A 144,179-nucleotide genomic window follows, 5' to 3' on the forward strand; every position below is an offset into this window, starting at 1 on the left:
GGATTTCACTAAGCTTCCATGGTTGGCTTTGAACTCACCATAGCCCAGGCAGGCCCTGAAGTCCTGCCTCAGCATCCTAGATAGATTAAATGACTGTCCTGCCCCACCAGGCCTGGCCCAGCTTACTGCTTTTTATAAGTTCTAGATGTTTTTTAGGTATATATATATAATGTTATATATAATGTATAGTTTACATATAAAATATATTATATATATAATATGTGTTATAAATAATATGTTATATATAATCAAATTAGGATATATATTATATATGCACAAACATTTTCCACGGATTGCTACATTTCTGTCTAGTAAAGTATTATAACAAAATATTTCTTTTTTTTAAGATTTATTTATTATTATATTTAAGTACACTGTAGCTGTCTTCAGACACTCCAGAATAGGGCATCTGGTCTCATTACATGTGGTTATGAGCCACCATATGGTTGCTGGGATTTGACCTCAGGTCCTCTGGAAGAGCAGTCAGTGCTCTTAACTGCTGAACCATCTCTCCAGCCTCCAAGTATTTCTTATATAGAGAGGATTCTGGCTCTCATAGGTCTGAGTGTGGCAGCTGCAGGAATCTGCCTTCCTGTGTAAATTCCTCATTATAACCTCCAGCCTGGAAATGGTCGGTCAGCAATAAGAAATAACTAGAAATCTGGGCATCTGGCCCATACCCTTAATCCCAACATTGAGAAGGCAGAGACAGGAGGATTTTAGTATGTCTGAGGCCAGTCTAGTCTACTTAGAGAGTTCCAGGCCAGTCAGGGCTACATAGTGAAACCCTGACTGGAAACAGCAATAGCAGAAGAAGTTACTGTTTCTGTGAGACAGGAATGTGTTGGTTTAAAAACTTACTTTATGCTGGGCGGTGGTGGTGCACACCTGTAATCCCAGCACTTGGGAGGCAGAGGCAGGCGGATTTCTGAGTTCGAGGCCAGCCTGGTCTACAGAGTGAGTTCCAGGACAGCCAGGGCTATACAGAGAAACCCTGTCTCAAAAAAAACAAAAATCAAAAAAAAAAAAAAAAAAAACCAAAAAGCAAAAAACTTACTTTATCAATTCAATGAATGTGCAATAGTTACTCGAAGAGATCTTCGCTCAGCACAGGGCAAGTGACAGGGATGGATAATGACAGCGCATTTCTTTCAATACCAGAAGCATAGAGAACATTTGTAGGAACTGGTGCCCAAGATCGGAGGGCAGTCTTGACCTCCCTGCTCCCTCAGAGGACCTGCTTCATGCCCCTGATCTCCGAGGATACAAGGGACACCAGCCAGTGGCAGCGTAGTTAAGACTGGGTGACAGCCCTGAAGAACTAAGATGTGCCCAGCAGAGCTGTCACATGGGAACCTTCCATATAAAAAGCGAAGATCAGATCAGTGTGGTCTTCTGACCTTGGTGTCTGTTACTCACAGCCAAACAAGGTTCCTGAAGACTTGCTGAATGACCTCATGCGGAGCAGAGCCACTTCCTGATAGGCAGGCAGTGACCCACTACTGCGTGAGCCTCTGACCCAGAAAAACGTGCAGCTGAGGACTGACTAGATGGAGAGATAGTGAGGAAATGTGTTTTGCAACAGTCAGGTGAGGGTGCAAGTGGTGGCTAAGGCTTAAGGCCTGTACACCACCAGAGAGAACAGGAAGCTGGGGCCGTGGGGCTGTGGTACTTCAGGGCGTGAGCAGGGAGCACTGTCACAGAAAGGGGGAGCACTCCGGTATTCTAATGAAACCCTGCCTGTTTACCTTGTTACTTCCTACCCTGTTCATGACCAATAAACTCCGGCAGGAAGACAATCGAGTATCAGTAGTTTTGATGTGTCACTTAACCCTGGCAACTGTTCTCAAAGGAGTTATGCATCTCTTTACAGAGATGCTTAAATCTGAGAAGCGAATTGCTTATGGTCACGAGGCTAGAGTGAGACTCAAACCAGCAGTCTCTGTCTCCTGTCTCCTGTCCCTGGAACCAATTCCAGACAGGGGTTGACTGCTCTCAAGGCTGAGAGCCCACAATACGCCACTGTGCATCTTTGACCCCATCACCACCCTAACGCACCAGGAAGAGACAGCCTGCAGAGCCAGACGCTTGCACAGCTGATCCAAGTGGCCGGTAAGGACAGACTTGCATGAGAATTTACTGGAGTATCCAAACAGAGTAGAGGGATGTCCTATGCTGAGTACAAGGCTTAAGGAGGCAGAGTCCCGTGGTCCAGCCCTTAGCCTAGACAGCCTCATCTGCCCGGGCATGCACAGACTATGTGAAAAGCAGCTTCCATCCATGCGGAGATGGCACGATTACCTAGCCAGCAACTCGCATGCAGGTTCCTGCATCTGCACCTCTGTCTAGATGGTATGGAAGGTTAGGTAATCAGAATTCTCCTTACCCCTGAAGATGGGCATTTTGGAAATAACATATTTGAATTTAAACAGTGTCTCTAGGGTACCACATCAGCTACATGTGGAAATTCACTGAGAATTAATAGACTAGTACTGTCGTCAAACTAAGTGTCCCAGGAAAAGGCCAAAAGATAAGACCCGTTCTCTCCTCTATACACTGAATGCTGTCCCCAAATTCATATGTGGAAATCTATCCCCAAGAGTAGTATTTGTTGATGGTACCTTGGGGAAATAATTCATTCATGAAGGTTGAGCCCTCACTAATGGTATGGTGCTTATGAGAAGATTCCAGAAGGCTAGCTCATCCTGTCCCAGCCCAAAACATGGCCATCAGCAACCCCCAACCCTGCGGGCACCTCTTCCGGTCTCTACCTTATAGAGCTGTGGGGGAGGGGCGTCTGTTGCTTCCACCTCTGGCCATAGACTGAGAAGACTCCAGGAGGGCACTTAGCCCGAGTGGGGAATGACACTGCGGCAGGAGCTTCTGCCCATTGTCCCACAACCACTAGACCTGAGGTGGCCTAGGGGTGGTGGGGTTTCAGAATCTTAGGAGACCGCAGTTGGGTAAGAAAGAAAATAATGGAGTGGGAAGATAGCTCAGAAAAGCGTCTGCTGTGCAGGCAAGAAGAACTGAGTGTGGATCTCCAGTCACCATGTGGCAAACCCTACGTGACAGTCAGTGCTGAGGGATGGAGACCGGATGCAGGGATCCCTGATGCTCACTGGTCAGTCAGGCTGGGCCAATCAGCAGCCGCAAGTTCAGTAAGATCCTGTCCCCACCCCAGATAAAGATGGTGAGATCTCAAAGAAAGACACTCAGTGATAACCTGTGGGCTTCACATGGACACCTACATACACATGCACACACACACATGCACACACACATGCACATGTATGCACACATACACACATGCACACACACATGCACATGTATGCACACATACACACATGCACACACATATGCACACACAAAAACACATGTGTATTTATGCATATATCACCTACTAAACATAACACCCACATGTACACATGGGAGGGAGCAAAAATAACCTCTGCTAAAGTTCACTCTTCTGACTTGACCTTTGTAGCTCTGTGGTATTGTCACAGTGTGGCTGGAGGTGGTAGTGAGAACTTACCCAGTGTCTGCATTCACTCAAAGGTCACAGCTGCTGCATGAAGAAGAGGGTTTCTGGGACCTGTCACTTCACACCTGTTCTACAACCCTCCATCCCCAAAGTTGCTCCATACACACAGGCTCACACACACACACACACACACACACACACACACACACACACACACAAGCTCTCTCACACAAATACACACTACACACACAAGATCACACATACACACACAAGTTCACACACGTATACATGCATACACACACAAGCTCACACACAATACACATATAACACATATACACACAAGCTCACACACACATCACAGATACACACATACACACACAAGCACACACATACATACACAAGCTCACACACACATATACACACATACACACACAAGCTCATACACACATACACACATACACACATAAGCTCACACACACATAAATTCTCTCTCTCACATACACACACAAGCTCACACCCCCCCCCCTCTTAAAGGCTTACTCAATTCTAGGCATGATCCTAAGGAGAATTATGGACATTCAGATTAATATTTTTAACCCGAACCCAATAACCTAGCTATTGGGTATTAATATAACTTCACAAGCAGGAACAGTAAGTGTGATTATATCAGAAATGCTTCCAGTGGGCACTGTTGGACATAGCTCAGACTTCCCAGCTGGAGACTCATTTTACCCACTATGTCCCCTCGGAGCACTGGGCACACTTGAGAGTTCAGGTTCTCCACTACAAGAGCAGAGCGGGGCAAGGGTTCATCTTCATTGCGAGCAGGCTTAGAATCAGAGTAGAAACGGACTTCTTCAGGGGTGTGTGTGGGTGTTTCAGGAGATACTTACTGGAAAGGAAAAGAACCCCCTGAGTGTGGGCAGTGCCATCTCACAGGCTGGGGTCCCACACTTAGCAAGAAAGAGAAGGAAAGCCTTCTTTTCTTTTTCCTGGCAATGGATGCAACTGACCGGCCATGCCAATCCCCGGCCCCCAGGGCTTCCCTGGAACGACAGACTGTGAACCGTGAGCCCAGATAAACTCTTCCCTCTTTATGTTGCTTCTGGTGGCACAGGCCTACTGTGTACACGTGGAGGGTAAAAGGACAAACTGTAGGAATCCATCTCTGATTCTACCACATGGGGCCTGGGAATAAAACTCACGTTCTTCAAAAATAACCGCCGCCGCCGCCGCCGCCACCACCACCACTTCATTATTTCTTGTAGATGGCTATTTTACCTGCCTTTTTTGGCCAGGTATCACACATGCATTGCCCACGGAAGCCAGAAGAGGGCATCAGATGCTCAGGAACTGGAGTAAGAGATGGTTCTGAGTCTGTGTGGATGCAGGGAATTGAACTTGTGTCATCGGGAAGAGCAGCCATTGTTCTTAACCACCAAGCCATCTTTCCAGCTGAAGCTCAGACTTTTAATCTGGGCAGCAAGTCTTTAGGGTTATCTCACTGGCCACACACTGACCTCTAAAGTGCCCAGTGGCAAGTCTATTTATCAGGTCCCATAACTAGCACCTGAAAACTGGGAAATCTAGGGATATGTGGGTGAGGCGGGGGTATGGAGTTGGCCTTTTGGTGGAAGCAGGCAAGCTTCGTGTGTTTGAAAGCTGCCACTGGGCCCAGGAGGGGGGGCATGGGGGAGGGCAGTTAGCCAGGCCTCTAATTCTTCAATTGGCAAAAGGCTAAGGTGGAGAGTGAGTCTGTTCTGATGTCACCATACACAAGGGAACCCCTTGCATCTTGGTACCTTGATGTCTACTTCTCTTGACCTACTGTGTGCAGTCTACCATAGGTACTGGTATCCCAACTGCTCTTTGGACATGGGACTTCCTGGGCGTGTTCCCAACTCATACTTGATCTCTGAACGAGAAGGTTCTTTTCCTGGACCTCCTCACAGAGTAGCTTCTTCATCCCCTTAAATCACTGAAAATTTCACCTTCTTATAAACCTACAGCTCTAACAGCCACACACATTGCTACATACTTAGATGCCTAGTGAGATGAATTCCAGTGTGTGTGTGTGTGTGTGTGTGTGTGGTGGGAGTTGCTTTGTCTGATCATTGATGAAGGAGGGTCCAGCCCACCTTGGGCAGCACCATTCCTTAGGCAGGGGTGCTGAACCAAACAGAGAAGCTAGATAAAAACAAGCAGGCAGCGTGGGTGAGTTCGAGTCTCTCTGCCCTTGTCTGTGGATGAGCTGTGGCTAGATGTTTAAGTTCCTGCCTCCATGTCCCTTCACACAAACAAAAACAAAGACATCCTAAAACTGAAAGCTAAAACAAACTCCCTTTCCTCTGAATCTGCTTTCCATCGGGGTGTCTGTCACAGCACCAGAAGCGAAAGGTGAGAGCCAACAACCTAGCAATTCTCTGGTGAGATCAAACATGCCAGGGGTAACAGCCAATGCAATGAGCTAATGCTGTACAGAATCAGTGGTGTGTCGGGCCTTGAGCACTTCCTGCATGCCCTCTAATCTGCAGGCGGTTTCCAGTGTGTGCACGGAATCCCAGAACCATTTTAATTTTTACTGACAGGGATTACATATGTGTACATGAAATGTGTCTAAATACAAGTCATATTAAATGCCAAGCCCCTAAATGTCCCTTGAAGACTGAGTGGTATCTAGTCTCACCAGCGATGATGCTTAATATTGTACATTAAAACCCCTTCTATGGCTATTCTGTGGCATGAACTTAGAATAAAATCTCCAAACATAACAATTTACTTCTCTGGAGATAGATGATAGAAAATGAAATGGTCATATCCACCTAACTTGAAAGGTATTTAAGGAAAGACACACAAAGGACACATATCACTTATGGGAGACTCTTTTGCTGGTGTGAGTGTGTGTGTGTGTGTGTGTGTTCCTGTGTGTGTATGTTGAACCAGGGTCTCATGTATCCCAGGCTGGCCTGGAACCCAGTATATATCTAAGGCTAGCTCTGACATTTTACCCTCCTGCCTCCCAAGTGCTTGGCTCCCAGGCATGTTCTGTATACTCAGTTTTGTGTGGTACTGACTTCAGCATAGTAGATGTGAAGACTGATCTTGGTTGTCAACTTGACCCACTTTGAAAAAGGTAAATTGTACTGATGACTTGACTCCATCATCTTGGTCTGTGGGCATGTCTGTGGGATACGATTAATTTTACTATTTTATGTCATTTGCTTGCATTATGTCTGTGTACCACACCCATGAAACCCAAAAGATGGCATCTGATGCCCTGGAACTGGAATTACAGATGGTTGTGAGCTGTCATGTGGGTGCTAATCTGTATCCTCTGGAAGAGCAGCCAATGCTCTTAGCCACAGAGCCGTCTCCCTAGGCCCTGGCCCGTCTTCTTGGTTATCAGTTGAAGTAGGACGGACCAGCCCACTGTGGGCTGCACCATCCTTGGGCAGATGAGTCTGAGCTGTATAAGAAAGGCAGTTGGCCAACCCAGTGGAAGCAAGCCAGCGAGCAGCATTTCTCTATGTCCTCTACCTCAATTCCTGCCTCCAGGTTCCTGCTTCTGCTGCCCATGATGGCGGCTCATAAGGCGGCCCGTAACGTGTAAGCAGAAATAAACCCTTACCTTCCCAAGTTGGTTTTGTCTAAGTCTTTAATTATGGCAACAAAAAGCTAACTAGGACATTAGGCAAGCACGATACTAAGCCACATTCCCAACCCTTGTACACACATTAGTTCTTAATTTGGGTTAAGAATTTAAGTAGGCAAATTAAGGTGGTGAAATGACCTTCACTTTACACAATCTGCTGTGTGCCTGAAATCCAGTTTATCGTGGGTGATGGGGACCATGAACACATCACTGTCGGCTTCGCCACAGCAAAATTGTTCTTTTTCTTTTTCTATACTCTCAACTTTCAGAACGGAATCCCTCAAAAGGTTGTTCGTTTCTTTTGTTCTTTGTTTTTGGCAATTTGCACAAACCTAGCCATATCAAGGAAGAGGGAACCTCAACTGAGAAAATACTTCTGTCAGATTGCCAACAGGCATGCTGTAAGGCATTTCTTAAATTAATTCTTAGTTTGGGAGGGCCCAATGCACCGTAGGTAGATATATAGATATAGAGATAGATTAGATATAGATATAGACATAGATATGTAATATTGCTATTTGTGTTAACATTTTGACTGAGCCTTTGAAAGTGAGCTGATAACCATTGTCCCCAAATACATTAATATCCATGAAATTTCTCTCACATCCATAACAAGTTGACCAATTTCAGGAAATTTAACATTAGCATCACCTCTGTGTCAGAGTACCTGGTGGCAGCCCTCTTTCCTTGACTGTGAACTAACCAGACTATTTAAGGCACGTGTCAGAACATGCTGGAGAAAAAAGCAAGACTGTAACATGTTCTCAAGGTCTTGGAACCCAAAGAGGTGAACCTGACAGAACTGGCTCTCTGCCTAGGAGACTTCCATGACTGCACTGTGGCCACGCAGGACAGGACGAGACCCAGGGTGCTGCAAGACAGGGTCCTTCCTCACAAGGCGGAGCTGTGTAGGGCCACACCGACCCCTCTAGTGCCATCCCACTGCCTCCAGGCTTCCCCTCATCCACCCTTTGTCGAAACTTACTCTCAGAAATTCAGTTTGAAGCCAGGCAGTGGTGGTGCACGCCTTTAATCCCAGCACTTGGAAGGCAGAGGCAGAGGCAGGCAGATTTCTGAGTTTGAGGCCAGCCTGGTCTACAGAGTGAGTTCCAGGACAGCCAGGGCTACACAGAGAGACCCTGTTTCAAAAAAAAAAGAAATAAAAAGAAAGAAATTCAGTTTGAGAATGGGCTAGCCCATCCAGTTTCAGTTTGAGAGCAGGCTAGCCCATCCATTTTCAGGGCTGAGACTCCTGACTGATTGGAAATCTCAACTGTGGGCTGTCAAGACAAGGGACACAGAGAGGAGGACCAACAGTTTGAAACTAGGAGAAATGCACAGGAGGAACTCCAGCAAATAGCGGGGTTGGTGAGCAAGTACTCCAACCACAAACAGAAACACACAGTGCAGACAGCAGCCCCATGTACCCTGGTCATTGTATGGTTTTAACAACATCTGCACTTATTTATTTTTAGATGGACTCATGAAGCTGGAGATTCAGTTCAGTAGGTAGCACCTTGCCTAGCATGTGCAAGGCTCTGGATTCATTCCCCAGCACCGCTAAAACCAGGTGTGGTCATGCATGCTTCTAACCCCAACACTAGAGAGGCAGAGACAGGAAGACTGGAGATTCAAAGGCATCCTGAGCTATGTAGGGAGTTTGGAAGCTAGCCAAGGCCACACGAGCTTATCTTTATAAATAGAATCAATAATTAACCTTTAAAACAGCGTCTTCCTTCCTGAATTGAATCTGTTTCTTGTGTGGTTTCCTTCCCCCATACTGTGATTCTCGTTGACTGCATTCAGGAAAGATCTAGAGACCTTGAGCACCCATCATGGCTCTCTAAGAGCCATGTGACATCATCAAAGAAAAAAGCCCTCTAAAAACTCTGATTACAAATGACCATGGTCTCCAGGACCTCTGTGGGCTCTTGGCTCAGGGGCTATGGGCTGGAGCTGGGAATTGAGAGCTGGGGCTGGACCCTGCGAGATGGCTGCTGAGTGCTGGGGAGCACTAGGCACTGGGGGTGGGGAGGTGGGTGCTGGAGGATGGAGAGCACTGGGCACTGGATGCTGGGGAGCACTGGGAGATGAGGACTTGGGAGCACTCAGAGATGGGGCTGGGGAGCACTGGGAGATGGAAGATGGTGAGCACTGGGTGATGGGGCTGCAGAGCATTAAGGATGGGAGCTGGGGAGCACTGGAAGCTGGGAGCTGAGAAGCATTGGGAGATGGGGATGGGGAGCACTGAGAGATGGGTGCTTGGGGAGCACTGGGCCCTGGGAGATAGGTGTCGGGAAGTGCTGGGGGCTGGGAAGCTAGGCACTGGAACCAGGAGCTGGGGGTGCAGTAGTAAGTCACCGACAGAGCTCCAAGAAGCAGCTGGAATTAAAAAGGACTCGAATTATTCTCTCCTTTCCCCTCCCTCCACCATTCCCTCCTTCCCTTTCTTCCTCTCCCCTCCCTATTTCTTCCTTCCTCCTTTTCCTCTCTCCCTCCTTTCCATTTTTCTTTCCATATCACTCTCCAGACCTCTTTGCATTATATGGGGCCAGCCTGGTTTCCCAGGCTGGCCTTAACCTCTTAGTCCAGGCAAAGTCTGCCCCTGGCTGCCGCTGCCCCCGCCTCTAGAGTAGCTGGGACTGCCAGGCTGTGCCTCTGGGCAGGCTTGCTTCAGTAACTTTCCAGTTTGAGAATGTTCACTGAACCAAATTTGTAAATGTTGGGAATTTTTCTGAATTGCATCTGAATTTTCTTTCTTTGAGAATGCTGTAGGCTGGTGCATCTTTAGCTTTTCTAGGCACTGAAACCATCTGTCCAGGTGCAGGCTGTGACTCAACAGGTTTCACAATTAATAAAATGCGGCCATTTCTTTGCTGCTCACATGACACCAGAGCATCTGGTTCACAGACCACACTCCCAGCTCACACCGCATGTGTCTCTCCGGGCACAGCTGAGGCAGAGGCAGAGCTGCCTGAGCCGGACTGAGGCGTCTCCTTTAGGTAGCTTCCGTCTTGTTCCTAGACACCCACAACGTTCTCTTCTTAGCTTCAAAATTTAGATCTTGTTAAGTTACAATCATTAGCAAGGGTGCTGGTTACACATCGTGACCTAGACCCTACAGTCTCAGTGAGGGACTGTCTGGGTCAGGTCAGGTGGAGAGCGTGTCTACCGGAGTGTGAGTTTGTTCCCTGGTGTGAACAAAGAATTGAACAATTGGGAAAGACAGAAGAGCAAGCTTGCAGCCACTGACAAAGGGAAAATAACAGTCGGCTAAACAGAAGCTGGTGTTGGTATTTTATAGGGCCCCTCTGTCCTTCTTTCGTTGGTCTGCTTAGATGCCTGGCTCCATGCCTTTCCACCATTTCTCTTTGAAATATTTTCTGAACAAGAAGCTGCTGTTTGGGAGAGTCATTTGCTTTCCTGGTCTGCCTCTGTTCCTCTGGCTCTCCTTCATCAATTGCCTTACTTGCTAAGGGAAGACATAGCAGCCATGCCTGGTTCCGTGCCCTGAACTGTAGAGACCAAGCAAGGTAGCTGAGCACTGGGCATGCGCATTGGTTCCTGCTCTTGACTGGATGGGCTGGGACAGCACTGGGCATGCGCATTGGTTCCTGCTCTTGACTGGATGTGCTGGGACAGCACTAGGCATGCGCATTGGTCCCCTGCTCTTGAGTGAGAATGCGCTGAAACTACCTGCTTCAAGTTTCTTCTACCATGACTTCTCTGAAAGAATGGCCTGCGAAGAGTGATCTAAAGGAACCCTTTCTCTCCTGGGTTGCTTTCATCAGGGGAGCAACACAAATGAAACTAGAATCCGATGTTAAATTTTTGCACTAACTAATGTTGTGCTTGCCTCTCAACCATCAGGGCTGTCTTGGAGATATTTCATTTTGCGTGGGTGTGGTCTGGTTAGTGGTTCTAGTGTCTGCGAGACCCAGTTCCCTGTAAGAGAATACCAGTTTCCAGAGGAGACTGCCTAGCGTCAGTGTGCACCTTACGAGTCATTATTCGACATTATTCAATCCAGACTGATTGACAGACACGTGGATGAGAGAAAGTGTGGAGAAAGAAGGTGGTGGTGTCAAAGGGAGGGGAGACAGGACGAAAGATTTAAGTGTGTTGCCAGAGGAGGCGGTAACTTAAAACTAAACAGGAGTTGTAAATGAAGAAATAAGAGGTTTAGGCTAGAGAGATGGCTCAGAGGTAAAGAGCAAGTACTGCAAAAAACCCAAGTTTGGTTCCCAGCACCCACACTGGGAAGTTCACAACTGCTGGTAACTCCAGCTCCACGGGATCTGACGCCCTCTTCTGGACTCTTGCCATCTCATGCACAGCATAAAGACAGACGGACAGACAGACACACACACACAATTAAAAAATAAAATAAATGCTTTTAAAAGAAATAAGAATTTTAAAATCCTTAAGGAATAGTAGAGTAAAATTTAAAACCAGGAACTCCAGGAAAAGGTTATAAATGGACATACTATAAGATAAATATTAGATTAAAAATAAAGATTAGAGCAAGAAGATAAATTTTAAAAGAAAACTGGATGACACGATTATTATTAACATTTAATATTAACGTTAAAATACAAAATGAAGTCATCACCTAAGCCGAAATGCCCAGCAGTGGGGAGATGGAACCTGAAGAGACCACCTCCAGCAGATTGATGGAGGCCCCAGTGGAGGGATTGGGACACCAACCCACCTTTAGAATTTTTGACTCAGAATTGTTCCTGGAAGAAATGCAGAGACAAACATGGAGAAGAGCCTGAAGGCCCAACTTGGGGTCCATCCCACGGGTGGGCACCACTCCCTGACATCACTACTGATGCTACTTTGTGTTTGCAGACAGGAGCCTACCAAGGCTGTCCTTCGAGAAGCTCTACCAGCAGCTGACTGAGACAGATGCAGATGCTTACAGCCACCCACTGGGCTGAGGTCAGGGACCCCTGTGGAAGAGTTAGGGGAGGACTGAAGGAGCTGAATGGGGAGGCAACCCCATAGGAAGAACAACAGTGACAACTTCCCTGGACCCCTGGGAACTCCCAGAGACAAAGCCACCAACCAAAGAGCACACACAGGCTGGCCCAAGGGTCACATATGCAACAGAGGACTGCCTTGTCTCAGTGGGAGAGGATGCCTAATCCTGTAGAGACTTGATGCTTCAGGGAGGGGGGAGCACCCTCCCAGGGTGGAAGGGGAGGAGGGATGGAATGAATAACTCTGGTAGGGGGTCCAGGAGGGAAGGCAGCATTTGAAATGTAAACAAATAAAATAATTTAAAAAAATGATTAAGTCATTTATGAAATAGTTTAGAATATAAAATTCCAAAGAAGCAGATTGAAAGGCAGCAGGGCCTTAGGTCAGATATGAATAAGACATGAGATGCCGATTCAAAGCCTGGGATGGGGCTCACCATACATAATCTATATGATAAATTTGTGTGTATTTTAACATTATCAAATATGATCAAAATACTCTTTCAGAAAGCTCTAGAGAAAAAAAAGAACAGGAAAAAAATCTAGAAATCTACAGAGAATAAGAAACCTTGGTTTTTGCCCTTCCCTGGAAGGCAGTTTTCTAAGGAGCAGTGAGGTCTTGTGAGTCAGAGCACACTTGGATACCTTAGTCATGGAGGTCTCCCCTTGCTCCCTCAGAGCCCCAGAAGGACAGCCCCAGCTTAGGTAATCAGAGAGGACACCCTGAAGCTGCACAGCCAGCTCTCAGCTGGAGGCTCCCACCCAACCAGGAGAAACTCCCTGGCCGCCAGCCAGCCATTCCTCCTGGCCTATCGCCTCCACATTTAGCCCACACTCCAGTCAGAGGAAAGGACTCTGTAGATCCAGCACTCCTTGCCAGCACTCCTCCAAGGGCTAGGATAAAACTAGGCGCAGCCTTTAGGTTTTTTAAAAAATGTATTTACTCAAAATGTTTATTGGGTGTGTCCCTTGCCCCCGCAGTGGAGTGGACTCCAGGAGTGACACCTAGCATCAAAGTCCCTAAGTCCCACAGGAGGGTGGCCGGCCAAGCTTGAGCACCAAGGCTAGGTACATGATAATTTGCATGGATTTAAACATATCATCAAAATACATCTTCAGAAAGCTTTAAAGGAAAAACAATGTACTCAAAAGAAAATAACTTAGAAATATACAAAGAGAGAGACCTCAGTCTTTGTCCTTCCCCAGAAAGCAGGCTTTGAGTGTCAGTCAGCACAAAGTGCATGGGCTGGACACAGAGGGCAACCTTTCCTTGTGCTTGCGGAGGGAGAATATCGAGGAGGACTCATATTGGATGAGGGGTGACGGTGAGGGATGGGAGATTGTGCCCAATGCCCCACCTCTCTCTATGGCATTTGGGGCAGAGCTAAGCAGAGGTCCTGAGGAGAGAGAGAAAGAGAGAAAGGCCCAGGGGTCATCAAAGGGCAGGAGCTGGAGCCGAGGAGGCCAAGCAAACAGCGTGACTCTGACAGGCAGCAGCCAGGGAGGAGGAGACGGAGGTGTAAGACGGCCCAGCCAGCACGCCACCAGGATGGACACATGCACATCGCTTGGAGTCTCAGGAGAGTTTAGAGACATAATGCTGTGTCTGTCCTCGTTGCATGTTTAAGAATGGCTTTCGTCAGGGATGCCTGGGTTAAATACTTAAAATCTCCAGACAGGCACCCTATTTTTCCCCTTGAATACAGAGATCTCCAGCCTCCCCCTGGCAGAATTACAGGGTTACAGTCCCATTTCGTCCGTGAGGCAGGTTCTCGAGTTCGTTGAAACAGTTGGTGACAACTGCACAAGTAGGCGCACACATGATCTAAATTTCAGTTTGGCCCAGGGAAAAAGTACACGGTCTCCCCGCACGGAGCTGAAACAGCACCCGAGCTGCCGCTGGTTGCGACGCGACGCCGTTCTTGACATTTTCTAGGTCAACATGACTCACTTACACGAGCTGAGACTCTCTAAAGTCAGAGGTCATTCCAGGGAAAGAAGAGGCAGAGGCAACAAGGCTTTGAGTCGCAGGTGAGCAGACGCCTGTGGTCGCAAAGCCCCAGCTGAAATGCGGATAGCCAGCGCTGGCAGAGGAACCGAGGCTGCTACGATGTGCAGCAGCCGGTGTGGCCACGGACAAGACATTCCCGAGGGGATTTTTAGAAGGCTTTACAAAAATTATCCAGAAAATAATGTGTATGCTTGCAAGTAGGGAGGTGGGTGTGGGTGTGGGTGCGCACGCGCATGCGCACGTGCTTACTCATGGAGGCCAAGAGGGCACGTGAAGCCGAAGCTATAGGCTCCTGTGTGCTGTCCCACACCTCTGCTGGGAACAGAAGTGAGAGGCTACTGACAGAGAAGCACTATTTTACCAGCCCCTGAAGCGGTCTGTGTTCTTTCACTCTCAGACCCCCGGTCTGTGTGAGAATCCCAGAGGAGCAGAGTAGAGGGGAAACCACAGCACAACCAGCCCTTGGGATGTGGCTTTAAGGTATAAGTTAAGGCAGAATGGCTGGTGACAATATGGTTCACTCCTTCCACACACCGGGATCTGCCGCAAGATGTTAGTCACTAAGATAGAGATTTAAAGGAAGGGCCGAGCACCAAGGAGACAATGTGTTGAGTTTTGACTGAGAGTTATACAACTTTGCTCGGATGAGGTACCATTTCTGCTGAGTCTTGAAGCGTGAGTGGGAGGCCTCTGAGTGGAAATTATTCTATCAATGACAAAACTCAAAGCCTGAGGGACAAGTGCTAGTGACATGTGACATCAGGCATCAAGCACACCCATCTTTGGGATGGAGAAAGAGGAAAGAGAACGGAATGGAGTAAGACCCGGACTGATGGTCGAACCGAGGGCCCACAAATCCCTAGGCCATCTGAGAGTGCAGCTCAACCCAGAACGATAGGGGCTTTGGGCAATTTTTCAGAAATGGTTTGATGGTGGGGTTTGTGACCATTATCTCTGTAGACATCAGTGTTATGTTGCAAGGTCAAAGGTTAGACACACATGGGAGACCTCATGCCCTAGGGAGGCCCCAGCTGTTCTTCATGTACCCTTCTTTTTAGAATTTAATGATGCTGGCTGCACTGGGTTGGCAGGATTGGGTAAAAGACAAACATGAAGAGTCTTGTGACATCTAGGCGAGGGATGACCCAGAGGGTTTGACGGACAGTAGATGTGGGAACAGGGAGTGTTGGCTGTCAACAGTCCTTCATTAAGTCCTTAATTAAGTACTTGCCAAGTGCCAGGCCTTGTGGCAGATCCTGGGGTATCCACCAATGAATGAGGGCAAAAGTTGCACCCTCTGGCCTGCCAATCAGAGTTGCTATAGCTGTGCAGGTCACCAGAAGTCACCTCCAGGTCCCTCTAATCCATGTGGGGACCAGGGGCCACACGAGTAGGAACCCTGTCCTCTGTTCACATACGACAGGTATTCTAAGAGATAAGCAGGGACCAGACACTTCTTTCAATTCCAACTTTATAGAATTTCATTAAGAGTTAAGTTTCACGTAATTTTATACATCATTTGGACAAAGGTGGAACTGATGCTAATTGTGCTATGTTGGGGCTGGGGAGTTTGCCACCAAGTCTGACCACCCGAGTCTGTTCCTGGACCCACACGGGAGAGGAGCTGACCTCATAATCTCTGACCTCCCAGGTACAGGAGCATGCACTAAGTACAAAACATTCCGCTGCTATGCATGAAGGTTTTCTTTTCTTTCTTCCTTCTGACCATCCATCCTCCTGCCCCTCTTTTTGAGACAGGGTTTAACTGTGTAACCCTCTCCAGCAGGGAACTCTCTGTAGCTTAGGCTGGCCTCTAACTTGCAACAATCCTCTTACCTCTGGTATCCAAGAGTTGTCTGCCTAAGTGGCGGTTACTTCTCGTCCTTGTTTAGTTGAGGTGCTGGGGATTAAACCTAGGACCTCCTTGCATTTCGGGACACAGTACCGTACCACGGAGCTAAATCCAAAGGCCCCACATGACGTTTCTTACGCTTCAGTGTGCGCCCAGAGCTGCAGGAAACCTCTCGCCTTCTGTACCGCACTGACTCTTTCGTGCTGGTGACTCCGCTCTCCTTCCCTAACTTGTTGACATCCCTGAGTCTTCATTATTAAGCAATACAGCAGACTGATGGCTGCACACAGGAAAGGAAGCCCAGGGTAGTGCAGGGAGAATTAATTCCCAACACTTAATGAGTTCTGAGCTCAGTGCTGTTGTCTCTGGAAGCGATCCAACGGGAACGGTTGCCTGTGCATTCATTCATCCACACAATAAGAATGAGGATCAATACATACTTATAAAAAGACGTTACACCCCGGGAAGCACAGGCCTTGTTCAGGGTGATCCAGGCTAGGAGGAAATGCAAACTGAAGTCCTGCTCGGGCTGGCTTACACGTTGCCTGCTGCAGTTTAAGAAAGGTCCGTCCAGAGTGGTATTTGACATTAAACAAACAAACAAAAAACAAAGCAGGGAAGATGTTAAATTTGTCCATCTGGGTGCTTTGGTGAGAGAGGACAGAGGTGTGTGGCAGGTCAAAGAACTGGCAAGTGAAGACTTTGTGGGAAGGAAATGGTCCTCGGAAGCAGACAGGAGGAAGGGGAGACAAGGCAACCGGGGCCAGGGAATGGATGGAGTAGCCAGAAGGAGACTGCATCATCAGCTTGTCTTCTTCATAAGAGTCAGGTTAACACACACACACACACACACACACACATACACACACATACACACAGGCAGAGGCATGGCCACTAACTGGCAAAAATAGCAATTGATTGGCAAAGCCAGGACATCTGAGGGACTCATCTGTCAACTCCAGAAGGGATCATGTTTGTATGGGTCAGGACTGCGCCTGACACCGGAACTAAACATGTTCATTGACTCAAGGTTAGAAAGCCTCTGTGGTTTCACTTCTTTATATTGACCATTTTAGACTAGCAGTTTAAGAGGGGTGGGGTGGGAGGGTTTCAAATTCAACTACAGAAAATCATGCATACATGTCATTAAAAGCACACCCCAACCCCCCTGCTTTGCAATGTCTGTCTTTAGGGTGGTGTGTGTGTCTTTCACACTACAGCAGTACCTGACTTAGTCAAATATCACCATCACCTGAGATCATTTCCCATCACATGCCTGAATCCTAGTTTGCAAAGGGGTGATGGTGTTAAAATAGGTTTGTAGCATCCTGGGGAAGATTATATAAAAAGCATTAACCCTCCCCCCAACACCTCCAATTCATTCATTTTGGACCATTTATAAATGTGTTGCTGGAAATGTTATACAACCAAAGAATATGGTCACTTCAAAAGGCCAAAGTCTCAGAGCAGATGATTTTTCCTGGAGGGATTGGTATATAACTCTATAATTAAAACAAAACAAAACATCCTTTAGCCTGAGTTTATTTTACCCATCAGTCAAAATCCACTAATTATACCCCACCACCACCACCCCTCATTAGGAGGAATCTGCTTTACTAATCTGCACGTGAGGCCGGTTCAAGGGATGCCCCGGCTGCAGGATTTATTCCATGCTCTGCCAGCCAGGAAGGCTGAGAAACTGCAGTGTCATCAGCTGCAGAAGCCTGAGTTCCTAAGGCCCGCGCAAGCGCACTGGGCCTCGCCCCGCCCCCCTCTCACGTGTGGCTCAGCGTGCGCTGTGACACGTGTGAAAGCACGCGACCGTGCAGGGCCCACAGAGCCCGCTGTACTGTGAATCCCGGGATGGGGGTGGGAGGGAGGGATGACATCATCTCCAGCCTTGTCGCTAGGCAACCTGAGAAGGCGTCTCCCTGCCCAGACAAGCTCCTTGCAGCTCCAAAGGCTGAGACCATTGTGCTCCTTCTGACCAGTTTTCCAATGAATGAGCAAACCCAGCCCTCAGCAGTGTGGTATTACACTCAGTGTGTCTGCAGAGACCCTACGGGTGTGGGCTCATACAATTAGGTGTCTCTATCTGTCGGGTCACGTGCAGTTTACACAGCTGCTGTATAGTATTGCTCCAGATGGTTCAGGCACAAAAACGGAGCCCTCTCCCCACTCCCCACCTAGTTAACCTAAAGTATCTGGAGTCTGGGTAAAGTCACGGTTTCGGAGGGTTTCTGATGCACAGAGCAGCTCAGGCCTCTGGGAGGGGGTTTTGGGCAGAGCTACCACTGTTGGGCCCCCTGAGGGGCTGGGAAGCCTCACAGGGAGGCAGATTTTATCACTGCTTGCTGCTCAGCTCACCATGGTCATCTGTTTGTCTGACTGTTCATAAGGAAATCGGCCTGGAACTCAAACCCCAGCTAAAGTTCACTGAAACACCCTACATAAAAACTACAGGGGGCTGGCAGGGGGCTAGTGCTTGCCCAGGATGCTCTGGGCTCAGAGCTCAATCCGCATCACCTCAAAGACAGACAGACACACGGACACAGGTGATGCTGACGGGATGTATGTAACAGGAGTAGGCACGGTTGACATTTTAGCCAAGTAGTTGAGCAGTTTTAATCTCATGGGAGTTTGAATCCAGCCTGGTTCAGAATAGTGAGATAACAGATACAAAAAACCAAGCGGTGTGTGTAGTCTTAACATGGAGTTCGTTCCCAACTCTCAGGCTGGGTGGCCCCAGGTCCAGGGCATCTAGCGCTCTTTCCTGGCCCTCTGTAGGCACTGAACTCATTTGGTGCATTCGTACACACCACACACACTCCACACACACACACACACACACACACACACACACACACACACACAGCGAGAAAACAAAAATCTTTGCCTTTCCTATTTTTCCAACGGGCTCAAATCCTTTCCTCAAGTTCTAAATTGTTTAGTTCTGAGTCCCTTTTGCCCGAAAGCTCTTAGATAAGCGAGGGCCTGAAGAGCAGAGAGGGACAAACGGAGCCAGCTCATGTGTGGACCTGAGAACCCTCAGGTGCACATTTCTGGGTGCCTCCAAAGCGACCGGGCAAAAGAAAGAATGGAGTACTGTTAGACTTCGGAACTGATTTTTACGAATTCTGTCTCATGGGCAGCATGGGTTGTGCTGCTCTGTAGATGACTGCCAGGCCCACCCCACCCCCATGCTGCCATCACCCCCCCCCCCCATCAATCGGAATAAACTTACTGTCATTCTTAAGTTCATGTGTGGCCTTGCTCAGCTCATTCCTTGACAAAACCTAGCTCTCTATCTACAGTGACAGAATAAAGAAGAGTGACTCTGAGCCAGCAAATCCGGATCTTGGTGGTCCTGGCAAAATTCCTTGCCTGTACCCTCTCCTCAGATTGTGTTTTGAAAAAGTAGTCCTTAGAATGCCTGTCTTCTCTTCTGTCACTGAGTGAGAACTGGTCACCTTCACAGAAGGGCCAGAAGTCACCATGGAGATTGCTTGTTTGTTCTGTGTTTGCTTAGAACACAAGCCCACAGGAGGCAAGGCAGACCTGACTTCGAGATGCAGTTTCCCCTTCTCCACCACAACGTCACACCCAGCCAGACCACTGTAACTCCCACAGCAGTGGGAAGGGTCAGGGCCGCACCAGCCTAGGGTCCATCCCCACAGCAGATGCTGAGGCTAAGAGCCAGCAGGGCAGTCAAAGGCCTCAAGAGACAGAGAAATTAGGAAATCCTTGCTCTGACCTCAAGTTTAATATTACTCATGAAACTGAAAGTGCAGCACAAGACAGGCTGGTCCAGAGTCTTTTCATGAACTCTAGTCCACTCTGGGAAACCCGGTCACTCCTCCAAGCCCTGTCCCACTCACCCAGAGGAGGTCGGCAAACCCAGCTGACCAGAGTCCTCGCATCTTGTGCACCACTTCAACTCATCTCCTGTGTTACTGTGGTTGTGCGTTTAGTATCATTCTATAACCCCTATGACACGGAGGCCCCGAGGTTAATATTTCATACTCCAGCACTTTCCACAGCCTCTTCTGTAAGAGTAAAATATATGCAGGGCCCCCATATGTACGGTCTTGAACCTGTAGGTTCAAGAGGAAAAAGATTATGTGCAGTGATCCTGATACTTCTCTCTAGAGACTCTGCCGGGGTGTGTCTGAATACACTGCCACACCCGTCCACCCAGAGAGCTTCCAGAGTGTTGTTGCAGGACCTTTACCCACCATGTAGGTGTTACAACCCAGAAAAAGAGTTCAGGGTCACCCATGAATGGAGATGCTTGGTCAGTCTTCACAAATGCCCTGAAAGAGAAGCACCAGCCAACGTCTTAGTTCTAAAATGAGAATGCTGTTTGTATTATCTGCTATCCTCTAAAACCATCAGCACCTGGCTTTTATTTTTACATAATAGTAGAAAGGCACATAAAGCACTTGTAGGTTTCAAATAATCTGGTGTAGGGGGGAACTCTGCTGAGAATCTACAAGTCTTAGAAAATAGAGATGGCTTGCGGAAGAAGACATCCCCGAGAATGTAAGCGCACATGATTTGCTTACAAGCAGGGCCCTCGGGGCCTCTGTCTGAACCTATTTACTCCCATTTTAGACACGTGTGAAAATGGGTGTGGTTCTGTCCCTGCCCGCAGTAAACAGGCACCAAACCAGGTATGCATGCACTGGAGGCCTCTCTCTGACCACTGAGAAGTGACAGTTAGCAGACTGGCTAGGGAAAGAGGCTGAAACCCTGAAAAAGCAGATGTAGCCAGGTGTGGTGGTGCCTTTCTGCTCCACACTGAAAGCTGAGAGAAGCACGTGGGCTTCCAGGCCAGCCAGCGCTTCACTGTGAAACCCTGCCTCAATGTAAGGAATCTGACATAACTGCTCTGTAGGGATAGGCCCAAGTGCAAACTGCACACAAAGAACACATCCTGTACAAGTGATGCTTCAATCCCCGAATCATTAGAAACATTTAGTGTGCATACGGCAGTTTTTCTAAAACATTCCACAGGATGGATATAATAAACTTCAGTATGCTTTCTGCTAAATTTTTTTCAAAGAAAAAAATAGCATTAATCTAGAAGCTTCTGCTGTTTGTGTGTGTGTGGGGGGGGGGCATCTAGAGATTCAGAGTTTTAAAATATCAGCTCTTCTTAAAGTACAGTTTTATATTTGTTTGGGGTTTGTTCCAGTTGCACAAGAAATGCAATTTTAAGGCAGGCACAGAGCTCTGAGGGGAGCACATTTCTAGTGCAGTTCCCCAACCCCTGAAAATGAGATTTTTCTGTCAGTTCTCTACCAAATCCACCCATGAAAAGCTGGCACTTAGGGTAGGAGTGAGCGGATTGTAAGTCTATCTAGAAGTTGCTTAAACTATCATGAGAACAGTTGGTAGAGGGCCTCAATATATTGTTATGAAGGCTCAATAGATAAAAGAAAAAAATTTGGAAAGAGATATGCTTGCTGAGACAAACAAACAAACAAACCAACCAACCAACCAACCAACCAACCAACCAAAAAACCCTTTTTTCACATAATGAGGCTGCTAGTCTTGAATCACTGTTCATTTTTACCTGAAATAAAAAGCCTTTAAGGCCTGTCTGCCCAGTCCTGCCTTCCCAAGCTCTCAAGCAGTCACCTCCCATGGAGAGGACAAACATTAACTGGCCAGTGACCAACAGGACTAGGCTAAGGTCCTACTCACCACAAGCTAGGACTCACAAATGTCCTGGTGCCTGAACTCAGTAACAGCATTAAGTCAAAGTACTTTCCTAACCATGAAACTACAATGCTGGATAGATTTTCACAGTTGTGGTTTCTAACACCTTGAAAATGTACATTTTAGCTTGGTAGTGGGGGCATTTATAAATTCAACATAAAGTTTTCTAAGTTTATCTCTGCAAAACTGATGAACACTAACTGCATTATTGAATATATATCTGTAGTTGTTAAGTTGGAAGATCACAGGATGTATTAAGTTCAGCTCATATTTCAAATCTACCCCCTTAGTGAGTTCTGACTCAGCTGTTAATTCATTAAAATTAACCAATGACTCAGAAGCTTCCAGAGCCCAGCCAGGGGTAGCACTCTGGCCCAGCTTGCCCAAGGTCCTGAGCAAGGTCCCTAGAAACACTCGAGATCACATTTTCAGATGTAATGCGGAAAATACTATTTTTATTTTCTGCCCTAACTTCGTAATTTTATCATGTTACTATTTATAATTTCAGACTGAATAAGCAACCTATAAAACCTGGCCAACTAAAAAAGAAAGCTTCTATTACATGTTATAAAATCATGCAAATGTCAACTGTTGCATCTTCTTTTCGGTCGTGACAATAATGGCAACAAAACGTTAGCTTGAAATACTTAAAACGCTTTTTTTAAATGTAATTTTAAATTTAGGACAAGCCATTTTCTTGTGACTGGCATTATCAAGGCTCTACACAGCCTCTGGCTGATAGCAATAGCTGAATTTTGTTTCCTTTGCCCCCCTCCCCCCACTGCTGATTTACTGCTCAGTGTCAGTTTTATCCAATCAGGAGCATCCTTGGTCCAGAACGCTGAAGTCCTCAAATGGAGGGAGACACTGAACCTGGCCATGCTCTGGCCAGTGCCTCTGTGACCTTGCTTGACTTTTTTGCCTTTGCAAAGTTCAGGAGACTGACCTAGCAGATGGATGAGCTGTGGCTTTGGGTTTACCATGCCTTGTGAGCTTGTCACAGTCAGCAGAGGGAGTACTTCTCCTACATCTTAGAAACTGTCTGTCACTCACACCTTAAGTCAGGGGTTCAACACCACCACCCAAAGAAAGTGGACAGCCCTTTGTCTCCAAGCATATGTTTGAGAACATATATGGGTCTTATGTTTGAGAAAAGTCTACAAATTGTTTCCTGAACTTCAAGGCAAAGTCCTGTACCAGGGCTACTTTGTAAAAGTTAAGAAGGCAAAATATTTGCATGAACGAAACATCCATCCCCCTGGTGTGTTTCAGACCTGGGTGGAAGAGAAACACCAGACCACACAAGAGAGGATATCTGGGGTTACCGACCCAAACTTGATAAATCGTGAAAACATTAGCAAACTGGGCCTAAGGTGACCAACAACCCAGTGACTGCTACACTATTCCTTCTGTGGTTTCCATGAAGATAGACTGGGAGAAGTGGGGACCCAGGGCCCAAACCAGGACTCTCCCTGGAGAAACCAGTGATAAAAAAGTCAAAACCAAAACCAAACAGAAAGCATTTGAGTACGCTGATGGGTTCTGTCTCTGCCATCTCATGGGGTACCCAGTATCATTTAATTATTAGACCACCTCGTATCATATATAAAGATTTTATTCCTTAGTAAGAACTTTAAATCACAAAATAGTGTGGCAATATTTAGGTAATATGGAGTGCTGAAAATACTAGAATATAAAGATAGTTTCTAGTTTACCTTGATATACTAAACTTGTCTAAACCAGCTGGTTTTTCTTGCAGATAATTTTATTTGTTTAATAATTTAAGACAGCATAAGCTTGCACCAAGCAGTGTAAGCATTGTAACCAAAGTGCAAACATTTCACCAAGTCCTCCCCAAAAGACATTTTAACTCAAAATATCATTAGCAGGTATTTCTCCCTACAAAAATAGCATGTCAGACATCATTAATTGGGAGTATTAACAGCTATGCACATACAGCCGCCATGGTAGGCCAGGAAGAACGTTGTTTAAACACAGCGTTTGAGGCAAACGGTAGCAGCAGCAGCAGCAGCAAACGACCGACCACTCAGATCCAGACACCGCTCTTCATTCCAGACTATTGTGTCTCACCCCTTATGTAACATTCAAGTGAGATTTCTCAGTGCTACCTTGGCAACAAACTAAAAATATCTAGACAAGGTCTTCGTTTATGCCTTATTTTAAAAAAGCTTTCTTCCTGATTATCTGGAATCTGGTTTGGTCTCCCAGAAAAATATATACAGACTCGAGAGAGCAGGGCCTGGCAGGGTCACAGCACTTCCCATCACAAGGGACTGCAAGCCCCTCTCTCCACATGTCTGTCATCTAAGGATTCCACAATCAATCCGTTTGGGCTTGTCTTTTTCCAGCCCAGAGCACTTTAGTATCCAACCCCCTTCCCGCCCCCCCCCAAAAAAACAGTAATGTTACAAAAATTTGGTACCATGATGGATAAAAAATGAGGGAACAGAAACACAAATATATAACCTATGACATATATATGTGAGTTGAGACATGGGCCTAAGGGTTTGAGGTCAATTTGTCAATAAAGTGCGAGCAAAGGCGCCAAGGGCTCCAATCTCCCTCCACCAGCTCCCACCACAGTGCCTGAAGAAGGCCCAACTCTCAATCTAAAGACACCACTCCAGCCACCGCACAACAGGGCAACAGCATCCTCTCTTCTTTGAAAATAGGTACCTTCCAAAATGCTGAACAATACAAAATACTGACAAGTAAATGTAAATCTGAGGTGTCCTCAGTTAGTGGACCACTTCCTAAGGAGACAGTTGGGAGACACAGCTACTATTCCAGGCCTGGGTCAAAGAGCCCTGGTACCAGGCACTCTAACTGATTCCACATGGCTCTCCCACCCAACAAACCCAACAGAACCAGGGTCTGTATTTGGAAAGAGGGGGCGGGGACATGAGCTAAAAAAATAAGGAAGGTAACAAGATAACCAGTATTTCTCAGGGAGGCTCCCTTACAGCAGGGATGGGGGGAGGGAGTGTGAAAGGTTACAGGGTGGGGTAGCAAAAGGGTGAGAAACAGGCAAAACAGGAACTCCAAACATACACAAAACACCTGTTTTTGTCCTAAGCCTGTCGAGCATCGCTTACTCTTCCTCCCTGGTACGCTTTAGGGGACGTTTGAACTTGGAAACCTGGCGACTCCTCCGGAGCCCCCTGCCCTGTTCTGGAAAGAATGCTGGGTTCAGGGGGCGTCCTTGGCCGGCTGCGTGGATTCTTCCTGAGAGCTCTCCGGGTTCACGGCGCGCGGCAGGTGGGTGCGGCTATGCGCATGCTGGGGGCGCAGCGGCCCAGGAGGCGCCACCTCATGCGCTAGGAACTGGGCACCGGCAGCCGCGCCTGCCTTCTCCGGGGGTGGCGACAGCACAGACGACAAGCAAGGGAAAGCGGCGGCAGCGGCCGCGGCGGGGATGCCGGGATACAGCAGCGGGAAGGGCGCGGCCGCCGCGGGGTACAGATACTTGTCCAGGCCGCTCTTGTCTAGCCAGGGCTGTACATAGGCAGCGGCGGACGGCGACAGCAGGTAGAAGGGCAGGCAGAAGGGCGCGGCGGCGGGCTGCGCGAAGGGCGCGCCCCCGCCCAGCGCTACGAGCGAGCCGAGCAGCGCGGGCTCCGGGCCCAGGAGCGCGCCGCGCGCCTCCAGCTTCGGCCTCTTGGGCGCAGGCGACGGGTCCCCGGGTGGCTCCTGCTTGACGGCGGCGCGGCCCTGCTCCGCTTCGCCTCCGTAGCCGCTGTCGGTGTCCGTGTCGTGCTCAGGCTCCGTGCCGGGCTGAGTCCGCTGTATGACCGGCACGCAGCGGGCGACGCGCTCGGGACCCGTGGCTGCTGCAGCCCCCGCGCTGCAGGGCGCGCGCCCAGGGCCCCTGCCCGGGGGCACCTGTGGCGTCAGGAGCTGGGTGGCCACCGCGTGCAGGTGGCTGACGAGCTGTGCGCAGCGCGGTTCCCTGGGTGTCCAGCTCTCAAAGCGCGCGAGGTATTGCAAGACTTCTTTGGCGCAGGTTTGAAACCCCGAGTGGAACGCATCCAAGTCGGCCTGGACCGGCGATTTCAGAGAGCGCTCCCCTAGGGTGCACGGGGGAGGGAGGCGAGAAGAAAAACCGCGGCGTTAAGACATCTGCTCATCACGTGGGCCCTGTGCTGCCTACAGTGAGCTCGGCTTTTCCTGGGCATTCCAGCGATATAATCCGCAGACTGCCGAGAGGAGGGGGTGGCGCGGTGAGGCGCTCTCCTCCTGGCTGAAAAACCCAGATGGTGAGGTGCAGCCGCCACTTTAAATAAAATCGGGGCTCCTCCAGCTCTGCAGAAAGCCCCTGAGATGCTCTGGGTACTTGCCACCAAAGGGAAAGAGGTGATGTTCACCAGGAGCAGAACACAGCGGGAAGTCCTAGCATTGCGCCCCAAGCGTTACCCCGTTCTGTATTGGGGCAGGCTGGCTTAGACCCACTTACCATTCTGTAAAGCAATTATCTTCTGATGCTGCTGCTCCGTTAAGGCTGTGAGCGCTTTTAAGTGCTTTAAAGTTAATTCCAAGACTACTGCTTTCTCCAGATGCCCCAGGGTCTGCAGTGGTGCAACAAGGAGGGGCCAGGGGTTACTTTGAAACACGCATTTTTATTTGATTGGTCTTCCACGCAGCCCAGCAACTTAGACACACACACACACACACACACACACACCATTGGGGAGGAAGCGCTGCTCAGCTCCCCACAGTCAGGTCATCAATGATTTCTGACATTAGCCCGGAGCCGGAGCCCCTGTTCTGAGTCTCTGGGAAACTCTTAGTTACAGCACAAATTAGAAGGCAGGTCTCTTAATATTTACATTTATTATCCTATCTCTGGTAGTTTTGACAGGCAAATACACCCCGGAGACCATCAATAGAATGAAAATGTGCATCTTACTGTCAATTTCAGATGTTCAGGCAGTAAATCTTTCAGCTGAGCAATGCACTCATTAATTCGGTCTCGTCTCTTCTTTTCTATTAATCTGTGCGGTAATTTGTAGGTATCCTTCACAAATGGGCCAGAGAAAAGATATAGCAGTAAGCTAAACATTCATTCACTTACTAGATAGAACCCTCCCACCCCAACCCCAAACACACTATGTAATGAACTAATGCCCAGAACTCTCTCCTCTAGACTTGTAAAATGCAATTTAAATTCAGGTGCGGTGTTGAATATCCCCCCCGGAGTATCCAGCAAGCCACTTAAAATTCACAGTTAGGACAGCTCAGGGCTGGAATATATTTGTGGGCAGAGTTTCCTTGCGAAATCAATGGCCCTAATTAACTATCCAGGCAGGTTATGGGAAACTTATGACTTACCTTGGTGTCGTCTCGCCTCAAGCTCCTTTTGGGTTTACACAGATACAAAGAGGAATAGTCCAGTCTGCAAAAACAGAAATCAGCATCAGGCCCCCATTCCGGGAGGGGCTCTGCCCTCACCCGCTCCATATCACTTTGTGCAGAGGATTAAAAAAAAGCCAAACCGACGCCTAGACAGATATTCGCAATGGTGCGTACACCTTACCCTATAAAATCCCTATGTTCCAGTAACTGTCTCTCTTGCAAATGAGGGATTCCTTCGTCCATGTTCAATGGCTGTCCGTTTCCTCCGTTTCGATTTGGAGGGTTCTGTCCTGTAATCTGTGGGACGGTCGCCTGGAGAGATTTTGGGGGAATGTGTGCGTCTCCAGGCTGTCTTGCTCTCCCTCTTCAGTGCAGTGTTGAAAGTGTGAAGCAGTTGGCCGCCCCTCCGCCCCGTGCTCGCTCGCTCGCCTTCTCGCACACCCGCGCGCGCACACCCGCGCGCACACACGCACTGCGCTGGTAGTTTGCTCTCACTCCGGGCAGTGTTTGGCCACAGGGCACGCGCGTCGCCGGCCAGACCAGCACCCAGCTCACGTGCGGAACGTACCATCCGCAGTCCAGCCCGGAGGGGGGCGGGGAGGAGGGGCCGGGAGGGGGCGGGGACACCTGATTGGGGCCACCTGGAGGGAGCGGGAGCGGCCACCCGGCGAGCCGTTCGGCTTCCCCGAGGCGCTGCAGGGCGCGGGGGCGGGGCGGGACACGGGGCTCCCCTCCCCTCCCCCCCCCCCCCCCCCCCCGCATCTCAGTGCAGAACCGTGGACGTGGCCCTTCGCTTTCCCACCGATTGCTGTTGGTTTGGGCCAGAGAAAGAACGCGAATTCGTGGAGGCTAAACTTGAGCGGGGAAGAAAAATTCCGAGCCTCTGCTCACCGCTTACTGGCCAGGCGTGAAGGAAGGGTCCGGTAGAAAGACACTCTCTAGGTCAGGCTGGAGATCTACCCTGAAAAGAGGTGACTTGCAGTTCGCTTCCCGGATTTAAGATCAGCGAAAATGTAGACACTGATTCAGAATGTCGCATTCCAAGTGGTTTTGACAACAGTGTCCCCGAGCCACCTAAACTTCCCGCAGCAGCCGGAATTGCGGTGCCACTAATCACAGAGGCAGATGACGTTTGGGGCCTCGGGTGCTCCCGGGAGAGAGCAGGGAGGGGGAAGGGTGGCACGGGGCGGGAAGCATGCAAGGATTGCTGCGGGAAAGCCACGCAGTCCTGGTCCTGTCCGCCCCAGCCTGCGAGACGCTATGCTGCCTCTCGCCGCCCTGGTGCGATAAGCCACGCCGAGAGTGTGGCGAGCCCACGTTTACTACTGGCACCTCCGCGGCCTCCCTCCTTAATCCTCTCTCCAGCGGGTACCAGCACAGGGCCAGCAACGTGATGCGACCTGCAGCGGCTGCCACATCAGCGCGCAGGGATGCCGTGCACGCGCCCCGTGTCCTCGGGAGCTCGGTCCACACAGCCGGGGACAGGCGTCCCCAGGTGCCCAGTGTCCCCGCAACTCAGGATAAATACGAATATGAATGCCATCCCAGTGGGCGGGGAGACCCAGGTTGCTCCAACACTGAATTCACTGAATTGACAATCACGTTCCTTCTCGGACATTCGTGATCGCCAGTGGCACGTGAACCCAGAAGGGACCTGGGCCCCAAATGCACGCGCACTGGAGCGCAGCAGGGCCAGGCAGCCGCGCTTGGGTTCCGGGGACGGATCTGGGTCGCCGGCCAGGGCGGCTGGAGCGGGTCACGTGCCAGGGAGCCTCCTCCAGGCCTAGCGGCGCGGCAGTGGAGCGCGAGTCCTGGGCGGAGCTGCCAGGATGAGTTCCTTTCCAGCACCCTCCAGGGTTCCTCGAGTAGGACGACAAGGCTTGTTTTTACAGCAGGCGATTAATTAATGATAATACTGAAAGTGATTTTTTAAATGCAGATTTGGATTTTTATCTTAAGCCCTTACCCCTTCTCTAGTCTCTAAGTGGTTGGTCTTTCTGATTCTGAGGCAAGTTAGATCTCCCAACAGCTTTTATTAGTACAGTAAAGCATCCCAGCTTCCTCTAGTCCTTAACTGGCCAGGTTAGGTAGAGGCACAGGAGGCTACGGTGAATAAAACTAAAACACAGCAGCAATAATAGCCCTCCATCGTCTGGATTTCTGAAAGGTCGCGGCTCTCCAAACATAATCTAGAGCCAATCCCGTTTTTTAAAATGATGGGAGAGCGTTGGAGGAATGTGTAAACCTGCATCACTGCATCTTGGCATTGTTAGTACACAGAAGAGTCACAGGCCAGCATCTGGTCAGAGGAACTCAGGGACTGACTGGGGCCAGCTTTAAGCTGAAGCCAAATGGGGACTGGGGGTGCAGGTGGGGAGTTGAGGGGGTAGGAACTGGAACCTTGAGGGTCAAGGCGAGGGCCAGAGGTGAGCTTGTAAACTCACCACTCTGAAAAGACTCCTGGATGGAGTCTTCAGCTGCACATAACCTTCGTAACATTTTCTCCTCCCTGGCTCCTACCTGTCTTAGTGAAACTCTTAATTCTATATAACCAGCATTTCTGTAACCTCTTATACTTCTCATACCAGCTCAGGATATAAATTGGTCTTTTGCCCATTTTATCAGTATTTTTTATATACACTTTGGGTGGGTTTTGTTTGTTTGTTTGTTTTTTAATGGGATCTCACTGTGTAGCCTTCCTTGGCAGGGCCCACAACTCCCTGTATAGACAAAGCCGGACTTGAACTCATGGTACTGGCCTGCCTCTGCTTCCACAGTGCTGGAATTAAAGGTGTGCTCATGCAGCTCAGCTTTGATGAGCACCACCAGCCGTGCTTCTTTCTCCCGCCTTCCTTTCTCTGCACACTCACCTTTGGGCTTTTCTTTACCTCCCCCCACCTTTTGTTAAATGTCACCTTTCCCCTGGATTTTTGTTCTGTGTTCTGTTTGTCTTTTGCCTCTAATCATTCTTCAGATGACACTTCTTGCATATCTTCTGCCTTAAACTTGAGTCTCTCACTACTTCTGTCCCATACTCTTGCCTGTGGGGACCAGTCATCCTTTGATGCCACCAAATGTCTCTTGGCCGCAGAAAAGTTATAGCAGTAGCTAACAACCACACAGCAGCGAGCATTAGAGTGACAGGCTCCTTCCTGAGGGCTTCTCAAGTATGACTTCACTAATGCTTCCCATGACCTTATAATGTTCTAATGCTATTATTGGTGCCTCTGCGGATGAAGAGGATGTGTCCTTAGAGGAGATTATGAAGTGTGTCCGAGGTCCCACGGTCAGCAGGACATCTGGTCAACCAGACAGTGTGCTCTGGAGTCTGTGTGCTCTGCTAGTTCCTGTGAGGTCTAAGTGTACACTAGCCGAGTCACAGCTGTTTCTCAGTTTACCAGTCTGAGAGTGTGTGTAGGGCACATGAGAGACTGGGAAAGGAGAGAGGCAAGGTGGGACCTCGGGGTTGGAGAGATGGTTCAGTGCCTTAGCATCACTGGCTACTTTCTCAGAGGACTGGGGTCTGATTCATAGCACACACATAGAAGCTTCCACCTCCCATTTCCGGGGGACTCCGACACTCTCTTCTGGCCTCCTTGGGCACCAGCATGCATACACATAGTGCCTGGTCATACAAGCTGGCAAAACATCTGGACACATAAAACAAACGCAAATGGACTCACTTCAATTTGATATTTTCAAGCATGGCAGCCGATGGCAGACACAGGAAAGCTTGTCAAAATAGAGTCATCTTCTGGACATGCCAGCAAGATGTGCGGTGGGCAGTCAGCCCTGAGTCTGAGTTACCCACTTAGCTTTTCTAACGCTATTCAGGTGTGCAGGGGTGATGATGGTGATCACCTTCACCATCCTTCCCGAGCAGGCCAAGCGAAGGCTGACATGAAACAGGTTGGACATGGAGAGGCTCACCTGTGGGGAATGTAGAACTGGGAAAGGAAGACCCACCAGACCAGGAAAGGAATGCAGACTGCCCTCTTTGGATGTCTTTACCTTGCATCTTACCTAAACCACCTGAAGCCAGTAACACACAACACGCGCTCCAAGCCCCTTCTTGCTTATAATTCCATCATTGGCGAGTGCCTGCAATTAAAGATGCCCAGCTTCAGTCTTTCAGAGAGAGTTTCATAAGTAGGTGAAGGCTGGAGTGATTGTTATTTTTGCTGCCTCCTGGGCTGTCTCTGCATCTTCCTCTTCCCTGTGTGCATGTGGTACCTGTGGTATGTCTCTCAGTCTGTGTCTCTCTCTCAGCTGTGTGTGCCCTACCAAGGAGGTGCAGGGTCCACATTAAGCCCCCGTCACTGTGCTCCACTCTTTCATGATGCCTCTCACTGAGTCTGGAGCTCACTGTTCTGAGCAAGGCAGGATGGCCACTGAGCTCTGCACTCCTGCTCTGGAGGAGTTAGAGGTTTGTGTCCACATGCCTTCCGGGCAGACGAGACCAGAATTCAGGTCCCTGTGCCTGGGTAACAGATGATTTATCCACGGAGCCATCTCCTCGACCCTGTGCCCTTTAATTTTAGGTCACTCCCTGTAGAGAGCGAGGCAGAAGGAAGCATTTAGCTACGTCCCCACTATTTCAAACCCTAAACTCCAAGCACCCACTGTGTGTGGCTTTAGAAGGTTTTATGCCTCGTTTTCCACAGAAATCCTCCCCCAGAGGATTCCGTTTCCATTGGGATCAGAAGGCTCCTGCCTTATCAAGACTCTCTAGGTCTGACTGTGGCAATTTCTGGATCCCAGATATGATTCAAATCAAGGGAGCATCTCCGATGGCCTGAAGGACTGCGGTCTGCCCAAGGTGTGTGCCCCTACCTGAGAGACTAAGAAAGAAGCCCATTAGGTGGGCAGATGCTTTTCCTTTGAGATGCTGCGGAGGGGAGTGAGGGCCTGACAGACAGACAGGCGTCCACCCTCTGCCCCTGTGTTCCAGCCCTGCATGCACCTCTCCCTTACCTGTGTTGGTGACTGACCCAGTGTAATTTATCCCTATTCTACAGGACTCCATGCTAGAAGCAAGTAGCATATGAAGCAGACTGCACAACACAGTTAAGAATGCTTTGTATTGGTGCTAACATCAGAGCCTTGGCACTGGGGACGTGTGTGTGTGTGTGTGTGTGTGTGTGTGTTTGTATGCACACACATGTTGGAATCCCTTCTCCCTGGTGGGGAAGGGTTAATCTCACAGGCCCTCTGAGGAAAGGAAGGTACTTCTAAGAAGGCCCTGAGAACGGAGGGAAGGTGCCACTTCACCTCTCAGAGTCCAAATATGACTTTAAAATATCAATGATGTTATCTGCTGGAGGGACTAGATTTTAGGTCCCAGAATAGAAGGCTGCATTTCCCAGTTGCATATTCAGTGTATTAGCCCAATAGCGCCCACTGGCCCCCTTTTAATTTGTAAGAGGACCCAAGTCTTTCCATAAACTGCCAATGAATGTGTCGTTGTGGCTGTAAGGTGATTTAACAAATCACCTTTTATATTAGGTAACTCCCTACAGGAAGTCGATACATTCACAGGTTTGTGCGGCACCGGGGAGATAATTGTAAAGCGGTGACTATAACACAGCGTGGTCATGTTATACTCTCTATATGGTATTACATATATCATAACTACATAAATAGAATAGTGCACTCTCTGTATGGTATTACATATATCATAGCTACATAAATAGAATAGTAGGTCTATAGGTTTCTTTCTAGACAGATCTCTGGAGCTCTTCTACTGTGACCATTTCTGTCCATATAATTTTCACAGGCACTCAGGCTATCCCAATTCTTGTATGTTCTTAAAATTCCGGGCTTCTTTCTGTGCAGAAGTCCAGTTCTAGAGAGGTAAGGCAGACGTAAGCCGTGAAGAGCATGGGGCAGGAGGCCTCTGGCACCTTGGTTCCTAATCTGCAGGCCATTCTCAGTGTTTGTTCCTTCCCAACTGGGTGAGACTGATCTGTGGTGAGGCCAAAACATAAAGAGGGGCCGTCTGACGGCCTGCGGGGCTCTGCACAGAGAGACTGCAGCCCTTTCTCTGGGCTCAGCAGGCCTGACTGGACAGAAGAACACTGACTGGTGTTTCCTTCCTTACTGCTATGCGAGTTCTTGGGAAAAACATCTTAGAGCGGCGGTTCTCAGCCTGCAGATTGTGACCTCCTTGTGGGCCAAAAAGCCCCTTTCATGGGGTCACACACCAGCTCTCCTACATAGTTACGTTATAATTCATGATAGCAGCAAAAATATAGTTATGATGTAGCAGTGAAGATAATTTTGTGGGTGGGGGTCAGTGTGAAGAACTGTATTAAAGGGCAGCAGTATGAGGAGCCGTGAGAACCCAGTGTCTGAGAGACAAGCATCCTAGTCTCATGAAGTCTCCTCAGAACGCTGCTCTGAGCAGCCGTGCCTTTCCCCATTCTGGGCTTTCTGAGGCCTCTGAGTTAGTTGCCAGGCAGATCCAGGCAGGGTAGAGGTGTCTGTCTCAGAGCACGTGACTGCAGAAGCAGGGAAGGAACTGCAGGGAGAATTTAACCTCTCTTACATTTAGAACCAGTGCCTTACATTTGACTCAGCAGTTGATGTTCAGAGTCAGGGTCTCACACTGTAGTCCAGCTTGTCCCGGAGATCAGTGTTGTAGCCCAGACTGGCAACAATCCTTCTGCCTCAAGGCCTCTAAGTTCTGGAATTACAAGGGTGAGCCACCAGGTCTGGCTTCAACAGTTAATGTAAGAATTTTTTATATAGCTACCAGAAAGCACTTAGTTCTGATACTAATATAATTTCTGCAAATTTATAAGCAAATGGATACAAATCTAGGCTGTAGATGTTACATTTGTTAAGAGCTGAGTTTGAACCAAAATATCATTTGCCTTCATTTTTAAAAGAAATGACTTCTACATTGGTCCCACAGAAGTAGGGAAGTAGTCCACATACAAGTCACAGAAGCCATTGTAGCCTCTGCATCATGGGTGCCTGTGTCATGGCCACACCCTCTTTCATGATCATAGGATACACAGTCAAAGATGCCGTCAGCTGCGGATACCCTCTGAGGACTGCTGTGAGTCCCACCCACCCCACATCTTCTGCTTGTGTCTTATACTTCAGCCCTAATTCGAGGTACTCAACACAGATGTTCATTTGTGGCTCCTGGTCAACATGGGGGCCGTCTTTTACTAAATGAGAGTAGACCATGAGTATGGAGTCAACAGTTGTCATCCATGCAGCTGAGGATGGGCGGAGTGATGTGCTCAGCACCACATTTCCACCATGCTGTCTGTGCTGGCTCTGTCCGTTTTGCCTATAAAGTGTTGCACTCCAGGTTCAGGTAACATCGGGTCCTTTCCATCTGTAGTTGGGCAGACTTAACTAAGCCTGTAAGCACACGGCCTTTAAACATCCCTGTTCTGAAGTTGTAACTGCAGAAATCTCGCCAGGGAGGAAAGCTGGCCAGGACGTGAGCTTCCTGTGGAGTAACATGGCATCTGTGTGTGTCTGGGAAATGGCGGTCTCCATTTGTCTAGCACTGTCCATGTTCTGTGTCTTCACTGTGTCTGCTCCCCCTGGAATGTGGGAAGAGGAGAGAAGCTCCCCGAGAGAGCTGTCCTCTGTGCTCCTTCATCTTCCTCGTCTATTTGAGTGAATTTAGAGTCTCTATGGGAACCTAGCTCCTGCAGTATCAGTGACTTGTTTCCAGAAAGGATTAACTAAAGTGGGAAAACCACGCCTGACTGTGGGAGGTGCCACCCCGCAGACTGGGGTCCTGGACAGACACAGAGGAGAACTGGAGCTGAGGACAGCGTTGTGTTGTTCCTGGCTGGGGACGTGGTGTGACTAGTTGCCTCACACCCCGCTCCCGTGCCTTCCCCACGATGGTAGACTGCACCTTCAAACTCTGTGCCTCCCCCACAAATCCTCCCCTCCAGCTACTTCTGGTCAGGCATTTTTTTCACAGCCATGAGAAAATGAACAAATGCACCCTCTGGTATCCACTTCCCTGTGGCTTTGTGGCAGAGGATAAAGAAGAGGCTACATGGTCACATCAGTTGTGTTTCAGTAGGAAGAAGAGCTTAGTTGTGCTCAGGAGCGTGGGACCAATGTGGGCCAGAGATGCTGGGAGCAAAGCATTCTGGGAGTTCTTTGCTGCAGGCAGTGTGATGGTCGACCTTAGTTGTTAGCTTGCTGGGTCTTATAACCAACATAGAAACAAATGTCCAGGCGTATATTTGTGTGTGTGTGTGTGTTCAAGATTGGGTCAGAAGACCCTCCCTGAATGTGGGTGGCACCGTCACAGGAGTTGGGGTCCTGGACTGAATAAAAGGGGGCCAGTGAGCCAGGTAGTGGTGGCACACGCCTGTAATCCCAGCACTCTGGGAGGCAGAGGCAGGCAGATTTCTGAGTTCGAGGCCAGGCTGGTCTACAGAGTGAGCTCCAGGACAGCCAGGGCAGCACTGAGAAATCCTGTCTCCAAAAATACAAAAAAAAAACAAAAAAAAACCCAAAAAACAAAAAAGGGGGGGCAGGAAGCACACATCTCGCTCTGCCTCCCCACTGTGGAAGCACGTGACCAGCCCCCTCATCCTCCCACCAGCATCAACTCTGCTCTCAAAGCAGGAGCCACAACAGACTCTTGCTCACTCAAGTATTTTGCCCCCAACAACATTGAGAGTGACATCACCAGGTTCTCTCAGCTCCACAGCAGCCACTTTATAGATGATGCACAAATCCAGCCACAGCCGGGTGTTCTTGGACATGTGAGCAGTGTTCCGTATGTTTCAAGATCTTTTCAAGTGTTAGCCTTTACATGAAAATGCTCCCTATTTCCCTTTGCTTGTGCTGGGGAGCAGCATCGAGGATTCAGCATTGAACCTCAGCTGTTAAGAGCACTGGCTGCTCTTCCCGAGGATCAGGGTTCAGTTCCCAGCACCCACACCATGGCTCACAACCATCTCCAGTTCCAGAGAACCTGACACCTTCTTCTGACCTCTGCAGACATCAGGCTCGCACGTGGTGGCCTAAATACATGCATACGTGTAAGCAAAACATTCACACATGTTAAGTAACTAAATCTATAAAAAATAGTTTAAAAATAAACTCATAGTCTATGGGATCAAATTTCTTAAAGGGGAGATCATACGTTTCAGTGTTTGAAAGACGTTCCTTAGTATATCTGGGGCATGCTCAACTTCTGGAGTAATACACATCAGAAATCACTTGAGGAAACTTAGCGACTCCTGCCGTGAGCGACTGAGCCTACTCTTCCAGAAGACATCAGGACAGAAAGGCCCTAAGAAAATATGTCCAGCCTCATTCCCTTGAGTGGTCCTCACCCGGGGCCCTCCGCTTGCCCTAAGTCTCTGGTGTCTGGGTGAATTTCCATTGTCTGCCTGATTGGCTTTAAGGAGCATCCAGAGAGAGCATTGATGAGCCATGGGGAGTGGGGTGGGGTGAGGGAGCGGGGCGGCGGCATCACCAGAGAGAATCAACAGAGGAAAAAGATTACACTGCAGTGGGGGCTGCAACCATCCCATGTGTTAGGACCAGAGAATTAACTGTAACTGCACGTGAGAAAGCCAGCTGTACCCTGGCATTACCGTCTTAATGCTGCGTGCTGCATGCTGCCATGGATGGCGCTGCCCCTGGGCAAGCCCTCCGAGGCCTGCAGTGCAGGTGAGCTGTGAGCCCAAACAAGCCCTCTCTCCTTCAGACCTCTGGTCAGTGTTCCCACTGACTTTCCAGGGCCGCTATCAGGGCGACTTATTTAATATTCAGCTTCTTTCAGCTTCTACAACCTCACCTTCCATGTTCCCAGCATGCTCCATTTCTGATTCTGCCACTTCCCATGACAGCGGTACGGTTCTGCTGTTTGGGCTTGGCTTTACCCTGTGGATCATACTGGACTTTCTTCTTGTGTTCCACCCCTGGACAGTCTCCACTAAGCCCCTTCTACTCAGTCCCAGCCCCTGATCACTCAGTCACAAGCAGGTGACAAGGGGGTTCTTTCCAGGGGGACTGGCAGGGTTGGTTTCAAAAGAGGCTGGGTTTGAAAGAGTGAATAAGTCATTCTCATGTTCCCAGATCTCCCAGTACAGATGCTGTATCTTGTAGAGGTCACAGGTTTCATGACTTGGATATATTCAATCCTGTGAGTCCTTCTTCTACCTCAGCAGTTCAGTGTGGAGCTGGTGACCTGGCAGCGCAAGACATGCATTCCTTCCGGCGCTGTGACAGTGGGTGCAGGGCCACATAAACAACGCTGTCTAGATTTTAATTTCTTTAGGTTTATTTACTTTTATGAGTTTTTTGCACACATACATATGTGCTCCATGTGAATGCCCAAGGAGACCAGCTGAGGGTGTTGGATCCCCAAGAACGAGAGTTAGAAATTGTTGCTAGCTGCCTCGTGAGTGCTCAGAACCAGATCTGGGACCTCTACAAGCCAATGCTCTTAGCTCCTGAGCTATCTTTCTAGACCCCGACTACATAGCTTTTAAACCAAACTGCTGGTGGCCATTCTTAATCTTCCCCCTCCACCCCCTCCATCCCCTCCACCCCTACCCCCACCCTCACCCCCCACCCCCCCTTCCTGTCCCATGTTGATAACAATGTCACAGGTACTCATTGAACCTATCTTTTCCATGTGTGCATGATCTGTTCTCTAGACCAAGCAGTAATGCATTACCTCAGTAATGTGATCTTCGCCACTGATTCTAACCCTGGGGCTTCATAAGAACAACAGGTCTCTCAAGCAGGATGGGTTTAATAGAGAGGCTTGAAGGCAGCGTTGACCACCTGGGCATGAAAGGGTGAGCAAGAGCTCACTCTCAGGAACTGGGGATGGAGGCGGAGACCCGAGTGCTTCCGAGCCCACTGCTGGCTGTGTGCAGTGCGGGAACTTTCATGAAGCCGTCCGCTGTGAAGCACACTCGTGGACACATCTGCCCCCAGAGAAAGATGACCACCTCTTCCATTTGCCTCCTCCTAATGGGTCCCAGTGGGGGCAGTGGAGCTGGTGGAGTGGGCGATGCCCCCCACACATACACACCGACCTTGTTTTACCACCACACTGATCCTGCTCACGGTATTTTATTCAGAAAAACATTTTCGGTACACTTGGTTCTCTTAACCAAAATTCTGACAGATTCCCATTTCCATCAAGTCAAAATAAAAACAGACACTTGCTCTCCAGTGAACCTTCCTGGTCCCTGAAGGACACGGTAGCAGCCACTGCCTCTTCAGCCTCACCTCTCTCGTCTCCTCTCTACGCCCCAACACTGCACGCCCTTTACACTTTTCTTAAGGTATCCCACTCTTTCTATCTCAGGCCTTCACAAGTCTTCCAGTTTCTGAATTCCCCAGCCTAACATCTTCCACTGGTCTTTCAGGTGGCATCTGAACATGGCTTTCTCCAAGAAACTTCCTAGTTTTGCATACCATAGTCAGCCTCTAGAATGATCCTTTGTACCTGCTCTTATATTGAAGAATAATTCTACCATTGTTTTGTTTCCTTGTTTTTTTTTGGTGTGTGAATGCATGTGCATGTATGTCATGTGCATATGCATGTGTGTATGTACGCATGTGTATGCATGTGTATATGTACACATGCATGTGTGTGTACCTGTGTCGTGTGCACATGTGGATGACAGATGTGTGTGCACAGATGTGTGTGTGTGAGCACATGCACATGTGTGTATGTGCGTGTGCGTGCATGCATGTGTGTGTGCGTGTGCGTGCGTGCATGTGTGCGTGTGTGTGTGTGTGTGTGTGTGTGTGTGTGTCTAGAGCAGAGGTCAACATTGGATGTCTTTCTCTATCGCTCTCCTTAATGTTTTGAGATGGAATCTTTCCGCTGAACCTATAATCCACCCTTTAACTAGACTGTCAGGTTAGTGAGCTCCTAGGATCCGTCTGTCTCCACCAGCAGTGCTCAGAACTGGGGTTGTGGACATACCCCTGTGCCTGCTTTTCACATGGGGGCTGGGGATCTTAACTCTGGTCCTCGTGGCCTCTCGCCAAGCACTTCACCCACTGAAGCAGCTCCCTAGCTCCACACCGATAGTTTGAAGGCCCATGAGACTTCATTCTCTGTTGTCCCCTTGAGTCTCTGAGCTCAGTGACGGCAAGCAGCTGGCCTGATGACGCCCGCATTCCCAAGTCTGAGGCAGCGTGGCCCCCAGAACAGATTCGCAGAGGCAGGCCACGGAGCCATCTATATTGCAGAGAACCCTTGAATGACAAGTCATACCCAGGCTGTGTGACACCGAAGGGTCCTGGTGCCTGTTGGGGGTTAGGAATATAATGCGGCTCCCCATCTCCTGTGACCTTGCAGGACTCATGCATTGGTGTGGCTCTTGTAGGCAGGCCACCCTCACTGTGTGGGGGCTACTGACTGCATCCTTGTTTCTTGGTCTTGCCAGGCCTGTGCTGATTAGGAAGTGCTTGGGATACAGCAGGAAGTCCAGTGGCCTGGCAGGGTCCTTGGAGAAGTGGTGAGAAGTCCTGGTGGGGGCAGGGCTGTGCCTCTGGAATTGTGGCCACCAGGCTGGGATGGACATGTTCTGTGCCCAGAAGGCAGAGGCTCCACCATCAGGCCCCAGTGGCCTAGTGAGTTGGCATGTGTCATGAGCAGATCTTTTACTTCTGTTCATAGGGTGTTATGGTGGCAGAGAGACTTCTGGGACTGGAGCCGGGCCTGCTAAATTCCAAGGTGTGTCAGTGGCTAGGGACTGAGAGGTGACACACAGGCCAGGACTCTCAGGGGCCCATGAGTGGGGAGTGGGCATAGAGTGTGCCAGGGTGTGCTGCTTTCTCAAGCCCAGCAGGCTTTGTGGCTCACAGGAGGAGGTCTTGGGGCACAGCCAGAGAGCCTGGTTACTAGGAGTGCAGAAAGAAATCAGCAGTGTGCCAGGCTGGAGGAGCAGAGTGGGACAGTGGAGGACCAGAGAACAGAGAAGGCAGTCCATCAGGAAGTGAGTGGAGAACATTGCAGGCGAGTGTGTGTGTGTGTGTGTGTGTGTGTGTGTGTGTGTGTGTGTGACTGGAACCAGGTCTGGACCCTGGGCATGATGAGACAGCTCTTGGGGTAGTCGGCGCTTCCTGACAGGCTGCAACAGGGTGAGAGCCACTTCACTGTCAGCCCCACACCAATCTTACATTTGTCCTGGTGCTTAGCAAACACCCCAAAACCCCCAAAGTCATGTAGGCAGTGTTGAGCTTCCTGGTCCAGAGCTTGCAAAGTCAGACTATACTTCCTGAACCTGAGGTACACTGGTGGGTGCCGTGAGAAACAGGTCAGCAGGCTGTGCAGCGATCTTGGCACTGGTCCTCAATGTTAATGACTTTGCCACATTAGAAACCTTGCTTGGGACATACCACACAGGTGATGGAGCAGATGCATCACAGATTTGTATCCTCTGTTTCTTAAAATTTCTTGTTGCTGCTCAAGTGTTAGGGTCCTGTGGGCTTGAAAGGCAAGAGGACCTGAGTTCACACTTAGAAGATGGAGACAGGAGGATCAGAAGTTCAAGGTCATCCTTGGCTACATAGTGAGTTCAAGGCTAGCCTGGGTTACACAAGACTCTGTGGTAGAAACTAGGGAGACAGCACAGTAAATAAAGAGCATGTGATACAGCACAAGACTTGAGTCTGAGCTCCAGAACTCATGTAAAAAGTCCCGAAGCTAGAGAAGCAGAGGCAGGAGGATAGCCAGGGCTCGCTGCTGGCCGGCCTAGCTTAACTGACAAGCTCCGTCCACTGAGAAGCTCTGTCTCAAAGAAGGTGGGCTTGATATTCCTGAGGATGATACCTGAGGTTGACCTTTGGCCTCCAAACAAACATGCATGTTCATGCATGTACAAGCGGACACACACATATGTGCACGCACACAAGCCTCCGCCCCAAAGCAAATGAACAGAAATAAAATTGAAACCGTGAGGACCTTGGCTTAGATACTGTGTTCCTTTGATCGTGGGCAAACAATCAAGGGGCGTTATTTTTCAGAATGGGACACAGAAGGAGTACTGCTGGTGGCACTGTCTGTGATAATGCATAGAAAATATCTGCAGCCTAGTAGCTGAGTGGAGTCTGGTTACCATTATTTGTGAGCTGCCTGGATGAAAGCAGTGGTGGCCTGGACAACATGGATGCCTACGGAAGTGATGAGTTAGGTAATATACTTTTAAGCTTCATACAGAAACCTGTTGCTTTCAGCTCTGTGGTGATGATGGATGATGTTGACAACAAAGACAATCATGGTAATGATAAGAACAATAATGGTGGTGATGGTGATGGTGACATAAGAATCTGAAACAGCATAATAGAAGAACCAGAAGGCCACACCCACTAGTGTGGATTCCCACTAATGCCAGGTGGTTAGGAGCCCACTGTGTCTCATGTGCTGGTGGGAAGTGCACAGTCCTGGCCACCACCTTGTGTGTTTTCACTCCTGCTGTTCAGACCTCTGTGAGGAATCACAGAGCTTTTGTGCAACTGATGTGGATGGGAAGTGTCCTGGCGGCACACTGCTCTTACGTGGACTCATCTTTTAAGGCTTGGGTGAAAGGTATGGCGGAATGAAGTGCTAGGCTTTGCTGGTTGGCCGTGGCGGACATTCTGACATTCTCTTTTTTTTTTTATGTCAGCTCTTGTAATAATGAAAAACAACTTTTTTGGTGTGTGTATGTGTGTGATGTGTATGTCCATGTGTGTATATATCTATGAGATGTGCTTATGTATGTCAATGTCTGTTTATGTATGTGTGTCTAGGTATGATGTGTATGTGTGTCTATATGTGCATGTGTGTGATATGTATGTGTCCATATATCTGTTTATGTGTGTATTTCACAAGTGTATGTCTATGAGTCTTTTCCTGGGGCTTGAACTCAAGGCTTTGTTCTTGCATTAATTTGGCCTAGGAGGCATGTGTAAACATCTGTTGCCTCATAGAAGGCACCAAAGTAAACTAGTGAGTTTACTGGGCATGATGACAGAGCACACGTGAGGAGTTACTTACAGGAGCATGAGTGGCCCTCAAAGAGCTGAACCACCACCAAGTCCCACCTCATCATGGATATCAACCTTATAGAAGCTGCATCATGTCGTTGCCTGTAAAAGTCTCAGGCAGTTTGGCTGGCTGCAAAGTCTCCTCTACAAGCAATTGTTACTGTTTGTTTAGCTTGGGGGAAGGGCCTTAAGAGCCTTGTAGGTTTTAGGAGCTTCCTGAGACTTGTAAGTTTTATTTACTTCCTGAGTCCCATGAGTCTCTTCCTTCCCTCTTGGATGCATTGTTTCAGTTTAGATGACGTATCCAGGCAACAGTTACATGTACTAGGGAAGTACATGTAACTTCCCATGGAGTTATATTTCCAGCCCTTTTGTAATTTTTATTTTGAGATAGTGTTTCACTAAGTAGCCTGGTCTGAATTTGAGCTTAACTCTGGAAAGCAGTCAGGGATGAATTTGTGAAAGCCTTTCTTTGGCCTCCTGAATAGTAGAGATATAGGCTCTGTCACTGCAGAAAATTTCAAGAGGAGGTTTTTTGTTTTTTTGTTTTTTTGTTTGTTTTTTTAGTGGTTATTCTGTGTCACTCTTTTAGAGCCTTACAAAACTAACTCATTAGATAACTCAGCAAACCTTTGGATGGAAACTGGGATCATGCCTTGAGAAAATGAAGAAACTGATACACAGAGTTTCTTCTTGTTTATTTTTGGGGAAGGACCTTTAGGAACCTTGTAAGTTTCAGGAGCTTCCTAAGACTTGCAAGTTTTATTTACTTCCTGAGTCCTAAGAGTCTCTTCCTTCCCTCTTAGAGAGATTGTTTCAGTTTAGATGAAACATCTAGACAACAATTGCATGTGCTAGGCCCCTGCTCTCCCCTGGGTTACATTCCCAGCCCTTTTGTAGTTTTTATTTTGAGACAGTCTCTCACTAAGTAGCCTGGTGTAAATGTGAGCTTAACTCTGGGACCCAGTCAGAGCTTGAGCTTGGGAAAGCCCTCTTTGGCCTCCCGAGTAGTACAGATTTTAGACTCTGCCAGTGGGTACAACTTCAAGAGGACTTTCGTGGTGGTTACTGTGCTACTGTCCTAGAGCCTTGCAAATACTAACTCATTAACCAACCCTTTGGCTGGATACTGGGATCAGGCCATCAGAAAATGGGGAAAATGAGACACAAGCAAAGTAATTGGTTTTTTCGGCATAGAGACTCAGTAATGCTGAGAACATGGTCTGAAGCAGACAGGAGACCGCAGGTGCCATGCTCAGGCACACAGCCCCTCAGCATGATGCCAGACCAGAGCGCCGCAACATTCCCATCCATTCTCCATCTATGATGTTTATTTGAGGTTCCCCATGCCAGAAGGTGGATGGTCTTTGGGGTTGGAAACCCTGAGCCCAGGATTTAACTGTTGACCCATCTGCTTGTCTGGAAAAGGCAAAGCCTTGACCAATCTGACAGCTGTTGGCCATGCGTGGTTACCGAGCACTCGAAATCTGGTTAGCTAAACTAAGGTACTGGGTTTTTCATTGTATATAATTTTAGCCAACTTAAATTTACATAGCCACAGGTGGTTAGTGGCTGTCCTGTTGCACAGTGAAAGTCCAACTGCTTCAGTCATTTCTAAATACCGGAGGTCAGACAGCTTGTACTTTTCCTAGCTTGTGTGGGATGTATTTGTGTGGGAAGAAAAAATATTAATTATGAAGCATAAGTTCAGGCAAGTAAAGAGAAATGGCAGCCATCACCCTCCCTAAGCTTCGTGATCTGACAAATGTCTGTCTGTCTATCATTTATCCATCTGTCTGTTTGTCATCTATCTACCTATCCATTACCCATCTATGTCTATCATCTATCTATCTATCCTCTATCATCTGTCTATCATCTATCATTTATCTATCATCTATCTATCCTCTATCATCTATCTATCATCTATCATTTATCTATCATCTATCTTTTTATCACTCTTATCTGTCCATCATCATCTATCATCTGTCAAACTATATCTATCTACGATTCATTTAGTGCAGAAAGCAAGGGCTGCCTTATAACATTTTTATCACCTATGTTGTGGTACTTTGTATGTGTCCCCCTTGCCTGTCCCCCTGCCTGTCCCCTCCCTCTTTCTTCTCCTCAGTGGTCTCCTCCTCCCTCCAAAGAGACCCCTTGTTGTTTTGTGTCACCCCCAACCCCAGTCCCACACACCAGGGAAAATCCTGCCAGAACCCTTTGTTTCTGCATTGCCCTCTCTTGCCCCTCCTCCCACTGGACTCCTAGTCTCCTCTCAACTCTGATCTGTCATTTCTTTTTGAATTTTACAGGAAACCAAAGAGTATGATATATCAACATTTAAGAATAGTGGTCACGAATTTGCTATGAATGTTTTATCTACTTCCCACGGGTAAATAGTAACATCATAATTTTAATGGTGCATTATAATGCCATGCGTATAGTAGTCAGGGTTAGATGTAAGTGGTGATGTGGTAGTGAATGTTTAACTGGTCCTCTGGGAGAAGCATGTCTGCATGTGTGTGCTGTCTGAAAGATGTGTAGAAAATGCATACAGTGTTGTGCAATAATAAAATATGCATTACTCACATAAATTCCATGAAGCTGATTAATTCTCAGTGAATGGTTTTATTGATTTCTGCTGAGCCCTGGATCCCTTGCCAGCCTATGGTTGCAATTAATTCATAAATGTAAGTTGGTTGATATTTTTGTTTATTTTAGTAATTAAGGTGAAAGTACTATAGAGAAAAGACCTTTTAAAATGACCTTAGTCATTTGCTAAATATATGAGCAATTTGCTACTTAAATAGGAACTCTTACACAATGGGAGATGACTCTTTCACGTTTTTGTGTGTTACAACGCAAAGTACAGATGCGACACAGTGCTGTGCACAATCAGCATGACACACAATTTCTCTGGCCCAACAACCAAGAAAACCAGCCCTGAAGTTCCTGCCAGTTTCCATAGTGAAAATGCTTCAGGGCTTCTCTCCCAGTGTGGTATCAGTGAAAGGATAGGTAGGACATTACAGGCAGGGAGGGAGCAGAAGAGGTGCTTCCCCGGCTTGTGTGTGGAATTGACTTGATTACCCATCATCAGCTACACAGTTTGAATAGCCAGGAACACCTGGCAGTGTGCTGGCATGCCAAATGCAGGGTGCGGTATTGAACGGACCTTACAGCACAACTCGATGATTCGGACTCGTTGATTTAGACAAGGCTAATATTGGCAGCTAGAGGCTAAGACTGCAGAACATGGCCATGGCTTAGAAAAACAACGTGAAGATCAACAGCCTCCAGGCTCTGAGGCAGGAACAACTGAAACCAAAAGAACAAACGAAGCCCAAGAGCAGCGTCTCAACCAGGGGAGCCACATCACCCAGGTAGCAGTGATTCTTCGCTGGAGGTGAGAGATGCTCTTTATTCTTACTGGCCCTGCAACACTGAGACCGGGGACCTCTGGACTGCAGCTCTCCTGTGAGAGTGTCTCAAGCACAGAGCTTTTCCCCTGTTCAGTATCAGCACAGAGCAGGAGCAGGCGGTGAACAGGACCTCACCTGTGAGACAACACAGAAGCTCCGGGCCCGGAGCATGCTTTATTTACTCCTGACTCTTGAAGACAGACCGGAGCTCAGTAAATATTTGTAGAAAGACTAGATGACCTCACGGAATGGGGCTACTGTTTGTGGTGGAGTAGCTTTCCATTTCTACATGGCTAAATTTTTACTCTGTGATAGTGTAATTATATATTAATAAATTATCAAAATTGAATGGATGCTACTAATATTCTAAATATGGATTATAAAATTATATCTTAGAGCTGGGCATGGTCCTGTGAACCTGGGATCCTGATCCTTGGAAGGCTGAGGAAGAGGGTTATTTAAGTTCATTGTCACAGATAATTACTTCTGTAGCACCACATCAAGACACTTTTATCTATCATTTCAGTTAATGCAGACTGAACACTTAAATGGCCCGCCTACTCTCTGTTTCTGTGGAGTTACCAGTTTGGATATCTCATGTGCACAGAATCATGTGAGTCATCGTCCTCTACAATTGATTTCATCTCCCGATTTCAGGGTTAATCCTTCCAGCAGCATACAGTATTTTGTTAGTTTTTTATTGCTAAACCACATCGCATTGCCTGGCTGTAGCACGTTTATTTGCCCACTTATCAGTTGATAGAATCCCGGGCATGTTCTTTTGAGCTGTCATGAATGACGCTCTGAGCACCAGGCATGGGGCTGCGTGCACTCGCTTTCAGTTCTCCAGGGTGTGGGCTGGGCCCGATGCTGGTTACATAGTTACTGAGGGACAGATGGATTGCCAAAGGGCTTCAGCACCTGCTGCATTCTTGCCGGAAGTGTGTGAAGGTCCGTTTCCACCTCATGGTCAGGGACATTACCAGCCACAGAAAGGTGTGATGAATGTTAAATCAATTTCTCAGTAAGTGTAAAACTTTTAGGATTTGACCAAAAATGTGTATTCAAAGACCTAGTTTTAGTTACAACTTTATAAATCTAAACGGTTTGTAAGAATAAAACGTCCAAGGATAAGAATAAAACTTTCTGGCTTTACTGTGCAGCCAAGAGCTCTGCAACCCGAGCAAGGATCTCAGGCTGGAAGGGGTTAACTTTTTCTTAGGATGCTCTCAAAACTTAAATTTACAGTACAGGTTGTGGTGGAACACTCCTGTTATCCTGTACTTGGGAGATACAGGCAAAGAGATCAGGAGTTGAGGGCGAGCTTCAGCTAGGTGAGACCCCCATGTCAACAAAAACAAACAAAACAAAGTAACAAGTGTTTGTTGGGGGGAGGGTGGTTTAATTCTGGTTTCTGGAAGCAGGAGTTCTTGAACTCTGGCTCCGTCAAGAAAACTTGTAACAAAATAAAACAATGTGTAGTGTAGAAGGTGTGACAAGACAAAGGCATGATGCTATTCCACACGAGGCCTGGAGATGCTTCTTCAAATATGACATAAGTGCTAAGGTGTGCTTCCGTGTGTCCCGAACCAGCTGGGCAAGCCATCACTTCTCTCTCTCCCCACGCAACACTGAACTTTTAAGTGTCTCATGATACTAGAAGAAGTCGCTGCATGCTGCTGTCTGGCATATAATTTGCACTCAATATATGATTTTGTTGTCAGTGTTGAAGCAACAAGTCCCCCAAACTTAACATTCTGGAAATATTACTTTATGTGGAACATATGTGTACATTTTGTGAGCCAAATTGTGGGCTATCCAGTTACTTGCTCACTGTGCCTTGATGTAATAGAATAATATTGAGTCCAAGAGAAAGTTCCAGAACTCAAACCCCTCCGTGTTGTGTATTGTGTATGTTCTCAAGGTCTGTCACCCCTCACGTCTTCAGAACTAGTGAAAGAAAACATGAGTGCATCACCATGTTAGATAGTGTCCTGTCTCAGACTTGAAGTAGAGTTCTGCCACCTGAACTCTGTCCTAACCTTGGCTATCTGCTGTGGTTTGTAGCTCCCTCTGGATTGTGTCAGAGGGCCTGAGGTAATGTTCCTGTCAGCCATGTGGAGGAAGCACTTGGGAGAAAGTGGGGTGATTCCAGAACAGGCCAGGGGAGCTTCTCTTAGCTTGCCCACCATGCATGTATTCTATGCATGTAGCCTGCCTGGGACAGCACTCCTTTACTCTGGGTTTCAGTTCTGAGTGGCACATCACAATAAAGGCTTTAGAAGCACCACCTCCAACCAATCCGGCAGCTCATGATTTTATATTTAACCAGTTACAGCTTTATATGCAGATGCTACAAAACTGGTTTATTTTTTCTACCTAAGCAAATTACTATTTCCCCAGGAATGACAATGTTGTTTAATTATCATGTAATGTAGTTTAAACATCCTTCCCAAAGAGCTGTTCACAAGTGCCTGTTTCAAAAGAAGCCCAATGAAAAGATATGCTTTTTAAATTTTGTGCAAATCCTTGCATTGATTTTAGTTTGGGAAGCCATGTATGTCATTATAAACTATCTCCCTGCTAAAAGATGTGGAGCCTAGAATTAAGATTTTGAGTGGATTTCAGAAGGAGGTATAATGCAGCTTTTGATTTTTCTAGACTCTTCCTACAAAGCTAGGGAGGGAGGGCTGTCAATATGATTAGCAATGCATTCTAGTCAGGTTAATTTTGCCTCTGGGAAAGTCAGAGGCAGGCCGGAATCCCTCCTGGGAGTCTTAAGTCTCATGTCACTTGTTTGGCTCAGCTCCCTTGAAAACTCTTCACTGGCCAGTGTGAACAGGTCTTGAGAGACAGCTAGCTGTCACAATCATTTCCAGGATGCCTTTAAGGTACACAGTTGTTCGGCATTGCATTCTGGGTATCGGACTAGCAACTGTTGAGTCTCAGGCAAGACCTGGAAATAAGCATGCATTTATTTATACATATATATATATATATATATATATATATATATATATATATATACACATTATTTAAAATCCCCATGGCCATTCTAAGTGCTCTCTCCTTTGAGCAAGTTCCACTCCCAACCTTGGAAAAATCTGTCACGTTGGATGCCAGCTTGAGATGGGCTTCCATGAAAATACCGAGGCAAAACCACCATATCAAGTTACTTTTTGATGCTGGGATAAAGTACCGAGGCCAAGCAACTTATAGAAGAAAGGGTATACATTCCCGACGAGTGTCCGCAATGGCCTGAAGGGCATGGTGTGGGCAGCAAGAGCTGGAAGCTGCCTGGTCACATGTCCATCTGCGTACAGGAAGCCATGGGAGGCAGAGAGAGGAGAGGGCAAGCATCTGTCAGTGCCCTGCGCTTCCCTACTCTCCCGTAAGAATCATATTCCCTCAGTCGTGTCTGCCTTTCTGTTATGGTTTCCCTGCTCCCTGAAGTCTTAGAGTTCCCTGCTTCTGTTCAGAGGCGCCTTCATAGAAGATTCTCACTGTAAGAGTACAACACACACACACACACACACACACACACACACACGCAGGCACGTTCTCACAATCGGGCCATGAGATTCACTGACACTCTTGCTGCAGATATGAAGAGCATATCTTTTGTTTATGTCTGGTCTGATATTCCTTATGTGACCCATGCATGCAGTAGCAAATTGCAAGCAAGCCAGTGGTTGGGTTGGAACTGAGGAGGAACATTTACCAGTGTGGACTAAGAAGGGCTAGGCCTGGGTAAGAACTGAACAGCGACAAACATCTTCTTGTAAATGGAAACAAAACTGTTTATTTTTTTTCTCGTTCACGATAACCGTTTAAATGTTGCCTTTGGGTGATGCTGGTACTTCGGGTTGCAGTAGAGGGTAAGAAGAGGGACTCTACCCTGTTAGATCTTTGAAAACTGGAAAGTTTTCTATGCTATTCATAAGTCGGTGACCGCAGACTTGAGAATGCTTTCAAGTGTGACTGTCATCCTTCAGATTTCCCTCATGCGTTTCTTAACTCTAGACAATCAAAGGGTAAGAATTTGGTAGGGCTGGAGAGATGGCTAAGGGCGCTTGTTCTTTCAAAGGACCTAGGTTTGGGACCCAGCATTCAACTCAGGTAGCTCACAACCCGCTGCAGGGGATTTCACTCTTTTGTTCTCTGAGGGGACCCAACCCCCACCCCAACATAGAGACATAACTTTAAAAGTAAAAATAAATTTTTAAAAAATGTCCTGCGCTCTGGTTTGTAGCATTTGCTCATTCCCACGGTGTGAGCAGTGCCACCACGGCTGACCGAAGGCTCCAGATCTGACTTCAGTGTTATCTCAGAATTATCTACTGTTTCCTCTGAATGGGCCGATAGCTGTACACCACTTCTGACAACAGTGAAACTGCAAGGAAAGTAGAGCAGCCAGGACTCAGGAAATGTGGGCTGCTTATCACCTCTGCTTTAATACAATTTAGTTAATTGCAAGTTACACAGTTTGAATTTTAGCAATGGCTGTGCTTGACAGCTGGTTTGCAGAATACCTGGCAATTCACCAGGCTCGGAGCTGTCAGGGTAAAGACACAGTAGCCATCAGCGACGGCCCTCGGTTTCCCTTACTGCTCAGAGACCTCACATGCTGCCCTTCCCTCCCAAACCTCTCTAGGACCACCCACTCCTCCACTGCCACCATCGCAGTGGATTCCCTTCCCCTCCGACCCACATCCCTGCTGAAGCCACCCACATGCTTCTGTCCCTTTACAAGGCAGGCATCTACAACCTATTCTGCGCCCAGGAGCTGGTGTGCTTCTGAAAGTGTGTCTTCTGGCTCAGCACACTGTGTCTTACATCCTTAGGAACCTCTGCTCACCTCCAGATCATCCAGCTGAGGCCTCCTGACTCTTCTCTTGCTCACACTGTCTCTCTCTGGAGCATCCTGTGCCAGCCACATTGATTGCTCGTTCTTAACAGATCTGCCCGCAGCAACTTTGAGGCCCCAACATTTGCTCCCTCTACAAGAAGTGTTCCCCACAATATTTTAGAGCTGGCTCCTTTTTTTTTTAATCATTCAGGGTCCAGGTTAGTATCTCCTCTTCAGAGAATCTCCCTGACCATCCTAAGGTAATTCCTACCCCACATGGCTCCAACCCTCTACCCCATCTCTAGAACTCAAGCATCTTACGCAAGTTCGTGCTGTGTGGAAGAAGCTGTAGCCTCTCCGTCCTAAGGTTGTGAGGGTCCACTGAGTTAATCTATGGAAGCTCTGTCTGCCGCCTGGATCCTTCTAAGCACAGCACAGACTTGACTGCCAGGCTTATTATCACTATTATTGAATAATATGGATGCCATCCCGGTGGTTACCAAAGCATTCGGAAAATTGTCCTTGTCTAGAGGTATTTGTCTGTGGTGTGTTTGTACTCTGCCTCTTCCTTTGGGACTGGGCTCCTGGGGAACAGTGGGCTCCAACAGCTCACGTGCTGCTCTTTTAGCGCCCAGCAGGGCCTGCCATTCACTGTTGTAGTAGTTACTTCTGTATCGCTCAGGTAAACCCACCTGAAAGAGACAGCTTAAGGGGAGGAAAGATTTATGTAGGGTTCTAGTTTCAGAGGGTTTTATTCCACAGTAACAGGGAAGGCATGACTGCTTTCACAGTGCTGAAGCACGCAGTAGTTCATCAAGTTGGATTAAGAGTCAGCAAGAAGTCAGAGCCCCGACCAAGCTACAATGTCAGTCATAGTCTTCAAAATCTTAAGTCCTGTGACCTACTCTTTCACTAGCCCCTGCCTCCTAAAACACTCCATGGCCTTCCCAAATGGCACCCACAGTTCAAAAACAAGTGCCTGAAACATGACCCTGCAGGAACATTTCAGGATCAAACCCTTACAGCACGTAAATATTTGTGAATGAATCTGTTTATAAATGAGCAAACACAGAAATTAGTGGTGACACCATCCTAGCCTTGGGCTATTATTGGGAAGTCTTATCAAAGGGTCCTGTAATCAGCATGATTGTGTGGACATAGACTTCGATTAGAAGGTTAACCCCTGGGTTCTCCCATGGGACAGTGGAGGACTTTAGTGTCAATCAGAAATGATGAGGCTAAACTTAGCTCCAGTCTTGATGTCTAAATTGTGAGGACTTATGTCCTGTCACTCAAGATGGACAGGCCCAGATGCAGAGGAACCAGAACTTGGAACCCTAGGGGCTTCTGAGAGCAGAGGTCTGTGGGTGAGGAGCCTTGGCATCTGGTCCTTTTGGACGAGGAACTAGAGGTAGCCCTAAGTTGCTGCCAGCAGGTGCTTTTAGGATGATTTTGTTTCATGCACATTCTACAAACCTTATTTTGAGACCAATTATCTTGGACCTGAGTTGTCAGTCAAGGTGATTGACAGGGTCCATTTCCACATTTGATCATTTTTCTTTCAGTCTTTACCATGTTGAAAGCTAAGGATGTTTGTTAGGATTTTCAGAAACTCCCCCTGTGTGAATGTAGGAAGCCAAGTGTCTTCACTGTGTGGCAAGCTTTGTGAGGGCAGACTGTAGTAGTGTCCTCTGTGTGGTGAGGACCTAGCAGGTCCTGGAGCACTGAGTGAAAAGCCACAGATAGACGTTGGGACAGCCATGCTCAGAACAGTGTCTGAGAGGACTGGTGACTGAGATCATGTAGAGCAGGCATTGGTAAAGCTCTGAGGAACATCAAGGATTCCTCTACGTCTCTCCTATTGATCCCTCCTAAGGGAGCACAGAGCAGAAGGAAGGCTGGCTTTGAGATCATGCAATATGGCTTTTGTGTACAGAACTAGGTGGCTGTTCTTAAGGCTGGCCTAGAAAGACCTTCAGGAATTGCTTACATAATCTGTATGAACCAGTCCCACCCCACCCCATGTCTTTTTAAAACTCCTTTCCTTCATTTTAAAGAAAAAATGAGACAGGGTCTCATGTTGCCCAGGCTGGCCTTGAACTCACTGTGTAGCTGAGGTTAGCCTCTTCCTGCTTCTGCCTCCTGAGTGTTGGGGTTGCAGGCTGGTACCACCATCTCCAAGTTTTCTAATTTGAAAACCAGAAATAAAAAAATTGAATTTACGAGGATTAACTGGGATAGCCCAAACCTAATCATTTACTATGTTTTCAGAACCTAGGGGGCTGACAGGATGTAGAATTGTCTAGGAGAAATGCCTCTGGGCATGAGTGTAAGGGGCTTTCTGTATTGGGTTCATTGGGACTCGAAGGCCCAGCCTCAGAGTGAGAGGACCTGTCCCACAGGCTGCGGTCCTGGGTCGGAACCGAAGGGAGAAAATGGGCAGAGTGCCCCTCATTTCTCCCTGCTTCCTGACCGTCGGTTGGTAGCAAGAAAGCATCGCTTCTAAACATCAGTTCCCGACTGGCTGTTCCCAACTGGCTGTTCCCGACTGGCTGTTCCTGACTGGCTGTTCCTGACTGGCTGTTCCGACTGGCTGTTCCCGATTGAATGGCATTGTCTTCATCAGCAGTCCTTGGTCTTCAGGCAGTCTTCAGTTAGGTCCTCCTGCAGCAGATGCCTTTGCGGCTGCACAGCCTCCGGCAGTGTTTAGGTAGAGGGGGCTGTTGCTGCTGCTGTTCCTAGTACAGTGTTTATCTACAGCAGGGTAGATCTGGGTCCATCAGCACAGTGAAAAACAGATATGGGCCAGAGCTGTAGAAGAAGTGAATGGGGCACAGAGGTTGGGCCCTGTGAGGACTGAATACAGAGAGGGAGTTGGGCATGGCAGTGTAGTACCGCAAAAGTGTAACAATGCCTGAGACCAGGGAACACATGGGCGTCTGTGGATGAGCTGCTGGGATTGACATCTGAGTCTCTCCAAATCACTGGGTGAAATCAGTGATTAGTACCTAAGTCTCAGGGAAGGACAAAAATGAAATCCCTGCTCTACTGACGTGTCAGAACAGACAGGTTTGTGCTTGGCTGCTGTTCAAGATATGACTGGTGCGTTCAGGATATGTATGTAACATGGTCACTAGGTGACATCTGCAACTTCTCATGTCCCGTAGATCGAGGAGTCGGTGGAGCTCCCAAGTAGACGTGTTGTGAGCTCACACATGCAGACAAGTTCATGGACAGAGGGAGGCAGTTTAAGAAGAAATCACCATGAACGTGGAAGGGAAGGCCACAGATGAGAGACAGGTGCATGTGACATCTTGTGAACAGAAGAAAAGCAAACCTCCAAGGATGTAAAACTGGTGCTAGATTTATCCCGAAATGGCTGTAGCATGGAACCTTAAGAAATCAAAAGAATAAAAAGTTCTAACATTTAAGAAAATGTCTTCTTACATTTCAGGAGTAGACCGATGACCCATGAATGGTTTTGTAGTGTGTGTGTGTGTGTGTGTGTGTGTGTGTGTGTGTAGGTGAGAAGGGAGAAGGGGTGTTGGCAAAAAAGGGAAAAGTTAATTTGAAAAGAGAAATTTGAAGTTAGGAAAATATGAAGGCAAATAACTCGTGATGAATGTGAAGGGGTGATATTCAATAAGAAAGCAAAGACACTGAGACCAGAAGTGACAGGGCAGACACAGAAGCCACAGTGCAGAGCCTTGTGTGTGTCCAGCACCACCCTGTGCAGCAGGCAAGTCAGGACTTGTCTGTGGGGCCAGCCTGGAGGAAGAGTCTACGGTCTGAGGAGGCTCTCTGAGACAAGAGCTCCAATGCTAATCTCTTATGTGGGGACACCAAGGCACAGAGGAGATTTGGTGCTGGATGGCTTTTCCCGCTGTGGCTGGCATCAGGTCCTGGGCAGGAATTCCTGACCCACCTACGACAGGAGAAAGCTACCTGAAGGAGTAAGAGAGCCAGCAGGCAGCTGGGTGCCTTTCTCAGCTCTTGAGGGGACAATGCTGCGACTCGCTGCCTGGTCCTGCCTTGACTTCCTCTGTCAAGTAAACCCTCTGCTCAGTTCCTTTTCATCAGGGTATTTTATCACAGCAACAGAAATGAATCTGGACAAATTATGAAGACAGAAACGGACAGAGACAAGGCAAGGTACGAGGGACATGGAGCGTGAAGAACTTTGAGCTCGTGATATATCGAAAAATAAAGACAAGGTAGCATCCAAAAAACACTGAAGTGAGTGGTGTGCACTGACCGCTGTGGTTGGTTCAGAGGCAAATCTCTCGTTTAGTCAGAAGAAACCCAGGGCAGAGAGGTGAGTTCCGTTTTAATATAGATGAGGAAATGCGAGTTCAGAGAAGTTGCTGCTAACCACACAGCTAGTAAATACCAGAACCAGGATTAGAACCACTGCCTGCAGCATTAGAAAGCCCACATCATTTCCATCCGCAGAGCAGCTGCCAAGGGAGGGGAGCGCTCAGCCCTGGTGTGAGGGAACATAAATGGCATCTCCCTCGAATGGTGGGGCGAAGATGCAAATCAGTAATGACTAGAAAGACGAAAAAGAGAAATGAGAAAGGGAGGGAGGTCCACAGAGTGGTCCTGGGTCAAACCACCTGCTTTCCTCAGGCCCAGGGCACTGCTCGCTCTCCAGAGTCTGAAAAACTAAGCCAAGTGAGTAGGCCGGCCAGGCTGACAGAGCCTCTTCTGTGGGTGTCAGAACATCCAGTGCAGATGGAGCACGAGGCTGGACCATGCCGCCCTGGGCTGTCACAAGAGATTCCAGACGTGGATGATGTCTGGCTGGACACACGGGAAACAGTGGGCAGGATGGATTCTGTAGAGAAGGCTGACAGGAAGTATGGTGGCTGTGCAAGGAGCCCAGAGACATGGAGGGTACAAAAACAGCCCTGCCTGGCTGGGAGGCCCGATTGATTATGTCTACTTTGCATAGGAGGAAAGGGTGGCTCACAGACTGAGGGACTCACCTGTGGTGGGGCCTGGTGGGCCAGGTGTCAGACCTCTAGCGTACCACGCTGTTTTCATCTTTTCTCTTTTCCCTCCCCCTCCCTTCTCCTCCCTTCTTCCCCTCTCCCTGTCTTCCCCTTCCTCACTTTTCTCTATCCCATTCTCTCCATTTCTTCCTTCACCCCCTTCCCTCCTTTCTCTTTCCCTGGCTGAATGGAAACTCAGTATATAGCCCAGGCTGGCCTTCTCATTGAGATGATCCCCCTGCCTCAGCCACCTGAGTGTATATCTCCACATCTTCCTTTATGTTTTATGTTAAACAAAATACATATCTGGTGGTAAAACTTGGTGTCGGAAAACAGGAAATTCTTGTGAGCTAGGCCTTCTCATCCTGCTCAAGCAGCTCTATTTATTTCGCTTTACATTTTGTGTGTTCACTTGTTTTTAAATAAAGGCAGCTGTGCTTGGCAGGTGACAGTGGCTGACAGTGCAGGCTTGTGCCTTGGGTCATGGGAGCATGGCCAGGCATGGAGTCACACAGAACCTTAGCTGTGGCTTAGCTGACTCCTGAGTGCTGCTTATCCCCCCGCCCCACACACACCACCACCCAGGCCACAACTGTGGGAAATGCTAAGGTCTGAACGCGAAGTGTCCCCCAGAGTTCATGTGTGAGATCGCTTGGTCTCTGGCTGGTGGTGCTCTCTGGGAAGGTTGTAGGATCTTGAGGAAGTTGATCACAGGGGTGGGTGGTGGAGGAGGAATCTTGAAGCTGTAGTCCTCCCTACTTTCTATGCTGTCCTTGATTCCTGAGCCACTCACATGCGAGGAGGATCCTGCCTCCATGCCTCCCTTACCAAGATAACTCTATCTCCATAACCACAAGCCAGCCCTCCCTCTCTTAAGCAGGAAGAACCAGGTCTTTTTACCAAAGAGAAGAGAGGCACTGGGCGATTCTTAGAAGACTGACTTAATCTCATTCATAAAGCCAACAGGCTGCTGGAGAGCGGTGTCTTCACGGTGACTCTGGAGTCCAGGTCCTACACTCCAGCATGTACGGGTAAAATGGAGTGGATTACCTTTAGCCCACCCAGATTATCCCTGAGCCCACAAAAACTCACAGTGAATAGAGCTTACTGCTCACAGTGCTGTTCTGGTACGGCACGCTGCTCAGATGACAAATTCAGATTCGTTTAAGGATGTCTGGGAGAATGCCCACACATCCAGATTTCTGTTTTGGAATTGCTGCCAGCTGCTGGAGATCACAGTCGCAGTGACTTGACATCCCTCCCGAATGTCTCTACCTCCTTCATGGCTGTATTCTATACCTCTGCTTCATCCCACAGGGCTAAAGCCAATGTTTCTCGATCATTGGTAAGTTTTAAGTTGCCCAGACACTAGACCACGATTCAGTAGGCACAGTGCTTGCTGTGTAAGCACAGGCCCTGAGGTCAGATCTCCAGCTTTTGTGTAAGAAGCAGTAAAATGGAGCATGCCTCCCAGCGGGGAGATAGGAGGATCCCTGGGGCACAATGGCCAGCCCAGACAACAGGCAGCTGTAATTCAGTGAGAAAACTTGCTTTAAAAAAATAAGATGCAGAGTGGTAAAGACACTCTCAATATTGACCTCTGGCTGCTGCAGGGACATGCCCACAAACGTACTCACCAGAATATGCAATAAATACCACACATGTACACACACACACACACACATGGGTGGGGTGGGATATTAAGTGGTTCAGTTACAATGTAGCCACCTGAATACTTGGAACAAAAATCAATGCTTTAAGAGGCCCTGAAAGCTACACACTGGAGTTCCAGCTGTATAGGAGGCTGAAGAGGGAAAATTACATTTTCAAGCTCTGTCTCAGCTACAAAGGATTTTAAAACCAACCGCAACACCTTAGCAAGACACCAGCTCAAACAAACAAACAAAACCCCAAAACCTCCCAAACAAAACAACAACAAAAAATCAAACCAGTTTTCTTCTTTAGCACACTAGAGGTGATAGTTCAATTTCAATCCTGTATATATATTTTTACATTTTATAAAAGAAGTTTTTTGTCAGTGTCTTAGCCACTTGCCGGATCCTTCCTGAGGTGAGCATCTGCCTCCTGCGCGGATAGGCAGTGTGTTCATTTCCCTTTGAAGAGAGTTTATCAGGATTTAAAGCTTTCCATGTGGAAGAAAACATTGTGATGCCCTGACCTGGTAAAGTCCTCTTAAAATGGTACTCATACGCCAGGTGAAATCCCCAACACTGCCTGGAAATCTTTTTAATGAATAAGCTTAAGAGATGAGAAACAGCCGGAAACAGGCATGTGAATCAGAAGAAAATTATTCAGAAATCTGGGAAAAAAAAAAAACAAAAGAAAAATCCCAAGAGCAAGGAAGAAAATAGAGGTGTGAAGAGCAGCGGGCAGCCGTTGTTGTCCGTCTGCAGGGCGATGGATTTGACCCCTGGCCCCGCAGTCTCTGTTGTAACAACTTAAGTCTTCTGATGTAGCTCAAAAAAGTCCAAAACAGACACAAAAGAGGGGAGGGGTGACTTTGTCTTTTTTCTTTGCTTATAGTCTCAAATCCAGATCAATAAAAGGGTAAATAGTAAATCTTAGATTCAAGGCAACGAAAGGTGGATAGGTTTTGGGTTAGAAGGCAGAAAATGGGTCTACTGTAACTCTGCACAACCAGAATCACATGGATAGTGTGGATTAGCAGAGTGTTGGTGCCTGGCTCCACCAACCCTGGCCCTGGGGGATAAGGAGGAAGAAGGTGCTGGCTAGAGTGCAGAGCCAGGCTGTGGGTGTGGCAGTTGGATGGGTGGGGCCAAGAGGTGTGTCTGGGACTGAGCCCTGCCCTGGGTTTGGGGAAGAGCAGGAGGAGGGACTTTAGAAAGCAGCAGGAAACCCCAAGCCTCACTCTGTTCTAACTCTCTCAGACCTAGAAACAATGGTGGTAAAAATCAATGAACTGAATTAAACAGGACAGAACCGCCAAGCAACCTGTCCAGAAGGAGGCCCATGGAGGGCGCGTCCTGTGTTCTGGGCTCAGGACTGATGGGTGTGAGGCTCAGGTCTGGATCTCACAGAGCAGCTAGAGCAGAGCATGGGCGGCGCCCAGCCGTGAGCCCCACACTTCTGTCCTAGATCGCCCAAGAAGCTGTTCGTAGGTGATTTGTTTCAGGATGAAGGACCCGCCGGTGCCTGAGGCTCATCAGAACCAGGAGAGTTATTATGCGTTGAGGCCAGTCATTATAGTGAGTTCGAGGCTAACCTGGGCTATCTAGTGAGACACTATCTCAAAAAAGAAAAAGCCAAACAGAAAAAGAAAAACAAGAAAAGGGGGGGAAAAGCCAAAAGCCACCTCTGAAAGGGTCTGTAGAAGAGATTGGGGAAGCATGGCCCCTGTGGCACTGTCTGCCCCTAAGGGTAGGACCAGATCTCTTCCAGAGCCTTGAGGGCCAGCAGCTGGAAGCTGAGGCAGACACACCCTAGGTGATTCAGGCTGCCGAGGATAGGGAGGGGACAGTCCCTTTTGAAAGAAAAAGACCAGCACCTTAGGGTACACCCTGGACAGTTTGTGATACTCAGTACTGATCAAGAGAAAATGTCGGGTGCTGGAGAGATGACTCTGGTTAGGAGCCCTTGCTGCTCTTGTAGAGAATGTGAGTTTGTCTCTCAGCACCCATGTCTATACAACGCTATACAACCGCGGGTAACTCTCCAGCTCCCGGATATTTGATTCCTTATTCTGGCATCCTTAGGCATTTGCTTTCTGTCTGTCTGACTGTCTGTCTGTCTGTTTATCTGTTTCACACCCCCTCTTTCCATGGGAGCACATATGCACAAGTGAAATATAAAAACAATTTTTTAAAAGAGAAAAACTTGGAAAATAACGTCCTTTGGTTTTTAAAATAAAAAATAGGCATGTATTTTATATTCCTCCTCTGCCCTTGTCCCCACCCACAATGGTCTTTTACTTTCAAATAAGCTTCCCTTAGTAAAGTCAGCCTACGCCTCTCACAGGCTGAGTAGTAACTACAGCAAACCGGCAAATAAAACCACTGTGGTTGGTCGCAGAAGAGCATCACTCCCAGCCTAGAGAAAGGGTCAAAGCAGACCCATCACTCACCAGATGTTCTCAATTGATTTGAAAAACAGTGCAAGCAGCACCATTTACCATCTGTAACACACATACATACACATATACACATACACACTTACATACATACATACATACATACATACATACATATACACATATACATGCACATACACATATACACACTATACACACATACATATACACATATAAACATACACTATACACACGTACACATATACATATACACATATATACACACAGACACATACATATATACATACAGACACATACACCCATATACATACACAAAATATATATACATGCATACACATATACACATACACATATGTACATATATATACACATACACACATAAACACATATATATACACATACATGCATGAACACATATACATACACACATACGCACATACACACACACATATATATACACATAAACACATACACATACATATACATACGTGCACATATACACATATATACACACATATACATATACACATATATATATACACACATAAACACACACATGTGTACATGTTTCCTTTACTGGATCACTTTATTCTTGTTATAACATGTCATCCCGGGTCCCCTTAGTAAGCACCTCCACTGTCCCCCAGTACTGGAGTCACTTCCACCTAGAGCTGTGACAGGAACCTCACAAAGATCTTTGCTGCCTTCAGCCTCCTCCTCACCGAGCAGCCTGGGTGGGAAGCGAGATTCTAGCTCCCTCTTGATCAGCCGCCCTGATGATTTCCTAACAGGACAACTAAGTGACAGGAAGATCCGCACAGGCATTCTGGGACTTTCTACCTCACTGACCTCCAGCCTCATCCGCTTCCCTCCCTGCTGCCTCCCAGCTACTTAGTCACCGCCCTGCTATTCCTGACCACGTCTGTCCCTGGTCCCCAGGGGCTGGCCTTAGCTCCTCTGCCTGGAGCTGTCTCCAGGGTGACAGCCTCCTGGCTTACTTCTCGGCTTCTTGGATCTTTGCTTAAGTCTTCACGGTCTGTGGCCTGGCCTGCCATTCTGAGCCTCTTGACTCTCCGTTCTATGCAATGTTTCCTTCCTCTCTAGATCCTCCCTTGACATAATTATAATTAATTAGCTTATTATATTTCCTGCCTACTGTTAGCCCCTCTAAACATACACCCCCACAGCCAACAGTTTGACTCAAGTACTTAGAACAGCATCAGCCTAGCATACTGGGGGCCTCCGGTCCATGTTCTCTGATCGAGGAGGGAACATGTGGACACTTTCAGTGTCTGTTCCCTCATCTAGTACCTGTGTGGATCTGTGCAGCGGACTACAAGCTTCTCCTCTCTGTTGCCCTTGTAGCTGTCCTTTGGGGACCTGTGACCATTTCATTTGGTCATGTTTGCAAATAATTTCAAAGTCATTTTCATCCACCCATGGAATCATAATTTTTTTTTTTACCGCCTAAACAATCTAGTCTGCACAAACCGCTGCTTCAGCATCAGAAGCTTATCCAGGAGGATCCGACATCCTCTTCTGGCATCAGCAGAGACCTGCACTTGTATGTATAGCCTACACACATACACACACTAACACATACATACCTATCCCCACTCACCTATACACATCCCCCCTATATTATTATCCACACACTAACACACACACCTACCCCTCCTCACCTACACATACACACATACACCCCTACACACATGAACACACTAACACACACCTACACTCCCTACTCACCTATGAACACACATGCCTACCCCCACCTATACACACACACCCTTATACACAGGCACACACTAACATACATACTGCTTATACACATAACACATTAACATATACCTATACACACACCTACATACATGCATGCCTACACACCTATATACACATAACACCTACATAGACACACACCTACACACACATACTACTACACACATGTATACACACAGATCTACACACACATTTAGACACACCTGCACACACATTATTACACACACATGCATACCACATACACACAGGCCTACACATACATACTACATACATATAGGCCTACACATACACCTGCGCACATTTGCCCATATACACATACAGGCATGCACCTACATACACACAGGCCTACACACACATACCTATACACACATTTATACACAGAAATATATACATACATATCCATACACACAAAAAAATCCCAATATAAAATGTTAAAAATAAATCTTTTAGAAAGTCAAAGCTACCTGGGTGTCGTTATACACACCTTTAATCCTACCATTTAGAAGGCACAAGCAGGGGTATCTTTGTGAGTTTGAGGCCAGCCTGGTCTACATAGTGAGTTCCAGGACAGTAAAGGCTGCTTAGAAAGACCTGTGTCCCCCTGACCCCCACCCACCCTATGCTATTTTAAAGTTTACCCATTTTCTTGGTGGTGCTAGATCTCCATTTGATGGTAAAAGTCGGCCACACATTTGCTGAGCCCACGCTTACTGTTCTCTTTCACTTGTGAAGATACAGGCAAGCGACCCCACCCCGCCCCGCCCTGCCAGATCTTCCCTTACAGACTAAGTTCTGTAGAGCATTCTACCCGTGGTGACTCTCTGCAGTAGCAGCTTTACCTCAGACACTGAGAAATTCCCAGGGAAAATATAATTATTCTCTGTATGTGTCTTATTGCCAAGCTTATATCAATATCAGTTTAAAGGACCAGGGAGAAGTCTCCACAGATAAAGTGCTCACTTTGCAAGCGTGCCTGTGGGCTAGAGTGTTAGTCCAGAGAATGTTGTGACATGCCTGTGGTCTCCAAACTCTAGGGCAGAAATGGGGATCTCCAGGGCTTGGCTAAGTAGACAGTAGAATTCTGGATTCAAAGAGAGAGCCTGTATATTAAATCAAATGGTATATGATTGAGGATATCCATTGTCAATCTCTGATCTCCACATGTAAACTAATATGTACACATCTACCTTCACACACACACACACACACACACACACACACACAACACACACACACACGGAATGTGGAGGTGGCGCCCCTGCTCTGAGTCACCCTGAGACCAGAGGAAAGGTATTCTCCTGAGCAGTTTCACAATTCGCAAAAGGAAATCTCTCTTTGTCTCTTTATCAACCTGGGTCACAGAGAGCAATGACTGAGAGGTGAAATTAATGATCGCCTTTGTGTTTCAAGGTGGCAGCTGGCCAGATGTGCTCAGGCGCAGTGAGAGGCAGAAGGAAATGTGTTTGCCTGGGAAGTATTCGGATTCTGTGAAGTCATCCTGGAGAGCCCCTCTGGATGCTCATCCAGCTTCAGGCAGATGGGTGACCTCTCCTCCAGGATATTAACAATATCTGCAGAGCTGGGCAGATGGCATGATGTGAGTAAAATACTTGTTAGGCAGGTATGAGGATCAGAGTTAGATTCCCAGAGCCCACGTTTAAAATGTAGATATGGAAGAGTATGTTGTCGTCTCTGTGATGATGAGATGGGAAACAACAGGCCAGTGAGAGACACTGGTGTACAAAAGGTGAAAAGTATCTCAGGAACACACCCGAGATGTCCTCTGACTTCTGTATCGTGCACATACACAAGCATACATGTCCAGGCACACACACAGGCACATATGTCCAGGCACATACACAGGTACACACATACTCAGGCACACATACCCAGACACACGCACAGGCAAGCATGCATAGACACACACACACCATCCACACACGCCATCCACACACACATACACACACACACATGCAGGTTCGCATATACCAGGTACACACACAGGCACACACAGGGATACACATATAGGCTCACACACACACAGGCACACACACATACACACATACCCAGGCGCATACACACAGAGGCACACACACAGGATTGTGCATACCAGGCATATAGACACACAGGCACACACGAGACACAGAATGTGGTTATACATGTTGAGCTTCAAGGGTGATTCCTTGGCACAGTCCCTTAAAAATTAAGTGGTTCCATGATCAAAGCTGTCCATCTACTCCGCACAACCGCCCAAACCCAGAAATAAGCAACTAGGAAGCCTGGTTGGAGATCGATATCACCAACCAGCTGAGGACCAACTGTGACACCCCAGAGCCTCTCAACCTTTGAGTCAGTTAACCCTACTCTCCAGAGCAGGCGCCAGCAAGCTACTGGCCTCGGGGCCTGTTGCCTACTTTGAAAGTCCAGTGTGTGAGCTAAGAAAGATATTTTCATTTTTAGGAGCTAGAAAAAGAAGATTAAAAATGAGTAACATTTCATGACACATCAAAAGAAAATTCAGATCTCATTACATACCAAGTTTTGTTTCATTTTATGACATCATTCATTGACACACTACTGAGGGCCACATTGAGGAATATGATCAAAGCCATGTCAGTGTGTGGAGACTATGTAGCAAGCCAGTAGTGTTTCCTACCAGGTCCTCTGCTGGGGAGCTTTGTGCCACTGATCTGTGTAACAAGGCAAGGCCAAACAGGGCACTTCCCACCATGCAGGGTCATCTGTGGCTGAAACAGTGTAATAACATTTAATAACCTGCGGTAGCTCAAGGCCTTGAGAACCTACCAGTGTTGAGATGGTTACTTAAGAGTTTCAGCTCTGAAAGAAGGTTTCCTGACAGCAAGTGTTGCAGCTCTGAGGGGAAAAGTATCTTGGCAACTGGGAGCCAAGGAATGCCACAAAGTCACACCCGACAACAAACCTCACACAGGAGATGTGCTGGGAAAGACAAGAGTAGCCCCAGAAAACTCAGTGGGAGGCAGGCTTATATAAGGCTTCTTGGGGGAGGGGTTTTCTAGGTGGAGGATTCCAGGGAGCTGATTGGTGGGTTTTCAAGTCCTGAGCTTGAGGTGAGCCCAGGAATTGATGGAATTTTGAGTTCAGGGATTGGTGGGTTTTTAAAACCTGAAAGTGATCTTGGTCTTTTTACCCTACAAATTACGTTTGCTAAATTGGTAGAGATCTAAAGAACACACTTGTATAACTATATGAATATAGCTTTATTAGATTACTACCCAACAGGTACTTCAGGGCTTGAATATTCCTGAGGCATAGGCTGTGTATATGAGAACAACACCGCTCAGGGTTTGCTATAGATTTTCTCTAAATTCCCACTCATCTTTGTCTTTATTCTTTTTCCTGTATGTTTATGCTGTTTACATATTGAAAGCTGAAGGGACTCTGGCCAGCTTGAATGTGGCTCTGGCAGACCTCTCTCTGTCTTGCTAAACTGTTAGGTTACATTCCTAAGCTGGCCACCAAGATCTGTTCCCTTATTTGGCCACTTCCTCCTCCAGAGGCTGACTACCAAGGTCCAGCCATCAAAGTATTAAAGTCCAGCAACCAAAAGTCCCCTTTCGCTCACCTAAGTAACGTGACTCATTTAAAATTAAACACCTCATCCTAACATGGGGTTTCCCCTTGCACCTTTATAAGCTGTCATTTTCCTAAGGGCTGCCGCTGCCTCCTCTCTATTCAGACACAGTCCTTTGTCTCCCAGGACAAATCAAATAACACCCCGCCGCCTTGTTCCCTTCCCCTTCTCCCTCATCCTCTGACTCTTGTCTTCTGTGTCTCTTATTTCCTGCCCTCTGTCCCTCTGGGGCAAATAAATCTCCTTTGTGCTGAGAACTTGGTTTTGAGCTGATACTTTTTCTTTCAAAGGCCATATTTAAAAAAATTAGAAAAATCATCAGGTGTCTGAAAAGAATGGAAGTGCGTGTTGGGGGAAGGGCAGGGATGTCACCATGAGTTCCTGAGAAAGGCCATTTTTATCCCATCCTTCACTGTGTGTTTCTTAAAGAAGAGGGTATACATGCTTCCAACAACGCCCCCCCCCCCTTTTCTCCCACTAACCCTGGGAACCAGCAGGCATGAAAGGCTGTCTCTTTGTTCAACAACAGCGCTCTCTCTCTCTCTCTCTCTCTCTCTCTCTCTCTCTCTCTCTCTCTCTGTAGAAGTGGCTTCAGAGCTTAGATATAATCCTGCTCCCCAGCCCTCTCCCTCAAATCCCCACACCCAGGAAACTGCCGCTGTTCTGTCAGCTGGAACCTTTAAAAAGCACTGTTTATTGCCACTGCTGTCTGAATGCTTCAAGATGTATCAGGATAGCTGGAATCTGAGCTGTAGGAAGGCTGAGGCACAGGGATTGTCATGAATTTGAGGACAGTTTGAACTACATACTGAGAACCAGGCTGGCCAGAGCTAAGGTGTGGCACTCCGCCTCACATCAAAAACAAAAAGCCCAGAAATACACATAAAGATGACGTTAATCGCAAGGGGGCATGAGAGCAAATTTCTGTTCACTCCAAATGCACCATGACATACCAAAGAAATGAATCCACCCAAGGCTAGCCTGGCGAAGCAGTGAGTTTATTGGTGTCACAGGAGTGTGACTGGAGGCATGGCTGAGAGGTGTGCCTGAGGGTGACTACACACAGGGTCAGAGGTGATACAGTGGTAGCTGCTCCTAGTGTGGGTGGGGATGTTAGGGAGTTCCTAACACATCTACAGAGCCTGCAGAAGCTCCCTCAGAGTACCCACACTCTGTACTTGTTTACTGATTGTAGCCTTGAGGAAGTACCTTGTGACTTTTTTAAAGGAGTCTTGTAAGTTTCAGGTACTTCCCGAGACCCTGTAGGTTTCCTTAGTCTTAGGAGCCCCCCCTCCAGCAGGGAGTGACTAAGAAAGAAGGGGCACCAGCACAAAGCGTTTACCTTTGCAAGGTAAACAGTTGGCACAAGATATGAATGGGAAGGACACTGAGAAGTTGTTATGAAGTATAGATTGAGATAGGAGTTGGGGATTTTAAAGATTTCACAATGTTAACGGTGGAAGATCCCACTGGCTGTATCCTCAGCCTGTTTGCTAATGGCCCAGTGATGTGTACAACCTGTTTCCCACAAGAAAGAAGTAGCATTGCAGAGGCCCTCTCTCTCTCCTCCTGGATCCACATTCAGGGGCTTTCGTGGCCTCTGGAGGATTTAACTAAATCCAGTTGGTATTTATTGAGTACCAACAATATCAAGGCCAAGAAGTAACTGAAGTTCTGGGTTGCAGAAGCAGATACGGAGGGTGTGTGTGGGGTCCTGCTGCTCTGGCGGTGAGTCACGTAGGGAAGAGAAGAACAGGAGGAAGAGACCAAGTGTGTTTCAAAGGAAGAGCCTTGTGTGACTCATGAAGTAAGGGCACTGTGCAAAAATCTCTCTTAGAAGAGCATGTACCTTGCAAGGAATGGTATGGCTAACATATTACATGTATGATTTGAGTTAAATTGATTATTGTCATACATAGAGAAATATGGTATCACTAACAAGATTAAAAGACAAGGAGAGGGTATGTATATATGTGTATATGTATATGATATCTATATGTGCGTGTGTGTATATATATGTGTATGTATATACATATGTGATGTATTTATGTGCATTTGTATGTATATGTGCCTATATATCATATATATGTATATGTGTGTTTATGTATATTATATATATTTTATGTATGTTTCTATGTGTATGTACATGTGTGTAGTGTGCAAGTATATAGTGTATATTATGCATGTATGTGCATGCATGTGCATGTATGTATATGCATGTGTATATGGGTATGTATGTGTATGTATATGTATGTGTATGTGTGTATGCATGTGTATATATGATACATATATATATATGTGTGTATATACAGATTACATTTTCTAATCACTACTCTAAAAGTCTTGTTTTTCATCTGAAGAGAAAATAATTTACTTTTATAACAGGGCTTTTGAAGATGGAACAAAAGCAAATGGAAAAACCGTTTCAAAAGAAAATTATGGTTTGTTTTTTTTTTTTTAGAGTCCTGGATCCAAAGCATGTTTTTAGAAAAATATAACACATCTAAATATCAGATTGCCCTGGGGACAAGCACCCTGAAATGACACCTTCATGAAAAGGTACATTTACAAATATTCAAATCTATGTTTACAGTCAGACTCCTAAGGGGAAGCTGTCTCTTGACCTTGGTGTTCTTCTGAGAGGAAAGGAACTCAAACCAGGGGTCTGACAGTGGTGTGATAGGTCTGAGCATGCTCCAAGCTATCAGCAGCTCCTGAGAATGTTCCTTACGGGGGTGGGGGGGAGGCAGAGAGAGAGAGAGAGAGAGAGAGAGAGAGAGAGAGAGAGAGAGAGAGAGGGGAGGGGAGGGGAGGGGAGAGGAGAGGGGAGGGGAGGAGAGGAGAAGAGAGGGAGCACAGAGTCCCTGCATCTGTCTTGGGCAGGCTGGGTGGTGTGAATGGTCACACTTGAAACACAAGTTCAATCTGACTTTACATTTGATTGTCAAGAGAGACACCAGATATGGGCCAGACTAGAAGGCCTGTTGTCCCCGCCCCCTCCTTCTAGGAACTGCCTTATTAGTGGCTGTGCCTGCTCTTCAGGAGCCTTGGGTGGTGTCTTGGGTTCATGCTTGCTCTTTGGGTCAAGGTTTTTCTGTGTATTTTACACTAGCCTTGAACATACTATGGTAGTTTTACTTTTAAAGAAAGAGAAGATTTTTAAAAGAAACGACCATGCCATTGCAGCATTAGCAAACTAGCTGTCATGGATTCAGCTTAGGTGTTTGTCAACAGACGGATGGGAAAAGAAAATACAGCAGATCTAGAAAACTATTATGATTCATCATAATACTATTTAGCTATAGAGAGGAATGAAATTATGCATTTTAGGGGAAAACAGATGGAATTGGAGGCCACTATCCTAAGTGCAATCAGTCAGACTCAGAAACATAAATATCACAGTTGTGTTTATGTGTTGATCTCCGTGTGTGTACATGTATGTCTGTGTATGTGGGTGTGTGTATGTACATGTATGTCTCTGTATATGTGGGTATGTGTCCATCTGTGTGTGTGAATGTGTGTGAGTGTGAATGCTCACACATGCAAGGATGTATGACATGAAAGTAGGAATGAGACTTTCTGGAGAAGGGAAGGGGACTGGGGGAGGGGTGGGGGAGGGGCAGGGGAGGGAGGGGGATGTGTGGGGATGGAGGGGGAGGGGGAGGGGAAGGACACAGATGGTGAATATGGTCAAAGTACACGATGTAAGCAGAGGAAACAGTGCCATGGACAATGGCTGTGAGCTGATAGAGATCGTGGGCCTTTTAAAAATAATTTAAGGCACAGTTAGTTACTCATCCAAGAGCAAATACCTATCACTCTCTGGAATCCAGGGGAAGTGTCTGAGATGTCTGAAATCTTTCAGTATTCCGCAGGCATTCCTCTAGTTTAGAATTTCTCAAATCCTAGTAATTTTTTCTTTTGTCTCTGTCTTTGTTGACTTTCACAAACAGAAGACTTCTCAGGTAATGTGTAAATCAGTGTTGGCCGTTAAACTCATCTGAATTTAAACTGATGACAGTCAGCCATCACATGGACTTTGAAACAAATACTTACTGTTTCCCTGGTTTTACAGTTTGCCTGAGGAAGATTGCAAAATGTTAAGGAAGGAACTCAAAGGAATAAGGAAGCTCAGTATTCAGCCTCTGAGATCAACGTGGGGCTTTGGAAGATGCTAAACACGTGAGTCCAGTTTTGCCCAGAAAGAAAGAATTTTCCATATTTTTTTCACTGTGAACCTGCCTCGGACTAAGTTAGAGAATCATAGACAATTTTTTTCATCCATAGCACAGAGAGGGCGGGGCTTCCTCCAGGGCAACTGAGCTCTGAGTGATCTGAGAGAGGAGGCTGCTGCCTCTGTGACCTGGGAAGAAGACCGGAGACTGAGGACGTCCTCACCCTTCCCTTGCATGTGAGGTTAGAGCTGTGACCCCGGGAATGGGAAACAAGGAGTCTGGGCACATTCAGGCCCTCACAGCCCGTTACCCCAACACACCCCCAGCCCATACTCGAGGGGTGGAGCCCAGTAAGGAGAGTTTGGGATGCTGAAAGATGTCCGCGCTGCTGCTTTCTGGACAGATTATGTCCTGGCTGGCACCAGCCCGTCTCTTCACCCAGAACAAGCACTTAGCAAAGCTCTCTGCCTATCCAAGATGGCGTGTTAGGATGGCGTGGCGCATGGTTGCAAGATGGGATAGGAGAGAGCGGTTGGTTTCTTGAGTGTTCAGATAAAAGCTACGATCTCTTAAGAGGCGGTGGAAATGGGGGGCTAGAGGAATGTCTAGAGACAGTGTTTGCCTCAACTCTCCACAGTGTGTGACAGTGTGTGAAAGCTGTGTGTGTGTGGTGTGTGTGTATGGTATGCTGTGGTATGGTGTGTGTGTGTTGTGTGTGTGTTATGGTATGGTAGTGGTACATGTATATGTGTTATGTGTGTGTGAGGCATGGTGTGGTATGTGTGCATGGTGTGGTGGTGTGGTATGGAATGTGTATGTGCTGTATGTGTACATGATGTGATGGTGGGCAGTGTGTGTGTGATGTGTGTGGTATATGTGTGTGGTATATGTGTGTGTGGTGTGGTGGGGGCGTGTGCATGTGTGCTCTATGTGTTTGTGGTGTGGTATGTGTATGTGTATATGTGTACGTGGTGTGGTGGTGGTGGAGGCATATATATGTGTGTGTGTGGTGTGTGTGTGTGTATGTGTATATGTGTGTGTGGTGTGTGTGTATGTGTATATGTGTATGTGTGTGTATGTGGTGTGTGTGTATGTGTATATATGTGTGTGGTATGTGTGTGTGGTGTTTGTGTATATGTGTGTGTATGTGTATATGTGTGTGTGGTGCGTGTGTATGTGTATATATGTGTGTGGTATGTGTATATGTGTGTGTGTGGTGTGTGTATGTGTGTGTGTATGTGTATATATGTATGTGTGTGGCATGTGTGTATGTGTATATGTGTGTGTGGTGTGTGTGTGTATGTGTATATGTGTGTGTGTGTGTTAGGTATGAGCATATGTGAGCATATGTGTGGTGCCCTGAGGTCAATATCCAATGTCTTCCTTGATCTGTTCATATTTTGAGACAGGGTCTCTCACGGAACCTGATGCTCGTGGACTCGTGTAGCCTGGCTGAGCAGTGAGTCCCAGGCTCCTCCTGTCTCTGCCTCCCCAGGCCTGGGTATATGCATTTGCCTCTGTGCCTGGCTTTTTACATGGGTGCTGGGCATCTGACCTCCGGTTTCCATGCTAATGAGGCACCCGCTTTAGCAACTGAGACTCTGGCCTAGCCCAAGGAACTGCATTTATCTGTACATCTGCGTGTGCACAGTGTGCGTGGACATTTGCCCCTATTTTTTGTGATTGAGATAGGATCCTAATGAGGGTGGACTGACATCAGTTATTCTTACTTTCTCAGTGTCGATCTGCTATGAGCCTAGAAACCTGTCTTCAGGTGCATGGCATTAATTCCAGTTGCCCTAATTAGGAACTGCCCTGAACCATTAATGGGCCATCTTCTTCCCTGTCTTCAAAGCAGGCTGGAACGTGGTGCTATTCCAAGTCTCCTTCTATTCACCAAGATGGAAACAAGTGGGTTGATTAGCAGATTGAATTGCTTTCAAAGCAGCCAGGCACTGTAAGACATCTACACAGGCCTCTCACCACCACCACTACTCCCCCCCCCCCACCTCTCACCACCACCACTACCCCCCCCCCACCTCACCACCACCACTACCCACCCCCACCTCACCACCACCACTACCCACCCCCCCCACCTCTCACCACCACCACTACCCACCCCCACCTCTCACCACCACCCCCACCACCTCTCACCACCCCCCCCCCCCACCCCCCCCCCCCCCACCACCACTACCCCTCCCCCACCTCTTGCTCTTTAATTAGCCTCCCCATTGCTCTAATTTTCCTCCATGGCTTATGATTTGCTGACTCCAAATAAATCAGAGGAAATCTGCTCCGATGCAGAATCTAATTGGTTGTGCTTTAGAATTCATTGAATATGTACTTATTGAGAAAATTCCTCTCTCCACTTGGGTGTCTTTGTTCCATCTTTAGTCCTAACGAGCCAAATGGGAGAGACTTGGGGAGCAACAGCTTTGCCCTTTCAGCAATGGAGCCAACAAGGAGTGGGCGCGCTGGTCATTTGTTAAAGATGGTGTGTAGCTTTGCTTGCTCTACAAAGCATGTAACGTCACAGACATGGGAACTCCTTATGATGAGGATGGGGAAACTAAGACTTGGGGTAAGGAACTTGGGCAGAAACCACTATACCAGTGGAGATGGTATTGAAGAGTCCAAGGTTAGCCCTCTGGGTCCTCTTCACAACACCACAGTCATGGCTAACCTTTCTCCATCCAAGTCTGATGGACCACCCTACTGCTATTGTGGTCGCTCGTCTGGGCATCCATCCTGTTCCGAGCTTAGATGCTCAGCCAGTCCCAAAGTTGTTCTGTTTCCTTTGGCAGCTGCTGTTTTGATGCCCTTGGTTTGTGCCCCTGACTGGATGGACACATCTGTGACATCTAGGGGCCTGTTCACACTTAGACAAAGGGATGGAGCGGGAGGGCTACAGGTGGGGTGGCTTTTACTTCCGCGAGGAAAGCTTTGCACTGGGACACAAACTGCCATTTGAAGACTTTCAGTTCCTTTATTTTTGATAATATTTTTTATAGTTAGAAACAGAGTAACAGGTTGCATTATGGCATGTGTGTGTGTGTGTGTGTGTGTGTATCCTATATGTATGATATGTATGTGCATATATCTAACTACAAGGCATAATCATATATATATATATAATATATATATATATATTATATATATATATATGATCAAACTCAGTAACGCAGCACAATTGTGCTTTGTTCTTATTTATCCCCCATTCCCCCACTTCTTAATGACGCCCTTAGTTTGCAGGTCTATTTCCCAATTCTTCTCAAATCTGCAGGTGCAGAGCCCAGCGCCTCCCTCACACCCCCCACACCCCCTCGATCCCGCCCTGGCCTCAGCTGGAGCCCTTCTCTTCGAGGCTCCCCAGGGCCACCCTCCCTGCCAGGAGGCCCGCTCTCTGATGGTGCCCACAGTACACTGCTCCTTATTGTTTTCTCTAAGTTGTTTTCCTACGTTTTCCCTTCCTTAAGGCCATCTCTAGATAGGGTCTTAGAATACACACAAACACATGCTTTCTTGTTATTCCAGAAGCCTGGGCCCCTCTCTTGGGAAGTTATTTCAAGCATTGACAGACAAGGTCCTCTATCATAGAATCTTATATTTCAGTGAGTTTGGAAAAAGCATCCCAGGACACTAAATTATACTGACCTGGATTTCTATTTCTTCCGTTATTACGTTGACCATGGCTCATGTCTGTGGAGGATTAATCTAAATGGTCACAATGAAGACACGATGACTTAATGTAAATAATGCCACAGAACAAGTAGACATGGTCTATCTCAGAAACAAAAGGAGTAGGTGGTGTTTGGCATTTCTGGATTCAGTTTGCAGGTGTCTATTGGAAGATCCTGGCTACAAGAGGGGGATTCTGTGGTTGAAAGCATTGTGTGTGTGTGTGTGTTGGGGGGGGGTGCAGTGTCTTCATTGGTCTCCATGGAATAAATATGCCTTTTTCACATTTGTATTGATGTATTGTATGTATCACAAATATGTATTAACTCATGACATTTTTCACAATATGAATCCAGATACCTTGATTGCTTCTCAAGTACTTGCATAGTTTTTTTTTTACCTTACTAGGCTTGTGGATTACAGCCTAGTAAATGCAAAACAAAAACAAACCAGCAAAGCTCCTTGCTATAGCAGTGGAAAATGGCAGGCACTGACTGAGGCGGGACACAGACTTCCAGGCATCAGCATTACCTCACTGCATGCACAGTGATCTCTAAATATCATCTTGGTTAAATATTAATTGTTCTTCCAGCTCTGCTTAAGCTGAAAACACTGACCACATCTTCCTGTGATTGTCCGTGGATGGATTTATTGGAAGTATGATTGACAACCAATGATGTACACATAGAATGTGCCATTTGATACGGTGTGTGTGCACACGCGTGACTGAGAGTGCATGCCCTGGTGTGCATGGAGGCTAGCACTCTGTCACCATCTCCCTGATTCCCTGGAGACAGGTCCCCCACCCCCCACACACTGGATCTGGAGTGTGGTGACAGCCAGCAAGCCTCATTCCCTTTCCCAACAGCACTGAGGTCGTAGGTGTGGTTAGTCACATGCAGCTTCTTACATGGGAGCTGGGGATTTGAACTCCTGTCCTCATGTTTGTTCTGACCACTGAGCCTTCTCTCCAGTCCCTGCCCTATCTTTGAAGGGTTAGCTGTTCTGATGCGTGGAGTGATTTCCCACTGCGGTGTTAATTTACATTTCTCTATAATAGGATAGGAAACATTTCCAACTGTGGACTGATCATCTGTCTTCTTTCATGAGAAGTCTGTCCAAATCATTAACTTCTTTTGATTGGATCTTTTTGGGTTTTTTCTTTTACGTTCCTGAACTCAACAGTTCTTTATATGTTTTTTTGGTATAGGTCTTTTATTATTTTAGACTTTTGATTACACATTTCCCCAGCCTGTGGCTCCTCTTTTAATTCTCACTATTTAATCTTATTTGTATGTACAATTCATGGGAATTTTTTTGTTATTAAAAATTCTTTATATTTGAAACTGGTTTTTTTTTTTTTTTTAAATTTGGGAAGCAGGAGCTCACTATGTGGACCAGGCTGACTTCAAATTCAAGGAGATCTGCCTGCCCCTGCCACCTAAACTCTGGGACTAAAGTCATGTACTGCAGTTACAACTGGTACATCTAGGTTCTCAGGCGCATAGAAAAGCTGACTCGGTGCCATAATAGTTCAATAAGGCCATTTTAAAGAGACAGTTCACTTGAACTGTTAGCCCACTATGAAAGTCCAGATCTGAATAATCCACTATTTTCTGAAATTAAAGATTTATTTTAAAAAATACTAATAATCTTAGTAAGTATATTATATTGTAAGTATAAAACTTAGTTTTAAGTTCTCAGATGAAAACAATACAGATCTAGATATTCTATGATCTCTCTGTCTCTGTCACTCTGTCTCTCTCTGTCTCTGTCTCTCTCACTATCTGTCTCTGTCTCTCTCACTGTCTCTCTGTCTCTGCCTCTGTGTAGTGCTGTCTCTGTCACATTGTCTCCCTCTATCTGTGTCTCTGTCTCTATGTCGTGCTGTCTCTCTGTCACATTGTGTCCCTCTATCTGTGTCTCTGCCTCTGTGTCGTGCTGTCTCTCTGTCACATTGTCTCCCTCTATCTGTGTCTCTGCCTCTGTGTCGTGCTGTCTCTCTCTGTCACATTGTCACCCTCTGTGTCTCTGTCTCTGTGTCGTGCTGTCTCTCTGTCACATTGTGTCCCTCTATCTGTGTCTCTGCCTCTGTGTCGTGCTGTCTCTCTGTCTCTGCCTCTGTGTCGTGCTGTCTCTCTCTGTCACATTGTCTCCCTCTATCTGTGTCTCTGTCTCTGTGTCGTGCTGTCTCTCTGTCACATTGTCTCCCTCTATCTGTGTCTCTGCCTCTGTGTCGTGCTGTCTCTCTGTCTCTGCCTTTCCTTCCTTTCGCTCTCCTCACTTGAGAACCTCTCTGCCCTGAGGTCTCCCACCCACCGTAGCCACGAGCCTCCATGCGCACAGCTTTGTTCGATGTCTCAGTCTGCATTACTGTTATGTAAGAACTTAGCCTCAAGTCTGTGGCTTGTCATGTGATGAAAGAGCCACGGTCTCAGATGGTTCCTAGAACGTCTCCTAAAACATCTGATTTTGTGACTCACAAGTGCATGAGCGAGAGACACTGGATGACAGTCTTAAAGGTTTTACAAGACTAAATTCTTGTAGTGACATCACAGTCACAGTACGGAAGATGAAGTAAGGCTGGTCGGGCAGCCTGTACTAACTGGAAGTGAGACCTGACCATAGCCCTTTCTCAGCACACTGATGCAACAATCTGCCCCGTAAGTTCAGTATTAAAGCCCCCTCCCCTGGGATTGGGAGCTGGCACAGTGGGTCAAGTGTCAGAAAGTATGACGACCAGAGTTCAGATCCCAGCACTCACGGGAATGCTGGGAGTGCTTGGCAGCTGGTTGGTAACCCCAGCATGGGCGACTCCTGGAGTACCGGGCTGTTCAGACTGTCTGCAGAGCTGGGCTTGAGGTGAGAGACCCTGCCTCAGGACAGAACGTGTCTGAGGAAGACATATAGGAAGACTCTGGCTTCCACATATCATCAGTGGACATACATATGCACATGCACATGAAACAACACATGTGAACGTGCGTATGTGAAAACATGCAAAAAAATAACAACATTTTTCAGTTTCTTCTATTGTCATTGTCACTGCTTTTCCAGATTAACAGTAGTTTTTCCTCCCTAAATAGTTGGTTTTCATGGTCTAGAGCTGCCTTGTCCTGTGTGGTGGAGACAGCACCCCTAAACTGATAAACACTTAAGAATGATTTCCCCTCTCCCTGTTCCCAATTCTCTTCCTCCAACAGTTACTGCTGTGTCATCATGGTCGCCTCCCAATGGGTGTCCCTGCCTCCTTTCTTCCCTTCTTGGCCCATGGCTATAACTCATGACATTTTCACAATATGAATCCAGATACCTTGATTGCTTCTCAAGTACTTGCATACTTTTTATTACCTTAAGAATAAAGCCCAGATTTCTTACTGTGACCTTTCACAGGCCTCCTTGCTGAACTTTATCTTGAGGTGGTACCAATACAAGAAGAGATGTTGGTAGAACAAAAGTTTCAGGATGTGGCAAGGAAGGGGCAGGGAGGTGGATTTGCCCAAAGTACATTATGTATCTATATGCAATCTTCCTTATGAGATGCAGTGTTGTGCATGACAGATGTAAGTAGTTAAATGTTTGAATAGCTAAGCTTGGTGGTTGAGGAATTCTGAGTTGCCATCAGAGCCCAGAGAGAAGATGTATAGAAAATTACATCAGAAGATGGCACATGGTTTTCATGTCTCCATCTTCCCTGTGGGATCCCCTTAGTCTTTGGGGGATTCCTGAGCATTGCAGGACACTAGAATTCTATTCTTGGTGGTTCATTATTCCAGCCTTAGGTGCATGGAGCTCTAGATGTGAGATTGGCTTTTGGATGGTTCCAAGCACTCAGGTATGTATTGGGCCACCGGGAACTTGGTCTTAGAGCCTTCCAAAAATGTTCAGCCTTGAATATTCACCCTGCCCCGTGACCACAGTCAAGGTCACCCTGGGGGAGGGAGGGGCTGAGGAGTGCGCAGAGGTCCCCAGAGATCCCATTTGGCTTACTCAGTGAGGGCCAAGAAGTCAGAGAGGTTACCTCTGAGCTGTTCCCCAGACTCTGAGCACTGTGCGTGCCCTGGACTCTCCACAGGTCAGTTAGGAGAGTAGAGAGTGCTGGTGTCTAGATATGTCACCTGCATGCCCACTTTTCTTCCCTCTTCAGTTAACCCTCTCTGAAACGTGCTCATGGACACATCCAGAGGCGTGTCTCCCAGGGGAGTGCAGATGGAGTCAAATTGACGGTGAAGCTGACCCAGCAGAGCCCACCCAGTCCTTCTTTTCTCTCCATGTACCATATATTTTGTATGTGTGAGAAACATTATCACCAAGAGTGAGAGAGACGACACTTGTATGCTTGGATAAGATTAGTAGATGGCGATACAAGGGTAGAGATCTCAGCCGCAGACAGGGTAAGTTAAGGACTTCAGGTGTCCTCCCTGAGTCTGGTATGGGATAAAACCCCAAATGTCTTATGAGGAGCTTAAGATTACCAGCCCTGTAAAGACCTGATAGTGGCAAGGCTCTCTGGGCCAGATTCTATCATCCACCAGAAAAGGCTCCCTGGACACAGCACGGCAGCGTGAGAGGTATAGCGGTGAGTGTGTGGTCTCAGGAGCTCCGGCCGAGAGCCAGATCGTAGATGGCACCAGTGGCCAGACAGTGGAGATGGAATGGAAGGGATTCAGTGTCTCCCTGTGCTGCAGCTCCTTCCCAGTGACCATTTGGCTCCTCCTGAATAGGTAGTAGGGACCCACAGCACATGGCACAGTAGTCATCTGGCAGAAGAGGACTCCAGAGCAAGGTGGGGCTGTTTCCCCAAGGGATGCTGTGTCACACATGTGCTTAGGGGACCTTAGTCCTCAAAGCATCAGTCAACAGAAGTCCTGCCGGTGTGCTGCTAACAGCTACAGATCAGAAACACTGATTTCATCGTGCAGCCTTGAGCTTGAAATCCTCCAAAGAGGCCTTGTCAAACTGTGCTAGTACAGTGGTCAGTAGTCATTAAAAACAATTTTAAGAAGTCATTCTTAGTGAAGGAAGCAACAGGAATAATCCAGTCACTCAGCCGTGCGCTACCATGCTCACACAGACACAAACGATGTCTTATGTTTCCCCAGTGATGCTCACAGGTTAGGTGTTAAAACCCTTGGAACAGTGATTGTTTCAGTGAGGCATGTGTGCCTGTCTACTGTTAGTAAAAAAACTACATGCTGTGCATTTTTCTGGTATCTTCCATGACCTCAGCCTTGCTTGGCACAAGCTAATAACAGGAAAGACAAAGAAGGAGTTGGGAGAAGTTGGTGAACTTCTTTTCCTCCTCCAGTTTCTTTCTGGAGGTGTGAACCAATCATGAAACTGTTAAAAATAAAGAAAGGCCCTGTGAAGCAGTGTGAAGGAAGAGACCGCACAGTGGGTCCTGGGATACTCGGCATCTGGACCATTCCCTGTGAATCCAGCCTGAAGGTGCTGAACATTCGTTCACACAATCGGGCACACTGTAGCACATTGTAGATTTCTTTTCTGGAAACAAGGAACAGAGTGTCCTGACACCTCTAGACATTAGGCGCTTATAGAGCCTCATCAAGAGTGACAACCAGGAATGGAACTTTCACATCACCTCCCACACAACCCCCAAAAGTTGCATCCTACAGAATGACACACAGGAGCCCAAGCTACAAGGTATGACCTCAGCAAGTAGGAGACATGTTTCCTCTCCAGGTTGAAAGTAGACACATACCAGGTTTTTTCCCCAATTGACAACTTAGACTTAAGCTTTAGTAATTTGTGTCAAGATACATATTTTTAGGATACAGGCAATGTTATTTTAAGATGCACAGAAACTTGAAAGGTGCTTGAGGCCTTTGGTGAGGAATGAGGAGGGGGCTAGACATTTGCGTGTCAACTCCTGACTCCAGCAGACGTTTGCACGGCCACGGCAGCCAGCCGAAGACAAGTGGAGACAATCACTGGTATGCTATTTAAGTGTTTGTTCTTCTGGAAAGGAAACAGTAACATGTTCAAGAGAGCCAGAGTGGAGGCACGTGCCTCTCTGAAATCCCAGCACTTCCAGGTCGAAGCAGGAGGATTGGCACGTGCTCCACAGCAGCCTGGGTTACACAGTGAGTTCTAAGCAAGTCTGTGCTATAGGGTGGAACACATAGCCGATAAGTGGGCTGGGTGTAGTGGCAGACACCTGTAATCCAAGCGTCTGGAGGTAGAGGCAGTCTGATCATGAGTAGAGACCAGTTTGGTCTGGATAGTGAGTCCTGTCTCAGAGACAAAGAAGCAATCCCCGTCCTGCTTCACTTGTCTGCCCACTTTCCCAGCACTGTGGTCAGCAGGACCCTCGAGAACACTCCACAGCCAGTCCTGGGGGGCACAGGCTAATCAGACATGGAGAATGTGTAGTGAGGCTCACACTTGCTCTGTGCTGCCAGAGCTGGATGTTCATTCGCATTGTGTCCTACTGCGCAGCTACAGTCTGGAAAGTCCTCTCCCTGTAAAGTGTACTTGTCTCTGCTCTTTCTTTTGTCTACGGTGCTGCACTGAGTAGCAGTTCGGCCACCACTCAGGAAACCTTTCCTCTGCTCTGCTCTGTCTATCAGAGCCCTGTGCTTTCTCATATTTGGAGATAACAGCCAACACCATGCCAGTTCATTGCCAAGGCAAGGCCAGTGTTGAGGACTTTCTCATTGCTGGAAGGGGATTGGTTGACGGTCACGGCCCTTTGTGTCATCTTGTTTTTAAGACTGGGTAATACTATAGTTGTGTTTTCTCAGTGGTGGCTCAAAATAGGGGATGTTGTGGGAACGCATTAGAAAACCACAGTTTCTTTTGGAACTGCCAGTCAGTTTATAAATGGCAGTCTGACTGGCGGTGTTATCTAAAAGCATTTGATTATGAAAGTGGAGACACTAATCAGAGACCAAAGTTTAACTGCTTTTGTGCTCAGTAGGGCAGTGGAGCCCAACAAGTCCTGTGGGATAATCAGTCCAGAAAGCTGATCATCTGACAGAAACCTGTAGACTGAATCCAGGGCATCCGTGTCTGCCGTGGGGCGTGGGGGTTGGAGTGGGGTTGTGTGGGGGTGACAGTTATGAGAAGGTGACACGGGGTGATTGGAAACAGAGAGGCAGAGACCTAGTCCTAGGAAACAGAATGCAGATATACAAATGCAAATATCCACCTGTCCCCTTCAAAGCAGTTGTTTTGAAAGCACACCCCTTGCACAGCATGGACGTTGCTCAAAGAATTTCTGAAATTACTTTTCAAGAATTGTCTTGAAATGCTAACCTCCCCATTATTTTTAATTCTGTTTTTCTTAAAACAGATTTTTCTTTTTTACTTAAGAAAAATTTAATGTAAATGAGTGTTCATCTGCACGTGTATCTGTGTAGTTTATGCATGCCTGAGTGTCTGCAGAGGCCAGAAGAGGGTGTTAGATCCCCTGGAACTAAAGTTAACAGGTTTTGTTTGCCAGGAACCAAACTTGGATCTTCTACATGAGGAGTAAGTGTTGCTAACCACTGAGCAACTTTCTGGCCCCCATTATTTTTAGTATTGGTGAAGGATGGAATTAATGTGAGGGACGGATGTTTGGCAGTAACCAGGAGAGGCTTTGAGTACTGGAAACAGGCCAAGCTGATGTGCAGTCAGCACTGACATTTTCCAGTAGTGAGGTCATGGGCAAGTTGATGATCTGAAGCATTGGATCATTCATTCATTCATTCATCCATCCATCCCAGCAGCCAGTCTTTTGGTCAGCTATAGTGTGAAGGCTTGCAGAGAACTTGGGGTGAAGTCAGCATCTCGATCCCAGTCTCAGTCCTAGGCTGTCGATTACTACTTAAAACTATGACGGTCATATTCTAGGCATACTGTAGAAATAAGTAATAACAGCAATTATTTTGGGTGGCTCTTAAATGATCGCTGCTTAAAGTTCCTGAAGAGAAATTCTGAACACATTTTTAATAACTAGTCTTTCCAAATAAACATACAGCTTAAAACAGGGACAGAGTTCAGAGTCACCCGTTTCAGAGGCATTCCTTAGGTGCCTGGCCTGGCATGTTCCCTGTCTCCCCCTTTCCTCTGTCCCTGCTTTCCTTCCTTCTGTTGGTCGACACTATTTCTATGGAGATATGAAGAAATACATGTTCATCCCAGGAAGGGAACCAATGACAGCCAAAGAGGCGAAACAATGAAAGTCAGATAGCTCCCCTGAGCTCAGAGGAAATGGAGGACTCGGTTTCCCAGCAGGGCCTCCTCTTCCCTACCTTATCTGGGGAGCCAGCCCCCCATACTCTACCTGAGGAAAGTCAAGCAATCCTTGGTGGAAAACACACGTTTAACTTCCTAGAATGGCCTCTCCGTGTAAATGAACTATCCCAGAACCTTCAACAGCATCCAATGAGATGCCCTAAGAACCCCTCCCACCCTCCAAGGCTTATATAACGTAGTCCTTGTTCACCTCAACAAAGTGTATGTGCGCAAGCTGTTTCATTGAACACTGCGAGAGCCGGTTCATTGATTGTCCCCTGAGAAAGCTAGAACATCGAGGAGCTTAACACTAAGATCTTTGGAGGAGACCTCCCCTCTCCAGCATCCACTGTGGATCCAGGATCCTGCTGACATATCTGACATTGCTTTCTGTGCTTTGGCATCCAGACACCCCGAGGGAAGACTGGGACACCCCAAGGGAAGAATCGGACCCCAGACCCCAGCTCTGCTCTATTCTTCCCTGCTTGGTGCGCAGCGGCAGGAAGAGGCTGAAAATGGACCCACACTTCCCCACTTCCTCCTTCTATGTCCTTTGTGAGTGAGGCTGAAATTACCAGTGGGGATATCAGGTCTTTGGAAAGTGCAGATGACATTTTCCACCCCCCTTCCTGAATCAGCATCACCAGGGAAAGATCTGTCATGGAGGATACAGGCATTAAAGAGCCTGGTGCTCTGACGCCAGGGGTCAGAATCTGAGTGAGGTCAGTGCCTGCCCTCCATGTGCCCTCAGAGAATTCCACCTTCCTGTTAGTGGGAAGCTGCCTCTCCTCAAGCAGCTTCCATAGGGGTAGCCTGGCTCTTTTCATCCCCTCAAGCCTTACACACGCTTCTGTGCTAGCCCGAGTCACGGCGGGGTCATGAGCCCAGCTATCTCTGACAGTGGATGGGAACATGTAAGGTCACTGCTTGTGCCTCTTCAGTGTGAGGACACAGAGCAAGAAGGCTGGCAACCAGCAGACGGTCACAAAGGAACAGTAAAAGGCACAGGGCTTAAGAGGGTTACGACTGCACTGGGCTTACAATGTGTCCCAGGCAGGACATAGCAGGACTTGGTCACGGGCCATCTCCCGGCACACCCCCAAATAGCCATGCCATGCAAGCGAAGTGAGATCCTGCCACGCTGCTTTGGTGCAGTGATCAACCCTCACTGTCCTCTCGACTAGATTTAGAATCACTCAGGAGACCACTGAGGCACACCCCTAGGTATGCTGCGAGGGCTTCTCCAGAGAGGATTCGCTGACCAAGGAAGACCCATTATGAACATAGTTTAATGTAAGCCAGGGAACTGAACTGGGGGCCTAGAAAGGGAGACAGAAGAAAGCTCCCAGAGCTGGCATGCCGGAGCGCTGCCTCTGTCACACTTCCAACGCCATGGTCTGAGCTGCAGGAGAGAAACCCTCTAGAGTGGGGTAGGGCTTTCCTTCCTTAGGTTGTTTCTGTCGGGCACATGGAGACCGCCTGACGTGTTCGAGCACATACCTGAGTGTGGCTACACACTTGAGCTCTGCTGTGGGGAGGCAGTGGTAGGAGACTAGAAGACGGTCTCCCGGGGATGCTTCAGGCACAGCTGATTTCTGATGCTTAAATAATGTCAGCAGCCATTACCCTTATCTTTTTCTCTTATTTCCTATTGACCTTGTCCTAACCTGTCACAGCGACTCCCTTTAAGTTATGAGAATGAACACCCACCATGGGCAGTCAGCTCCAGCAGGAGGAGACCCTCTGGTCTCCTCCACTGTATATATCCACTGCAGCATCTATTCCTCATATCTAAAAGAGGATTGTTCCTGCACCTCCTGCTCTGGAGTGGCTCTTCATGTAACCAGCCCTTGAGCCCAGGGTAGTAGGCAGGGTAGCCCTGATTTGTGGTGTGTCAACCACAAATGGCTATATCTTGTTTAATGTTAACATGATAGTTCTTTTTACATTGTTTTGACAAAATGCATGAGAAAATCAGCATTAGGGAAAGAATTCATTTTGTCTTGCTTGAGGGTGCTGCAGTCCATAGGTGCAGTCCACAGGGGTGGTCCACAGGGGTGGTTCACAGGTCCATCATGGTGCAGGACCTGCAGAGGCAGGCAGGCACGTGTGCAGGGCATCTGGTCTCTGTGTGTCCAGACAGGAGGCAGAGGGTCCTCAACCCCCTTTCTTCTTTTTATTCATTGGAGCCAAGGAATGGTACTATCTATGTTTGGGGAGGATCCTCCCTACACAATTACACCCTGTACAGTGATACTCAAAGCTGTGTATCCTAGGGGAGTCTAAATTTAGTGTGGCAATGAAGATTAACTATCAACATTAGGTCAAAACATTTCTTTTGTTATTTGTTTGGTTTGGGGGGGTTAAAGAGCCCAGGCTAGCCAGCAACTTGCTATGTATCAGAGGCCAGCCTTGAACTCCTTATTCCTAGGCCTCCGTCTTCCAAGTTCTAGAATCATAGGAGTGTGCCACCAAACAAAATGGTACAGAAGTGTCAGAAACCGGTAACTTCCGCACAATAATTTGAAATAAACTGTGGAAATTATATATGGGGTACCTTTCCTATTTTGATGCAGACTTCACAAAGCCCTCTGAAGAATATAACTAAAAAAAAAAAATCAGAACGTGGAGAAGATAGCATAAACATGACAGCCAGTGGTTATCGATCACTTACAATTGATCAATCATTGATACCAAAATGTGCCTCCCACACTATCACCAGCACTTTGCCAACCTTCTGAGGTAAGTATTGCCAGGCCTCACATCTCACTGTGGGAAGCAGAGGCCAGGGGATCTCACAGCTAGCCTGGCTGAGCCTGTGAGCTTGGGATTCAGTGAGAGTCTCAAAAGGCAAGGTGGAGAGAGATCGATGTCTGCTTCCACACACATGTGCATCTGCTACCACAGCTTCACTTGCACATGCGCCTGTACATACAGGTGAACATGTACACGCCCAAACACAGTTTAAAAGGACATACACTTTCCCTCAACTAGGTGGGTAATATGGAGCCACATATTACTAAGAGGACATAGCGTCTCATTGTGGGGCTTGTGGCAGAAACTCCACGTCCCCGGTTATTTCGCCACCCTGGGGCAATGGTGGGGAAATCTCTGCACAGAGCACTGTGTTCCCTTAGCATGAACAACTGCTTGTGTGCATATAAATAAAACCTATGCACCAAACCCCCAAGTCTTTCAGCTCAAATACAAGTGGAAAGAAAAAAGGAGAAATTTAGATTATAAGGTGCAGGTTTTAGCCACAGTGTGGAAAAAAAACACTAGACAGTTCCTAGCTTCAGCTACCATGAACACCTCCTGGGCATTCTTGCTGTTGTAACTATTACTGGAGTTTTAGTTCCAGAGAAAATTTTGAGAAAATTATGGCTTATAATACATTGGGACTTTCATGATTATGAGATAAACGATAAAATGTGTCGTGGGCTGGAACGTGGAAATGCAATGGTTCTGTAACTAAAACCTGTGTAATTTAAGGACAATATTGATGCTGCTTCATTCTGCACGTGTTCTGGAAGATCCCCAAAGGAGGAGCCTTCACCAGAGCCTTCCTTCCACCCATGCAGCCTTGGCTGCACCCCATCTTCCTCCTGTCTCCCCTGCAGAGATAACCCTACTTCAGGCAATTTGCCTGGTAATTATCATCCAAGGTGCACTGCCCCACACCTTCATCTGCCTCCTTCTCAGCACACAGAAACATACTGAAACATCTCCCTGAAGGGTGGGGGAGTGGCAGGGGTGGGGAACAACACCAGCTTAAAAGGAACAAAGATTTATTTTGCTCACTGTATCAGAGGCGTCACCATGGTCACTGGGTCCTGCCCCTTTGGGTCTATTGTGGCAAAGTCTACCATGACAAGAACTTGAAGTAGGCAGATGGATTTTCCCACACAATGAAAAGGGAGGAAGGTCATGGTCCCAGTATTCCTGCCAGGGGCATGCCCCAGGCACCCAGCTTCCCCCACTAAGCCTCACTTCCTACCGGCCCCACCATCCCCCAGCAGTGACAATGTCTTTGATACATGGACTTTTAAGGGACATTTAAGATTTGAGCCATAACAAGAAAAGCTTTATACTTCTATGTGGTTCCACCAGCCATTGGCTAGTTTCCTTTTTGCCCCGTTTCTTCAGAAAGAGGTGGCTCCCCAAATTTATTTACTTTTATTTTATGTGCACACGTGTTTTGCCTACACGTATGTGCATCATGTGTGAGAAGTGCTCATGGATGCCTTCTGACAAGCTGGAGTTAAAAATAGGTGTGAGGTGCCCAGTATGGGTACTGGAATCGAACCCAGGTTCTCTGGGAGAGCAGCAAGCGCTTTGATTTTTGAGCCATCTCCATGGACCTAGGGATGTATTAGTTAGTATTTTGTCAACTTGACATAGGCTGGGGTCATCTGGGAAGAGGAGACCTCAGTTGAGAAAAATGCCTCCATAGACTGGACTGGGATAAACCTGAGGGGCATTTTCTTGGGTAAATGATTGATGTGGGCCTGGCAGCTTCCTGGGGAGAGGGGCCTTCCCTGGGGAGGTGGTCCTGAGGTCTACGGAAACAAACAAAGCTGAGCAACTTGAGGAGCAAGCCAATAAGCAGCATGGCTTCTGTTTCAGTTCCTGCCCTGGCTTCCTCACTGATACATTGTGGCCTGAGAGTTGCAACATGAAATAAACCCTTTCTCCTCAAACTGCTTTCGGCCATGGTGACTTACCGAGCTGTAGAAGCCCTGAGACAGTGACACTGACAGTGCTTTGGACAAACAAGTTCTTGATTTTTCTCTGCAGAATTCTTCATACTCCCTTAAATTCGAGCCTTGAACTTACAATCAACTTGCTGCTGTCCCTCGAGTAGCCAATCCCAACTAGGCCCACAGACCCAACTAGAGCTGTTCTGTTAGTATGGATCAAGAACTAGTTACAGGTAATCTGCCAGTTCACTGTAACTTCTGTTAGGTTCATGTCTGCTAGACTGTCCATGTCAGTGGGAATCATGTTCTGTTTTAATGCCAGTTTTTGTCTGTTCCTTCTGGAATTCCTTATAGTCCTATGACTGCAAACCTGATGGTGGCCTTCCTGGGCTGTACTGAGCCCCGGGTGAGTGTAGCACACCATCCTGAGTGGAAACTGATTGTGTGCTTTGTGTTCTGCCTCTGACTTACCGACTTTAATCTGTGAGCTGCATTTTCCTCACTGGTGTACAGAAAAAGTGTAAGGGGAATGCTGAGTCTCATTAAGTAAGTGCCTTTGCAGGTACACAGCAGACAATTATTAGCTTAGATTCTGAGGGAACAGCAGGAAGTTAGACTCAGACATCTCAACCTAAGAATGGGCATCCTTTATTATCTCCCTTTTCATCTTGGCTACATAATTTCCATTTGAATAACGTTTCCAAAATGTTAAAATAACCTATAGAAGAAAGTCTAAACTCACCATGGAATTGGGACTATTTCTTAGTAGCTGTACTTTGTCCTAAATGGTGCTGTATGAAGGTATGCAAACATGTCAATAACCATCTCTTCTGAGCCTCCTGGCAGGGACCAAATCTATAGCTCCCTATCCTAGCACATTGCAGGTGCTAAAAGTAGCCCTTAAAGGTTGCCAGGGTGCAACCGTCCATCTCTTTCCAGCATGACCAACACCCCCTAGACATTTAGCCTGAGTGTGAAGGTTCACTGGGGTCTCATGGACGCTATTATAATAGCCTTTAAACACAGGGCGGTGCATATCTGCGACCCCAGCACTTGGGAGTTGGAGACAGGGGGATTAAAAACTCAAGGTATTCTGTGGATATACAGCAAGTTTGAACCCAGCCTGGGCTGCAAGGGACTGTCTCAAAATACAAGTGAGGACAGAGCTTTTCAAAACAAACAACAAACAAACAAATATGTGTGCAGTGTCATGATCAGCTCCACCTCTCTATGAACAGTTGTTTCACTGTTAAGTTTTAACTAATTATTACTGTTGCTTTTCTTTCCTTCCTTCCTTTTTTCTTCCTTCCTTCCTTTTTTACTCCCCTTCTCCCCCCTCCTTCCTTCCTCCTTTCTCTCATCCTTCCTACCTTTCTCCCATGTGCCCTCTCTTCCTCCTACCCTTCCTTCCTTGTCAGTTGGATTACATTTTTTAAAAAAAGGCTCAATTTAACTTCTGTCAATGACTCCACAGCGTTTAGTGTAGCTCAGCCCATTTTGGGTTCTGTGATCTGTTAATTAAACACAAGCGGTTTCAGCATTCATCACCTTGTCTTGCACTTCCTGGAATCAAAAAAGCAAAGCAGGCTGGTATTTCCATCTCATAGGCCCCGGGCGCCAGGTCCCTGTGCGTTGGCAGTTGGCGACCCCCCTCGTGTCCCCCTTGGTGGCGCCTAGCCTGCCTGTTTTCCACTTTTGCTCAGCCCAGTCTCAGCAGACCAGGCAGGCCCAGCACCGCGGCCCAGGCGCAGGCAGCACCAACCGCGGGAACATGGGGCGCAAGCCGAGTCCTGGGGCTCAAGAGCTTGTGGAGGAGGAGGTGCGGACCTGCTGCGGCTGCCGCTTCCCGCTGCTGCTGGCGCTGCTGCAGCTGGCGCTGGGCATCGCGGTGACCGTGCTGGGTTTCCTCATGGCGAGCATCAGCCCCTCCCTGCTAGTCAGAGACACTCCGTTCTGGGCTGGGATCATTGTAAGCATCAAGTCCGTTCTGCCTAAGCACCAGCGGGCATGCCAGCCGCATGGTGGAGTGGAGACTAACCCAGCTGCATGCGCCCCGATCCCAGCTGCACCCCTAACTGCTTGGAGACTGACTGTGGGCACACTTGGGCTCCCCAGAGCAAGGCTGCTGGGAGCAGGATTCTGAGTTTCTCCTGCCCGAGGCTTCTTGCTCCTCCCAGGGCCCTGACTCAATCTACAGGGGAGGCCCTGTGGGTCCTCACAGCCTCAAAGACAAGGCAGGCCCACCCCCTGTGGTTTGGTTCTTCTCCCATTATCCAGGCCTCGTGCCTGGTGCCTGTCTGCATAAATAGCAGCACAGAGTGAAATTCATCTTGGGAAAAGCAGAGTAGGAAAACCTTAAGTTGGAGTTGACACACTGGTTTTGTTAAACTACAGGTCCTTGTAGGCCTCACGAAATTGTTTTCTAAGGCAGGGCAGGAGAATACAGCAAGCACAGTCTTAAGCCACACAGGGTAAGTAGGACTGAAGCGTTTCCGGCTACAGCGGAGGAGTTCGTTTGGGACTGTACTAATGCCAGACACACAGGGCTCTGAGTGGGTGTGTGAATTCTTGAAAGTAAAATAGATGCGGCGGTGTACAGAATACCTACTGAATGCCCACCCTGCCGGCGATCTTCCCTGTGTTTGTACCTCCACATCTTCGGGCCCAGTCCTCAAGTTAGAGAAACCAGGCTGGCCCCGCCCAAGGTCACGAGCTGGGAAAGCAATCAAGGCCTGGCTGACTTCGCCGAAGTCCCATTCTGGCTTTGCTAACTCACTTTATTATCTAAAGCCAGCGCTAAACTCTCAGGCTGTTTCAGTCGTCTATGTATCGCCGGGGATTGTTATTCCTTTCTGGACACGAGAAAACCCGCTAAGATAAGGTAAATGACATTCTCAAGCTCAGAAGGTAACCGTGGCAGAGTCAGGAGAAAAGAGCATGGGCCCTTGGCCTTCCATCTTGACTCGATCATTACTGCGCACTCGCGCGCGCGCGCGCGCACACACACACACATCCCACATCATAATTTTGTACAGGACAGAACTCGAAGACACCTGATGCATTTGCATAGGTGCAGATATTTTTAAGTTAAGATTATTCAAACTCACAAACCTTTGCAGAGTAATTTAAAATGTTTAATTTGTGTACTGAGAATTCCCTTGAAATTATCGTGATTGGAGTTTTCTAAGCCAAATGATTTTAAAAATAACCTCTCACTTAGACGTACTGAGTATTTTAGTTGCCTCCATAGCTGTCAACATACTCTGGGGGAAAATATCTGTCCTTAAAGGCCAGGAAAAACAAGGAAATGAGGAAAGAACAAGGAATGAGGCTGGTTTTGAATACCAGCTTTTATTTCAACTTCAGAAAAACCAGTTCCAAAGAAATGAATTCGATAAGGGACAAAACCGTGTTTTAATGTTTATGGCACTGTGACACACAAATCCTGAAGCTTCAAGAGTCAAAAGCTCTGGAGAAATCCCTGATGGCTTTCTGGGTGTGGCACGAAGAGCTCTCTTTTTTTCTTGTTCCTTCTTTATAGTAGGATTCATCTGAAGTTCACCCACAGCATGTGGCCCTGTTTGGCTTTTCTTTCAATAGAGAATCTGGATAGGCTAGAGATCTAGCAGAGACTGCCCCAACCCGCCCAGGGAGTCTCGGAGAAGCCATGTGGGGCCATGGCTCATCTCAGCAGGATGAGGGCTGTGGGCAGTGTGTCACTGTCTCTCAGACACAGGGACCCTGTGCTTGTCTGACCACAGTGCGGTTGGTCTCCGGACACTCTTCCAGGCTGTCAGGAAGGGAGAGACAGATGGTGAAGGCAGGTGTGTAAACACTGCACCTGGTGCTCAGTCCTGGCTTAGATGTTATTTGTTGAATAACTGTGGGCAAGTTATTTAATGTCTCTAGGTTTCAATTTGGCAGGGGGGGGCGGGGTGGGGGGATGTCAGGGTGTGTGTGTATCTGTGTGTCTGTGTGTGGTATGTGTGTGTGTGTCAGTGTTCATGAGTGCATACATGTGCTGAGGAGAAAGGCATTGCACTTACACCTGTGGAGGTCAGAAGGCAACATTGTGATGTCTTCCTCAGTCACCTCTCTCTCTCTCTCTCTCTCTCTCTCTCTCTCTCTCTCTCTCTCTCTCTTTGAGACAGTCTCTCCCTGAACTCGAGTGGGCTAGTAGACTAGCTGGCTGTGGAGCCCCCAGGTTGTATCTGTCTCTGTGTTTGGAATGGTGGTGAAGTCACTGGTAGTCACACTGGTCTTTTGCCTGGCTGTTGAGGATCAGAGCTCAAGTCCACGTTATCTGTGCATCAGGTATTTTACCCGGTGCCATCTCCCCAGCCCTGCTTTCCTTTCCTTTATTGATAATACAGTAAGTTCCAGCCCTCAGGTTCATCCCGAGGAGTCAACAAGTTATTGTGTGTAAAGCCCCTGGCACAGTGCCAGACCGTAGCTAGCAGGCCATCCACCTCCTTGCTTTAGCTGTTAGGGGAAGAGTCGCTGGTGGTGGTCTTCCTCAAGGCTGAAGCAATCTTGGTTCATCTCCAGGGTGACAGAATAGTCCCTTTTTAATCTCTGTGTTTCACAGGTCACTTCGAGCCCCAGAGGAGGTATCGGTTTGGCCATCTCATCTTTCTCCGTTCCCATCCAAGGCATCATTTAGCAATCTCAGCACTGTGACATTAGCCTAGTACGTTCTGAATCTCTCTGGAGATGGATGATAATGAACATGGAGGGGAGAATCTCCCAGGGGTCATTTTCTGTCTTGGAGGAGTGATTCTAGTCTGGTATACACTAGGGGACTGTGAAAAGTTGCCCTGCGAGGAAGGCACACTACCAGACCCACGATGAACAGAGCCACGCCCACTGCCCCCACTTGTGTGCAGGCTGAGGCTCCTGGTGGCTCTTCCCTTTGGGGCCTGCTTCAGATCTCAGACTCTCCTACTAACATCAGGTGTGGGTATTGATATTTCCCGACAGGGCTTGGATATCTGCGCCGATCCACACAGGAAGGCTTCTCTGACTGGAGCCTGTTTAACTTGCTCAGTGACCCTGAGACTAAAGAGGCCCTGGGTGATTTATGCTCAGAGATTTCAGTCCAGTGGAATTGTGGGAAACCAACTAGGTTGCCTCCTGTCCTCTGCTGGCTGTGACTGTCCATAAATGTGACTACTCATCCCGAATTGGGCAGACAACCGAAACCTTTTTACTTCAGTTCAGTTGCCAAGGATTTCTGTATAGGAAAGGGAGAAGTTGACTGGAGCTGCAGTTGGAGAGCATGTCATTGGCTCAGAGTCCTTTGTAGATGGCGGATGGAAATCATCAATGGTAATAAGAAGGGAAGCGATCTCTCTGAGGAGAACAGGGCTGTGGGCACAACACCTAGGAAAGAGAGGCTATTTCCTGGGCTTTTTAAAAAATCTGTTTAGTGTTTGAACCAGACTGTCATTCTAGATTTTAATTTTGTGTTTGGATTCTGAGGCAGGGTCTCATGTGTGAACATTATGTAGCCAAGGCTGGCCTTGAACTCCCAATCCTCCTTCCTTCACATCTCACATGCCTGAGCTGCTTCAGTTCTCATGCAGTGAAGGAATCCAAGACTGTGGCAGTTCTAATTTAGATGCCTTGGGCTTATTTTTCCCTGTTCAGTCACACTTGTTAGGGGTGTCTGCATGAGTCTAAAGATGTTTCCACAGCTGAGGGAGATCTACAGCTGCTGACGGACTGGGCCCTTATCACGTGTGACAGTAATGAATACCGCCCATTAGAAAACCCCGGTGTTTTAAGAGCCTCATTCGCCTCTCGAGAGCCCGGCAGTGATCTGCTTCCTTTGGCATCTCTGTCCTGAAGTGGATTTCAGAGCTTGCTCCCCTCCTCACCTCCCCGAGGATGCTGTGACGTCCTCCTATCTAGGAGTTGGCCCCTTTGTATTCACTAGGTAGACCAGGCTTGGGGAGAACTTGCAATGATCTTCCTGCCTCTGCCTCCTGAGGGCTGGGGTTGCAGGTGGGTGCGGTCGAGCGCTGACTGCTGCCTTCTCTGTGTTCTTTAGCTTCCTACCTCACCTTTCAGTTCATTGTCCCCATGTCCAGCCCACCAGGATCCAAACTCCTAGGCTTGTGTCATAGTGACCATGTCAGAGAGTTTAAAGCAAGAGCTTAAAAGAAAGGGAGCCATGCTTTCTGTATTCAGCCTCAGTCGTGAAACTCACAGTAGGAGTCCGTAATGATCAAAAGTCCCATCGGGTACGCCAAGGTCAATGCTAGGCATGGCGGTATGTCAGTCATTACAGCATCCAGGAGGCTGATGCAGGAGGATTGCAAGTTTCAGGCCTGTTTAAACAACACGGTGATACTCTGTCTCAAGACATATATGCACACATACACAAAGAATTTCAGTATGTCTTTCAGATTTCAGTATTTCAATTCCAAACTTCTCTGAGAGATTAGAAATCCCGGTGTGTTCAGAAGTTTCAGATCTGGATGGAGACGACACAGGGTGTAGGCAGGTTGATTGTCTATTTCAAGAGAGAATTTTAAAGCACCAGGAGCCTTGTGAGAATTTACTGTGAAATTTACAAGTAGATCTGGAACATATAGCAAATCAGGCTGAAGGTATAGGTATCAGTTATGATTTATAAGTAGAGGAAGCTGGAAGAACAGAAGGCTGAAATTTTCACTAAGTCAGAAAGCTAAAGGTACTGTCAGTTTTCATGTAAGAGTTTGACATTTTGAAAAATTAAAACCAGGATAATATTTTTAGGAACACAGTGCACAGTAATTCATTGTTTTTCATATTGGGACTTTAATATGTGTTCCAAAACCCAACACAGTATCTCAAGTACCATTGGGAAATATTTTTTATTACATGACTGTTGCAGGGTTGTTGGAACTAAGGAATAATAATTACAGGGCTGATTCAATCGCCGTGGAGCACATACAATAGATAACTAGTGAGAAAATAACTTGATAGCCATGTGAGGTTCTCACATCAAATATAAAAATTAATTTATGGGTTATCTGAGAATTCCAGAAGGGGGAAGAATAAGATTAGGACTGACCAAAATCCTAAGCTGTTCAGAATTGGGTGGGGAAAGTTTTGCCCCTGCATCTAGCTTTACAGAGTTCAGCTGAGGGGGGGAGGGGGAAGGGGACAGGGAGCGCAATCTAAAAATGTTCCCTTCAATAGCGAGGAGATGGTGATTCCAATATGTTTTTAAAACCCTTCACATGTAGATATGTGCCAATCAAGACATCTACCCAGAAGGTCAGTCTCGAGAATCATCTGAGTCATCTCAGTTTTGATGCCTTTGATAGAGTAATTCTAGTACATAGACTTTTGGGGTAATCAGAATAAAAGGGAAGTAATACAGTATTTACCCAATGAGCTACTGTGTGTCCCCGACACATAATACATGACAATGAAGTCTGTTTCTCTCACGCTTGTTCTTTCCAAAGCTTCCGTCTGAACTTGAACATGGCCATTTTAGAGTAGTAGAGCTAGCTGGACACTGAAGTGCAGAGAACTTTTATTTGCTATTATCACATTGTGGCTCAGGGCTCTAGAAATACTCAGAACATTAAGTCTTCATTATCAAGTTGCCTTATAGGACCTGAGGCTGGGGAGATGGCTTGGCTGGCTGCTCTTTCAGAGGAGCAGAGTTTACTTCCCAGCACCCAGGTCAGTGAACCCATAACTGCCTGTAACTCCAGATCCAGGGGATCTGATGCCTTCCTCTGGCCTCCTTAGGTACTTGTACATACAGTTGCACACATGTATACACACACTCATACACACATTCATACACACATACACACACACATGCATACACACAGACATACAGGCATACACACACATGCATACACATGCACACATGCACGTGTACATACATATGCATGCATACACACATGCACACACGCATGTACATACATATACATGCACAAACACGTGCACACATACATATATACATACACACACACACACACACACAGGCAATAAAAAAAAACCTTAACAAATACTAAGTAGCACGAGCAACCACAAAATCAGCTAAATCCACCGAATCCACCTGCCTTATTGCATCCCCTAACTAGACTAAATGACTCCTGGGTAGAGAACTGACCATGTTAAGCTCCCTGTGGGGGTGGGGGAGCAATAGGGTCACTCTAATTCTTGGTGTTGCCCTTCACAGATTTCCAATACGCCAGCGGTCCACTTCTACCTTGCTCCAAGGAAAGGTCTGGGTTCCCTTCCCCCCAATCCCCCCATGGCCTTCTTACCATTTTTATTAAGATTTTTATTAAGATTGCTATCTAATCAGCTCTTCTTGCTGGTGCTGTGTCCTGAGACAACACATCAACAGAACAATGCATGCAGGCCATGCCAAAGCCAGTCTGCAAGTCTCCTTGTAACTTCAGGACAAGAGTGAAAACTAGTCACTGGACTTGAACTAGGTACCATTTCATTGAAAAGTGTACATTATTTTGGGAGCCTAGATCATGTCAAACTGAAGTGCTAATTACAATGGCCAGTCAGAATGTAGCGCTGGGTGGGGTCTCAGGGTGTCATGGCTATCCTCTTATCCCCTCCACTCGGTTTCTCATGGGGAGGGATGTCCACATGCGTGTGTGTGTGTGTGTGTGTGTGTGTGTGTGTGTGTGGTGTGTTGGGGTGTCCATGTCTTAAGGAACCATTTGGAGGATGTTGGGTTTTTTTTCTATTTATTACATCATTTATCCCTTTACCTACTCTAATTCATTCTTCCTACGACCCGCCTCAAATTCCTGGCCTCTTTTCCTATTATTGTTATTGTTACATCTAGGTATATATTTTGTATATATGTGCATATATATAAACACAACATGTCTGTTGTTATTGTCCATGTTTGGATCTTGCCTAGGAAGCCATATTGTTGTGGTGTCGCGCGCGCGCGGGTGATGCTTCTGGTCATTTCTAGGGGACACACTGTGTCACGGCATAGTTCTTGGACCTCTGGCTCTTGTAGCTCTCCCACAGTGCCCCGCGAGGCTTTGGCTGCAGAAATTGTGTTGTGGTTGATGCACCCACTGGGTTTGAGCATCCCAGGATTAGCTGTTCTCTGCATCTTGACGTGATGTGGTTTTCTTCAATGGTCTCTGTGTGTTGCAAGAAGCTTCCTTGCAGAGGGGTGGGAGCTCCACTTGCGGTAGGCATAAAGCTAAGTACTTAGTATGAAGTTGGGGATTATGTTGCTTTGGTGACCGGTGGTCATAGGTTTGGGGAGCAGTTGCCGATCATATCTTTGTCAAGTTTCTGTTAAAAATAAAAAATCAAAGGGACCCAGCTTGTGAACGTGGTTGTGAGACTAACTGAAGGGTCTCACTGGCTGCGTAGCTCCTAGGAGTGAACGAGCTCTGGAGGTGAGGGCGGGGGGGGGGGGGGGCGGGGGCGGGGCTACAGCTCAATAGGATCTGGAGTCACCTGGGAGATGGGCCTCTGTGTGTGTGGGCTGGGGATTATCTTATTATCTTAATCAATGTGGGAAGACCGGCCCACTGGGGTTGGCACTGTACCCTGGCACCTGATTCTCAGCTGTGTGATGTGAAGGAAGCTAGCTGAGTACCAGCATTTGCCTCTTCCTGCTTCTTGGCTACAGATGTCACATGACCAGCTCACGTGACCAGTGCATGTGACCAATCCCTTCAATCTCCTGTTGCTATGAGTTCCCTGGCATAATGAACTGTAATCTGGAACTATGAGCCAAAATAAACCCTCTCTCTTACGTTGCATTGCCAGGGCATTTTATCACAGCAAAGGAAAATAAGATAATCGTCAGTGTTCTAGAGCTCAAGGGACTTCACCCCTCAGCTCGTCTTTATAATTTGCAGCTATTGTTAGTGTTTGATGTCAATACTGAAAATCCCGTTGATGTTTTGGTTTATATAATGTGTTGCAAATCCCTGCCCGTCTCTGTGCTGGACCTCATTGTACCACAGCCTCCCAGCCAGGTGTGCTTCTGAGTAGTGTCCCACTTAGAAATAAGTCCAAGGGTATCTGGTGGGATAGTGTGTGTGTGTGTGTGTGTGTGCGCGCGCGTGCGTGCGCCAGAGGTTGACACTGAGTGTCTTGTGCAGTCCTCTTTACTTTGTGAGACAGGGTCTCTCATTGGACCTAAAGCTCACCAATAGGCTGGACTGGCTGGCCAGTGAGCCTCAGGGACCCATTTTCCTTAACTTACCAGTTTGGGGATTAGGGACACATGGCTTTAGGGACATGTGGCCTTGCTGGGCTTTGTCATGTATGTGGTGTGTTGCCTCTTGTGCTTACATGCTGAGCCACCTCCACAGCCCTCTCTTTGGTTTTTGACCTAATGTTGATGTTCACCCATGTAACATCTTCAAAATCGCAGCTCCTTCCTCTCCAGCACGGACAGGAATGCTCCCGAGCCGTGTCCCCTGGGGTGGCAAAAGGCCCATAGATAACTGGTTATCAGCAATAAAGGGTCCACCGGAGTACTTTGAAGAGCTCTGGCATCTGTCAGTGCAGAAATACGCAGCTGCCCCCTGGCTGGGCTGCCCGCATTCTGAGAGGGGCTATGAGCCCTTGATGAAGCTCTCTCGGTGGCACCTCACTCCGACACTGTTTAGAAGGTGTTTGATTCAGTGGTCACTGTTGCACTGCCATTACAGAGCCCTTTATGATCAGCTGTTATCGAGGCCCTTCTTGAGTGGGAGATGATAACAGGGGCAAGAGAAAGGGGAACTGCTGTTGTGTACGCCACTCTGACAACTAGGAGAGAATGTCACCCCTGGCCCCTCTTCGGTGTCAGCACGTGGTCTCTGATTGGACCGTTAGGCCCTGGCTGCTGTACCTTATCTCCCGCTCAGCTGTGTTGTGAAAGCTGGGGCGCTGGGGGGAGAAGGCGAAGGCGGGGAGGAAGGCAGAGAGATGTTACCTTGGGAGGGACACTCAAGGCTGTGAGAAGGGAAAGGGAAGAAGTGTCAAGGGAAACAATTTGAGAGAACTGCACAGAAGGCTGAGTTCTGACATTGTCCTCAAGAGCCCGTCTCAGGAGAACCAGGCTCGGAAGCCCTAACACACACACACACACACACACACACACACACACACACCATCTGAGGAGAGCCAGCATTGGGACACCCACACACCCACACACCCCACACACCCCACCCATCTCAGGAGAACCAGCCTCGGAAGCCCTAACACACACACACACCCCGTCTGAGGAGAGCCAGCATTGGGACACCCACACACCCACACACCCCACACACCCCACCCGCCTCAGGAGAGCCAGCCTCAGAAGCCCCATTCTCAAGAGAGCCAGGTTCTCATGCTGTCTGTTTGTCCTCTAGCCTGGTTCTGACATAGAGGATCTAAACACTCCTGAAAAAATACTTTATTAGATGTTTATGGAAGGCTTTTGGTCTTTGTTCATGGTTCTGAGACCAACTATAATTTTAAAAATGAATTTAAAAAAAAGTTTTGGGTAACCAAAGCGATTGTATCCTAGACCCCTCGATAAATAATTCTCGTTCAGTCATCAAATCCAGTGCGTCACAGATTTTTCCATGCTGAGACCTCCCCGAAGCCTTGCTCCCCTTCTCTCTGCCTTACACATGCCTCACAAAAAGCCCTGTGTCTGGCTAGCCACGTTGTGGAGAGAGGCACGCAGGACGGACTGCCAGCGGCTGGGGACATTAACCTCCTCACACAGAAAGATTCTCAAACTCGAGGTTACGCTAACATAGTACTGCTTAATGTACACTTACAGCTAGCTCATATTTTTAAAATGTCAGTTAGAGAAGCCCCTTGATAATGTTTTAAAGATCAAACAAGGTGATTCATATTGATTGACTGTACATGCCATATATCATACCGTTGAGCGATTTTCTGTCAACTGCGCAGTTCTCACGCCTGAGCTCAGGAATGTCGGACCTTCCACACAGCTATTTCTTTCTTTCATCCTCCTCCATATATCTCTCCCCTCCCCCTCTTCCTGTTTCCTTCTCCCCTCCCTTCTTTGAGATAGGGTCTCATTGACCTGGACCTCATCAAATCCTAGGCTGGCCTATCAACAAGCCCTAAGGGGCCTCCCCGCCACATCTCCGGGCCAAGATCGCTCTTTTCTTGTGGGTTTGAAGGGAACTGAATTCTGTCAGGGTCTCTGTGCTTACAGGTCAAACACTTTGCTGACCGATCTATCACCCTGCCTTATTGGTAGGGATTCTTGTGGTTTTGGATTTAGTCTTCGGAGTGTGCACATAGGCACATAAGTACAGGTGCTGGCCTTCATTGATAAATTAATTCTTTGTGTCTGTACTAATTTCGGTTTGCCAATTCATCTTTTAAGAGGCATTGTGTGATAACTCAGTGTGGCCTATTTGAGGGTATCCTCCAGGTAGTTTGGTTGTACCCAGCATTCCAATGGTTTTTATAAGCTTATATAATCCTTTCTCTTAGCCCACTCATCATGAAGTCTCAAACAGACTCAAAAAAGATATGAATTCATAATGAGCCTCTTATGTTTCTGCCACCCAGTTCTGAAAATTATCAACTCATATTTACCCCCATTTGCTCTGAATCTTTGCATCTTTGTGTGATCCATTATGTACCCCTTAAGGTTATTTTGAAGTAAACCCCAGTCTTGACATCATTCTATCTATAAATACTTTGCTATTTAAGTCAAATGGTAAAGATCATAACAAAACCAAATTCTAATATATCAGAAAAATTAATTTCTTAATATGAATTAATTTGCGAATATTTCTTAACAGTTTGCTAAAAACCAAGATCTAGTTGTAATTTGTTCACCTGATTTTTATATTTCCTTTACTAAAAGATTTGCCCTTTATTTCCCATATCCCATAATTTATTTATTGAAACTATTAAGTGTTAATCAAGGTCATTTTCCCATCTGTGTTCCAGAATCATGCAAATAGTTTCAAAGGCCCCACCACCACCCAGGCCTCATCAACCAAGACCCAATTCTGGAGTCATCGGGGGCTCGTGGTTAGCTATTTTCTAGACTTGCCAGGGTGTAGCCACATTAAAGGCAGACCTGCGTGTCAGTCTTGGTTTCTTGGTTCCATCTTTACGGCTATGAAGATGCTCAGACCTGTCATGGGCATGTGTAACTATTAAAACCCCTCTCTTCTTACATGGGAGTGGGCCACATCCTCCCTCACTAAGCACCACCTCCCGCCAGGACCTCTGCTTTTGACAACTTTTATTTCCTTGCTAGTTAATTGAACTGATATCTGCTGCATTTAATCCAGTATTTTAAAGCGTTTTATAAGGAGTTTTCGTGTCATTTAGTCTTTGATAGTATACAATATAGAACCTCTAGATGCTTTTAAAATCTTCTTTGAATCAACTTTAAATTTCAGATCTTCCCAAGTCACAGTTTTCCATAAAGGAATATAGCACTTTTTTTTTTTTTAACTTATTGTACTTTTGGAAGCAAGCTCTAATATATACAGTCAGGTTGGTTTTTTTGAGTAGGAGACTTACTTGAATACAGCTTAGATAATAAATGAGTGGGGCTGGGTTTTAGACAAAGGCCATGCTGTACCCCCAACAGACAAGGGAAGAAAAGGACATTGGGTGTTTAGCCCAGTTTGTAGTCACCACCTACATCATTGCTTCAAGATCCTGTTGTCTGTATTTATTCGGTCTTTTGAGGATGTAATTGCAAAATTTCTCAGTAGTTTGTTGAAGTACGAACCCTCACCCAAACATACAAATGTGCGTTACACTGAGAGAAGATGCCCGCCAAGAGGAAGGAAGGATGGAGGCTTCGGCCGACCGCGACTCAGACTGACCCTGGGATAGATGCAGGGTTTCCCAAGAAACAGCCAGCCAGAGAGCCCATTGGCCTCAGTGATGGCTCACTTAAAGTGGCTTTTAGACGCGGCTTTGAGACACCCATGTAGGGACTACTGAGTCCTGACTCGATTCTCTAGCATCTTCCCAGATTTTAGTAGAAATCTTGCTTTGGCAGAAGCATCAAGGAAAATTCGGAGTTTCTATAGGATTTGGGGAATCCCACTCTCTGATCCAGCCACTTTGCATATTTCATCTCATCTTCAACAGCTCTGTAAGAATCACAGTATACCACGTACAAAAGTCATCTATCACCCGCACAGCATTGTGCGCTAGGGACGGAGCAGTGGCTTGCCGAGAGCACATCTTCCTTCCCACTCCAAAGCTTGTGTAACAGATCTGGCTAAACATAAAGGCACACATTCCAAAGCCTCACTGGTGGAAAATACTGAAGAAAACACAGTTGTGCTTACTGGAATTGTTAAGTCATACATAATGAAGCCCAGTCCTCTGAGTAGGGCAGAGGGTCCAGGCTGAAAGGGGCAGGGACAGCACTGGTTTTAAAGGTTCTCTCGAGGGTCTGTATTCATTCATTCCCAGCCAATCAGAGCTTTGATCATAGCAGAGTAGGTGACTTCTTGTTGTGGGAAATATTTAAAAAAAAATGAACGCAGTGCTGGACTACACTCCCGTGCTCCTGCAGGCCCACCAACTCTCCAGCCACACAGGACCACATGTTCCCGCCCTGTTCCTCTTGCTACCACAATGCAGTACCCACACACCCCACAGTCATCCATGTCAACACCTAATTACCCAGTAAAATCATGACTCTTAAAGCTTAATTAACCAGTCAGATTTATATATCAATAAAATCACAATTTACAAGATGCCAATACAATAATTTCAGAGCAAATTGATAATGATAAAAACTTTATCCCAACATTTTTAACCTCGTAAAATCATAGCCACCTGTAGCTGGAAACCGCCACACAGATACATGTCAGCAGCCATTTTCTCCCCCCTCCTACCCGGAGATGCTCCTCCCTCCTTTATTCTTCGCCTCCATTTTCCCTGTCCAATCACAGGTCTCCCACCGTCCTAATGTGATTGGACAGGGAAAATCCTGCAATAACTTCTTCTTGTTGTCACTGGTGAAGTAATACTGCCTTAAGAATCACTCGGTTTAAAAAAAAATCTCAAAAATGTTCTCATGATTTATTTTGTGAAGAGATCTGACAAATCCGTGGGTGGAGCCAGGTTGGCTTTTGTATTTTAAGGAAATTGCCATATTATTAATCTTGGTTTGATGTCAATGTCTGCACCCTGATTTGTGAAAAGTGTGTGCAGTCATCATAATTCAGCCATGTGCTGCGCACACAGACACTCTTAAGGCAAAAGGGCAAGAACTGAGGACAAAATGGGAGGGAGAGGGTTAAATGAATGCCACCCAAGCTGTCATGGCTGCCCTCCTGTCAGTCTTTCCTCTCTAGACCCTGAGAGGGCACACTTAAAGCAGTAGGATTATTTATCATTCAGACTGCCCTTCTAACAGAGACATTTTGACCTATATCTCTCTAATATTTGCTTCTTTTAAATGTAATAAAATATCTGGTGTGGTGGTGTACATCTGTAATCCCAGCACTTGGGAGGGAGAAGCAGGCCAGAGGATAAAGAGTTCAAGGCTACCCTCTGCTACATTGCCATCCTGTGCTTCATGAAACCTTGCCAACTTTACAAACTCAATATTAAAGCATTCCCTCTGCTCCCCTGGAAGATGTGGAAATACAAAGCTGAAGGCCCTGGAAGATGTGGAAATACAAAGCTGAAGGCCGTAGGCCAAAACTCAGACTTTCGTGAGTAGTGGGAGATTTCACTGCAGCTTCTGGAGGCAGATGGCAGGGCGTGGCCCGCCCTCCCGTCCTGTCCCATGTAAATGAGCCACATCTTAGCGACTGTCCCTGGCTGGACATTCTCTCACCATATAGCTCCGTGTGTGATAGAAAAGAAGTCAATATTCTGGGCCTGATTTAGGAAACGGAGACCTTTTGTTCAGGATTATAGTTAAAGCCCTGAGTTTAATTCCTGTGCCTGGTGCTTCCAGTCTCTTCCTGTTTGGTTCAACCTGGAGACCCTCAGGTCAGTTTTCAGCCTTTCTCTCTGTTCCCTGTCACTTCTGTCCTCTGCCTATGTCTTGTATGCTAAGTTTGGCTGAAACTATTATGTTTCCAAAAAGCAGTAATACTAACTTTGAACCTGGCACAGCCAGAAACTAATTTCTTTTCTACTGAATAATTTTGTCAATTTGTTTGTTTGTCTTTCTGCATTTATTCATGCTTTCCTATATAAAACTATCACAGGGTAATCAGAGGTATACAAAACGCACTGTGGTCACTGAGATCTGCATCTCCTCAGTAATATAGCTGGTCTATAGCTGGAACAGGACAAGGCAGAAAAGGAAGTTCTCTCTCTCTCTAACCTTTTGCTAAATGTTCGTGCTATCTTTATGGAGAGGTGTCTGAGAAGTGCCCTCTTGCAGAGGGTCAGGTCAGACATGAATGGATTCACTTGTTCGCTTGATGCTGCTTATCAGCTGCCTTGGGTGTGTTGGGTGTTGGGTGACGCTCTCTCCATGTACTACCCCTTCAGCAGCATAGGAAGCGGTTCTCACTGATGTCCTAGACATGACAGAACTGCCAGATCTAGTGCTAAGTTTCCCTCTTTAGCTGGGTGGTCCATCTTTCCATGGAACCACAGGCAGTTACATTTCATCCTGTGCCCTTGGTCCGTGCATGGCACAGATGTAGCTGTGAGGTCTTGGGTAATGTGCCATGGATCTGTGCTGTTGAAGAAGGGAGCCTGCAGGAGGCACGTAAGCAGCAACTCCATTAGCGTGTGTGCGCACACAAGTCTGCACAAGCCCTAATGCTGGGCTTGTGGGGAATTACCAGGTTTGTTTGTTTGTTTGTTTGTTTGTTTTCAGGCAAAACTAACATTTAAATACGTATTGCCTTTTTTATGTCGCTTCCTCCCGTTTGATGAGGAGAATGTTGAGGTCTTTCTTGTCTGTAGTTCTCGGCCACTGCTTTGGCACGGGCCCCTGTACTCACTTAAGGATACCTTAGGACCATCGAGGTAGAGATTTGTGTCTTGACTCCTCATTGTGGAGCTACAAGCCTCCAAGAGTCCGTGGTACACAGTGGTGTCACAGTGAATACTTGTTAAACAGTGAGACCGTGTCTAAGATGTGACAGGGTGCTTCCATTTATTTGTGTATATTTTTCTTTTTCAGCTCAGATGTCAGAGTAAGTTTCTGGCAGAGACTGAGGTCTCATGAGATGGGAAACAAAAGAGGTTCTAGGGTGTCAATTAAACGTCTTTAGAACAGTTTATAAGTTAGCATTAGCAAGTGTTACTTTCCCCACTGAGTTCTGGATACTCAGTCTCCCTGGCTGACGTGGACCCCAGAGCTTCACACATGTCTCAGCCACTCAAAGGAGGAGCAGGAGCTGGCGGGCTCCACAGATCTCAGTGCCACTGGCTGCCAGGATTCCTCCAGGGAGATGCTGTGGCCCCTATGGTAGCAGGGGCAGGTGGTGCCCACTCACACTGGATGGGTGATGTTGGTCCTCGGACTTCTCACTGAGTTTTCCCCTCCTTGTCTAGAAAGCAGAACAACTAACAATGACCTCCCAAGATGCTTGTGAACATGAACTAGAAGCCAGGTGTGGTGCACACGTGAAAACCCACCGCTGAGGAGGCAGAGGCAGAAGGATCAGGAGTTCAGCAACAACAAAATGGGATAACAACAAAAGAAATGGGATAATTTGCACAGTTTGCTTACTGAGGTAGCTAACATTGAAAATTGCTTCTCCTTAGCCCATTGTTAAATCATAGGCATGGGCTTTTCCTAATATAAATATCAAGAGCATGTCCAGTGACCACTTACACAGGCACTAATTAAAAGACGCAGTGCGTGTAACCAGCAGAGTCAACTCTGGGCCTGGCTATCCTGGCAGTACATTCGGGACCTCTTAGTGGACTGTAAACTTGATCTCTGACAGCCATAGTAATGATGGCATTAGTAATCACAAGGTAAGGATAGATCAGTGATCAATAGCAGCCTCAGGCTGTACAGAGGATTACCCCGGTGCCTTCTTCACATTGCTATTAGTCATCAGATTAACCACCACGACAGAGCACTAGTGCGTCCTTTTGCAGAGGGAGGGACTGAGAACACAGAGAATCAGTTAAAGCCAGGCATGGTGGCGCATGCTTGCAGCCCTGGAACTCAGGAGGTAAGACAGGAAGGCTGGAGTTCAAAGCCAGTACTTCACGAGTAAAGAGATGGAATCAAAATTCAAGCAGTGCTGTAACCACGCGTACAGTGTCTTACATGATTTTCGACTGAACCAAGCAATCAGTTCTCACTTGTTTAAGGAACTCTGGCTCAGGCTTTCGTGGCTTTGGATGTTATTTTTCCTTTTTTGTGTGTACTCTAAGGTGAAGGACATATTTCTGTGCCTTGTTATTTTGCATGTGTCTAACTCTGCAATGAAACACGAGGCTACGAGAACAGACAGAAGCTGTCCGTCGCAATCCCATTGTGTTTGCAGCCTCCACATTCTGGGAGGCTCTGGGAGCATCTCTGAATTATTAGCATGTGTGTGTGGCGTGGTGTCCTGACACATGGGATGGTTATCGCCCACACAAGCAAAGTAAAAAAAACTTTCCAAAGTTGGACTGTGTCTTCAGCGGTATGGTAGCAAAGTCCATCAATGGCTCAGAGCTGTAGCCCAACAGCCTTATCTTTAACAAATAGACATATTAAGAAGATACAACTGTTTCAGTGACTGTACCATTATGAAATGGACAGAGGATCTTGATACAAATTGGAAGGGAGCACGGTGCTTATTTCACAAGGGGCTGGGGGTCATCCTGCTGTTGAGTGTTTCCACACTGTATACACTACCCACCGATTATCTGCTTATCAGATGTTCAGGTGACCACATCAACTGTCGTTATGTATGGAGTTTATACTCAAATAACTCTATCTTATTTACTAATGGCATGCTGGAATATTGACACCAATAACTGTATTATGGTATATTGTTATAAGTGTTGCATTTTGTGATTAGTGATGACATGCTTTGATATATATCTATATCAAATATATATGTAGATAGATGATATATAGATACATAGATGTTAGATATATAGATAGAGCAATGAATAGATAGAGTAGATAGATAAATGATAGGTAGTGATAGATGATAGATGATAGATAGATAGATAGATAGATAGATACTGTCTGCTGCCTTAAGCATCTAATGGGGTCCTTATGTGTCTCATAGATAACGGTGGAGTGTGCAGTGGGATTACTCTTTGGCTCTCTCCTGTGCTCCTCTCTACTGAGTCTCTGTGTTGATTGCAGAGATTCTAAGCAGCTAGTAGAGCTTAATTTGCCAAATGTACTAAGCCAACCTCACTGGGTGAACAGATGCTCCCATCAGCATAGAGGCCGGAGATGTGGTGGAGCAGGTATGGGAGCGAAGTCTGGCTGTCTCATGAACGCTGCGGGCCAGCCTGCACCTCGTGCTCAGCCGCCTCAGTTCAGTGCTCTGGAATCTGCCGTGGTGGAATTTACTGCATGGAAATGACTGAATGTGGCAAACAGCCCTGAGCTGCCATACCCCTGAAGACATGGTCCAACTTTGGAAAGGAATTTTTGGCTTTGGTTGTGTGGACGATAACCATCCCATGTATCAGGATGACATGCCACACATGCGAATAATTCAGAAATGCTCCCAGATCTTCCCAGAACGTGGAGGTTGCAAGCTCTGGCATGGGGTTGTGTTTAAGTAGCGATGGAGACAGAGGGGCCCTGCCTCCAACTTTAAGGATTCTTACATTATGAAGCACTAACTTGTCTCATGGCGCCAACACTTTTATTGTGTATACATTATGAATATTAAAAATTCATCCTGCAATAAATGTATGCCTAACCTTTTGCATTCTGAAGTCTCAGAGGATGAAGGGAAGAAGAATATGTAAAGATTTCCACACTGGGCTGAACACACTGTGGTAGCACATCCGTTTTCACTCCTTGTAAGAAATGGCTCTATGCCGTGTCCCACCATCCCGATAGATCCTACGCAGGCACTCAGCGGGATGCGTTTGTGCTTAGACCCGTACTTTTCAGGATGTGGGACCAGGAACAGCAGCAGCAGCCTTGGGATGTGTTAGGGATACAGATTCTGGGTCTCAACCCTAGACCTATTGAATATTAAATCCTGAGGATGGGACCAACCTGTAAGGTGATTCTGAACCTTCTCGGTCTTGCCTAATGAGGAAGGGACAAGGGGAATGGAGTAGAAAAAGCCCTCCAGCCATGTTTACGTGTCCCCTGTGATCCTGAAATCTTGATCCAGTAAGCAAGGTTAATAGCCCTTTCGATGTTTCTTAGTATTTATTCTCCTGGCACAGTAAATGCTAACAGCTCTCTTGAGTCGGACCACATCACACTGATAGACTACATTTACCAGTTGTTGAAAATGACTCCGAATAGTTTACCTTAAATTATCGGATGTGGGTGACCATCTGTGGAGATTTTCTTCAAGAAAATGTAGCGAAAAGCAGTGCCTCTGCTTCTATGGGTGGTCCATTGACTTGGTGACCGTAGACAGAGGTAAAGTTCCTCCTGTTACAATATTGATCGGACGAAAGCACTTTGCATCCAATACTTACAGAAACAGAGTCACGTTTCCAGTTTACAAGTGATCGATGGGGCTGAGAAGGCAAGAGAAATAATGAACGGTATTTGGCAGGAGAAGGTTGTATCCCCCAATAACCCTGTGCAGCAACTCTGTCAGCAATGGGAAGAAGGAAACAAATAAGTTGAGGTAGTAAGAATGTCACAAGGCCAGACTATAAATACACATTGAGAGAAAGAAATGATCATTCCCATTTTTGAATACTATTTTGGGAAATTATTTATACAAACATCTCACTGAGTTGCCCCCCCCTCCTGCTCAGAATTCCTTACCAGGCACCTCTGCTGTCCATTAGATCAAATAAGTAAAGCCACTATGTAGCAAGACCCAGGACCCCTCCTTCTAGAAACAGACTTGACATTGAGACCGTTCCAGCCCTGCTTAGCTCTACAGCTCACAAGAGGCAGTGTAGACCCGACCCTGTACAGACAAAACAGTCTTTCTATAGATCGAGGGTTTTAGAAGCAAAGGACTTATAGATGCATATGTCTAAAAGTAAAATCATTCCCTTTGCTCCTTTCCATTCAAAAGAATACTTCAAGATTTTATTATCAATGAAGTTGGTGATCTGATCTCCCCAAACATTCAGTGACATGGGCCCTGTTGCTTCTCAGAACTGATGTTCAGGTCTGTCTTCGTGGTCTTTGTGCAGTGTGATACCACCTGGCCCAACTGGACCTTTGTCTGGTCCATCAAGTAACTTCTTAAATCCCTCCCACTGGTATCCACTTCGTGTTCTGTGGGCCTCCTCTCACAGATGTGGCGTGAGCCCTGGCCCCGGTCCAGGAGATTCATGCTTTAGCATGCCCTTCCCTTCCTGGCCTGAAAGCCAGAGGCCCCTGTCTTCTGGGCATGCCCACATCCTGCCGGCTCAGGAAGCAGGCACTTCCTTCAGTCTGGCACGAGAACTCTTTCTTCTTTCCCTATGGCCGGAAGGCTTCCAGCTTGAGGTATTTAATAAATATGATTTTTCTAGGACATCCTTGAGCATGCTACCAATAAAGAGAAAAAACTGTCAGTTATGCAAGGCTGTGGATAAGAACCCTCCACCTATGCAGACTAACTTATTAACATATGCTGAGCTAGCTCAAGACTTGTAATGATGTGACACAATGTACCAAAGTTAAAAGAAGTATATTTGAGATACTTTTTGTCCAAAGTGGGTCACTTGGACTTTTTTCTATTGTCACGAGGCTCTAGTCAAGCCAGTATTCCCTACAATTTTAACTGCTTCATATAAGTGCACCACAAACATATCCTCAACCTTCCTCCTGGAGCTTCTCCAGCCTCTGTCAGGCCAGTTCTACCATCTGTGCATCCCACGGCGGACATGCTATTCACACCTCCACTGTACTGCAGCCTCTCTCTGGAAGGCCAGTCTGTCTCAGAGTGAGACTGTGGTTTTCACCTCTCGGTTTCCAGAGACACAGAACAGTACAGCACAGACTGTGTAAGTTCAGTGGATGGGCAAGCAGCACGCTGTGGAATGTGGCTGGGCATTGCTATGCGACATTGTGTCTCTCTGGAGGTCAGACCTCGTGAAGTGGACACATATTAGCAGCTAATGAGAAGGGCTTTCTGTTGGGGTGGAGGAACTGTGATTATTTTTAAGACTCTGGTCCATCAGTCCTGATCTTTTGAGTGTACGTGTCTTGTAACACGAAGGAGAGAACTCCCGCAACTGAGATTTCAGCCCAGCAGCCTCCAGGGACAAAGACAATTACGTGGGGAAACTCTTGATCCTGCTGACAGGAGCTGAGGAGAGAGCCCAGCCATGTGCTTCAGGATATGACAGAAGTAAGTTTAGAACATTCTGTCTGGCTCGCTGCTGCTGAACAAAACGGGGCCTTTGTTCCTTTGCTTCGGTTCCACAGGCCCTCTGTGTGAGGATGCTCAGCGAAGCCCTGCAGCCGTGACAAACTGATGCTCCTTTGGCTTGTTTAAAAAATGTATTTAAAGACTTGAAAATAGAAGTGCGGCTGGTTGGTAAGAGAAAGGGGGAGCGTCACTGGAGTGGGAGGGGCAGTGGTGGTAGAGGGTGAACATGATTAAGAAATACCATGTGTGTGTATACCATGATGAGACCTGCCATGGTTTGTTAGTAATACACACCAGTAAAATAATAATTTAAAAAGTTCTTTCCAAAAGAACCTGCTCCCTGCCCTAGAAGCATGGGATCCACAGTGTCCGTCCCATCCGCCGTCACCGTGGTGGGTACTGGACACCGGGGCTTACGTGTTCTGTGGTACAGTGTCACCTCCCTCAGTCCTGCTTTGTTTCCCATTCACATCTCTTCAGACCAGCACGCTCATGATTCCAGTGATGTGCCTCTTTAGGGATGTCATCTGAGCTGGGCGTGGTGGCACATGCCTTTAATCCTAACAAGCGGAAAAGGGAAACAGATCTCTGTGAGTTCAAGGCCAGCCTGATCGACAGAGCTAGTTTTAGGACACCCAGGGCTACACAGAGAAGCACTGTCTCAAACAAACAAAATGTCAGCTGGAACTTACAGAGATCCCCCTGCCTTAGCCTTCAGAGTGTTGAAATTATAGGCACAGACCACCACACCCAGCCTCCTAATAGTTTAATACTGTTCATATTGGTGAAATAGTACCTCAGTATCCTTACCATGGCACTAGACATCTCTGTTTAACTTTCTGAAAGGTGTCTGAGGCTATCCCAGTCCCTGATGGAGATCCTGTGCCTGAGGCTATCCCACTTCCTGATGGAGAGCCTGTGCCTGAGGCTGTCCCACTCCCTGATGGAGAACCAAGCTACCTCTCTGTCACTGCTGTGTGCTGCATCTCCACCCTGCCTTTTCTACTCTATGCCTTGTTACAGTTCTACTGTGGGTCTATCTGTTCTGCTGGCCTGCTGTGCACTGTCTCATCGCTGGGCCGAGGCTGCTGCAGGCTGCCCGAGGTGTGCCCCGGGCCTGCAGTGGGGCGCTCTGGCTTCCCTTCCGTCTCTAACAACATGGGATCGTAACAACACCTACCTTAGAGGGCTCTGCGACATGGCGTGAAAGAAGACATGGAAAGCCCTTGGAGGAGCTCTGGCTGCTGCTGGTTCCTCATGCTGTTATTCGGCTATTTCAAGCCTTCTTTTCAAAGCAAACCATCTATATTTTCCAATTAGACTTAATTTCTTTTAGAATTCTCTGAATGGCAAGTAGCCGATAATGCCCTGCCTTTAGAGCAGTGTGTGAATCTACTCTGGCCTCTGCTGGACATACACTAAACAGATTAAATTTTATTTATCATTGTATATGCTCTGGACTGTCTTTTAAACTTCCTGGAATACAGAGGAACTTAATAAATAACCAGCAAAAACAATGGCTTTAGTATTTTAAAGCCATGTTCCATTGTGCTAGAGAGAAGGCTCTGTGGTTCAAGTGTCTACTGCTCACACCCAGGACCTAGTGGAGTGCCGTCCCCAGCATCCGGCCCATGCCGGATGGCTTACAACTGCCTGCAGTTCCAGCTCCAGGGCATCTGACACCACCTCCTGGCCTCTGAAGACATGCCATTCATACTCCATTCATGTACACACACCCACACATGCTCACACAAACACATTCTCAATTAAAAATAGTGAAAATGCATCTTTAAAGTTGTGTCGCACAAGTTGGGAGAAACAGAAATCATGAGCAAGGTGAATGGCTCGGCAGCAGAGATGGCGCTGGTGCGGGGGTGGGGGTGGGGGTGGGTGGGACACTGAGCTTCGTGTCGCTGGTGTCCTGGTGCCCAGTCATGCGTGTGTCCTGTGTTCCCTGCTGCAGGTCTGCGTGGTGGCCTACCTTGGACTGTTCATGCTTTGTGTCTCTTATCAAGTTGACGAGAGGACGTGTGTCCAGTTTTCTATGAAGGTGAGTTGTTTCTCTGTTTTCAGAATCATGCCTAGAGAGGAACCTGACTGCAGACAAGAGAGTGCTTCTTAAGGTGCTACGTATCTGATGACACAGAAACTGCATTTTCAGGCAGACAAAACATGTTCTAGGAGGGCATTGGCCCAGACATAGAGGTAATACCAGGCCTTTTAATTAATTTCCATGAGTTATGTTGGCCTGCACAACCTTTAATACCCCCAAAACAAATATTGACCAGTCCAACAAAACACTCAGCTAGGGAACAGTGTCTCTCTGGGTGCCCATTTCCATATCTTGGGGTATTTGGAATATATCAACAATGAAACGGTCTGAGTGTCTGTCCCCTTGTATGTGGAAGAGTCAAGGTGGAAAGGGTTCACTGGGCGTGTCCAGCGGGGCCCTGCTTACAGTCTGTGGGAAGTGGCTAGGCTGTGCGGGGCTTGGCTGCTGTCTGCCGTCCATTGCAATGAACTCCCAGTTTGTCAGGGGCAGTGCATTTGGTTGCAATCCTTTCAGGCACATAGCATCACACTGCACAAAATGTCATCTCCAAGGAGAGGATTGGAGCATCTCCCCTCAGAGGTAGGGAGAAGTTTAGACACTTCCTCCAAGGTGGAGAGAGATGTAGACACACATTAGGAGTAGGGAGACACTTATACAGCCATTGAAGGGTAGGGAGAGACTTAGATACTCCTAAGAGGTGGGAGGCATAAGGTAAACTAAGCAGTCCTGACTGGTAGGTTCACTTGGCACTATAGTCCAGAATGAGAACGTTCTGTATGTTTCTCTTCTCCATCTGTAGTTGATTTTCTTCTTGGCAAAGTCTTTGGTTCCTTAAACCAGGGGACATAGAGCCCAAGAATAAGTCGATAATGTCGTCTTAAAACCACGGAGATAAAAAAAAAATAAGATGTGCTTAAAGTATGGAGATGTAGTTCAGTTGGTAGTGATTGATTGCCTAGCATGGATAAAACCTTAGATTTGACCCTTAGCACCAAATAAATAGGGCATGACACCACATGACTTAATCTCACCACTCAGGAAGTAGAAAGCAGGAGAATCAGAAATTCAAAAGTTCAAGGCCAGCCTCAGCTGCATACTGAGGTGGAGGCCAGCAAAATTACAACATGGGATCCTGTCTTGAAGAGGAGGAGGAGAAAGAAGAGGAGGAGGAGGAGGAAGAAGAGCAGGAGGAGGAACAGGAGGAGGAGGAACAGGAGGAGGAGAAAGAGGAGGATGAGGAGGAGGAAGAAGGAGAAGGAGAAGGAGAAGGAGAAGGAGAAGGAGAAGGAGAAGGAGAAGGAGAAGGAGAAGGAGAAGGAGAAGGAGAAGGAGAAGAAGAAGAAGAAGAAGAAGAAGAAGAAGAAGAAGAAGAAGGTTGTATACTCAGACAGTGGTATAAAAAGCAGTGTGCTCCCACTTTTTAACGGATAATTGTGAGCCACCATGTGGATGCTGGGAACTGAACTTGGGTCCTGTGGAAGAACAGCAAGTGCTCTCAACCCCAAACCACCTCTCCAGCCCTGAAATTCATCTTTTTGATATGAGGTCTTTGGTCTATTTTTTTCTTTCATTTTTTTCTTTTTAAGAAGAAACAAGAGGCGAGCAGACCCGGGCCCAGACTCCTTTTTGGTGAGGTTGGCCAAATACCAAGGCACCGCGATGAGAAAAGAGAAAGAAGAGACAAAAAGAAAGACAAAATCCCCCGTGAGAAATAGCACGCCCAGAAGTCTCAGGGGATTGATGCAGCCAGTAAAACCATCCTAACCTAGATTTTTCTCCAGTCATGGAAAGCGCCTAGGCCTCTTCCCTTGCTTCCCTTTCAGTGAGACCCTCGTCAGGCCTCTCAACATCTGTACCTTAAAATAAATAAAAAATGTATTAAAAAGGAGCTGGGAAAGATAAGGAAGACGCAAAGCCACCATCGGGGCAGCCAGGCCGCAGATCCCCACTGGGAAGACCTCATTAGCTCTGTCCTTTCTTCACCCATGACAGACACTGACAGACAGGGAACTCTTTATCTGTCCCTGAAGGTGACCTTCAGCCAGGCAGCTGCCAGCAATCCCAGACATTCCCTGTGGCATCTGCACTCCAAAAAGGGCTTCATCTGGGTTCCAGCTGGGCATAGCGGGTGTCCCCTGAGCTTCCCACAGTGTTTTAGGGAGGATGAAAGGGGCCTTTAGACGGGACTCATCACTGCATGGTTGCATTTTAGCCCTCTACCCCTGGGCGCCCTGGCCTAGGCCTTTTATGAGAATTTTATTTGGTACCTAGATAGGGCAAGCCAGATTGTGGTGATGGACTCTGCTTCTCTGTCTCTGTCTTTGTCTCTGTCTCTGTCTCTCTCTCTCTCTCTCTCTCTCTCTCTCTCTCACACACACACACACACACACACACACACGGAGACACACACATGCAGACACAGACACACACACACACACACACACACGCCTGCTCTTAGACTCCTGAGCCCACCAGCACTTTCCTGCTCTCTCCCTGGACTCTGCCTCAGGCCTGGCAGGTCACTGTGTGTGGACCCTCCTACCTGCCCTTCTAGGTGTCCCCCCTTTCTGAGGACTCTGGTGCATGTGCGGTGTCCTTGAAGGTCAAGGCCTCTCCCGGGCTGCTCTGTGGCAGCCACCTCCCCTGCAGCAGCCAGGCCTCACCATTCTGGCTAAGGGGGAGATCATTAAATCCAAGCAGAACCCCCCTCCTCCCAGAGCCACCAGCTGGGAAAGCCGCAGCGGGTTCCAATTACAGCAGGGCAGGAGCAAGCCTGGGGGTTACATAAGCACAGAGCCGGCCTCCAGGGGTGTTCTGCAGGGACACCCACAGGCTGCTGTCAAGGTCCCAAGGTGACTCCACACGCCTGCCGTCATTGATTGTCTATTCTTGTTATGTGGGCAAAACAAGGTGCTTGGTTTTAAATTATGGGTCTTACTGCAGGGGAAAACTTAAGATCCAGAAAGGAAGGTACCACCAGGTGCCACCGGGTGCCCCCAGCAGGCCTGAGTGTCTATAACCTGAGAGACAGGCAGCTTACCAGACTCTGAGAATCACTGAGTGTGAGATGGCACTGCTAAGGGATGTGGGTCCTTTTCTTCTGTCCTTGAGCTTCTGGGTTCTGTATAGTGATGGAGCTAGATCACAGTTAAGCAACCTCTGTGTTTGTGTTAATGTCTGCACCCTCTGCCAGCCACAGCCGTTCCTCCCACACAGACAGAGAACAAACAGGCAGCAGATCCCGGCTGGAAGAGTCCTGGAAATGGTGGCGTTCCTCCTTTGCTGGTCTAATTCACAAGTAGCCAGCTAGGGCTCCTGCGCCCTTTGGAGACGGCTAGTCTCCATCCTTGTGATGACAGCGTAAAGTCAGGGTTACAGGGGTCATCCCAGATCTATACTTAGAAATACTGCTTAATATTTGCAATGGATGTGCTCCCCCCTCTCCCCCGAGGGAGCACTAGGGAGTCAAGCCTCAATTTAGGTGGATTGCTGGTTCATGTTCTCATGGGTCTGTATTTGTTAGATGGTCTTTGGCAAGTGAATATTTGAGTCAAAATATATCATTTAATTTTTTCCTTTTAAAAAAGATTTATTTATTATTATATATGAGTACACACCAGAAGAGGGCATCAGATCTCATTACAGATGGTTGTGAGCCACCATGTGGTTGCTGGGATTTGAACTCTGGACCTTCGGAAGTGCAGTCAGTGCTCTTAACCACTGAGCCATCTCTCCAGCCCCCTCATTTAAATTTTTTTAAAGTATACTTTATTATTCATTTATTTTTGTGTGTGTCTGTGTGCTATGATATGTGTGCGTAGAGGTCAGGGGGCCTCCTGCAGGGAGGGGGTTCTCTCCTTTCTACCACGTGGGTTCTGGGTATTGAACTCAGGTCATCTGACTTGGTGGCAGGAGCCTTTGCCCACTGACCCATATGGCCAGCATGTTTTTCTTTAAAATAGACAAAACTTATTGTCAGTGAATGGACTTTCCTGATGGGCAGTATTATGAACAGCTGTGGTTTAAGGGCACACGTGTGTATTTGGGTGTGACATGCACACGTGTGTATGTGGGTGTGATGTGCACATGGTAGGGTATTCAGTAGATAGGTGAGCGATCACACGGTCTATCTGCCGGTCGCCAAAACCCAAAGCAAAAAATGGTGCGGTAAAAGTTCAACTTAGGGCTCTACCACTAAGAGGATGGCTGCCCAGAGGGGTGATGACTTTAACTGGGTCTCTCCTGCTAGCAGTTGCCTGTGGTCGGCACAAACCGGCTTTTCATACCAGGAATTTAACTTCAATCCCCTATCTCAAATGTTTCAGAATAATTCAAAATATTTTCAATATTCTAGCCCATTAGCCTTACACACTTAGTCCATATTTTAAAGTCTAAACATCCCCACCTTTACATAAAATATAGTCACTAAATGCTCTGGGACAGGAGCAAAGCAGTCCTTTTAATATCACAAATTACATTAATCCTTTCTAAATTTTATAATGCTGCCACTTTGCAGTATCTGATTCTTTCCCTCCGAGGAACACTAAATATGTCAAATACAAATTATTCCTGTTATATTTCTAAGACGCAAGATGTTTCAGCCAGGCATGGCGGCGCCTGCCTGAAATCCCAGCACTTGGTGGGGGGAGGCAGGAAGATCATGAATTCAAGACTGGCCTTGGCCACACAGCAGAAGTGCTGCTGGGAAGGGGTAGCTTTTGTCTCGATGGCAGCATAAATCTTGCCCTACAAACTGTAGACGGTAGTCTGTGGTCTTTATCTGGACCTCATGCAGGTGGACCAGTAAGAGCTCTGTTTGTGAGCCCAGTCACAAGCATCTCTGTGCTATATATACAGTGGATCTTACTGTGGCCGTGTCAGTGAGAACCTATAACTTTTCCTCACAGTGTTGCAGACATTGTAAGTAAACTAAAACAGAGACGTTTGTGGAGAGTGCGCAATCCCTGGCCAGCAGTTAGAACTTTAACCAGGCATGACCAGTCCCAGAGCTAACACAGGGCTTGAGCTGTCTACCTTCGACAGCCGTATTTTGTTTTCCTCTCAGAGGCCTCTTGCTTAGGGGTCTTGACTCACATCGCTGTAGTGCGGTGGCTGCCCCGTGACTGTCATTTCTTAATTTTAAAAGATAAGTGTGTGGGGGTCCTCTGGGAGAGAGGGCTTGTTTGGGATTCATTTATGGTACTTGCTAAATCCAGATATAAACAGTCCACAGGCAAACTAACAGGTCATTGCAATCCATGGGAAAGGCCAGCTCCGCATGACGAAAGGGTTAAGGACTGTTTCTCAATAAATACCTTAAGCTGGCATGGCGGTACACACCTATGATTCCAGCACTTAAGCACTCGAAGCAAGGGATTGGGAATTCAAGCTCATCCTCACTGTAGAGATAGTTCGGGGTCAGCCTGGGGTTACATGAGACCCGGTCGCAGAAGTCAATGATTTAACTAATCAGTGGGAAGTAATGCCCATGCCTTGGGTGTTATGTTTTGAGAAGAGAATGGCCCTTGCCTAGGAGAAAGAACTCATCAAATAGTGTTCCTAGTTTGCTTTGCTGTTGGCTGGCCCTCTCTGTAACAGGAAGCGATTCTTCTCTCTTGCAGGTGTTCTACTTCCTGCTGAGCGCCCTTGGTCTGATGGTCTGCATGCTGGCCGTGGCCTTTGCCGCCCACCACTACTCCCTGCTTGGGCAGTTTACCTGCGAGACCTCCCTGGACTCTTGCCAGTGCAAGCTGCCTTCCTCGGAGCCGCTCAGCAGGGCCTTTGTTTACCGGGATGTGACAGACTGTACCAGCATCACTGGCACTTTCAAATTGTTCTTAATCATCCAGATGGTTCTAAACCTGGTCTGTGGCCTTGTGTGCTTGCTGGCTTGCTTTGTGATGTGGAAACACAGGTACCAGGTCTTTTATGTGGGTGTTGGGCTGCGCCCCCTGATGGCTTCTGATGGCCAGCAACAGAAGGCCTAACGGGTTGGCTCAGAGGGGTACAAGCTCATAAACAGCACACCCACCGACTAGCCAAGGTGAAAACCCACAATTTTTTAAAGGCAAACTTTTGACAACAAATACTTTTTCATTCTCTAAATGTGTATTTTTAGATTTTTTTTCAGAAAACAAAACCTATTTTGGATCTCTATTGTACTTTTTTAAAAGCTTCTTGCGAGGATGGGGTGGAGAGACGGCTCAAGATTGAAGCGGACTTACTGCTCTTGCGGAGGACCCTAGTTCAAGTTCAGTTCTGGAGCCCATGTCGGTGCCTCACAATGACCTGTATCTCCAGCTGCGGGGACATTGGGTGCTACGCACGCACGCACGCACGCATGCATACACGCGTAATTTAGAAAAGCCAACTTGTTTTTAAAGTTCTAATAAGAAACAAGATTCAAATTGACTTGGGGAACACCGAAGGGAAAAGAACAACCGACAAGGAACGGATGACCTAGAGCCGGTGCTATGCTCTGGTGCTTTTATCCCTACCACACTGCGCTCTCTCACATCCCCGCCCCCTCCACCTTCCGGTTAGCCCAGTGCGAGGTGGGAACTGGCATCACAAGACACTCCCTAGACTCTAGATTCTTCTAGCTCTCTCTGCCACCTGCCATTATCCCCATGGTGTCTTGAGAAAGGTCTAAGGAAATCCGGATCTCAGTTGAGTGTTTTTATTTTTCACAGTGGAGATGTCTTAAAGGTATGAAATGGCTTTAAAAAAAAAAAAAAAAAAAAAAAAAACCAAAACACTAGCAGGACAGGAAGGCTGGGTGATTCTGAACACCTGGGCCGGTGCAGCCTTCCGGTTGCCTTAGCTCAGATCCACGAGTGGGCTGCAGCCTCCGTGAGGTCTGATTCATCATAATTGAAAGGTGGTGCTGTTGCATTCTTAACGATGAGGAAAGTTTAAAAATAATTATATTATGCCTCTAGTCTGTCATCTAAAACAAATCATTAAGACTAATTTCCAGCTAATTGTTCGTTATAATTATGCTCAGGATTCTGTTTAATGAGCTCTGGTTGTTCTTAAGCAGCACTGTTGGTGTTAGGAAAAATTACAGCCACAAGGGAAGATGTCTGAAGATATCCTTTCCTGGAAACCAACCACTGCAAAAAAAGATCTTGTAAAGCATTAACACTCAGGTTTAAAACACTATCAGAGAAAAAACCAACCGCATTTGTCACAGGAAATGGGTACAATGGGTAAGTCCTACCATACACATGGCCTTCCTGTGACACTAGTGATGTTGACTTTTACAGTTGGCCTAGAGACAGAATGTTTCAAAGTCCCTGTTTGGATGATATGTCCACAGCTAGGGTATTCAATTTCAGTTTAGACTTAAGACATGGTACTTGGTTAAGACAGGCTTTGCTATGTAATTGGGTAAAATTCCACCAGAGGAATGGGGTAGTGGTGGCGCATGCCTTTAATCCCAGCTCTTGGGAGGCAGAGGCAGGTGTATTTCAATGAGTCCAAGGCCAGCCTGGTCTACAAGAAAGTTCTAGGACAGCCAGAGCAGACAGAGAAACCCTTGTATTAAAAAAAAAAACAAAACCAACCAACCAAAAACAAGAAAAAGGACTGATTTCAGACAAAATTGCATGAACACAACACTAAGCTTCCTGGTACTAACCCGGGAAACCTTTAGTGTTTGTTAAGAATAACCAGCTCTGGGCTGTGGAGATAGCTCAGTTAGCAAAGTCCTTGCCATCTCAGTAAGAACTTGATCCCATGTAAAAAGGCCAGGCCTAGTAGCGTGTGCTTGTGATCGTGGCATTGCGGAGGCAGAGACGGGCAGACCCCGGAGCTTCTTCACCAGCCGTCTTTAATGTAGCAGTTGATCCATGATGAGAGAGTTTGCCTCAAGAAAAAAAAAACAGTAAAAATAAGTCAGAGTGGATAGCTGACCCCTGGCCTTTCACATGCGATAGTTCTCTATAGAAATAGGAACATGGTAGAGAATCCAGGCTGTCCCGGCTGCCCTTTCCAAGTGACGCTGTTTCCACGTCTGTTGCTGCACCCCCAGCCCTGCTGGGGCTCACACAGAATGCCTTTGTCCAACGAACTCCACAGGTTTTTGTTTTTGTTTTTTACATGCGAAAATTAAGATTCCCCTCGCAGTTAAGTTGCTCTGTGGTTTACAGAGGACTCACGGGGGCATCTTAAAGGGTAGAGTAATTTTAGTCTGCAGGTTTCTTACTTTGTAACACAACCAATAGTTGGGGTGGTTTCAGCTTCTAATATTATGTCTGCATAGGATGGGGATTCCATTATTACGATCAAATTATTCTTAACTCCCCCAAGAGGGGACGCGCAGGAAGAGAGCAGAGGAGCGGAGCCGGATGGCAGGGCCTTTGCTGGAGCTCAGTGGATGCTGGCTTGTGTAAGGATCGCGCTGCACAAGCAGCACATGGCTTCAGGCTGGGTTTGAAGTATTTTGACGTTATGTTTTGCAAATATTGAAGCTTTAGTAAGGGCAACAGCGAAGGAGCAGGAACACAGATTCTCACTTAGCAAAATGTTGCACTTCAAATCTGTCGCAGAGCCAGAGAGGCGGTGATGGTGCCTTCCAAACTGTGGAACAGTGAGGTTTGCAAAGCCTTCCCTCCCCCAGCCTCCTTCAGAAGAATTAAATGAATCAAGACTTTTCAAAGAGGAGAAACAGCCAGGGCTTGGCAGTGCTTGGAATAGGAGCATGGCCGCCTGGGTGTAGAGACTGTAACTGAGCTCACTCAACGGGTCTGTGCCTTTACGTGACCGTCATCTGTGGCTCTGAGCTCCATCCAAATTGGTGTAGGCAGCACCTTGGAGTCATGCCTAAACCATAGCTACCCAAAGCCCTAGAAACTGTAGTCAAGTAACAGGCCTTATGTCCCCCCTTTTGGATTGAGAGCTTAGATAGTCTCTAGCACCTTCCAGTGTGCTCCTGCAGTGGAATTCCATTCTATGTGATTTTTATCAATGTCCAAGACATGAAGATCTCCCGATACTCCTTCTATGCGCATTATGTCTGGGGCATATTTATGAAATTGTAGTAGTCTTCATAAAAGTGATCGAAGGGCATTAGGAGGGGCAACTATGGAGGGGCTACTGAAAGATGATCAGAAATTAACTTGAAAGCTGTCCATCATTTGCAAACACGAACTGTGTCTTGATGTTTCCTGATGACTATTTCTGAATTATCACCACGTGATCACCTTTGTATAAATGTGCCACTGGATTTTACTCTCATTAACCCAGAATGTGCTTTAGCTGTACAGTGTAAGTTCAGCCCATCTGATGGCCAACTGCTTAGTGTTTAAGCCACTGAAATGAATTCATGTCTTCTAATTTTCTTGTCTCAAATGAGCACTGCCCCTTTCAGAACTATGAGTCTGCGTATGGTGCTGCAATCTCCTTTCCCAGCCTTGATCAAATCGAGAGTAGAAGATGGAGCGTTTCTACACATTTGAGGTGTTTTTATAAAGGGTGTGTGTTTCCTTTATTAATAAACTTTTCATAATCCACAAAGACAATGATATTGAGTATGTTTTAAATTGGTGCATGTGAACTTGTATATGTAAAATCTCTCTGGTTAGTGTTTGATTCAGAAACATGGCTTAGAAACCTCAGCTTATTATGTTAAGTGAAATAAGCCAGGTTCAGCAAAACCAATATTGATGTTTCCTTATGTATGTGGAGACTAGTACTCGTGTGTGTGTGTGTGTGTGTGTGTGTGTGCATGTGCGTGAATGTGTGTGTGTGTGTGTGTGTGTGTGAATAAACTTTAAGGAGGACTATAGGGAGGAGGGAGAGATCTTAATGGGGGGAAGGGGAAGGGGAAGGGGGAAGGAACGTGGTGACTGGAAAGGGAAGAGAGGCTTATGGAGAAAGGCAAGATGACCAGGAGAAGGCAAGCCCAGGACAGAGGAAAGGCAGATGTGGGATCAGTATGAATTAGAACAAATTATGTATTTTAAATTATCATAATGAAATATATTCTATGCTAACTTTAAAAAATGTGATTAGAAAAAAATTTAAAGAATGAAAAGAAAAAAACCTGGCTTGGGAATAGACAAGGAGCAGCATGCAGTAACACTGATTTTGTCCAGGCCGCCTGTATTCCACACTTTATGGGGCTGGAGGTCAAGGTTGTGATTGGTCCCCAGGTAGAGCATGATCTGGAGGGAATCCGTGAGGGGCACCTGGGATGCCGATTCCTAATTTCCATCAATCAATGTCAAGGAAAGCCGACCGGCTCTGAGAATGGGACGCATACTCACAAACATTCCACATTTACGTGTGTGTGCCTATGAGGAGGTCTTCTCAGACCTGGACGCAAGGTTCTCCTCTTACCGACTCAGAAGCATTGTGAGAGCCTGTTATACGATGAGTGCAAATCTTATTGTTTAATTAGGAAAATGTCTAAAATGCAAAAAGCAAGAGATAAGTAAGGCCGCATATCCCGAGCTGGATTTCATTCCTGGTGTTAAGGCCTCAGGGTTAGACGTCTGACCGCCATTTACTGCTGTAAGGTTGGACAGCTGTTTGGTTTTCAGTGTCTGCATAGTTTCTTACCTAAGAAACTTCAGTACATGCTTTCTCCCTTCTGAGTTGACATAGCCGATGACGTGGTTCCGGTTCCCCACATCTAACTACAGGGGTAACTCCAATATGAGCAGGTCATTGTGAAGTATCGGACATGTAGTACCATGTAGTTTTAAAAATTCAAAGTGTTAGCAGAAGTCGAACTGTCACCTGGAGAGGGCAGCTCTGGAACAACAGCTCATTCGTGTCTTTCCAGAGATATTTATACATGTGTAGTGTGATCCCTTTAAAACAATGGGAATCTAAGGGTTCCAGTTTTTGTTGGGGAAGGTGATTAGAAGGATTCTTAACCCAAAGGATTGTGACATATAATCACATGACTATTGGGGAAAGTAGAGGCTATATCGTCCGTTCAGGATTCCAGGGACCCCAAGCTTTGGTGGGACCATTCATCCTCTCTGGCTGCAGATGGGTTAGCAGGCCTAGAGTCTCCTCTGTGCAGCGCAGGCTGGGCCTCAGTACTGAAATAGGAGACTGAAGAGCAAGAGGCAAGAGGTTTCGTGGACTCTGGACCTAAAAGCATGGACCTAAAGCTCTCTAGGTGAGACATCTCCAATACTCAGTTGAACTTCCTCTAGACCTTTCTCCCCAGAGACGGTCACGGGGTGATCTCTGCCTGGTAAGGTGTGGTTCTTGACAAGAGGCTGACTCAAGGACTGAGCCAGTGCTGTGACCAGAGATGACTGTTATTTTGTGAATCCACCAGTTGTCTCCTCCACCTTCCTAGATGTGAGTCGCTCAGGCCACTGGTGTCCAGGGACGATCTGAAGTCAGCAAAGCAGGGCTGTCTAACTTAGAAAAGCCAGAAGGGAAAGTGTGTGACTGGAGTTATTTTAAGTTCTTCCAGCCCTGGTAGAATCCTTATCTCTTACAAAAGGGGCTGTGTCTCCTCAGGCCGCCTCTTCCTGGGTCTCCTCAGGCAGCCTCTTCTGCGCCTTTCATTTTCTGGAAATGTTTACATTGCAGGAAAATGACAAAAAGATGGCAGCTAATTCTCCAGGGAGAGAGGGCTTCCTTCATTTACATACAGGGAACTTAGGATTTCAAACACTGAGTTTGACCAGGAAAAAAGTATAGGGGCGTGACATCTTGGGCATATTTGGGAGCTGGATGCAGGAACCACAGAGAAACCTGGATTCTGTCTGGCCTGGCTTGGGTTAGAGCAAGAGCAAAGTCCCTGGAACAACCCCTCCACCCACCATGCAGTGTCGAAAGCTGCTCCAGATAATTCTGGGGAAAATGACCAAGTTATATCTACTTGAGGATTGAGTCTCTCTTCTCCATGGGCTTCTGCAGTCTTCTGGTGATTTTTGTACATATTACACACATGCACATATGTGCACACACACATAAACACACACACACCAGAGCAAACCTGCCTCTCCTTTCTCTGATAAGATACTGTGAACTGAAATATCAGTAGGTACTATAGAGATTCCCATAAATGCAAGCCACACATTAATAGTTATGGGTTTTCTTTTTTCCTGAAGACTAACAAATTTTTCTGATCTGGAGACATGAATCCTGACGCCAGAAAGCAGAGACCTGGCCAGCTGCTTTAAACCCAACCACGCAGGTTGCCACCTACTCTGTCTGGCCAGGATTTTGACAGAGCGCCAGAGTTGGTGGGACTCAGAGACTATTTCCCACCAGCCATGGCTGTGCTATCAGCCCGCAGTAAAGCCTGCAGATTATAAGAGTGACCTATTGAAAGGAGACTACCAGCAAATGAAGGGGAAGGGTTTTTCCTCACACAAGAGCAGAGGGCTTTTACTGTGAAGAGAGGGTGAAGGGAAGGGGAAAATTTGTGCGGCAGTTCCTGGCCTCTGTCTGGTTCCAGGAGCATTACTGAAAGCACACCAAGGTTGACTGACTTTTCTCAGACCCCAGGGCCTCTCTCCATCTCACACAGAGCACCCTCAGACGCTGCGCTGGCTCCAGCCCAGCCCAGAAGGGGATGCCAGCCAATAAGCAGGAAAAACTCCCAAATTATAACTTAACAGAGTGATCTTTTTTTTTTTTTCTCAAATTCCCAAAATGTGTTTTCCCCAGTCCGTGAGCACGGACCTGTGGCTTTGTCTCCCCGGCTTTACAGCCTCTGCCTCAAGCCAAGAGACTTGGCTCTGCTCCTCCTGAGTCAGAGTCTCGGCTGGTAGCTGAACCCAGGAAGCCCCGGCCAGCCCCCACATCTCTCCCCAGAACCACCAGACCACACCGCCTCCTGTGCTCGGTCCTTTGGCTGGGTGTCCTGCCTCCTCTTTGTTTGGAAAGTGCCATCTTACGTAACTCCAGAACCTTCTGAAGGCTCTATTGTCTTCAACTTGGGAGCACTCAGAACAGCCTATTACTGACTTAGGACTTATCGCCAGGATAGAATCTTTCGCCCGCATCTCCTCAGCCCTTGGAACGGGCCTCACCGGCCACACAGCAATCAACCGCCAGGCTTAATGCTTGTGGTCTTTGGGGAATTACAGGTTCAGTACAAGGTGCAGGGAATACAAAGGCAGGGTCACCCATAGGTCACGGCAGTTCGCTGTGTTCAGGCCTCACAGGAAAGCCATTTGTAACTCAAGACCGAGGCGGGCATAAACAATTCTGATCTGATTATTCCTTTATAATCTGATTTTGATAAACAGCTGATGAAACGGGAGGTGTCTTGGCCCTCGGAGGAGAGATACCCAGGCGGCATAATCAGGTCTCTTATCTCGCCAGGCAGGGGTTGATTTCAAGACTCCTATTAATAGCTCAGGATGGCAAGAACTGTGACCTCTGCCCTGGATCCTCCAAGCCTTGAGAGCGAGTGACAGCAGCCAATTGGGTAAGGTCTGTTCGGCCACCTTTATTTTCTACGAATCTCTGATTGGCCCTGTTGGGGATTCTAGTAATTACTGTAAGCTGGCACCTCCAGAAAAAAAGAAAAAAAAAAGACCTCTTAGGATTCAATTAAAAATTAAAGGGACCTTTGTGTGTGCTTACCGAGGAGTTTTCTCAGCACAGGCAGGGTGTGACCACTCGCAGGTGACATTATCATCGGCTTCTGCCGCCTCAGCAGCCCTCGGAGGAGCTCCTAAGGGCAGGGAGACTAGGCTGCCTCTCTGTTCTGTCTTCCCCCAACAGACCTGCGGTCTGCCAAGGGTACCGCGGGCCTCCATGATTTCCTTTCTGGGACCAGCCAACTGCGTGACTGGGGTTCAGGCAGAAGTGAGCTTCATTCCTGTTAGTGATCTGGAACCCTGGGTAAGGCGCTCAGGGTCAGGGGTGTGGGCTGAGACTGGGGGGACAAATGTGCTTCAGCTTGTCTTAGTTATTTACTGAGCTTCAAAACAGAGACATTAGGAGCTGGAGAGATGGCTCAGGTCAAGGGTGCTGTCTGCTTTCTCAGAGGTCCAGGCTTGGGTTCCCAGCATTCTTATCTGGTAGCTACTGGGGATCCGGCGCCCTCTTCTGGCCTCTACAGGCATCCAAACGCATATACAGGCACAGATAGGCACACTCCTAAATATTTTTTTTTTTAAAATGGAGAGTGGGCTGGGCAGTGGTGGCACACGCCTTTAATCCTAGAACTTGGGAGGAAGAGGCAGGTATATTTCTGAGTTTGAGGCCAGCTTGGTCTACAGAGTGAGATCCAGGACAGCCAGGGCTACACAGAGAAACCCTGTCTCAGAAAACAAACAAACAAACAAGCAAGCAAACAAACAAACAAAACAAAAACAAAAACTGGAGAGCCAAAAGAATCTTCTGGTCTGGATGATAAAATAAAGATTCTCTCACGGATTGCTGAATCCGTTCACCAAGTGTTAGGCCGAAGCTTCTTGCAGAAACTACTACCCTCGTGTCTTACAGGGTAAAACTTGAGAGCATCTAATTTGAAACGCCTACCCTGTACCATCGGAGGAAATATGCTGATTTTGATGCCTTCTTTCCTGCTGACAAGTTGAAGTTCACTGAACAGGAGGTAGTTAGGTTGTTTTGTTTTGTTGGAATACGACTTGCATTCCCAGATGTGGATGGGTGGATAGGCTCAAGCAGCCCTGCACACGTCCAGGGGAGGTGTCTTAGAGCTCTTCTCCTCCTTCCCTGCTGACTGGCTGTGAAGGGGGCCAGCAGACATGAGTGGGAAGCTCCTGGCTGAATGTGTGTAACATGGGAGAAGTCCTGACAGGTACTCGGGGAGCGTTATGTCCGGAGGACAGACACCATCCTCTGGCCGCCCCTCACACGGCCTACAGCTCTTTCTGCACCTGCTTCATTCCCACAGCACCCAAGAGCCATGGAAACATCTACTGCCAAAAATCAAGAGGATTCACGAGCCAACAGAGGCCTCAGATGTCCCCATTGTCTCTCTTTTAAAATCTGTTTCTTTTTGCATATGCGTGGACATTTCCCTGGCATGCGTGCCTGTGCACCATGTAAAGGCAGGGCTCGTCAGGAGGGCAGAAATGGACAACTCATCCCCTTTAATGAGTTACAGACGATTGTGAACTGCCGTGTGGGTGCTGGAAAGTAAACCCAGTCCTCTGAGCAGGAGCCAGTGCTTTGAACCACAGAATCCTCTTCCCAGACCTGGTCCCTTCGTTTTTTGTCCTACAGTCTCTTCTTATCTCAAAAGCACTTTGACTTAGGTAATAGTAAAGATAAGACAAAAAAATTGTGGATTTAAGGGAGTTTAACAAAAAACTAAAATTGAAACCAAGTATCATTTCAATTGGACAATATAAATTTAAAGTAATAAGTCACCTATTAATGGTATGAATATATGTATATACATATGTCTGTTATATATATACTACATATTTACACATATGTAGATACACATATACATACATGTACATTACATCTACATATACACATACACATACATATACATCCATACATATGTATATGTACTATTTTTTCTCAAGACAGGGTTTCTCTGTCTGTCCCTGGCTGTTCTGGAATTCACTCTATAGACCAGGCTGGCCTCAAACTCAGAGATCAGCCTGCCTCTGCCTCCTGAGTGCTGGGATTAAAGGAGTGTGCCACCACTACCCATGAAGCCTGTGTATTTTAACACATAAAAATATGCAAAAGCATGTTTCTCTTTAGCTAGTCTTGGGAAAGCCCCAGATGGTATTTGGAGGCTCCCTTCTCTGTATATGAGCTTAAGAGGCCATCCCTGACAGATTTTCTGTGATAATTCTGGAAGCAAACTGTCTACGTCTGAATTACCGTGTGAGCTTGGGCAGACCAACTAATTTCTCTGTTCCTCCTCTTTGGGCCTCATCTAAAGTGATAAAGATTTCTTAGAATAGTGCACATAGCGCATCACTATGTGAAGGATGTTAATGATGGTGATGGAGATGCTGCTGTTGATGGTGACTGTGACAACCAGCTGTCAACTTGGTCTGGAATCAACTAAAACACAAGCCACTGGGCACTCCTGTGAGAGGTTTTCTTGATCAGATTATCTGAGGTGGTAAGACTCCTCCTAAATGCAGTACTGAGTTCCTCTGGAGAAGTCCAGATAAACTAATGTAGACAAGGACACTGCCTTTTGCCTGCTGGCCCTCATCCTTACTGGCAAGTTCATCTACCCCGTTGCTGAGGCATTCCTCCCCAGAATTAGAGCCAAACTCTTTACTTTTTCTTTCTTGTTTTCTTTTTTTTTTTAAGTTACAGTGGCATTTTAAAAATGTATTTGTTTCTATTTTGTGCACATTGGTTTTTCAGCCTACATTTATGTCTGTGTAAGGGCATGGATCACTGGGAACTAGAGTTACAGACAGCTGTGAGTTGCCATGCGAGTGCTAGGCGTTGAACACTGGTCCTCTGGAAGAACAGCCAGTGCTCCTAACCACTGAGCCATCTTTCCTTAGAACCTAGAGCAGAATTCTTATGGGTTCCAAAGTAGACTGAAGACCAGCAGCTCTCTAGGAATCCTTCAGGCCTTCAGCACCATACCAGGACTTCTGAGCTGTTCAGCCTCATGGCCCAAGAAACCACAGGACTCTTAGCCCTCCAGTGAGAGACAGCCATTGTTGGATTAACTGGACTGTGTTATGTGAGCCACTGTACATTGTGTGTGTGTGTGTGTGTCTGTATGTCTGTATGTCTGTGTGTGTCTGTGTATCTGTGTGTGTCTGTGTGTGTATGTGTGTGTGTCTCTGTATATGTGTGCGTATGTATGTGTGTGTATGTATGTGTGTGTATGTGTGTATGTGTGTATGTGTGCGTATGTATGTGTCTGTGTGTGTATGTATGTGTATGTGTGTGTGTGTGTGTGTGTGTGTTCTTAGTTCTGTTCCCTTAGCGCTCCCTGGCTAATACAGTGATGATGGCGGCGGTGAAGAGATCTGTGGTAACCATCTACATGTTGAAATCACAGACACAGCGGGAAGCCAGAGAAGCCCTTTCAGCCCCTGAAGGTCCTCTAGCAAAGCACTCACCCACCACAAGCACAGTTAGTTTCTGTCTTCTGAAGTTGATAACCAAGTAGCAACTCCTCTCTCTGCTCCCTGCAAGTACTGCATGGAACTCCGATGAGCTGTCTTATGTCCCTTCCTCAGACATGCTTTCTAATCGGCGAAGTGAACCAAAGCTTCTGAGCCCTGGCATCTGGAAGCCCCGAGGAGGCTTGATGCCCTTGGGAGCAATGCCACCACGGCAGATGCACAGAGCCTGTTAGATAAGCGCCCCCGCCCCCCGGCCTTTCAGGGAGAGAAGAGGTAACTTTGTGGAAGAACGGCCCGGCCATCTCTGCTCTGGAGATCCCGCAGGTCTTTGAAGAATTTGCATGGATTCATATGGACCTTTCTCTTCAAACCCAGCTGGGAGTATTATGGTTTGGATGTGAAATGATGCCCACGGGGCCCAGGTGTTTAAACTCTTGCTCTTAGTTGACAATGCTGTTTTGGGAGGTTGTGGAACCATAGGAGGTACAGCTCTCTGAAGGAAGTAGACTATGAGGGGACTTAAGGGTTCATAACAGAACCTTAACAATAACCATGCCCCACGCCCCGCCTCCTCCTGAGTCCTGACTCCTGAGTTAGTGTGGCCAGCTGGCCTCATGTTCTAGTCACCTTGCCATCTCTTCCCTGACGACTCTCTCCCTACCTGAAGCGTGAGTCAAAGTAAGTTCTCCAGGCTTTAGTCACACTTGTCTGTTACTCTGTCACAGCAACAGGAAAGTAACTAATACACAGTCACCTTCTTCTGACTCATTGTCATCTCTGTCCCTGGACCTTGCACCACAGTTGTAAGTCAGGGCCCATTGCGGGGCAGCTTTGTGAAAGCCCTACTAAGGACCTTTCTGGGGAAACTGGCATTCCCAGGCTTTGCAGACGCCCATCCAAACAGTCAGGGCAGCCCTGGAGTCCAAGAGACCCTTTCTAAAGCATTGCTGCAGGCCACACTGCCTGCCCCGAGGCACCGTGTTTAGAGCAGAGGTAGGCAAACTGTGCCGGCCCTGTCTGTCAGAGTCTAAATGCAGAGGGTTGTGCATTTACATCCTGCAGTCTCCAGGAGCTAGAACAGATCAGCTGTAGATTCTCAGCACGCTTGTAGATTAAAAAGAGACATTGACACATCACTGCATAGCAATGGAGGGAAGAAGCCCTTGCTTTCAGGAGGAACCTCATGGCTCTGACCTGACCATGAGCAGGCAGCAAAAGGTCAAAGGGCATCCAAACCACACCATCACCACTCCAAACTTCTGTCCCTCCCACCCCAAGAGAGCTTGCTACCTCTGCTTTTCTTTCAAAACCAACCTGTAACGGAGGGTCCATGGGGGGTTCACGACATGCAAACCCTTAGACGCCCACTCACAGAACACAGCAGCGGTTTCTGGTTGAGAAAAGGTCTATCAGGTTCCCCTCCCCCCCACCTCCCATTTCTGTTGCAGCATGATCCCCCCCATGCCCCTCATCAAAGAAGGCAGGCTTGTTTTAATTCCAGATTTCAGAGCTGACAGATGCCAGAGCTGACTCTATCTGTTCTGGACCCGGCCTGAGGCACAGCATCATGGTAACAGGATTGTGTGGCAGGAATTGCGTGGTGGACAGGAAGCAAGGAAGCGGGGTGTGGAAAAGGCCAGGGCAGGATCTAGTCCCCAGGAGCACACACTTTCTCCTGCTCCCCAATCCCTTATAGTAACGCAGCACATTGTGAACATGATCAGCTCATTGGTTAGGCTAGAGACCCTAGGACCCACCCGCATCTCCCAAGTCGGTCAGCTGGCAATCCAGCAGGAGCCTGAGGGTGGCCTTCACATTCATGCCATAACAGAAGGCCACATGACAGAGCAAGGGTGACACATCCACAGGGTGCTCAGGATTTCCTGAAGGGGCCACAAAGTGCTTTGTCAGAGGGACTTCTGGTGGGGGTCTAGTGAAATTACTGGATTTTAATACATATATTGTTTTATTTATTTATTTTTTTAATAATTTTTCCCCCAAGACAGGGTTTCTCTTTGTAGCTCTGGCTGTCCTGGAACTCACTCTGTAGACCAGGCTGGCCTCAAACTCAGAAATCCGCCTACCTCTGCCTCCCAAGTGCTGGGATTAAAGGCGTGTGCCACCACAGCCCAAATACAGATATTTCAGAGACAACGTTTTTCTTTTTTACACCCCCACTCATATATGAGGGATGTATCTGGGACCTTGAGCTAAAGCAAAAGAGAATTCTTTTTTTTTTAAGGTTTAGATCTTGTTACTAATAGTCAAAGGCTTTTGTTGTTGTTGTTGTTTTGTTTTGTTTTTTTATACCTGTTTGATTTTAGAAAAAATAAAACTAAAAGTAAATATTATTATAATCTCTTTAGAAATTCCACACCATTTTTCTTAAGGGGAGAAAGCTACTTCTCAATCTGATATCAAGGCTGTAAAGTAAGAAGACTCTTACCCTGAGATGCTCATTTTATACAAGATCAGACGGGAGAGGGTGGGACTTGTCTGCCAGGGTCATCTAGCTTCACTCTCCTTACCCAGCGTAGACTTATGCTAAAAACTGGCATGATTTTCCTTTCCTTTATTTTATTTTACCCTGGGGATTTAAAGTGTCTTCCTGTTATCCGGGAGCTAAAAGGAGGCGCCGTTGATCTCAGCAAGCTCAGAATTCCTGGTCTGTGTTCCAAGGACAGGGGCTCAGCCACGCCTCTTCCTAGGACTTGGTGCTTCTGCTACCTGGATTCTAGTCATCAATCCACGGACATTTCTCCTCATTTTTTTTCCTTTTTGTTTTTCTTTCTTTATTTTTATTGAATACATTCTTCATTTACATTTCAAATGTTATACCCTTTCCCGGTTCCCCCCTCCCTGAAAACCCCCAACCCATCCTCCCACCCCCTGCCTCCAAGAAGATGCCTCTCCACCCAACCCACTTCCCCCTCCCCCCCTCGATTTCCTCACACTGGGGCATCTATTGGGCCTTCACAGGAGCAAGGAACTCTCCTCCCACTGATGCCTGACAAGGCATCCTCAGCCACACTGCTGGCTAGAACCATGTGTACCCCTTGGTTGATGGCTTAGTCTCTGGGAACCCTGGGGAGTCTGGTTGGCTGACATTGTTGTTCTTCCCATGGGGCTGCAAACCCCTTCAGCTCCTCCAGTCCTCCCTCCCACTCCTCCATTGGGGGCCCCGGGATCAGTCCAATGGTTGGCTGCTAGCATCTGCCTCTGTGTCTGTAAGGCTCTGGCAGGGCCCCTCCGGAGACAACCATAACAGGCTCCTTTTGGTACACACTTCTTGTTGTCCATAATAGTGTCAGGGTTTGGTGACGATTTATAGGATGAATCCCCAGGTAGGGCAGTCTCTGGATGGCCTTTACTTCAGTCTCTGCTCCACACTTTGTCTCCATAATTGCTCCTGTGAATATTTTGTTCCCTTTCTCAGAGGAATCAAAGCACCCCCATTTTGGTCTTCCTTCTTCTTGAGCTTCCTGTGGTCTGTGAATTGTAACTTGTTTATTTTGAGTTTATTTTATCAGTGAGTGCATACCATGTGTGTTCTTTTGTGAATGGGTTACCTCACTCAGGATGATACTTTCTAGTTTCATCCATTTGCCTAAGAATTTCATGAATTCATTGTGTTTAATTGCTGAGTAGTATTCCATTGTGTAAATGTACCACATTTTCTGTATCCATTCCTCTTCTGAAAGACATCTGGGTTCTTTCCAGCTTCTGACTATTATAAATAAGGCTGCTGTGAACATAGTGGAACATGTGTCCTTATTACAAGTTAGGTAGATGTTTCCCATCTTGTCCTAGCCCCAGTGCTTTAGAGTGGAACTTGGAAAGAGCAGTGAGATACTACACAATCTACTAGTGGGGATAGCTAAGGGGCAGCATCTTAGAGATCCAAGAGGCAGAAATGTGCTCCCCCAGTCAACACATTGCATTGGCTCCACCACCATCACGTGACATTGCCGCCGCTGCCGCCGCTGCCCACCGCCTCTGCAGCCCACCGCCTCCACCACCACGTGACCCCACCCTCAGCAAGCTTCTCACCCCCCTCACTGTGGTTCTGAGTCTCCCTCAGTCTGTTTGCAGAGCCCCTTGTCTAGGCTTTGCTGCCATTTTCTAGCTATTCACAGTTGGACAAAGTCCTCAACTACCCACCAAGGGAGGAGTTATGACAGGAGCATGAGCGCTTGTGAGTGCCGTGGGGGTCTTACGTGGGCTACCGTCTGTCACCCACAGGGAAGACTGTCTGGAACATCCAAGAGTGCAAACTATGTTTGTTATCGTGACTCCCCTTCCAGTCTTGTTTCCCACCCCACATCTGTATCTGAAGATTTGGTCTAGAGATACAAGGAGAGAGGATCCCATTGTATGAATGACAGGGACCAAGAGAAATAAGGCAGTTCTGAGTTGATGTAGCACCACAGTCCTTTCTCTTCTTCTACCTGCACCTGATGCATGCAGCTCAGACATGCTTGCATTTAATACAGGGAGCAATCTCGCGGGGGATGGAGAGATGACTCTGTAATTAAAGTACTGACTGGCCTTGTAAGCAGGAGGAGCTGAGTTTGATACCCTGGGAACCAAGGCTTAATCAACCCAACAAGGCATGGTGGTGTGTGCTTATAATCCCAGGGCTGGGGAGACTTAGACAGGCAGACCCTTGGGCTCACTTGCCAGCCAGTCTGGTCTAGTCAGCAAGGCTCAGACTAGTGAGAGACTCTGTCTCATAAAGCAGGGGAGACTGCCTGAGGAACAACTTTGGAAGTTGTCCTCTGGCTTCTACATGCAAACACACGTCTGTGTGTACCTGCACTCACGTGGATATAACCGTTCATTAAGCAGCAGTATTAGAGTTTGTACCTCAGAAACATGTCTGGATGACTTTGGCCTTTGGAAATCTACACTCTGGCTATCATGAACCTTTCTGAAGCCAGTGGATCCTGCTGTTCTTACTGGGGCAGAGCTGTGACCAGGATGACAATTCTCCTCCCTGTCCACCTGTAGACGGCGGCTTGGCTTTGAGCCTTTGCTCATGCTGCCAGTAGGTACGGGATCCTCCTGCATAGGCGCCTCACTGTGCCTGGGGTGGTCTGGCTGACAAAGTTAAATGTCCTCTATGTAACAATGCACGCAGACTTCCAAGGAGCGCTGGGGTTCCCAAGCCAGCCTTCCTCAGCTGTGTGAGGAGGTTAAATGGGAAAACAGGAAACATCTCTGCTGCAGCCATCCTTGTGCGCTGTTTTGCTCGCTCAGGAGGTATCACTTGGAGACTAAGACAATTAAAAAGGTAGAAGAGAGACAGCCTTAGTAAGGGTTCCTATTGTGAAGGGACGCCATGACCAAGGCAACTCTCATGAAGGACAACATTTAATTGGAGCTGGCTTACAGTTCAGAGGCTTAGTCCGTTTTCATCATGGAGGGATGCATGGCAGCCAGACATGGTGCTGGAGAAGGAGCTGAGAGTTCGACATCTTGATCCACAGACAACACAAAGGGACAAATGACTGAGCTTCCCCAAAGCCCACCCCCCTGGTGACACACTTCTCCAGTAAGGCAACACCCATTCCAAGTCCACACCTCCCAGGGTGCCAGTCTTCAGCCTACAGGGGCCATTCCTATTCTAACCACCACAGGGACCTAGACAAAATTTCCAGTGACAGTCCACTGGTCTGACATGGATACATTCTGAGGGCCATTTAATGGTGAGAAGGAAAAGAAACTGATCTAGGAGCGCCGAGGTTCATGCTGTGGAATACATTTACTGGTTCTGATTTTATTGTCTCTGTTTTACAACTCCTAAGGCAGCACAGCCAACATGCACACTGACTGGAGAATGGAGGTCTGTGCTCATTGTACAAAACTCTTTCCAAAGAAATCAGATCTTGCCCCTCCCCCGCTGTCTCCAGGGAGGAGCCCAACAAGCGATTTAAAGCTAGAACACCAGACTTTGCAGCCAGAAGGCAGATGAGAAATAAGTACCACCCCTGACTGTCACTGACCATCGTTGGCCATTATTGGCCATCATTGGCCATCATTGGCTATCATTGGCTGTGGTTGGCTGTTACCGGCTGTCACTGGCCCTCCAGAACAGCTAGGAACATTCTTCACCTGTTCAACTTAAAAATAAATTTCAAAAAATACTTGGCCCCAGCTTATCTTAGTTAGTGACTCATGTGGGCCCGGCTGGAGGCTGACTGTGACCTCAGAGTCTCTCCACCACTCCACACTGAACCTTTGGCAACAGGACAGGTGGCCACAGGGACTGGGCGAGGCTGAACCCAAAGAGAGGGAAAGAATAGTATGAAATTCAATGCAGCTGTTGAGATTTCCTTTCATTAACTTAAATTATATCAATTTCTAGACTTCGGATATCTATTGAAAGGCGAGCAGGAAAAGCACTAAAGAATACAATCTAACTGCTTTTACCTCAAATTGAGCAATAATGGAAGTGATTCAGTCGGTGGCTGGGATGGAACCTGGCTCCTGCTGTTCACTGTCTCCTTTCCTGCCCAGCTAAAGGTTTCGATTTCAGCTCTCTTCTTCTGAGGCAGGAGAAACCGAGCTAGGCAAGCTGTCCCCACGACTGTGTCTCTGGCCTTGCCTCACCCTTTACCCAGAATGACTCACTGAAGTAGTCCCTCACAGAGCGTCTCCGTAGGAGTGAGTGCCATATCTCTGTAATAGCCTGCTTAGTCACACTGCCCCCAAACTCTTCTATTACACATCAGCAGTAGCGCCTGGACTGTTCAATTATTCATGCATCTCCCATTCCAAGTATATGTTGTGGGAAGAGCTGATCAAAACGATGTACCCTAGCTGTGCTAGGCCAGTGGAGACTGAGGTGGGTGGAAGGAAGCGGGAGCAGGCGAGCAGTTAGTTAGCCCACAGTCTCACATCAGACCTCACTGCAAAGCTTTTGCAGAACAGTTTCTTAAGGAAGAGGTGAGAGGTGAGTGAAAGCCGGCAGGGGGCGGGTCTTTCGTAAGAGCTGGCCAATGACTGTAACCTCAGCCCTCCAGCTAGAAGTGTCAGGAAATGCTCCGGAAGTGAGGTAATAGGGGAGAAAGGTGATGAGGTTCCTGGACCAGAGCTTGGTGGTGTGGTGGTGTGGGAGAGGCAGGCGCTACAGACTGGAATGCGGAGGCAGTGCTGATGGGGTCACAGAGGGACTGTGCACCGTGGTCAGTGGCTTGGGCACGACTCATGTGTCTGAAAGCTGTGGGGAGCCACAGAGTTCATTTCTTCTGTGTAGTACATGTAATACGCACATGTGAACTTGGGTTCTTACACACACACACACACACACACACACACAGAGGGAAGACATTCTTTGCCTGTGTTATGAGATGGTTCTTCTTTGTCAAGTTGGTTGGATCTTAGAATCACCTAGGAGACACACCTCCGCGTTCGCGCGCGCGCGCGCACATCAGTAAGTTATGCGGAAAGGGAAGAACCAGCCTGAGAAGGGAGCCAGCCAGACCGAACAACGTGGAGACAAGACCCAGTGCCCACCTTTCCGTGTCACTGCGGCACAGCGCGATTAGAGCCTCCTGCTCCAACCACTACTCCTTTCTACCCTGATAAACCCTTAAATCACAATCCAAAATTAACCCTTCTGTCCTTAAGTCCCCTTTGTTGAGCATTTCGTCACAGCAACCAGAAAAATAACTAGTACAGGTTGGGAAAATGTATTTTCATAATTGATTGTCTTAATTTTGTATCGCTGTGATTTAAAAAAATGCATGTATAAGCAACTTGATGGAGAAAAGCTTTATTTTAGTTCGGAGGTTTCTGCCTATGGCTCGCTATGTTTCTTTTCTATGAAACTTGATTATTTTGTGTGTATGGGTGCTTTGCCTGCAGGTGTATCTGTGCACCTCCTACTAGCACTGCTCATGGAGGTGGTAAGAAGGCACTGGAGTCCCTGGAATGGAACTTACAGGAGGTTGTGAGCCCCACGTGGGCGTGGGAGAATCACACCCGGTCCTCTGGAGGGCAGCCTGTGCTCCTCACGACTGAGTGCTCCCTCTAGCCTCTCTCTTGGTTGCTTTGAGACTGTGGTGAGGTAAACATTATGGCAAGGATTATGCATTAAGGTGGGGCTGCTCACCTCATGTGGCCGAGAGGCAGATGGGTAAGAGGCAGGAGCCAGGCACAAGATACTTTCAGCATAAACCAGTGGCACATTCCCACCCTCCAGGCCCAGCCTCCCAGCCTCTACTGTTTCCCAATGAGGCCACCAAAGGCATGACCACATGTCGGGTTACTCCTCTGACTTTGTCACAACGCCCATGATCCAATCACTTCCCCCAAGTCTACCTCTGAACATTTCATAGGGGCCCAGGCCTTCAATCCCTGAACCTTCTGGGAGCATTTTCTATCCTGGACGGTTGCTCCAAAATTGACATTTAGAATCATGGATACTTTCTCAGAAGTATGAAAGGAAGGGCTGGGATGGAAAACATGTGAGCATTTCTTTGAATCCCTTTAATAAAATTAATACTTAAAATGGAACAGCACTGCACACACCATACTTGACACTGACCTTTCAAAGCTGACCTTTAAGACATGATGTCATGGATCATGATAGGAAAAAAATTGGCATGCTGTCCCATTGACTACAGCACACACACACACACACACACACACACACACACACCTGGTAAGAGATGACACAGCTTGGCTTGAAGAAGCAAAACTCTGGAATCACCACTGGCATGGTTATCCATGTTAGCTAAGGGCACAACAGGTCTCCCTCAGAGGGCCAGAGAGGAGCCCCGTTCTAATGTCTTATTTAGCTACAGTCTCTCTCTGTTCTGGGAGACCGGTGACATCCTAGAAGACCAACTCTTTGAAAGGACTCAAAGCAACTGAGGGTCTGGGGTATCAACCATGAAATGCTTAGAAACCCTTTCCTTGTGTGATATTCTGCTTCCCTTTAAGAGAAAAATCTTAGAGTAAGGAAATTATAGAGGAATGTTAATCCAGCAACATGACTACTCTAGCTGTAACATAGACACACCCTTAGTACACACCTTCAATCCCAGACAATGGAAGTAAAGTTAGTTGGTGGAAGGAAGCAGCCATGTTTGAAGGTGATGTCTAATTGAGGGGCAGACAAAGTGACGAATCAGAGAAAGCTCTGACAGAGTGAATCCCAGATAGGAGATGCCCAAGTCTCTCGAGAAGAGACGGGAAGGAGAGCAACTTGAGAGAGCGGTGTAGAGAAAGGGCAGGGGGACGTTTGATGGGGACAACTATAGAGAGACAGGCTGCAGAGAGTAGACACAGGTGAGGATGGAACAAGACACAGAAGGAGAAGGAGCCCTAAAATGAGAACAGATTGCCAAAGTTAGTTTGAGGCCAAGCGAGTATTCAGAGGCTGAGGAGAAGCCAGATCAAACTGGTCAGCTTGGAGAGGACTTCGAGCCAGAGCAGCCAGCCAGAGTTCAGAAAGAGCTAAAAGGGGTGAGCATATTCAGCAGCAAGTCCCAGAGCCTGAAAACAGTCTAGGCCTAGACTAGATTGTACAGAGGCCAGAAGCGTCCAAGACCTAGACCTAGGTCAGCAGGCAGAGTCAGTAAGACTGAGAGGACAGTTATATCAGGCAAGTAAAAGTACATTTACAAGCAATATGTGAACACTTATTTTTACTTGCTTGTTAATGAAAATAAACAAGACTCTTGTATGAAGTTGGAAAATTTAATTGTATTCACAATAGAAACAGCCTGAATTCTAACCCTGACTTCTCCATACTGATTCCATGAGAATTCCCATGAATGACTAAGTAAGTGGAATGATTAACTGTCCAGGCCGGTGTCCTTATCTTCAGAGCTGGTAACAACCACTCCACGGCTGGTGATCCTGTTTGAGACCCTGTGAATGAGTGAACGTGACTCTGCCTTATGGCATGGGCTACAGAGTGAGGATGCCACTGTAAAAAGTGAACCTTGGTTTGAAACTGAGGCTGGGGTGAGGGGAGGAGGGACCAGCTGGGGTGAGGGGAGGAGGGACCAGCTGGGGTGAGGGGAAGAGGGACCAGCTGGGGTGAGGGGAAGAGGGACCAACTGGGTGAGGGGATGAGGGACCAGCTGGGGTGAGGGGAGGAGAGACCAGCTGGGGTGAGGGGAGGAGAGACCAGCTGGGATGAGGGGAGGAGGGACCAGCTGGGTGAGGGGAGGAGGGACCAGCTGGGTGAGGGGAGGAGGGACCAGCTGGGGTGAGGGGAAGAGGGACCAACTGGGTGAGGGGATGAGGGACCAGCTGGGGTGAAGGGAGGAGGGACCAGCTGGGGTGAGGGGAGGAGGGACCAGCTGGGGTGAGGGGAGGAGAGACCAGCTGGGATGAGGGGAGGAGGGACCAGCTGGGGTGAGGGGAGGAGGGACCAGTTCAGCCTTGAACCTGTGCTTAGGATGTAGGAGAGCGCTGCTTCAACTTCCTGCACCTGTAAAAAAAATAGTAACTGTAACTGATCACACTTTCAGTATTTAGATTTTAATATTTGTTATTACTTTATGAGTGTTTTGCCTGTATTCATGTTTGTGCACTGTGTGTGCACATGGAGGCCAGAAGTGGATGTGAAATCCCCTGTAACTAGAGTCACGGATGCTTGTGAACCGCCATGTAGATGCCTGGAGTCGAACCTGAGTCCCCTCTATAAGAGTGATCAGTTCTCTTAACTGCCCAGCTGTCTCTCTAACCCTACCATTCAGTATTTAATTGACTGTTATTTCCCAGAGCATAAAACCCATAGAAAAATGTCTATACAGTATATGGATGTCTAATTGATGAAAGGATGCACAGATTGAAATCCCAGATATTCAGTCCAGCTGCTAACCTGCAGAAGCCCCTGCTGCCCCGTCCTCAGAAGCCCTTTTAGTTTTCTCTCCATCAGAAACATTTCTTTGCATATTAAGGGTAATTGCTATTTAATTTTTAATTCTCGTAACTTAGATGGCAATTATTTCCTTGCTTTGATTCTAATTTAGTCAAAAGAGAAAAATGGCTCTGCCCAGACTTGGGAGCTCATGGTCACCCAAGCAAGTTTGGAGGGTTGGGTTCTTCTTTGTCCAGAGAGACGGGAGGAAGGGACCACTGAGATGGCGGCTGCTTGTCCAGAGAGATGGGAGGAAGGGACCACTGAGATGGTGGCTGCTTGTCCAGAGAGACGGGAGGAAGGGACCACTGAGATGGCGGCCACTTGCTCCCAGGGGCTTACAGAGATGGAGAACCAAGGCTTGCACCTGCCTTCCTGCCTGCCCCATGTCCTCTATGCCACCTATGGAATATAATGATATTTACAAAAACAAAAGTAATGCAATAAGTTTCTCCTTTTAGAATCGCTTTCAAAGCCAACTGTGCGCTCACATTCACAAGAGCCAAGGAGCAGGGAGGAGCTCACACCGCCCTTCGAAGGCTTGGTTGTCACCTGCATAGAGAAGTTTCCATTTTATTTATTAATCATTACAATCAACTAACATTTTCCTCTCACTCTGAATAATTCTTAACTATGTCTCTCCATAACAGAAGATAGATGTACAAGAGAAACACAAAAAGAAGCTGACGCTGTGCCCGTTTTGTGTTAGCTCAGAAGAGTCCCAGAGGAATAAATAAGTCTAAAGGAGGTCCCAAAGAAAGCTTAGAATTCTTAAGTACTTTGTAGGAAGGGAGGATTTTAATTTACACGAAGTGTATTTGCAGGCGGCAAATACAGATCTCCTATGCTCATATTTTGGTGTGATGTGTCCTGGGCCCATAGATATCAGTAACTTTATGTGAATTATGAGGAATTTGAGGGGGAAAGTGGCTGGGAGGGTGACAAAAGATGACCTTAAAAACCAGGAAATTATGTGATCCTTCCTTGTCATGACACCAGGAAGACATAATCATCCTAAGAATTCCTAATAACAGGAACCTAAAGGCAAAATAGGCCAGAACAGGAAGGGAATTTTACAACTGAAGAAGGATGGTCAGAGAGTTCAGAGTGGTTCTCAGCAATGGACAGAAACCCTGGACTAAAGCATCAAGACCAGGGAGGTCGAGCTCACCTTAGGGCTGCCTCACTCACCGCTGCTCTTGGTGTGAAGGAAGCCACCCAACTACCAGACAACATACATTTTGTTTTTCAGGCACACAAGGAAGGCCATGGTAGGTACGACCCTTGATAAGTCTCAGTAGGTTTAGAGGATTAAGATCAAGATTAAGGCCACCCTCTAATAATGTCAGCTAAGGCCAGAAACAGAAATCAGAGGCATTCCCAAATATCGTGAAATTAAGAACACCCTCAACAAATCACAAAGAAAACGAGAAAATGTTATTACTAAAAGGGAACTGGAATACAGCATAACTAATGGCGGAGGCCAGCCATCTTCACAGGAAGACTTGTATCTTTTGTTACAGGTGTGGTTTTCCAGTTCTGGGGAGCAAGTGCAGGCTCTTACACTTTTGAAGACAACACTCTGAGCACAAGTTGTACTCCAGCCTGCAGATTCATGATTTTAAGTGCCTACTCCAAAAAGAAGAAAGCTTTAAGTCAGTGGGATTACCTTTTATTTAAAGAAATTATAAAAGGTGAATTTTAGTGATCAAGGAAATTAATTAACCTGTAAGCCATATTGATTGTCTTTCTTAGCTTTCTGTGGTTGTGATAAACACCATGACTAAAAGCAACATAAAGAGTTCTGAAATCAACATTGTCCTTATATTAAAGCTGAATAAAACCATGATCAGAAAAGGAAGTTACATATTAACAACCTCCATGAAAACAGGCCTAACAATCACTACCACAACACTGGCGAACTAAAGTTAGCAATACCTAGGATGAAGTGTACTAAGACGAATCATGATACACCCCAGAAAGATAGCTGAGGGATGTGAATAATATGGCAGCAAATAATATCATCATCTCAATAGACAAAGGAAAACTACTTGGCAAAATCTAAGATCCGTTCCTGATTTTAAACTGTTCACAGGAGCTGGAGAAATGGTTCAGCTTGCTATATTAGCAAGTTCCAGGTCCTAGCAAGAGACTTTTATCTCAGAAAAAATGTGGTCCTTTCAAGGTCTGTAAAGAATTGTGTTGGAATTTTGATGGGAATTGTGTTGACTCTATAGACTGCTTTTGGTAAGACCGCCATTTTTCTATGTTAACCCTACTGACCAATGTGTATAGGACATATGTCTATATTCTGGTATCTTCTTCAATTCCTTTCTTCAAAGACTCAAAGTTCTTGTCATACAGGTCTTTCACTTGCTTAGAGATACACCAAGATATTTTATATTACTTATTGCCATTGTGAAAGGTGTTGTCTCCCTAATTTCTTTCTCAGCCTGTGTGTTGATTATATAAAGGAGGGCTACTGATTTTTTTAGTTAATTTTGTATCCAGCTACTTTGCTGCAAGTGTTTATTAGCTGTAGGTGTTCTCTAGTAGAAATTTTGGGGTCACTTATGTATACTATCATATCATCTGTAAATAAAGATAATTTGATTTCTTTTCTAACTTGTATTGCCTTTATCTCCTTTAGTTGTCTAATCGCTCTAGCTAAAACTTCAAGTCTATATTGAATAGATATGGAGAGAATGGACAGCCTTGTCTTGTCTCTGATTTTACTGAAATGGCTTTAAGTTCCTCTCCATTTAATTTGTTGTTGGCTATTGACTTGCTGTGTATTGCCTTTATTGTGTTTAGGTATGTCCCTTGTATCCTTAATCTCTTTTAACATGAAGGGGCGTTGAATTTGTTAAAGGCTTTTTAGCATTTAGTGAGATGATCAAATGATTTTTTTTTCAGTTTCTTTATAGGGTGGCTTATATTGATGGATTTTCATATCTTGAACTACCCCAGCATCCTTTGGATGAAGCCTACTTGATCGTGGTAGATGATATTTTTGATGTATTCTTTGATTCAGTTTTAGAGTATTTTATTGAGCATTCTTGCATCAATGTTCATAAGGGAAATTGGTCTGAAATTTTCTTTCCTTGTTGAGTCTTTGTGTGGTTTAGATATTAGGGTGACTGTGGCCTCACCCTCACTGAGGCTGGCAGTGCTCCTTCTGTTTCTGTTTTGTGAAGTAGGTTGAGGAGTATTGGTATTAGCTCTTCTTTGAAAGTCTGGTAGAGTTATGTGCTAAAACCATCTGGCCCTATGTAACAGAGGCACAGCTTGGTCTTCACGTAGGACCCTTAACAGCAAGAACAGAGCTGACTCTGACTCTTCGGCCTCCCTTTGAACCCCTTTCCTCTAACTGGGTTAGACTTGTCTAGTCTCATTAAGAGAAGGTGCACTTAATCCTACTGCAAATTGATATGCCAAGACTGCATATCAATAGGCGCCCCTATTCTGAAGAGAAAGGGAGGGGAGATGGGCAAGGAGGAGAAGGGAAGGGAAGCTGATATCAGGATGTTAAATCAATCAATCAATTAATTAATGAAAAACAAAAATAAAAAATAATGTGGTTAGAGTTGGTGGTGCATGCCTTGAGTCCTAAGACTTGAGAGGCAGAGACAGGTGGATCGCCATGAATTTGTACCTGTCTGGTCTACTCTGTGAGTTCCAAGCTGTCCAGGGCTACATAGTGAGACCTTGTGTTCTTTAAAAAATGGAATGACAACAACAGAAATCAAACCCATGAGGGCTAGGGTTAGGACTGGGATACGGAAGGCAGGACCTGGGGCTGGCCTCTGGCTGACATAGTCTGTATTTACATACCTGTAACCATATACACACAAACTACACTGATCGGCACAGACCTACACATTTTTTTTCCAGGCAAATAGAAAAGAACTTTCCATCAATCCATGTTGATCACTCAAGTCTCTTAATTTTCTACCACGATGTAGTGTACTGCTGTTAACTTTGTAGGTGTAGCTCTCACCTCAGTGTGGCTCTCATACAAATGAAGAGAGGCCAAGATGCCGGAGTCTTATCAGGACAGTGCTGGGGATGAGAGCGGTGTGTTGTGTTCCTTGGATGGTGGCTCATTAGGTTTGCTCAATCTATTTTTAATGAATTACTCCATTGATTTAAAAAACAAAGAAGAATAATGCTCCGCGGATGGTACAACCTACAGCCTGGCACCTGACCTGTCGTGTGGTACCGTGACTAAATGCTTTCTGTCCCCACGACCTTTGCTCACAGTGAACCCTCCAGTCAGGTGGGGTTTTAGGCATGTGTGACTTGGTTACTGTTCAGAATGACTTCAGGGTAGTTGGAAGTGCACACACATATAATAAACAGAGCCTTTGGCAGCTAGGGCATGAGAATCTGGGGGAGGGGCTGCTGTCAGACAGGGACAGTGGTTACTTACACTTAGAGAATCTCTCTTCTTCTCTGTCTTCTTCTTCAAAAGTTAACAATATACAGGATCTTGTGACTCAGAACTTTTCCTAAATAGGAGTTTCATGGAATATACACTTAAGAGCCAGCCTTATTGGGGCGGAAATGGGGCCTGCACAAGTAATAGGGTGATACTCATGAACCCCATCCATCAGTATTTTGTTCAGCATCTTCCCCGTGTGCCAAGACTGTACAAGGCTTTGCAGGCACACACAACAAGCTCTCTGCTTCACAGACGGGGAGAAACAGTTCACAGATAAGGAAGTGCTGGTGTTTGGTCCACAAGGTCTTTGGGATTCCTTGAAAAGCAGGAAAGGAGAGTCTGGAAGGAGGCTGGCAGTCATGACTTCTCTAACAAGATGAAATTAGAGTGTGTCTAAAGGAAATGAGCCAGAAAGAACAGAAAACACAGGAGACTGGAGGCAGGAGCACGTTTGGTACTTTGGCAAGACAGAGGAAGGCAGAGCATGGCTGCGGCAGAGGGTGTGGGTGGCTCATGATGCCCCTGGACCAGGCAGAGGGGCACAGGGAAGAGAATATTGTACCGAGGGGGAGATGGGAACTGTTGAATAGTTCTGAGTGAGACATGGCATGATCTGACTTCTGTCTAGAAGAGACTACTCCAGGTGCCAGACTGGTATTGATTCTAGTAGGGCAGAGGCTGAAGGAAGGAGTCCAGTTAAGACACTGAGCTGCAATCCAGGCAAGAGGTGACGGTGGCTTGACTCAAGGTGTGACCGATACAGATGAGAGGGAGCCATGCTCTGGATGTGTTTCTAAGATGGTGCCAGCAGGATTACTGATGATTAGATACAGAGAACTGAGAGTCATGGAAGAGCCAAAGATGATTACTTTAATCATTTAGCAAGCGTTAATGTAGTAATTCTCTGCTGGGCCCCGTTCCAAGTTCCTGGCAATTGCTGATCATCTTGTCTTGGCAGTGCCCCGTGAGATAGACACTATTTTCGTCCTCATTTTCCTCCTCTGGTGTGTTGTCTCTGAAAAGCGAGGAGGGTGGAGTTGACATTTACTTAGAGGAGATGTTGAAGAGGAGGTTCAGGGCGCACATTAAGGTTGGCGTTATGGTTGAGGTAGCTGAAATGGCTTCCTGGCGATATCACCATGGCAGGCGCGTGGTGATAGAAGGCTGGAGTGAGGATGGAGCGTGGTCTGAGAATGAGATGTGTGCTCAGCCATTTTACAGAATTGGGGTGAAATCAAAATCGGCAAAACTGGACAAGATCTTTAAGGGAGTATAGGCATAAAAGAGAAAACTATCACATCAACCTTGCAAAATTTGAATAGAAGGATCACATGCACAGAGAGGGCACAGGCATGCTGCAGGGGTTGGCATCTTGGCCGTCAGGCTGAGGAAGAGTTTGAAGAAGGTAATATGTGCAGGCATGAGATGCTATTGATTGGTCAAATAAGAGTGACCAGAAAGCTTCTGCCTGCCTTGAAAATCTTCATTTCATTCAAAGAGAAGTGAAGGTTTGAGTGTAATGGGGGACCCAAAGAAAGAGACCAGGAAATAATAAAAACAAATAATTGAAATTCTCTATGGTCCTTCCTCTCTTCTCTTCCCCCCTCCTCTTCCTCTTTCTTCTCTTCTTCCTCCTCTTCTCCTCCTCCTCCTCCTCCCCCTCCTCCTTCTTCTTCTTGAGACAATATCTCATTCTGCAACCTGGAACTCACTATATAGCCAAAGCTGGCCTTGAACTCATGGCAATCCTGTTGCCTCAGCCT

At 47.1% G+C, this 144,179-nt stretch overlaps 2 protein-coding genes across 5 annotated transcripts; one reads left to right on the forward strand and one right to left on the reverse strand.

Annotated features, from left to right (window-relative positions):
- Positions 1 to 23,307: 23,307 nt before the first annotated feature.
- Bhlhe41 (basic helix-loop-helix family member e41) lies at positions 23,308 to 27,660 on the reverse strand. The gene is made up of 5 exons (XM_052175267.1): positions 27,263 to 27,660; positions 27,058 to 27,121; positions 26,636 to 26,743; positions 26,183 to 26,294; positions 23,308 to 25,796 (listed from the first exon to the last, which is right to left on the reverse strand). Exons 1-5 carry the CDS (start codon positions 27,322 to 27,324, stop codon positions 24,919 to 24,921), a joined length of 1,224 nt encoding a protein of 407 aa, XP_052031227.1. The 5' UTR covers positions 27,325 to 27,660; the 3' UTR covers positions 23,308 to 24,918.
- Sspn (sarcospan) lies at positions 24,891 to 116,818 on the forward strand. Of its 4 annotated transcripts, none has more exons than XM_052175270.1 (6): positions 24,891 to 24,987; positions 67,272 to 67,369; positions 68,886 to 68,992; positions 108,067 to 108,178; positions 109,974 to 110,060; positions 115,685 to 116,818. In XM_052175270.1, the coding sequence occupies exons 5-6, from the start codon at positions 110,004 to 110,006 to the stop codon at positions 116,048 to 116,050; spliced, it is 423 nt and encodes a 140-aa protein (XP_052031230.1). In that variant the 5' UTR covers positions 24,891 to 24,987; positions 67,272 to 67,369; positions 68,886 to 68,992; positions 108,067 to 108,178; positions 109,974 to 110,003; the 3' UTR covers positions 116,051 to 116,818. The 4 variants fall into 4 exon arrangements, with proteins under 4 accessions (XP_052031230.1, XP_052031229.1, XP_052031231.1 ...); XM_052175271.1 differs by lacking the exon at positions 108,067 to 108,178 and adding an exon at positions 62,608 to 62,794 and having other exon boundaries at positions 24,897 to 24,987; XM_052175269.1 differs by lacking the exon at positions 108,067 to 108,178.
- Positions 116,819 to 144,179: the final 27,361 nt, after the last annotated feature.

Source organism: Apodemus sylvaticus, chromosome 2, assembly GCF_947179515.1.
Source record: "Apodemus sylvaticus chromosome 2, mApoSyl1.1, whole genome shotgun sequence".
Taxonomy (NCBI): Eukaryota; Metazoa; Chordata; class Mammalia; order Rodentia; family Muridae; genus Apodemus; species Apodemus sylvaticus.

Bases quoted from the DNA above. Each gene is read 5' to 3' on its own strand.
- Bhlhe41 (XM_052175267.1), bottom strand. From the start codon at position 27,324: ATGGACGAAGGAATCCCTCATTTGCAAGAGAGACAGTTACTGGAACAT. The intron at 26,295-26,635 runs GTAAGATGCACA...GCACCACTGCAG, and splicing joins CTGAACATCTGAAATTGACA to ACCCTGGGGCATCTGGAGAA. The intron at 25,797-26,182 runs GTAAGTGGGTCT...CGTGCACCCTAG, and splicing joins GATAATTGCTTTACAGAATG to GGGAGCGCTCTCTGAAATCG.
- Sspn (XM_052175268.1), top strand. From the start codon at position 87,376: ATGGGGCGCAAGCCGAGTCCTGGGGCTCAAGAGCTTGTGGAGGAGGAG. The intron at 87,574-109,973 runs GTAAGCATCAAG...TCCCTGCTGCAG, and splicing joins CGTTCTGGGCTGGGATCATT to GTCTGCGTGGTGGCCTACCT. The intron at 110,061-115,684 runs GTGAGTTGTTTC...TCTCTCTTGCAG, and splicing joins GTGTCCAGTTTTCTATGAAG to GTGTTCTACTTCCTGCTGAG.